We start from the raw sequence: 144,179 nt of genomic DNA, 5'->3' as shown, positions 1-144,179 counted from the left end.
GAGCGAGCTTACATTAGTAGAGATTTACATTATTGGCAAGCTTATGGTACCAATTGCATGCATGTGACTTCTTTGGGAGAGTGAGCGATTTCCTTTGATATATGTGAGTCCTTAAAATATATTTGAGCATTTGATTTGAATATGTGGATTTAACTTACTCTCTTATTCTTGTTGTGAGGGCACAAGGTATCACGAGGGATATGTAACGTTATTAGACTTCTCTTATTCTTGTTGTGAGGGCACAACCATGAGTGCATTATAACATTGAGTCGATTTTTGAGGCTAGGATTGTTATGAGCATGTTGTCTTTATTTTGAATATTTGTGAAGTATGGCATAAAGTGAAGGAAAGTGTATGTGATTGCATATGCTAGAGTTTAATGGTTGCTATCAACATAGTCATTGGTATAGTGTGCTTCACATGTGTTACATATAAAGTGCTCAAGGTTAATGTAAATTATTGGTTAACTCGAGGACGAGTAACGTTTAAGTGTGGGGTAGTGATGTTTGGCTATAATTATATACTTTTAGTGCATTACTTACCTTATATTTTGGGGCTTTAATATTAAATTATACTATATTTGTGCTTAATTGAGTTTAATTTATGTGTAGGTAGTTTGAAGATAGAATTTGGGAGCGAGATAAATATTTTAAGTGTATTTTATACACTACAATTAGTAGCTCGTAAGTACCTAATGATGGGAACATTATGACATTATGATGGAGGAAGTTGAAAGCATGAGCATTAATTAAGTTTATTGGCTGAAAGTTTGCAAAAAGACATGAAGCATCAATTGGAAAATAAAATCGAAGAAGCTTGGCAGCAAATAGTGGAAGCAGAAAGAGTCAGACGACGCAAGAGAAATTCCTCGCATTAGGTCGAGCGACGCGAGGTCCAGCGCGGGCTGCTTCGCACGTTCCATGTGGTGACGCACAGTGTTCGGGATTTGAGGCAATTTTATCTCCTTTTTTGTTTTGGACTTGTTTATTTCGCCTAAGCTTATTCCTATACCTATAAATAGTCATTAAACATAATTTTTACATAACTTTTGACCAAGGGAGAGCACAGAGCCGCCGTGGAGGCCAGGTTTCATCTTTCTTCTACCAAAATTAGTAATTTTTATGTTTCTTTGTATGATTTGTTGTTTGGCTAACCATGTCTATGTGGAACTAAACTTCACGTTCTAGGGTTGTGGTTCTTTCATGACTATTGTTATTTGGATATTGATTTTGGTTTCTTGATTATCATATTGGTTTATTTATTCAATCTTACGCTTAATTATTTAATTGCTTGATCACCAATTGAATACTACTTACGAATCTTGGGTTGAACTCGAAAGTGGGAATTCTAGATTGCATATAGGATTGAGTAGTGCAAGTTCTTGAACCTGGACGTCGGGGAATGGATTCGCGAATAGGATAGACATATACCTAATTGCCTTGCTTGATTGATGTACAGGAATTATAAATGCGTTCTTGTTAATTCTAACTCCATAGACATATAGGCGTTAGGTTAGCTTGAATAGGCGAGTAAGAACTCGACAAATTCTTATGAGCAATATTAACCGTGTCAACCAATAAGCTAGATAAATTAGTTAGTCAATTCAATTGAAGAATACAATAGAAATGTTAGATAGACCATAACCTCGGATTGTTTTCATTACATTGATAACATAAAAATTTATTATTCCTTTGTTCAGAATTCATTATTTATTTTCTTTTTAGTTTAATTACTTTAGGATCATAATCTTTTGGTTTAATCCTTATTTAGATAATTAGAATAGTCTGATCTAGTTAATAGTTGATAACAAGTCCTGGTGGGTTCGACATCCGACTTCTAGTCACTTTATTACTTGGCGACCGCGTGTACTTGCATGTGCGTTTGGCCGCAATAGTAGATTCAAAGAATTGATTTTGAAAATTACCTACATAGTTATTTTTTTATATGTTAATTTTGAAAAATAAATAATCTGAAAGTATAAGGTAAATATAAAGTTATGGAAATAAACCTAACTAAAAATAAAATATTTAAGGTACCTAACAATCTAAAAATTTGTAGAGTAATTTATATGAAGTTAGTTGTCACAAAGTTGAATTGGTCGACATCTTCACTTTTGTAGCTTTAAAAAACTAAACTATTCCTTCAACAAATAATTCTATGTTAATAATTTATATTAACATTTAAAATTTTGAATCCAACTAATTAGATTTCATCATAATTTTGATGGAATATAATTTAAAGATCAATGGTCACACGAAAAACTTTTCGATAGACGAGTCTAATCTATCTATCTATATTCACACAATATATCATAAAAATATGAAATATTAACATGAAATGTTGATCAACTTTTATCCTCCATAAGTGCCATTCAAGTTGAACAAAAATCGTAATTATAATTAATAATATTTTTTAGTAGAACTATATTTAAGATTTTAAGGACTTCCATGAGGTATAGCTTCTTTATTTATTGAGTTAATTAAATAGGATCGACATTAATCATCATTTTCATGATTTTACACTTTCTTCTTTTAACTTTATTATATAACTCAAACATAATTCTTAAATTAATATTTATATGACTTTTTAAAAAAATTAATACTTATTGAGATAAGGTACACGCGCAAAGCGCGTACTCTAAGACTAGTCTAATTAAAAAGTTAAAACGTTGTAATAAATTGCATTTGTGAATTTTCTAAAAGTAATTGTAACTTTTTAAAATAAGTACTAAAAACATTGTATTCTTTATAAAATTCTCAACAAAAAAAAAAACGAAACATATTCGGCTACTGGTCTCTTTTAAGTGTATTATCACTTTTGGCCAAGTTGTTTTTGAGCCAAAAGTGCTTTTTTTTGGTCAAAACTCTTGTTTGGCCAAGCTTTTAGATGAGAAAAAGTACTTTTGAGGAGAAGCAGAAACAGTTTTTGAGAAATATAAAAAAGTGGTTTTTCTCCAAAAGCACTTTTCTGATAAGTACTTTTAAGAAAAATACACTTAAAACAGTTTTCAAAATCTTAGTCAAACACTAATTACTGCTCAAAAGTGATTTTCAAATTAATTAGTCAAATACAAACTGCTTCTAATCAAAAATATTTTCTTAAAAAATACTTTTATGAAAAATATTTTTCAAAATAAACTGATTTTAGAAGCTTGTCCAAACAGCACATAACCCAAGAATTTCATGAAAACTTGGCGCAAATAATGGTTCATTTTCTGCAAGTGAAGGTATGAGTACTCTCCTAAACACATCCAATAGGTGGTGATCAATAGGGAAAGAAACTGGTCTTTTGAAAGGAAGGCAGTCAAAAGCGTCAGAAAAGAATCAAATCTACAATCGTACAGTTAAAAAACACTTCCCACAGTTGCACTGCCCCAGAGGTCAGGTCAGTGCAGCCCTCAGTTACTCATTTCTATATTTGGCCCTATGGTTAAACTTGATCAGTTATGGAACTTCAATTAAATTGATCATTTAAAAATAAATACTACTACCTAAGTAGGAGATTTTCTCAAAAATGTTTCACATCTTGGGTGTTTCTTCACTGATTCTATCAATGTTCTTTTTGTGGTCGCTGCTTAGTGTGTGCAAATGGAGGTTACTTCTGGGTGGCTATTGATGAGAGAAGTGGGGGTTGCTTCTGGGTGAAGTACTACTGAGTGGAAGCGAGAATTTGCCGCAGCAACTGGACCTCTTAACAATGTGTTAAAGCATATTGGGAACGCAGTTTTTGATTATGTGACCTTGTTTCTTCAGTAGGAACAATTTGTCTCACAGTTTCCAAAGTTTCCATTTTAACAATTGATCTCCAAATTCCAATCTCACTTGTTATAAATTTGTCTGCTACTCGCGTTTGATGTGATCTTATTATAAATTTTGCCAAGATATAAATCGATAAATTTATGTAGATAAAATTCAGATAATAGTAGTAGTAGAATTGAGGTAGTGCATTCCATAGATGAGACTCCATTTAACTCCAAAACACTCAATTTAAGACTAAAATTTTTAAATCCGAAAGAAAGCAAATATTCTCTAACAGCTGATAATGAAATTTTTTCCATGATTATTTACTTTGCTAATCCAACACCCTTCCCACGCTAAAAATCACTTTCTTTAGAGTTACAGGGAAAAAAAAGAATCTGAATTAATTTCATTTAAATCCCTAAAATAAAAATATGGTCATCATCTAATCCACGACTTATGAGAAAGTGATTAACGCATGTTGACCAAGATCGGCAGTATGAAACTTAGCCTCAATTTCTTCAGAGAAGTTTTAATCTCGTATATAAAGGTGTGAGGAGTAGTAATACATCCTTCTCAAGTCCATTTGTTTCTTTCAAATTCCATTTGCCAACTTTCTACTAACCTTTTCATGAAAATATTACTAATTGTCATACTTTTTTTTCTTTTTTTTTTGCAATTGTTTGTCAATTTTGACTACAGCTATATTAATCTTTTAGATGAATAATTAAAACTATATAATTCAATTAATAGAAGAGCAATCATGTGACGTTCAGTTATATACTTTGCAAAATGTATATAAAGTTGTTCTTGATGAAATAAATGTCTATGTACAATGAAAAATGCAATACTGCTTTGGAGAAAAAATTAAAGAAAAATACAATATGACCAGGCTAGCTACCCATATGCGGCACCATGAAAAATAATCCTCCATAGGTACACCATGTTACATTTCAAAACTCAACCTTTCTGCACTTAATGTTGGGAATTTTGAGCCTTCAGCCAAATTCACATATACAGAGACAATCTCAAACCTTGCACTTAAACTGGAATTCCTAGTCCCAGTATCTTGCTTGATGTTTGATACAAAGGTTTGAACTTCGAACCTTCAGCCAAATTCACATCCACAGAGACAATTCTTGCACTTAAACTGAAATTTCTAATCCTAGTATCTTGCTTGATGTTTGATACAAAGGTTTGACCACATCGTCCTTGTATACCTGTAACAATACTCGACGATGGAAATAATGGTTTGGCACGAAGCATTAATGCTTCTTCATAACTATAGTACTTGCAATTCTATGAGCAAAATGAGTTGCAACAACAAATATTTTACGATAAACGCAAAGGCCAGTTCATAGTTCGACTTTGTAAATGTTAGCCGTGATAAATACACTTGAATAGGGTAAAATATGTTCATATTAAATGCTCACTTAATAGAGCGACACGTGGAGCCGGAGATAGATGAAGAGCAAGACAAGTGGAAACCTAGTCCAGGGGCAGCAATCTCGGTTGTCTCCGAAGGGAATGATGCTCATAAAGACAAATAAATGCCTGCCACCCGGTAGCATTCAATGGAGAATATTCTGCAATATTAAATACGTAGTCCGTTATAGAGAACATGGCATTCATAGCCCGCCATTCTTCAATGGCCCCCCATAATTGTCATTTAAGAGAGGTTTGATCTTAGGACCTTATTCCCTAGGTGCAACTATAAATAGTGAGTTCAACAACCATTATAGGAGACGAATTTTCTGACAAGTTTATGCTATATACTGTTCAAAGCTCAATAACATTTTATTTATTAATATCGTTATTACTGCCTTAGGAAGCTCTGCTCCCGGAACCAAACTCTCTGCTGTCTTATCTCGATTTCAACCCCGAGTCTTGCATTCTTTTTTAATTTATTTATCATTTTGAGATCAAATCGATTCGCTTGTCTATAAATCACGTATAAATTCAGTTGTATCGTTTTACGGGTAAACAGTTTGGCGCCCACTGTGGGGCTTAGACAATTGCGTAATTGAGTTGGTCCTTGCATCTATTACAAACCTATTTTGGTTCTTTGTTTCTTAGCAAAAAATCATAAAAATGGCAGATAACGATGTCAACGTCGCACATAATGTTGAGGCCCAATGAAATCAGCCTCAACACGAAGAGTCGATCAGTGATACCCGCAATGAAGGGGATGAGGCCACGCCGGTCCATGGAGGGCAATATCCACGATATGTTCGAGAGGCAACTCCTGATGATGCTGAAGGCGAGCACGTAGTGGAAACAGTAAGAATCCTGAGGGAGGAACAAAAGGCTATTATGGGCCACCTCTCAGGACAAGATCAAGCAATGACGGAGTTGAGGCAGGCGTTGTCGGGTGCTTCCAACAATGCGAATGGATGAGGTCTCGTTCCTCCTGGTGCTCCTGCAAACCAAACAATACAGAGGGTTGATAACAATACCCCGAGAGGTGAGGTCGGCTTCGACAGGGCCGAGGGGAACGGTAGCGCATCCGATAACAACAATAGTCACGATCATCTTCAGGACTGACTAAAACTCTCTTGCTTCTCGTGACAAGAGAAAAGACACCTTCGCGAGCTTCAGGGAATACATATGAAGTATGTGCTGAAAAGTGAGAGGGGCTAAAACCAAGTTTGATAAATAACGAACGCAAGCTACTACCCTCTATATTATCGGGCCTATTTGACCAAGACATACATCGAAGTAACGACAAAACTCAATGACCACTTTGTCAATAGGTGGCTTGAATGCTAAGGTGAAAGAATAAGTTTAAGGAAACGAATAACCTTCACGATAAGAGGTTATTCATATCAGTACTAGGAACTACAACAGAAAAATTAGATTTCCAGTGGCATTCACGGTGAACTAGAGGAAGAAGGCCAGCGATGATTAAAGTAGGATAACGAGTGGCGGGATTAAGTGTTGCAATAGAAGAAACATGTTTTCTCATTGCTTCACAGTCTGATTGAAAAGAGAAATCTTGAGGAACAATTTTAGAAATAGCAGGCTTATGTATCGATTTGTTATGGTCTTACTCCTAGAGGAAGATCTAGGGGCCGATCGACTTCTAGCTTCGGAAGAAGAAGGCTCTGAAATATTCTTCTGGGAAGGAGTAGAGCTACGACTTGATAAAGAACCTAGGCTACGGAGCCTACCACCTATCCTAATCCTAACTAGGGCAGAAGAAGGGGGAAGCTCATCAACAATGATTGTTTTACGAGGCTCAGATGATGAAGAAGGGTACGAAGAATGAGAAGTCATTTTTAATGGTGAAAGCACGAAGAAAGGGGAAAAGTTGCAGAAGAAGTTTGAGTATGAATGCAAGAAAGAAGAAGAATTTTTTGGGTGGTATGTAATGTTGTATTTATAAGGAAGGACCGTCATTATGAACCGTCATCATGGAACCATCACTTTGAACTGACGCAGTCGCAGAAAACCCTAAAAAGATACTATAAACTGCGAAGCCAATCATAATAGGACACGTGTCCCGAGCATTAAATGGAAAGGATGTACGTCTCTTGGCTTCTGAAGAAAGCTTAATAATGTTGGGAAGAGGTGGCAAGATATTACCGCCATAATTAAACTTGCCACTTCCCAAATATTCAGTCGAGAATATTTAGAAAGTGGGAGGGCAATCTGTATTGGTAAAAAAATAAGCGTGACACGTGGACTAATGATATGATGACAAGTGACATTTGTAGCAAGTTAACAAAGAAGAATAATGAAGCACGGTTAAAATACCCACGGGATTTACTGAAGAAGGTATCGTACCTAACAACTGGAAGAGAAGAAATAGACACGAGATGCATGAATGACATAAATAAGGAAGATTTATGAACAATTATGAATATGGAAAGAGAATCGGCATTATCCCTGATTATGCGTGATCACCTATTATTACTATAATCGTCATGAGTAATTTCAGTAACGGATAATAAATGCAGAGAATGTCAGTAACGGGTAGGAATTAAGTAAGAGGGAACTGTTACATCTTTTATATCTTTATATAAGAGTCCTTACCTTATTTTGTACTATCATCAGAAGACCTTATTTTGTACCATCATTAGAAGACTCACAAATATATGCAATCCATCTTTTACTTTATCCCTATTTGATTGAAGATTCTTGTCCACAATTCTTGGGAGAAAACGATGTTCTTCAATAGGATTTCTTTCCCTCGTTTACTGAATATAGAATTTCAATTGCTTTTTACTCTCTTATTTTATTTTCTTATTTTTGAAAAAGTGAAGTAAACTTGGTTTCAGAAATATAATTTTCTTTAATATTGACTTTGACCACAAAAACTATTTTTTGGTTAAACAAATGTATATAATAAAGAGATAAATGTGAAATAGTGGAAAAAAGGCAAAAAAAAAAAGTAAGGCAAAATGCTAGATAGCAATCTTGACTAATGAAAGGTTCCACATCACTTCTTCTTGTCCCTCCTTGATATAAATATATAGATTTGTTTTGAGAGTTTTGAAGGAGGTCACCAATATACCTATCTAATCTTAACTATATTCATTTGCACGATTCTAATGATATGACTTTGATTGGACTTGGAATGGTGGCAAGATGAAGAATGAAATTAGAGGATGATTTAGTATGTGCATTCTAATGGTATCATTGGGGGTAGGGGTGGTAAATGGGCTAGTTTATTCTTTAGTCACGTGGCTTAACCTGATGCTAGATATTGTGATTGGAGATTAATTAGTAACTATTCATTTTTTATCTATGAATAAGGATATATATGCACCACTGTTGTAACAACGTTGGTATATGTGACCCCAACCATTAATGAAAGATAAAGTTAGACATTTCATCTATGTACAAAGGCAAATTTGGATCTTTTTCCAAATAAAATTGATAAATGTTTTCTTCACCTTATGATAAGTTATGTTATTTTGTATTTTGATGATTTGCCAAACAGACTCGAGGAACCAGTTGTGATCAATTCCTTTGGGATAGTTTCTCAGGGGAATATGGTTGATTCGTAAGAGGAACAATGTGGAGATTTGGTTCTCAGGGAATTCTAAGTTTGTCATCATCAAAAAGGGGGGAAATTGATAAGTTATGCGTCTTTTGTTTTGATAATTTGACAAACTTCATGAGAGAACCAGATAAGGAGCCTGATACAATTAGTTCCCTTGTGTTTAGAGTAACTAGTCAGATATTTGGTTCTATTCAATGAAATCAGATAAGGGAACAACAGAGGGAACATATAGGGATCAGTTCCTCCGGTCACAGTACAAGTCAACTAGATAAGGAACCTGATACAATTAGTTCCCTTGTATTGAGAGTGACTAATCAGATGTCTGGTTCAATTCTCAATGAAATCAGATAAGAGAACTTTAGAGGGAACAAATAGAAATCAGTTCTTATGGTCGTCGTGCAGTCAAATCTACAACTGTAAAAGGTGTTGCACTGTATCATCTGGCACCAGTACAACAACACAGTTGTAGCTTGCTAAGGCCAAACTAAAGGACACTTTATTGCATCATCTTTGATGACCTAACACACACATATTATCAATATGAGGCAGAAGATTTCATTTCCGCAACACTTGCAAATCCAAAAATCATATTCTCTCAAGTGCTAGCCACCACCTCTGTCAAGAACAAAGTTGTTGCAACCTCAAGGACCAGATCCAAAGATTGAAGATATCTTAAGTACTTTGGTTTGTTGAGTCTTTGTTATTTTGTTCTTCATTTGTAATCCTACACTTCTTTCAAGATGTGTCTATGTAGGACATATTTAAACCACTGTTTGATTTAGTTTCTTGACTAGAGTTAGTCAAGGTTTGTTGCTTTGTAATAGAGTTACTGCAAAGGGCTAATAATAGAGTTATTGTAAAGGGTGAGAGATTAAGAGTTTAATTCCTAGGTTGCAATAGGTTGTAATTTGAAGTTTGCTCGGTTTAGTGGAGTTGAAATCCTACTAGGGTAGGTCGTGATTTTAATCGCTTGAACAAGGTGTTTTCCACGTAAATATCGCGTGATCTTTATTTACAGATAATTTACTGTGGGAATAGATAGAGAACCGGGTTCCTATACTATTTGGTTTTACAGTCTGTTGCTTAACGTGGGAAATAATAGAGAACCTGGTTTTCTTTACAATTTGGTGGGCTTTTAGTTTCTATCAATTAGTATCGGAACAGATTCTTTTTAAAAGGTTAACACCTAGAAAAGATCTACATAGTTGCTTCACCAAACTTTGAGGAAGGACAATTAACGTACAAACCACTAAGATTCAATGGCCAATACTATGGTTGGTAGAAAATAAAAATGCATGACTTCATCATGGCTGATGACACAGAGTTGTGGGATGTAATCTATGGTGGACCTTTTGTTCCCATGAAAACTGTTAGTGAGGGAACAGTTACAATCCCAAAAAAAAAAAGAAATGAGTACAACGATGCTGATAGAAAGGCTATTGAGAAGAATTTCAGAGAAAAAAAGATTCTTGTTTGTGGAATCGGACTAGATGAATACAACTGCATCTCAGTTTGTCAGTCTGCTAAGGAGATCTGGAAAGTTCTTTAAACTGCCCATGAGGGAACTACTCAAGTTAGCAGTCCAAAATTGATATACTTACTACTGAGTATGAGCTTTTCAAGATGAAGGAGGATGAGTCTATCCAAGATATGCACACACGTTTCACCTCCATTATCAATGAGCTTCACTCCCTTAAAGAAGTCATCCCAAGAAATAAGTTGGTCCGAAAAATACTTAGTGTTTTACCAAGTTCCTAGGAAAGTAAAGTGAATGTTATCACTGAAGCCAAGGATATGTAGAAGATGACCATTGATGAACTCATTGGGAATCTCAAAACCTATGAGATGAAGAGAAAGAAAGATCTTGAAAGAAGAGAGCCCAAGAAGGAGAATAACCTAGTTCTCAAAGCTGCCTACATCCACTCAAGTAGTGATGAATCTGACATGACTTATCTCACTCGAAGATTTCAAAAGACGATTCGTAGAAATAGTGGGATCCCAAAGAAAAGAAGTTCCAGCAGGAACTTCAAATAAAATGATTGATGTCATAAGTGTGGAAAGCCTAGACACTTCATTAAATACTGTCCTCTTCATAAGTAGGATCATTACAAAACTAACACTGAAAAGGCGGTTAAGAGGAACCAGGTCCCTGACAGAAAGTTCAAAAGAATAGATGTTGCTGATAACATGGTGAAGCAAGCCCTGGCTGCCTGGGGAGATTCCTCCAATGAATCTGAAGGTGAAGATGACTAAGGAGATACATCTGTGATGGTTGTTGACAATAGATCTTCATAATATGAGTCAATCTTTGCACTCATGGCCAAATCTGATGATGATGAGGACAAGGAGGAAGATAAGGTATATTTTCTTGATTTTTAAAGAAATTTGAAAACTTACTCTAAGAAAAAATTGATGTCCTTAGCAAATGTGTTGATTGATGCCTATCATGTCCTCATTAATGAGAAAAATGCTTTAATTAAAGAAATTGGTGACATAGAACAAGAGATGGATGACATGGTAGTTTCCATTGTAGACTTGAAGGAACAAGTGGAAGAAGTAACTAGAGAAAATACCTTGTTGAAAAACCAAACAAAAAAATGGATGGGCATCCCTAAGGGTAAAGAAGTGGCTAATGAGGCTCAACTTGAGCTTGAGAGTGAGCTTAAGAAAGTTAAAACAAGTCTTGTTGTTGAGCTTGAAAAGAATAGACAACTTCAGGAGGATCTAAAAAGGGTTAAAAATGATCTTGATAAGTCACTTAAATGGACCCGTGTCAAGCCCCGAAATTAAGGAGCGCGACCGGCACTCAACCGAGTAAACCCAGTCGAGAAAGCCTAGTTTGCATTAACCTCTCATCATTACTCATGCATGATTTACCATAACATAATAAGATTTTGACTTTCATATTAAATACATTTGGCTCAATGGCCCATATTTTCTTTCTCGTAGTGGTTACACAACTCTATAAATAGTTGTTAATACTGTGAACATAAATACATGACAACACTCAAATCTTTAATTACATAACCCACAGTGTACATGGAGCTTCTATGACAATAGATACCTATATACATAAAATTAACTAGACCCAAACACCCACTAGAACTGTAGCGGGCTCACCATAAGCTGAGTAGTGAAGAAGATCCCTATCAAAGGTCCATATCATCCTGTAGAAGTATACCTACATCCATTAAAAGATGCAGCGCCCCCGGCAAAAGGGACGTGAGTACATGTGGAATAGTACTCGTATGTAAGGCAATCAAAACAACATATGAAAATATGATAACTCAAATAAGAGGCAAATAAAATACATCAAGAAACTACGAAACATTCCATAGAATCACATTTCAAATCTTATTATACTTGCATCATTCTAAACTTCTTTTAGGATGAACTGATCCATATGAACTATACGTGGAATACATAATATAATGTAATTGTAACAACATGTACAAACAAGTCCAATGAAAGTGGCACCTTCCTCCCTTATTTTACACATATACATTTCATAGATTGTCCTTAGTGCTCACATATCATATTATACACATATGCATCCCATAGACCGTTCACAACGTTCACTTACACAATACAAATACGCCTATTCAAGGGATTGAAAATACAACATGGATATGATGAATCATGATAACAATAAATGGGCTAAGATAGCCGTTAACGTCAAGCAAATTTATTAAGGGCCTCTAGTCAAATTTATAGATATTAAGTCGGGGATCCTTTATAACCACCCTCACACAAAGCGGCCCTTCCGCCTCACCCCAACATATACGGGTGGAGGTGTATTCCACAATACCAGAATCCCTACACAAAGCAGTTCTACCGCCTCACCCCAATATACATAGGTGAAGGTGTATCACAATACCACAATCCTTACACAAAGCGCTCCTACGGCCTCACCCCAATATATGCGGGTGGAGGTGTATCACAATACCATAATCCCTACACAAAGCGGTCCTGCCGCCTCACCCCAATATATGCGGGTGGAGGTGTATCACAATACCACAATCCCTACACAAAGTGGCCCTGCCGCCTCACCCCAATATATGCGGGTGAAGGTGTATCACAATACCATAATCCCTACACAAAGCGGTCCTGCCGCCTCACCCCAATATATGCGGGTGGAGGTATATCACAATACCACAATCCCTACACAAAGCGGTCCTACCACCTCACCCCAATATATGCGGGTGGAGGTGTATACCACAATACCAAAACTCAAGATAAAGCGGCCTTGCCACCTCACCCCAATGTATTCGGGTGGAGGTGTATCACAATACCATAATCCCTACACAAAGCGGTCCTACCGCCTCACCCCAATATATGCGGGTGGAGGTATATCACAATACCACAATCCCTACACAAAGCGGTCCTACCGCCTCACCCTAATATATGCGGGTGGAGGTGTATCCCACAATATCAAAACTCAACACAAAGCGGCATTGCCTCCTCATCCCAATATATACGGGTAAAGGTGTATCACAACACCACAATCCCTGCACAAAGTGGTCCTACCGCCTCATCCCAATATATGCGGGTAGAGGTGTATCACAATACCGCAATCCCTACACAAAGCGTTCCTACCTCCTCACCCCAATATATGCGGGTGGAGGTGTATCCCACAATAGAAAACTTCAACACAAAGCGGCCTTGTCGCCTCACCCCAATGTAGGCAGGTATAGGTGTATTCCACAATAATAAAACTCTACACAAAGCGGCCTTGCCGCCTCACCCCAATGTATGCGGGTGGAGGTGTATCACAATATCACAATATTTACACAAAGTGGCCTTGCCACCTCACCCCAATATATGCGGGTAGAGGTGTAATCCCAATCACAATACCATATATAAACTCAAAGCGACATAGTTTGTCATTACATTTAAGGTCGTAATTACTCATATCATTGGAATACTTCATGTTCATGATCATCATGGAGAAACATAACTCATTACATTAGCACATGCATGGTAAATCAATAAGTCGATTTCAATGGTACATGGGCCCAATTCCTTTTCTTATGGTTCATCATCATTTAACAAAGGACATCTCCCTTCTATCTCATTATTCACTCCCTTGACCTCTTGAGGTCATTATCTAGGTTCATGACTCTTGGAGACTTAATAATCGAAGTCATTTATATACATTATTTCAGAAGCATTCAACTATAGTTGAAACCATTGGGACATACAACACTTCATAATTCTCATTTAGGCAACGACCACATTTCGTGTTTATACTATCACTTACTTGTACTTTCCAGGGGTGATCATAGAACATTAAGAGCATTTAGAATATTTAGGAACATCACAGTCTTTACTCGCAAAAACATAGGGGCTTATAACACATTGGAAACCAAAGTACAAATACGTACATCTCATAACCTTTCACACCATATATCACTTAATCCGTACTTTCAACCACTTACATTATTATTATTTTATTGGCTCTCTTGGCCATACATATGATTCTTCTTTAATGGCATAATGGCTGTATTTCATATTCCACACTTTCATATCTTTCCTTTCATGGATCATCGTCATAAATATCAATATATACAATATTCTGAAAATCACAACTTTAGGTTTATTAGTAATGAAGACTTTAAACACAATGGATTTCTTTTCAAGAAATGGAGTAAAATGATTGGCAATCAAAGCACAAGTTAAAATCATAAACAAGTAACATATCATTTATTCTTGAAATACTTTTTTCCAAAAAGGACAATACACAATTTTCACTCACGAATATGTAAGAATGCAAAACACATTGAAAATACTCACTAAACATAGCATTAGCTAAAACAGTCACATATGGACATCACTTGAGTTCATAAGCTTTTAGGCAATTCTATTTTCAAAGTCAATTTTAGAATAGTTGAATCAAAGCTCATTTCATAATCTTTCTCACATCATCTCATTTCATTGGCACCATTGGCCACAAGTATAACTTTTACTCTTGGCATGTTGGCCACATTTTATATCCCCAATTCACTTATTTCACTTCCAACCATCTTTATAGGTTATCAACAATAAGACATTTTTAATCAAGACTTTAGGTACACATATGAGCAATTAAGAGTCTTAAGCATATTGAGTTTTCTCACACAATTTGACATCATAACCTTTATTTGGAACACTACTCAAAGACATAGCATTTTAATACACATATCATTCTTTAACACATTCCCAAAAGATAACATAATGTGATAGGAACATTCGGAATACATTTTGAATACATAATTCTTGACACTTTATTTATTCGGGACATTCGAATTTATTGGGAATAACCCGGAACATAGAATAAGGAACTTGAGACATCCATACTTAAATCTTACAGGAACATCACTGAATTCAATTCTAAGAAGGAAGTTTAGCCAATATACCTTGCTTTGAGCTTTCCTTAAATTATTACAACATTCCAGAAATTCTAGCAATTCCAATCTATTTTGAAACATAACAAAATTGAACACAAATTAGGAAGGTATTCATGGTTTCAGCTCATTTGAGCATTTGATCAAACACTAGGTGTGCAAATTTGGCCACAAGGTTCTTCTACAAGATTTCCTTCATTCTACAACCCAATCTTTACTTATTTGAGCTCAACAATCTTTCCATAAAACTTATTAGTACATACATGTATAAATAATACTCTCATACCCAAGAATCATACTCCTAATCAACCATCTTCTACCCAAATCCGAAATTGAAAACTAGGGTATGAAACCTTACCTCTTAGATGAAGAACTTGTGAGATTTCCTTGTTGGATTTCAAAGCTTGGACAAGATCTTGATGAACAAAATACTTCATCTACTTCCTCTCTCTATAACACTCTCACTTCTCTCTAAAAAACCTCAGATAATTTCCCCAAAATAAACCCCAAAGCCTATATATCAAAATGAGATTGGGTTATGAAAATAGAAAAATTAACCCTCCGAAAGCAGGTCTGCAGTCACATAATGGACCGCAGAATAGCTATGCGGGTTGCAAAATGTACTGTAACATTAGTGCCAAAAAATGGGTTGTACTGGTCCATTCTGCGACCAGTTTGCGGTCGCAGAAGCACTTTCACGATCGCAGAATTGGTCGCAGAATCTCATTTTTCCAGCCTTTGGTAATTTGGTCATAACTTCTTGTAGGAGTGTTTAAATGATGAACGGTTTGAAGAGTTGAAAACTAGACTCTAAGAAATTTACTTTTATAGGTAGATCATCTCCTAAGTAGTTATAGTTTGGTAGCATCATGCGTTTGAAATAGAATCTTGTGCGAACTCACTTGAAACTTTATCCCTTCATAAAATTTTCAACTTGACTTAGCCTTGGGGCTCTTCTTAGACCATAAACCATTCTTAATGTACATCATACATATATTATCATGATCAATTGATATCGTTCATATAATAGTCCTTGTCTACACATAAAATAATATAATTAGCGCACATCAACTTTCTTAATAACGTTGAAGTACTTCAAAATTTTCCAGGGTGTCACAACCAGGTATCTCCAAAAGGCACAGAAGAACCTGGTCCCTCTATCACCTCAACTGAATCTGAACATAGGGTTGCTGATATTGCACCAGGTACTCCTGATGCAGGACAAAAAAGTGGAAGTTATAATTCTGTTGATGTCAATGATGTTTCAAATATGGAGGAACCTGGTCCTTCAAATTCTGGAGTTTAAGTACTTCAAGGAGTTGTTGAAAGGATTTGAGATGGAGAATGCTAGGACCATTGATACGCCTATTGCCACTACTACTCATTTAAACATCGTCGAACCTGGATCTCCTATCAATGAAACTATGTATAGGGGTATCATTGGATTTCTTTTGTACTTGACTGTTATCAAATCTGATATTGTTTTTAGTGTTAGGTTGTGTTCTAGGTTCCAATCAAGCCCAAATAATCTCACTTGAAGGCATCCAAAAGAATTTTGAGATATCCTAAGGGAACGTAGGACCTGGTCCTCTTTTATCCTTCACTAGATAATTTTGACTTGGTTGGATATGCTGATGTTGATCATGTTGGATATCTGGTGGATCGAAAGAGAACATCTAGAATGGCACATTTTCTGGGGTCATGCTTGATCTCTTAGGGTACAAAGAAATAAAACCTTGTGACTCTTTCTTCTATTGAAGCTGAATATGTGGATGTTGCCTCTTGTTGTGCTCAACTGCTATAGATCAAGCAACAACTAGAAGATTTGGTGTGTTTACATATTGTGTTCCATTGTTGTGTGAGAACACAAGTGTTCTAAACATGGAAAAGAACCTGGTACATCACAAGGGGACAAAGCACATTGATATATGATATTACTTTTTGAGGGACAATGTTTAAAAAAGGCTTATTTGTATGAAGGCTTGCAAGACAGAGGATCAGGTAGCAGATTTGTTCACCAGAGAACTGAGGAGAGAACACTTTGAAAGAGATCGTATGGAGTTGGGGTTGATCAAGCTCAACTAAGGACCTAGTCCCTCGATAATTTGCTATGTAAAGAAGGAAAGGTACAATGCTAAAAAGTATTTTTCTCGTGGCATCTAACTCAATTATATACCGTTACAGGAATACACATATGGCCGTTTCAGGAGAAAACAAGTATGAGTGACATTTCACTTCTAGGAGTTTTTGCTCAAATTTTCAAAAACCGTCAAGGAACCCTGGTCCCTGTGACTCAGGTTAGTAGTCTTTTCAATACTTATATGCCTTTTTAAACTATTGAAGTGTCATGTAATTAATTTATTCCCGTCTCTCTCCTAATTTTTGAAGTCCAAAATGTTAAACATTTCTGAACTGACCCGTTGCCCCAAAAAACCATTTCCTTCTCTCACACCCAACCAAAACCGATTCTTTTCTTCAAAATCAAAATCAACCTTGTCTTAAAAAGAATCCTTCTCTCCAAATATGCCAGAAGTGAACCCAACTCTGTCACCTTCCAAAATTCTAATTCCATCTAAATCAAAACCCCAAGAAGTCTTTGGTAGATTTTGATGGGACTTTAACATAAAGGGAGGTAGATCTAATATTCTAGAGAGTGAGGCTGAAATTGTTATTGGGCTTATAAAAGCCTTGAAGGATGGAGGAATTAGTGAATATGCTGGAAAAGGGGGAACTGAATGAGTGACTTGGTCCCTCAAATCCTTCTTAGGATGTTAATTCTGATGATGATCTTTTTCTCTTGAGTTCTGTGCTTAAACGAACCTCTGATCCAGCAAAAATGATTGATGAAACATAGGCTGATTGATGATGAAGTGGCGTGACCTGCTGATGTGGTGATTGTGGAAGAGAGAATGAAGTAGAAAAATCTTCACTTGTGAGAAAGAATTCAAAAAAAAAAGCAAAATGGAGAAAAGAAAGTTGGCTGAGAAAGATGAAGCAGATGATAAGGATGAACAGATTGAGAAGAAAAAGAGGGAGACCTGACCGCTCAGAAAAAGAAAGGGTAGTGTGAGTGAGGAGCCTGGTTTCTTACAGAAGCAAAAGGTTGAGTTATCGAGTTTGGAGAGGAAGAAGACTCTGAAGTCTCAAAAAGTGCTGGTAGGCTGAGTTTTTTACTCTGATATTGCTGAAAAATGAAGGAACTTCTTGACATTGTTGAGTTCCAAAACAAAAAATAAAATAGAATCACCTCTTTGTTCCTCCAAGTCCCAACGTTTATGAAGAAGAAGTAAACACTTCTATGTTGTATGTGATACTCTGATGCTATATGTGCATCAGACTGAGTTTGTTCTTGATGAGGAGAAGTTTGGGGAGATTCTTAGTGATATGATTGATGGTTCAGCCTGCACAGATAGGTAGAGAACCAGGTCCCAGACGTCCCTTGGCAGAAGAGAATGCTCAATTGAAGGCTGAGAATGAAAGATTGAGAAAACAGGTGGAGGACCTGAGAGAGCAGATGATCATTGACCAGAGGACTGTGAATGAACGAATGGACAAGCCAATCAATGTCTTAGCCACTTAATTTTCTTCCTGCCCAATGACCCGTGTCTTTCACCTCTTCCAAATTCCCTCAAATTTCTATCTCCTTCTAATCCCTATATTTGATGACATTGGTACTTTAGTGATTTAAATTATCATATTTTGTATTGATTGAAATTGCTATATTTTAGTTATAATTACTCTACTATGGGCTGTCACTCTATTTTGTGCAATGATATTCACTTGTTGTTCTTGTTTTTGCTTATGCTATGTTGCCCAAGTGGCATGAGTTAATGTTATTAAACTTTTTTTTGCTTGTGCTTCTTCTATTAATTTTTTCAATAATTCCAAAAGAGGGAACTTCAAGGGGGACATAATTGATGGTTGTCAAAGGATCTATTGGTCTATTTTGCAGGGGGAATATTGCATTGTTGTTCTCATGTTGATTATCGGTATGATCCGTAAGAGAAATATATAAGGAATCTGGTTCTCAGGGGGAATATCAATTCTGGGTTTGTCATCATCAACAAGGAAAAAATTGATAAGTTATGTTATTTTGTGTTTGGATGATTTGCCAAACAGTCTCGAGAAACCAGTTGTAATCAATTCCTTTGGGATAGTTTCTCGGGGGGAATATGGTTGATTCGTAAGGGGAATAATGTGGAGATCTGCTTCGTAGGGGAAATATTAATTCTAAGTTTGTCATCATCAAAAAGGGGCAAATTGATAAGTTATGCGTCTTCTGTTTTGATGATTTGACAAACTTCATGAGAGAACCAGATAAGGAACCTGATATAATTAGTTCCCTTGCGTTCAGAGTAACTAGTCAGATGTCTGATTCTATTCTCAATGAAATCAAATAAGGAAACAACAGAGGGGGCATATAGGGATCAGTTCCTCCGGTCACAGTACAAGTCAACTAGATAAGGAACCTGATACAATTAGTTCCCTTGCGTTTAGAGTGACTAGTCAAATGTTTGGTTCAATTCTCAATGAAATTAGATAAAAGTATAGCAAAGGGAATAGAGAGGGATCAGTTCCTCTGGTCGTCGTACAGTCAAATCTACAATTGTAAAAGTTGTTGCACTGTATCGTCTGGCACCAGTACAACAACACAGTTGTAGCTTGCTAAGGCCAAACTAAAGGACACTTTATTGCATCATCTTTGATGACCTAACACACACATATTATCAATATGAGGCAAGAGATTTCATTTCCGCAATACTTGCAAATCCAAAAATCATATTCTCTCAAGTGCTAGCCACCACCTTTATCAAGAACAAAGCTGCTGCAACCTCTAGGACCAGATCCAAAGATTGAAGATATCTTACGTCCTTAGGTTTCTTGAGTCTTTGTTATTTTGGATAAAAAATAAAAAATTAATTAAATCGTAAAACAATCACGAAATAACATAGAATACAGTAAAAACAACTAATAGGCATTTTTTATACATGAGTTTTAACAAAAAATAAGTCGGAATACCTTGATTTAAATTTTTTAGAAAGTAAGATTCGGTGATTCGGAGCCGAAACAAGCAACCCACTACGAGATAACGCCTTAGATACGATGTGTGACTGAGAATCTACACTTCTTGTTGGACCGGTAGGCTCCACCCGAGTTTTTTTCCGTTATAAATGGAGAGGGGGACCGCTGGCTTTGGCTTGTTTTTTTTTTTGGGGGGGGGGGGGGGATGTTCTCTTTTGGGGAAGAAGATGGTATTTATGCAGATATAGCGCCCTTATTTACCGCGCTATAGGCGCTATACCTTCCCGTCCATTTAAGTTCAAATATAACGCGGTATTTCACGGCGCTATATCTTAACGGACAAACGGCCGTTAAGGTATAGCGCAGTGGAATTCCGTGCTATACATATTATGGTGGCCAGTTTTTTTCCATATATTTTGGTTTCTGGAGTTATACGTTGTTACTGTTTATTTCTATTCCAAACAGTGATGTATTTGATATTCTTCGTTACTCTTAGAAATTTACTGTGGGAATAAATAAAAAACCGGGTTCCCTATAATGTTTGGTTTTACAATTTGTTGCTTGCTTACTGTGGGAATTGATAGAAAACCTGATTTTCTGTAAGAGGTGGATTCTTAGTTTCTATCACCTTATTTTCGAAACAAACGGCATCTTAGGCACTGCTTGCTAATAAGGGACTATGTCATTTGCTTTGCTTAAAGTACCACAATTTTTAATGCGCAATAATTGTAGATGGGCATAATGTTAGGAGAAATTTTTAAATACGTTTATTCCCATGAAGAACAGAAAATTTAATGTTCCAACTTCCAATCATTTGAACCAAATTTTTTGTATTATGCACAAAATGTTTGCAAAGTTCTGAACAAAAAAAAAAAATTGTTAAAGAAGAACCAACTTTTCCTATCAAACAATGAAGACTCAATGAACTATAGAAAGTGAATACTTCTATTTTTCTGGAGACTCTTAAGCAGTAATATATTGCTGCAAATTTTTCGTTCTTTTCTTGTTCTTTAACTTGCGGAATGCACTAGACTCAATTTGCCTGATTCTCTCCCGGCTTACGCTCATTAATTCCCCAATCTCTTGCAATGTCTTCATCCTCCCATCTTCCAGTCCAAATCGCCATCGAATAACCTGCCTCTCCCTTGGATTCAGGGTATCTAAAACCTTCTGTAGGTCCTGTTTCATGAACTGCTTGATCAATGTCTCTTCTGATGTTTTGGCTTCAGGGTCTGCAATCACTTCCTGAACACCATATGTAAAAGAAACCGATATAGCTTAGCACAACAAATAAGAGTCAATTAATTCTGAAGTGGTAAGAATCAAGAATTGCAGGGTTAATTTCACGTATGGTAACTGAATACTATCCATTTTAACACTAAAGTCACAAAACTATCTTTTTCTCCCATTAAAGCATCTGAATTTTATCTACTATAACAGTTAAATTATAAAACTGTTTTTTGCCACGTTAAAGTAACTATACTTTACTCGCTATAAAAGTAAAGCCCCAAAGTTCAACCCACTATAACAGTAAAGTCACCTCACTTGATGGTAGGTTTTGTAGTTGGGGTTACCCGGCGCATAAAGCATCCCGCATTCACGCAGGGTCCGGAAAGGGCCACACCCCTAAGTAGCTTTGTAATTTTAGTGGGCGTTTGGACATAAGAATTGTAAAATTCCAAAATAGGGGAAAAAAAAATTTCAAGTGAAAATAGTATTTGAAATTTAGAGTTGTGTTTGGACATGAATGTAATTTTGGGTTGTTTTTGAAGTTTTGTGAGTGAAAATTTTGAAAAACAGCTTTTTGGAGTTTTTCAAATTTTCCAAAATTTCCAAAATGCATAAGATTGGAAATTTTATGAACAAACGCCGATTTCGAAAAAAAGTGAAATGTTTTTGAAAAAAAGAGAAATTTTTTTTATGTCCAAACGGGCTCTTAGTATATAGTGAATAAAGTTCTGTAACCACACATAAAATTAATTCAAGAATAGCTGGATTGGACACAACAATGCCAGAAAATGTGAAAAGAAAGATTTTCCAGGATCATCAAGAACGTAAAAAGAAACAAGAAATGTTTTCCAGGACCAACCGAAGGTTTGAGATTTTGGTTGAATCCAATTTTCTGGTCAAGTGATCTTGGAGCTTTAGGAGTTAGCATCACAGCAGTGAGCCTCTTCATTGACAATCCCGTTGCTTCAGCTAGTTCCTCCTCGTCAGGATGTCTACCATTTTCACTATATAATTGCTTTCTTGCTTCCTTAACTCTATAAGTTGCCTCGACCATGTGAAACTGTCATGGAAAAATTAAAGGAATGCTCAAAATTAGATAAGCCAAGGAAAGTCAACTAAGACATACATGTCTTTCTTTTTTATTTGGAGCAGGAGTGTCACACATACCGGCAACCGAATTGTCCTGGATTGATCAGAAAGCGACTTCCTAACAGCCTGTTTAATCCACCAATGAGCATATGTTGAGAACTTAAAACCTTTTGAAGCATCAAACTTTTCAGCACCCCTTACAAGGCCACGACATCCTTCCTGTAAATCAATTTCCAAATATAAGCACGTTATGTTTCTGATGGTTTTAATCCCTCGAAGAGCTACAGTCTCGTGATCATATATTTTTTTTGATTTGCACCGGGTGTCCGAGTCTCTTTGAGCCCCGACTAATCCCGGGAGTGCACAGGCCCTCGGCAAGGAGTTTCCCGCAAGTGCACCACGGTTAATTCAGGTTTTACCCAGTCCGATGGCCCTCAGAAATTGTTTGCAACCAGTGGGTTTCGAACTTGAGACCTTGAAAGGGAGCAAACCCCAAGGCTCAAGTCAATTGCCACCAGGCCAACCCCTGAGGGTTGTCTCGTGATCATATATAATTGCCCCATATATACCTGAACCAAATCTTGAAGATTCATTCCTGCTCCTTGATAATTTTTGGCAATGGATATAACAAGCCTTATGTTGCTCTTAATCATTTTATCTTTACAAAGAATTCCATAGCTTATACGCTTCCGTAGGGTCTTCAGGTCAACTCCGGCTGCAGCAGCCCATTGTGCGGAAGTGGGCTGACCCCCACAGCGCTCTGCAAGCTCCTCCTGAAGCCTTTCCAACTTCAGTAGCTCCTGTTTTTTTGTCATCACAAATTAATTAAAGAACAAACACAAAAATAACACTTTCAAGGAAAAGTAGGAAGTGAACTCCTCAGAAAAATAAAATATAAACATAAACTTGAGAAAGAAGCTAGCAGTAGATACAATGATGTCTCAGCACTTTATTAAGAGTTCGCGACTAGATCCTTCATTTGAAGCAATAAACAAAAAGATCCAAGAGCAACTTTTGCGGTGTTCTACTAAAAGCTCATAATTGTTCATGGAAGCAGACAATTTCAGTTAAACAAGAAGTATTCTTTTTGACATGATGTTTACTAAAGTAGATTGACTTTCATTGAACATCTTCACAGCCAGATAGGAAATCAACATCCATAGCAGGGTAAAGAAAAGATTCACAAACTATTCATGCACCTATAGACTTGGATCCTCACTATGTAACAAAAAGAGAAAGAAATATGAAAGTAGTTCTTCAGATTTAGATTTAAGAAACAACACTTAGGTTTGAGCCAAAGATAAGCAACTGGAAAGATATAATTTACTTGGGATGAACAAAGAAAGGTAAAAGCTGGTGCAAGGGTGCTTGTTGCTGCAGCCGAAAAGGAAAATGCTTGTACAAAATCTCAGAAGGCAAAAGGGCAACTTAGCACCTGTATTCCTTCTGATAACTTATGTTCTTCAGATGCAGTGAGCAGCCTAGAAGTACTTGTCGTTCCTCTCAAGTAACGCAATGGATCAGAGTAATCAACATCTTGTACTGACGCACGCTTTTTTCGGCCTGCGAAACCAGACTTCACTGACACAACATTGGCTGCAGCCCTCTCTGCTGCTCTATCTCTTCTAGCCTTCCGTTCATTTTGACGCTTAGATCTTACAGCTATACCATTTAAAAGATCTGTTTGAAGAAGTTCCAGCTCTTCATGTGTTGGTTCCAGGTCCTCAGAATCTGTAAGTGAGTTCCCGAATGAATTACTTTCACTCCATCTCATCTCACTTGCCTTTAGCTCCCCAACTATGCTGTGTCGCCCCGTCTCACCAGGTTGAAACCTCTCAAGCAGCTGGGTAGTATCCACACCTGCCATATTGTTATCTGAGTTGTTATGGCCGACCATCATCACAGCATCTTTTGCAACTTTTAGTGCAGCTTTTGCCAAAGCAACTGCTTCAGCAGCAGAAGCAGCTATTACAGCTTCTTCACCCGTAAGAAGATTTTCAGTAGCTAAAGCAGCTTTAGTGTTTGCCTGCAGACGTACTGAATCAGCAATTTACAAGTAACAGCCTTTTCATATTTCACACTGGGCATATTACAACCAATGAGGAGACAGAGTAAGATCCAATACAAATAGCATATTAGGAACCATAACTAGACACCATGGTGCTAAAGTGAAGTGATTTCGATGGCATAAAAATTTGACTCTGGCCAAATATAATATATAACCTGCTTCCACTTGTGACCTAGAAAGCTACTCAAATTTAAAAGAAAAAGAACTACTCAGTACTGCTTCTTTCTTCTTTTTTTACCGAAAAACTAAGTCCACCTGAAACTTATCTCATCGTTCTATTCAGAGAGATAGAAACACGATTCAGTTTCTCAGCGTTCAAGATTAGTCTCTATATATTTCTAGGCTATCCATTTAAGTCGTACCTCAGTGGACAGAGCAACTCCTCCACTGTATCTCAGTGACTGAGCCTCCAAAGACTGCAACTTTAGCCTCTGTACATCTACTGCTGTGGTTGTGGCATTTGCCGAGGGTGCTTCCCATGATCTGTCTATAGATGGTAACTGTAGCTTCTCAATATCAAGCACTGTAGCTGCCGCTGTTGATGTAGTGGATAAGACACATTGAGTCCGCAATTGAGAAGGATCTCTACCTTTTGCTGCATTTCAGAAAGGACGATATTAAGAACCATGGAGTTCTATGTCCTATAATATGGATAATTAACACATTCCCAACCACGCAAGGATATAAGTAATAGTGAATCAAGCTAAAACTTTAGAATCAATCTGCATCCAGGTCTATTAGTAACACTAAACTTAGTATAATGCAAACTGGTAGATCACCAAATAGAAGTCATCACACACTTGTCGCAAAGCAAAAGGCTGCAGCTCATAAATCAAGCTTACAGAGGCAACAACAACAACAACAATAACAACAACAACATACCCAGTATTATCCCACACCCTGGGGTCTGGGGAGGGTAGTGTGTACGCAGACCTTATCCCTACCTTGTGAGGATAGAGAGGTTGTTTCCAATAGACCGTCAACTCAGGAAAGCATAACACCACATTAATGAAAATATAGACAAGAAGGGATAGTACCAAAAAGCCATATAAAAGCAGAATAAAAACAACAAGATAGTAAGGTGATCAACAATGAAAGAAAACAACGGTTAGTCATAAAAACCTACTACCAACAGAAAGTGAGACTGCGTGCCAATACTACTGTTATGAACACTCGAGACTACCTACTCTACTACCTTAATCCTCAACCGCCAAACCTTCATATCAAGGGTCATGTCCTCGGTCAGTTGCGTCATGTCCTCGGTCAGTTGCGTCATGTCTTGCCTAATCATCTCTCCCAACCTCTTCTTTGACCTACCTTTACCTCTCCGTAGGCCCTCCAATGTCAACCTCTCACACCTCCTCACTGGGGCGTCTGTGCTCCTCCTACTCATATGACCAAACCACCTAAGCCGCGCTTCCCGCATCTTGTCATGCTCCACCTCCACTCTTCAGGCATCTTTATCGTTCTAAAAATGATATTAAATAACCTAGTGAGCCACTCCAAGCCTGCCTTCCCCGCATTCTTCCAAGCTTACAGAGGCAATGACAGGAAAAAATTAAAAGAAATAGTCAACCACAAGAGTTGTGTCTTTTGAAAATACAACTAGCACAGATAGTCCTGATTGTATAAAGCTCTCACTCGGAATAAATAGTGGAGATAGAGTCCCACCTTTCCTAAGCATCATCAATAGACACAAGCAACTTATGATCCTCAGAGTAATATAAGTTCATTCACATCAGAGTTGTCAGTGTGCCTGCTCCATCCAACACCAACTCTTCAATAGATTTCTTGCTGGAGTTCCATATCTCGGTTTAATAAATTTTGGGTTTGCTATCTGGGAATCTCTTTCTATGTTAGCTCTAGAGGACATCGATCCTTCGGCTTGCGCACTACCAAATCATTTAGACTCAAACCGGGCGGCCTCCGCAAATGCTCGTGAAAACCCGGGTCAGTCGATCCTCTTCACCTACTTCGAAAGAAGTGGATTTAATCGAAGGCTGGGGAAAGTTTATTGGCAAGAGGGAATAAAAAGCGGAGACAGCTCTCTGGGTCCCTGCCGATGCTGAGGTGTGAAAGCGTGAATAAATGGGAGTAAAGGTGTGCCTTAAAGAGTTCCGATTCAGCAGCTTACCGGTTATTTAACTAACTGCTAGCTTTAGGTTCCCTCACCCTCCCTCTCCCTAAGTGTACCTAAACAGTAGTTGCGAGGTATGTATGTTTCTCAGTAAGTTTCTACTTTTAGGTAGTAACTGGATTCGTATAGACTTCATCAAGAATCTAAAAGTCTAATACTACATTAATTTATATTAATACAGTCCACCTTGCAGCCAACATTGTTTACATGCAGAGGTTGATCTAGGATTTAAACCCAATGGACTCACGTGTTGTAAAATTTTTCTTCAAAATAAAAAGTACTATTAGATGTTTGCTCTCTTAGCCAAAAGCAATGATCACCGTCTGATTATGTAGACAAAGGATAGATTCAGTCATTCAGAATCTTTTATTCCTACATAATTTCTTCAATAACTAAAAAATCAACATCTAATATCAATCAAGAATCTAAATTTTTATAAAGTTGAGAACTTTTCTTCGATTTCTTTTATAAGGGATTCAGTACCAAAGTTTCGTCTTGACTCTTCTTTCTAAAAACAAAATCTTTGAATCTCCATATTCATTGAAGTTATTCACAAAGTTAAAACATTGCTCACCTCAGTCGCATAAATATATAAATTGGCAAGAAAATATTAGCAAAAATCATTTACATAAAAAACAGAGATATTTCCTCATTGAACATTCACTTTTAAACACCATCAGAAAAATAACTACTTAAAAAAATACATTAAATTCAACTCAGTAAAAAAAAAAAAAAAAGGTACGGAGTATTTTTTGCGGGGAAAGGAAGAGACTTACAGAGTTGAGGGGCAGACTGTTGATGGGTTTTGAAGCTAAGGGCAAAAGTATCAGGCAAGCACTTGAATTGAGGCAATAGGCAAGACATGTTAATTTCTACTATAAATTCACATAAAGGTATAATAAGGGAGTCATAAGTTCTCACTTATTTTCACACCATAGGTACACTATCTTGACGTATATTAAATTATAAGTCCATGAAGCAAAAACTATTCAATAATTCTTGAATTTTGCAAAATGGGTTTGAAATAGAAGCCAGAAAACTCTGCAGAGAAGAGAATGAAGAAGAAGATGGAGGAGGGAGGGAGGGAGAAAGAGAAGAGTGTGTTTCTTTGGAATGTGATAAATAAAAGGATAAGAGAAGTTAGCATGAGGTGGAATGAGGAGTACAAATATTTCTGTATTCATTCTTTATTGGGCTTTTTATTCGGCCTGCCTTATAAAAACCATTCTCAAAATAGGCACACACCTAGTTTCTCTCCTGCCCAATTGGGAGAATATTCACAGACAGGGGAAAAAGGGGGTGCGTAGGAGAATATTCACAGCCAAATTGAATTATCAGCTAAACTTATGCGTCGATATGGAAGTTAATAAGAAATTCCAACGACCTACAAAAAATTTCATTAATATATAACCGTTAATGGTACAACTAATTGCTAGTAGTCGTTGAGAATAATTGGAATTTTTCAAAAAGAAATTCTTTAATATAGTTCACTGATAAAATAGACAATCTACCCGATTTTATTATTTCATGAAATTTTGTTTGAAAAATGGGACAAGAATGGAAAGAACGGGGATGGAGTAACCAGTCGAAACCGTCATTTTTCGAGTAGTTTTCGAAATATTATCCGGGAAGTGATAAGGTTTAAGAGGAAAACCACCGAAACCGTCATCATCACTTTTGAATTTGAAGTGACGTGAGTCCTTTCCATTTAATGCTCCGAGTATCCGGTGAACCTCGATTGGTGGTGAGTGCAACAATATGACCGGTCGTTTGATGTATTTGAGCCCCACTTTCCTATTTGATGTTTCTCATATGTTTATTTGTTTGTTGTTTTACGACTTGTAAGGATGATTGGTTTGGTTTCAGAAAGGTTTGAGAGTGATTTGTGAACACTTAGACTAATTTAGGAAGATTAAGTTGTTATAGTTGACCAATGTTTGATTTTTTAGTAAACGGCCTCGGAATCGATACTTGATGATTCCAATAAATTCGTATGATGATTTTGGACTTGAGCTTATGTTCGAATTTGGACTGGGAGGTTTCTAGAAGGTTTTGGCTCTATTTGTCGAAAGTTAGCAATTTGAAGAAATAGAGAATTCATAAGTTTGACCAAGAGTTGACTTTGGTATTATTGAACCTCGATTGATATTTCGAGATTTGGAATAGAATCATATGGTTGAATAGAAGTTATTTGCAAAGTTTGGTTGAGATTCGAGGTTTTTAATTTGTAAATGGACGTTTGTTTGGAAGTTTTGAAGTTTACGAACTTAAGAGAAATCTATTAGATTTGATCCTCGATTCATTATTGTGATGTTTTTAGATGTGTTTTGAGACTTTGGATAGGTCCGGATAGTGTTTATGGACATGTTGGTATGGTTGGATTGGGTCCTGAGGGACTCAGGTGAGTTTCAACATGTTCGGAGTGAGATTGCAGAAATTAGATGTTGGTAGGTCATTTACACGAAGGGTTGCGCGGATCGCAAAATGGTTCTATGGGCCGCACGTCAATTTCGCGGTCATTGGGGAGTTTGGTCTGGTCAATTTCGCGGTGAATATTACGGACCGCAGAATGGATCTGCGGACTCCATATCTATTTCGCGATGGCTGGAGAGTGGGACTATTTCGTTTCACAATGCTTTCGTGGACCACAAATCATTTATGCGGTCCGCATAGTCATTTTCACGGTGCGGGGCAATATTTTTTGCATGGACTATTTAAAACCGAATTTATGATTTCTTATTTTATTCCCCAAATTTTGGAGCTTATTCTGAGGAGTTTGAAGCTAGGGTTTCACACATAAGCTTGGGGGGTAAGTGATTTATATGGAATTAACACTAGATCTAACATCAAAGCATGGATTTGAATAAGAGAATTTGAGATTTTTGTCTACAACTTAAGAGAGTGTATTTTGGAAATTTGAGGGTTAATTGGACTCGATTTTAGAATTTAATCATATATTTAAACTCGTGGGGTCATGGGTGGTCGGGATCTATCCCTTGACTCGGGTTTGACCATGTGAGCCCACATTGACTTTTGGGGATTTAATTAAAGATTAAAGCTTTATTGTTTGAAATTAATTCCTATGGCTTTGTTTGATGTTATTGAGTTGCTTTTGACTAGATTCGAGTCATTTGGAGGTTGATTTGAGAGGAAAAGCTATTTTGAAAAATTGAAGGTGTTCTGGGATGGAGGTAAGTCTCTTGTCTATCCTTGTAAGAGAGAATTCTCCGTATAGCTAATCTATTTGATGCATGTTGCTTGATTTAGGAGCTACATATATGTACGGTAACGAGCATAAATATGTAGCTAGGTTGTGACCATATCTGGTAGAGTTTGGCTTATGATTATGCCTTGTTTGGATTATGTAAACTTGTTATTTATATTTCATTGATTCTATTAGGTGATGACTTGTAATTGTGCTTAGAAGCATGCTTAAATTTATGACTTGTTAAATTGGTCATAATGAATATTTTGCCATATTGGGCCTTTTTCTTAAGTCGTAGTCATACACTTGTTTTATTGATTCATGACTTGGTTCTTACATGGCTTAATCTATTCATATTAAATGTTAGGAATAGACTGTTGAATATGAAATTTGTTTAATTGAATTGTTGAGATGAATTAAATTACATGATTATCCATAATCATATTTTAGCCATATGAGTTTTTATCCGTATTTCTATTATTGTGATCTGTTGCCTCGTAATTATATTGCTTCATACATATATTCAAGAGCTGGAGAGTTGAATATTGTGAAAAGATGAGAACTTTGGCACCGTGGACATTATGAGTGGATATTGATTATTGATGATTTGTGCGTGGATCGGGTTGCACGCCACAACGATAATATGTGTGGATCAGGTCGCACACTGCAATAGTCACATGTGTGGATCTGGCAGCACGCTGCAATGATATATTTACTATTAGTGGATCAGATTGCACGTCGCAACGATACTTGGATAAGGTACCGTACCTCCGAAGTCAGGTAATTACCCATGTTATTTTGGGCATTGTGAGCGCAGACACTCAGAATAGTGCTAGTTTGGACACTTGACCAGTGTCGAATATAGGAATTGTGCACTGAGATTTGGTATTGGATTGTGAGCATGTATTGGAGCCTCTACTTGTGCAATGACTCTTACATATATATATATATATATATATATATATATATATATATATATATATATATATAGAATGTTGACTGACTCATATTATGCTTTTGAAAGATTGAGATAACTGATATTGTGTTATCTTCCTTGCTTGAAAGGTATGTTTACATTCCAATTGTACTATGTTTCTATTGGCAGACTCGATTGATATTACCATACTTTATCCCATGCTCTATTTATGTTTCATATGCTTATTGAGCTGTTAATAAATGTCAGAGTCAACCCTTTGCTACTAGTTCTTCGAGGCTAGACTTAATACTTATTGAGTACCGTAATTTTGTACTTATACTAGACTTCTGTATATTTTGTGAAAGCCTTGAGGCTGGTTTTAGTGGTATTCACCCAGCGGAGTAGAAGTGCTATCTGGAGACTTCGTGGCGAGATGCTTACTTGATCCGATCTGCAACACATGGAGTTCCCCCTTCCCTACTCTTTTATACATGTCTATGTATTTTGTCATTTCCAAACATTCGTTGTATTCTGTTCAGATTTCATATTCTTGTTAGATGCTCGTGACTATATTGTGACACCTAGGTTTTGGGAGAGTTCGTCAGAAAGTTGTGGTCATGTTTAGATCCTGTCTCAAATATTTATATTTATGATACCGGTTTTGGGACTTATTTCGCATTCTTATTGTTATCATATCTCTGTTAATGGCTTAAAGTGAATTTTAATATTGTTGTTTAGTGTTGGCTTGCCTAGCAAGTAGGTTAGATGCTATCACGACCTTTGGTGAAAATTTTGAATCATGACAAATTGGTATTAAATCTCTAGGTTCTAAGGGTCTCATAAGTCACGAGAAGGCCTAGTAGAGTCTTTTGGATCGTACAGAGACGTCAATATCTATTTATGAGAGTCTATAGGGTTTAAGAAACTTCCATTTTCTTAATTCCTTATCGTGCGTTTATTAATTTCTAAATTTGAATTCTCTTCTACTCTCTCTCAAATGGCAAAAATGCGTCCTTCAATAGTGTTAGGTGATGGAGAGGCAATACTACTGACTGTAGACATGAGGGATAGGGCCTGGGGTAGGGCTAAGGCTCCCACCAAGGGTCACATAGTGACGGATAGGGGTGGAGTACCCACTAGAGCCTAGGAGCTTGTTCGAGCAGTATCAGTGGATCCGCCTGAGGATCAGGTAGAGGATCAGCATGTTGATGATCATGTTGAGGCCCAATTCCTACTCCACCTAGAGGGTTGTGTTGTGGCACCGATATTTTAGGAGGCCATGGCCAAGATGGTCAGTTTTATTGATGCTTTAACCCAGGCTAGAGTGGTTCCAGTGGCCCCAGCCACATCTAAGGCTAGAGAGGAAGTTTAGACCCCTATCACTCGTACTTCGAAGTAGCCTATTATAGCAGCTAGACCCGCGGTTCAACCTGCTATGTTTTCTGGTGAGCAGAAGAGGATGGAGAGGTTTCAGAGGTTATATGCTCTACACTTTGAGGGCGGTACTTCAGAGGATGCCCGGGATTTTCTAGACAGATGTTACCAGATGATTTGCAACTTGGGCTTGGTAGAGTCCAACGGGATGGACTTCACTACATTTTAGTTTAGAGTGGCTGCTAGTAGATGGTGGCATAATTATAAGGTGCACAGACTAGCAGGTTCACCTCCTCTTACTTGGGCTCAGTTCTCACAGTTATTCCTAGAGAGGTACATCCCACACACTAGGAGGGATGAATTGAGAGGCTATTTCGAGAATCTTCAGCAAGATTGCATGACTGTGACCGAGTATGAGGCGAGACTCACAGAGTTATATCATCATGTTGTTATCTTGATCCTTACCGAGGCTAAGAGGGTAAGGAGATTCATTGAGGGTTTGAATTATGGCATTAGGATTTCTATGGCTCGAGAGTAAGAGATTGGGACTAAGTTTCACCAGGCCGTAGAGATAGCTTAGAGGATAGAACGTATTCGTACTCAGGGACGAGAAGCTATGGTAAGAGATAATAGACCACATCGTTCTGGTAGCTTAGAGGTTAGTCTGGCAGAGGCCATCATGGTAGGTCCGCTCATTCTACACCGTATGTAGCCGGTGGAGCAGTGGCTCAGTCATTTTTTAGCACTCCAGTTCCATCGTCTTTCAGTGCTCTCCCAGTGAGTTCATAATGAGATCAGTTTATTCAGGATTTCTCTAGTGGATATTCAGGCCATCAAGGGAAATTTTAGGTTTAGTAGCCTCAGTCGCCTAGAGGTTGGTATGAGTGTGGAGAGCTTGGACACATGAGGGGGAATTATCCTAGACTAGTTAGCAACACAGCTCCACAGTTTTCTTAGCCAGTAGTTTCGACACAAGTTGCTCCACCCCGTAATGAGCCAGCTAGAGGGGAAAGATGTACAACTAGAGATTACCTTAGAGGAGGGGGCCAGGTTGGTGGTAGTAAGACCTAGTCAGCCTTGTTGCTATTCTTTTTGGGGTAGATCCGAGGCGATAGCCTCAGATGTAGCGATCAAAGGTATGGTTTTGGTCTTTCATAGAGATACTTATGTGTTGTTTGATCCGAGGTCTACTAATTCTTATGTGTCATCATATTTTTCTCCTTATTTTGATATTCCTCGTGGTTCTCTTGATACCCCTATTCCTGTATGTACATCTTTTGGTGATTCTGTTATGGTGAATCATGTGTATTAGTCTTGTGTTTTTACTATTAGGTATTATGAGGATCTTTTGTTGCTTAGTATGGTCGACATTGATGTGATTTTGTGTATGGATTGTCTATCTTCGTATCATGCCATTATTTATTGTCACGCTAATACTAAGAAGTTGGCTATACTAGGGTTTCCAAGGTTGGAATGGAAGGGTTATCTTGATCACACTTCTAGTAGGATGATATCATTTATGAAGGATCAACATATGGCTAAAAAGGGGTGTTTGGCATATATGGCCTTTGTTAGGGATACTAGTTGCGAGTGTACTACTGTTGATTCAGTCCCTGTGATGAGGAAGTTTTTAGATGTGTTTCCTGCAGACTTACTGGGCATGCCACCCAATAGGAATATTGATTTTGGTATTGATTTGGTGTCGGGCATGAAACTCATATCTATTCCACAGTATCACATAGCTCCATTTGAGTTGAAGGAATTGAAAGAATAATTACATGAGTTGTTGGATAAGGGGTTCATCAGGCCGAGTGTTTCTCCTTGGGGGACCAATGTTATTTGGGAAGAAGAAGGATAGTTCTATGAGGATGTGCATTGATTACCGATAGTTGAACAAGGTCACTATTAAGAACAAGTATCCATTACCTCGCATTGATGATTTTTCTTGATTAACTTTAGGGTTCCAGGGTATTCTGGAAGATTGATTTGAGATCGGGTTATCACCCGTTGAAGATTAAGGCTTCAAACATTCCTAGGACGGTTTTCAAGACTTGTTATGGGCATTATGAGTTCTTGGTGATGTCTCTTGGTTGACTAATGTCCATAAGCTTTCATGCATTTGACGGACAATGCATTGCAGCCTTATTAGGATTCTTTTGTCATCGTATTCATTGATAACATCTTGGTGTATTCCCGTAGCAGGAAGGAGAACGAACAACATTTGAGGATTGTACTTCAAATTTTGAGGAGAAGTTGTATGCTAAGTTCTCTAAATGTGAGTTTCTGTTGGATTCAGTGGCATTCTTGGGCCATGTGGTGTCTACTGATTGTATCAAGGTAGATCCGAAGAAGATTGAGGCGCGTTCAGAGTTGTCCTAGACCTTTTAAATCTATAAAGATTAGGAGCTTCTTGGGCTTGGCAGGTTACTACCGTCGCTTTGTGGAGGGTTTCTCATCTATTGCAGCTCCATTGACTAAGTTGACTCAGAAAGGCATTCCTTTTAGATGGTCTGATTAGTATAAGGAGAGCTTTTAGAAGCTCAGGGCGACTTTGAGTACAATCCCAGTTTTGGTATTGCTCTCGAGATCGGGAATGTATACTGTCTATTGTGAGGCTTTGCCCGTTAGTCTTGGTTGTGTGTTGATGCAGGACGACCTCGTGAGTTTTTCGTATGAAAGGTAAGTAAGAAAAAAGGCGAACACGAATACTAAAAAGCGGTTAGGATGATTGCCTATGCGCTGTGATACTTGAAGCTTCATGAGAATATTTATCCAATTCACGATTTGGAGTTAGCAGCTATTGTGCATACACTTAAGATTTGGAATCATTACTTGTATGGTGTGTCATATGAGGTCTACACAGATTATCGGAGTCTTCAACATTTGTTTAGGCAAAAGGATTTAAATTTGAGGCATCAGAAATGGTTGGAGTTGTTGAAGTGTTATAATATCACTATCTTGTATCATCTGGGGAGCACGAATATGGTAGCAGATGCTTTGAGTAAGAAGGCGGAGAGTTTGGGGAGTTTGGCATTTATTCCATCCATGGAGAGGCCTTTGGTCTATGGATGTTCAGGACTTGTCTAATAGATTTGTGAGATTGGATATATTTGATCCTAGTAGAGTTCTTGCTTGTGTTGTTGTCTGGTCGTTATTGTTTGAGCGCATTAAGGCTCGCCAGTATGATGATCCACACTTGCTTGTCCTTAGGTACACGGTGCTGCGAGGTGGTGCTAAAGAGGCGGTCATTGGTGATGATGGTGTGTTGCAACTTCAAGGTCGGATTTGTATTCCTAATATGGATGGCTTAAGGGAGTTGATTTTTGAGGAGGCTCATAGTTCGAGGTATTCTATTCATCCGGGTACTACAAAGATGCATCGCGATTTGAAGCAGTATTATTAGTGGCAGGATGAAGAAGGATATTGTTGGGCATGTTTTGTGGTATTTGAATTGGCAGTAGGTTAAGTATGAACATCAGAAATTGGGTAGTTTGACTCAGAGATTGGCGATTGCCACGAACCTTGGGGAAGTTTAACACAGTTCGGATCAGTATGGATAGACTAACTAAGTCTGCACATTCATCCCGGTCATGACTTCTTACACTTCAGAGAAGTTGGCTCAAATCTACATAAGAGAGATTGTTATGTGCTTGTTTCTATCATTTTTGATCGGGGCACGCAATTTATATCGCATTTTGGAGAGCTGTTCAACAAGAGTTGGGCAAACAGGTAGAGCTTAGCACCATATTTCACCCACGGATGGACGGGCAGTCTGAGCAGACTATTCAAATTCTTGAGGATATGTTGAGAGCCTGCGTTATTGATTTTGGTAGACAGTGGGATCGGTTTCTGCCATTAGCGGAGTTTGCTTATAACAATAGCTACCAGTCCAATATCTAGATGGCTATATATAATGCCTTATATAGGAAGCTGTGTCGTTCTTTAGTTGGTTGGTTTGAACCTGGTGAGGCTAGGTTATTAAGCGCAGATTTGGTTCATGATGCTTTGGAAAAAGTGAAGTTGATTCAAGAGCGGCTTTGTACATTGTAGTTCAGGTAGAAGCGTTATGCTGATATGGCTTTCATGGAGGGTGAGAATGTTCTGCTTTGAGTTTCACTTATGAAGGGCATGATGAGATTTGAGTTTCAATGGAGAGGTCAGCCGGTCAAGTAGGAGACTTGGGTGACCGAGCATGGTATGCAAAGCAAATATCCTCGTCTTTTTGGCATTTCAGGTATGATTCTAAACTTGATTTGAGGATGAATATTTGTTTAAGAGGGAAAAAATATAACGATTCGACTGATAGTTTTATGTATTTGAGCTATGTTCCCCTACTTGATGCTTTCAGTATGATTGTTTGTTCTTTAATGACTTGTAAGGAAGGGTAGTTCTGTTACGGAAAGGTTTGGGAGTGAATTGTGAATGCTTAGACTCAATTTGGAAGCTTAAGTTGCTAGAGTTGACCAATATTTAATTTTTTAGTAAATGACTTTGGAATCATGATTTGATGGTTCCAATAGACTCGGATTATAATTTTGGACTTAGGCCTATGTTTGGATTTGGACTAGGAGGTTTCTAAAAGGTTTTGTCTCTATTTGCTAAAAAATGAAAATTTGAAGGATTTAAAAATTCATAAGTTTAACCACGAGTTGATTTTGGTGTTATTGGACCCAGATTGATGTTCCGAGATTCAGAATATGTCCATATTGTTGAATAGAACTTGTGTGCAAAGTTTGGTTGAGATTCAATGTGTTTAAGTTTGAATCAGATGCGTGTTCCAAAGTTTGAAGTCTATGAACTTAGAGAAATTCTATTAGATTTGATCCTCGATTCTTTGTTGTGATGTTTTCAGATGTGTTTTGAGTCCTTGGATAGGTCCAGATAGTATTTATAGACTTGTTGGTATGCTTAGATTGGGTCCCGAGGGCCTCAGGTGAGTTTCGCCGCCTTAGGAGCGAGATTGCAGAAATTGGATGTTGCCAGGTCATTTTCGCGAAGGGTTTCGCAGACCGCAAAATGGTTCTCGGGACGCACATCAGTTTCGCGGTCGTTGAGGAGTTTGGTCTAGTCGATTTTGCGGTGAGTTTCATGGACCGCAGAATGGATATACGAACCGTAAATCGATTTCTCGATGGCTGGATAATGAGACTGTTTCGTTTCGTGATGGTTTTGTGGGCTGTAGATTAGTTATGCAGTTCGCATAATAGTTTTGTGGTGCTGGGTAGTTTTTTTTTGGCATGGACTATTTAAGGCCGAATTATGTGAGTTCTTATTTCATTCTTTTCCTTAACCTATTGCTGCAGGGTTAGTATTAAACTTTGTAATTCAATATTTTTGGACATACCTGACCCTCAGGCCTCGAAATTATCAGGAATTCTAGGAGCCTTCATCAATACGTTAGGGTTACCCTCGACCGGAGCCACTCCTATTTGCGGGGTTGACATACTGTTGTGGTTGTTACTCCCCGTCAACACATTAAACATCATGCCTATTTTGGCATTTAAACTCTGCTATTGAGCCATAAAGGACTTCAAGGTTCTTCTAAACTAGATTGATCCAAGGAATCCTTTTGAGGTGATGCCTTCTGGGAATCCTATGGCGAGGATTTGCCAAACTGTTCAGTGAAGCTATGGTCATCAAGTCCGTATTTGAGGGCAAATCTTTCTCTTGTGACCTTCCTTACTAAGTGGAGCTCTTTTGCTAGGTGCTGCATCTTTGCTAACCAGTATCTCTTTGCCCGCATGCGGGACTTGCTTTTCCTGGGGATTCACGGAGTCCCCCCGGTTGTCTACTAGGTTGTGGTGTCTTGCTTTGATTAGTTAGCTAAATGTCCTTTTCAGTCATTCTGTGTTACAAAATAGCAAGAACTATGTTACGCAATCACTTAGTCTTCTTGATTCTGAACCCATCAACAAGACATGAGAATCTACTTCACTCCACAACTAAACACATGAGAGATCCCTCAACACACCCATAACTCGAGACCATACGCCAAATCAAGACAGAAATCAGACACCCCATAGTCCTTGCTACATCTCAAGTAAACTCTTCTCGTCACATTTGAACAATCTGAACACATATTGTAGTCTCATCATACTCACCATATAGTCATCCAATCACAAATGTTACATCTTGCATTTTCGTACGTTAAAGTTTCGTCTTCAGTTAATTGATGTAGACTCAGGGATGAGATTGTCTTGAGATTATAAACATTTATTCTATTTATAATAAGCAATAAGTAAGTACCGTAAAAAATAAAGAGTAAATGAATCAAAGAAAATGAGTTTCATTGAAGGTTGTTGGTTTGGGATAAAATACGGTACGAGCCATAATACCGTGTATTTATGGACTAGTGCCATACAAGGTACTACATGACCATGATAGTAAGGTGTACAAGGTATGTTAAAAGTGAGTAGTATTTTAAGTAAGTTGAGATAATTCTTAATTATGTGGGTAATTGGTTAATTTTTGGGCAATGGAATATTACCTAATTAATTAGGTAATTATTTGGATAAGGTTAAAGGCATCAACGTGGCAGCCCATAAAATGGATAATAAATCCCATAAGTAACTCATATATTATGTAACAAGGTGTCATATTATTAGAGCATACAAAGTGATTCATATTCCCTTTAGCTTTCTGATCAAGGTTGCATAATGATATTCATTTTATCTCAACACATGCAAGCTAAGGCTTTCTTATCTCCTTAAGATTAGAAGATGCAAGATTCACGTTTTAGAAAGATTTCCTCATGATTTGCTACAATCAAATCCATACAAGACTATTTAATACATAGCAACATGAGATTTTGCAATTTTAAGGGAGTACAGTGCAATCCTTTTCAAGAATATCATACGGATTTTTCCTACTCCAGGTATGTTAAGGTTAAGCCCTTCATTTATTTTGGCATGATCTCGTAACTACATGCATTTGCTAACGAGGCATAAAGAGAAGTTCATACTCTCGAATTTATATACATTATCCTAGTCTCATAAGTTACAGTATTTTCCCTTATTAGGACGTCATATTCAATTGAGTATTGTCTTCTTTCAGTCAAGAGGCGCATGGTCTATATATATATACAGTATTATAGTATTTTCCCCACCATCAAGCTATAATCGGTGGGAAGGCCCCTATTGGGCAATCTCTGATCATATGGTAAGTTATATACCGAGCCTACTATAGTCGAGTGCCTATGAGCGATCCCAGCTTGGCCGAGTTACAGAGCCTAGTATGGCCGAGCGCCTATGAGCGAGCCTACTATGGTGGAACAATTACACGTTTCAAGCCTTATAGGGTCGGACATCTATTTTATTTACTATATTGAGAGAGTTGAGTCGGTATCAGCAGGTAAGTATATCTCTAGAGCATCTTTGACTCCCAGTTACTTTCAGTTATTATATTATCAGTTCAGTTTCAGCTTTCAGTTATTTTATTGCCTTGTATACTCGGACGTTATTTCGTACTTACGTCCCTTTTTCTAGGGACGCTGCATTTCATGTGTGCAGGTTCAGACAAATAGACGCGTAGACCTCCTCAGTAGGAGTTTCCCGAGTTTAGCTTTATCGGTAAGCTCCACGTCCTTCAGAGTTGCCAGGTCTAGAGTTTTGTGTACATCTTGTGTATCTATGTATATAGGTTATGGGTAAGTCAGGTCCCTGTTCCGATCACAGTACATCCATCAGTAGAGACATGTAGACATATCCTGTAAGTCAGTGCGGTATGTTGAGTTTGTAGACCTTGTATATATATTTTGTTGGTTTGTCAGCTTTAGTAGTTATGACGGCCTTGCCGGCCCAGCTTTATATTGATGTTTAGTCAGCATTGGTATCCATTCAATTTTATATTTTGCTTCGCAAATTGTCTTGCAATGTGGCCCATGGCCAAAGTATGACATTATATGTTCAGATTCCCTTAGTCACAAGTTGGTACGCAAGGATAGGTGAGGCACCGGGTGCCGGTCTCGCACCCGAGGTTCGGGATGTGACGAAAGTGATATCAGAGCAGTTTTGTCCTAGGGAGTCTACAAGTCGTGTCTAGCAGGGTCTTGTTTATAGATGTGTTGTGCACCACATTATATAAGCAGGGGACTACAGGCATTTAGGAGTTGGTTACCCTTCTCTCGAATCTAAATCGTGTTGTAGAACTAAGTTATAGGAAATTTGAATTAAACTTACGTGTTGGCATCTGTATGCACAGATGACGGTGACTAGGAAGACTACGGCTAGCCAGAGGAGAGATACAACAGTAGATGAGGAGACTAGCAGGGTACCCTTAGTAGATGGGGCCTAATTTGAGGCCCAGGGAGAGACCCCTACTCAACCATTACCGGCTCCTCCACCACCTGAGGAGATTCCTAGGGAGACCGCACATCTAGTTCCCCCTCTGCTTCCATCAGATCATGACTTGAGGAGTGCGGTGCATTTGTTGACACATTTGGTAGCTACCCAGCAACATGCTAGGGCACCCGCTAGTGCAGGATCTTCTGAGGGGTCTGGGAGTTCAAGGGTCCGAGAGTTTATTGCTTTGAGTCTCCTAGAGTTTACGGGAACAGATCAGAGGGAGGACCCGCAGGATTTCATAGATCAGCTTCACAGGATCTTTCAGGTTATGCATGCCACGAAGAAAGAGGCAATTGAGCTAGCAGCTTTTCAACTCCTAGATATAGCCATTCTTTGGTACGAGGGATGGGAGAGGTCCAGGGGGCGTGATGCATCTCCAGCTATTTGGGAGAATTTTTTAGATGCCTTCCTTGACTAGTACTTATCGCGGGAGATCCAACAGGCTTGAGTCGATCAATTTCTAGCCCTCAAACAGGGCAATATGAGTGTTCGAGAGTATAGTCTCTATTTTGACTCATTGGCCAGATATGCACCATCTATAGTTGCTACTATGCGGAACAAGATTCATAGGTTTATACCAGGGTTGGCCCTAGAGTTGACTGGGGCATGTGCCACTGCTGCATTGTAGGATAGTATGGATATCTCCCGGATTCAGGCATTCACCCAGAATATAGAAAGGGGTAGGCGTCGGCAGCAGGGTATAGAGAGGATTGAGTCAGGACAGTGTAAAAGGATGAGATTTGCCAGGTCTCAAGAGCAGTCTCAGGGTAGTTATAGGCCCCAGTACTTCGAACGGCCACCTAGGCCTCCGCCATCTCAGTTACAGGGTTACAGGTATGACCGTTATACTCACTCAGGACCAAGTGAGAGCTCACGGGCGTCGGGTTTGTAGCGACAGCGAGGTTCAGGGTAGGCATGGTCATTTTTGCCATGTTGTGACATCTGTGGTAGAGGACACTTGGGCCAATGCCGAGCCATTTCCGATGCTTGTTATATATGTGGACGTCCGGGGCATATGTTACGAGATTGCCCAAATAGAGATTTTGGGGGTATGGCACAACCAGCGAATTCAGCAACAGGATCATCTATGTCTGTGCATCCTTCAGGTTTCTAGTCTCAGTCTTCGGTGGGTAGAGGTCGAGGCAGAGGTAGAGGTTCCAGTTCAGGTGGTAACCAGAATCGTAGTTATGCTTTAGCAAGTCGACATGACCAAGAGTCTTCACCAGACATTGTGACAGGTATGTTGACCATTTGCTCTCACGATGCTTATGCCTTGATAGACCCAGGATCTACTTCATCGTGTACTACCCCGTTTGTCGCGGGGAGGTTTGGTATAGTGCCTGAAATACTAAGTGGTCCTTTTGCGGTATCTACACCGGTCGAAGAATCAATTATTGCTAGACGAGTTTACCGAGGTTGTACGGTGACAGTATGTAGTCGTCAGACCTCAACCGACCTAGTTGAGCTAGAGATGTTGGATTTTGATGCTATCATGGGCATGGACTGGTTGATAGCTTGCTATGCCACAGTTGATTGTCGAGCAAAGACAGCTAGAATTCATTTTCTGGGTGAGCCAGTCCTTGAATGGGTAGGTAATACAGCGACACCCAGAGGTAGGTTTATTTCCTATCTGAAGGCGAGGAAAATGATCACAAAAGGGTCCATTTATCATATTGTACGAATTAGAGATGCAGATGCCGAGATACCTACACTTTAGTCTATTCTAGTAGTCAAAGCGTACGCAGATGTATTTCCAGATGAACTTACAGGTATTCCACCAGAGCGAGAGATTGATTTTGGCATCGATTTGCTTCCGTAAACTCAACCAATATCCATCCCTCCGTATAGAAAAATCACCCAAATCCGAGCTCCCCAACTCAAAATATGACAAAATGAACAAACCCTCGATATTATATGCTTTTGCCTAACTGTTCTGTCTCGTTTCTTATGCCAAATAATCCCAAAACTTGCTTTTGATGCCTCCAATGGATGCCTCATGAAATTCTAGTCAAGTTAGGATTTTGAATCACTTGATTTGACCTTATAATGAAGGAGATATGTTGGTTTTAATATTTGGAAATAGTGCAGATTTTTAAATACGAATTCAGTGGCAATTGCGTAATTAATCTAAAAAATCTAGCGACCCAATTCTTAGTAAAATGACCATAAATTCCTCATACGATGTCGAAACTTGTTGATTCAAGTTGCTATGGTTTCAAAATTACGATACGGATCTAATGCATCATCAAAACAGAAATTGGAGCTTATTTGCTTAATGTGGTATCATATGTGCTTGACAAAACGACGTCAAAACATAAACAATGAGCGTAACACAATCCAAACCTATCCGAAACTCAACTGAGCCCCTCGGGGCACCATCCGAACATACCAAAAAGTCCCATAACATAACACGGACTTACCCGAGGCCTGAAATCAAGCATAACAACATCAAAACCACTAATTGCACCTCAAATTGAACTTAATGAACTTTGAATCTTTCAACTTCCAAAACTCATGTCGAACCTTATCAAATCAACTCGGAATGAACTCAAATTTTGCACATAAGTCCCAAATGATATAACGAAGCTATTCCAATTCCCGGAACCACAATTCCAACTTGATATTATCAAAGTCAACTCCCGATCAAACTTATGAACATTTCAAATCTTTAAATTTTCAACTTTCGCCAAATAGTGCCGAAACCTTCTAGAAATATCTAAATGCATATCCAGGCTTACGCTCAAGTCCAAAATCACCATCCGGGCCTAATGGAACATCAAAAAATTGATCCGAGGTCAAGTACTAAAAAGTTAAACTTTGTCAACTCTTCCACCTTAAAGCTTCCTAGTTGAGAATCATTCTTCCAAATGAATTCCGAATAACCTGAAAAGCAAAACCGGTGATTCACACAATTCATAATACATCACATGAAGCTACTCAAGACTTGAAGCAGCTAAATGGAATACAAATGCTCAAAACGATAGGTTGGGTCATTACATTCTCCCCCAATTTAACATATGTTCGTCCTCGAACGTGCCAAGAGTCGTTCCAAAGCCATCAATTCACTGTGTAACCTTACCACGCACATACCCGGGGGTGATCCCACATCACCCCAGCCCATATAAGTTTGATAACACAACATAACTGAAGATCCTTAGTTCAACCTTAGCTCATAAGACTTAGAACCCAATTTCCAAGATCTAGATTTTCTCACAAGACCTGAATCTCGCATCTACATACTGTATAAGTCTAAACAAGCTGAATCAAGCCATAACCATAACCCAAGACGTAATCATATGATATACCACACAACTCGCATACTCGTAGTAATAATTCTCGATCACAGTAGCTGGTCAAAACAAATCCAATACCGGTAATAACCTCATAATAAGTAAAACATCATTCAAAACCTTCGTACACTGCCGATGATGAAAGAAACATACAAAACTCATAACCACTCATCAGATCAACAAGTCATGGATCCATCTCTCGTCCATTAAGAACCAAAGCCAAATCATAAGCCGACTTTCGATATTTTTCCTCCATACATACTGTAATCAAATCCAATAGTACAGATTCTATTTCCAATGACCACATCTCATCAAACACAAATGTTCTATAGACATGCCACACCAATACAACCTAAAACCACAAATCGTGCAACCCGTGCACCAATAAGAAATAATCCGGATGCACCCAAAAATGAAAAATGACTCAAATCAGAGAACCGTCCCGCAAGCTCAACAATTACCACCAGAATGTAATTCTAGGAACCCATTACACACAGTAGAAACCAAAACACACGAATCTATCATAAAGGATCATATCCCATCATAACCCCGCTGCAATACGTGACCCATCCAAATACCGATCTATATGAAATACCTCGAGCCCCAAAGATCATATAAACAACCATAGGCAATTCGACACCAAGTATACAAGTGCATGACCATAACCATGGAGAAGCAAATAACACAATATACCACGGCCCGGAAAAAACATAACCAAGGCACAATCAACTGTTCAACACTCCAATAACCATCTCACTCGAATTCTGATGCAAGGCCCAAACAGAATCGCATCATACGCGCATATAACCAATAAATCACAACTCTTCATAGCATAGAAGAGTAACACAAAGAGTATATCAGAACACACTCAAGCTCAACTCTAACCGAATGACACACCCTTCAACAATAACGGTGTTGAGTCAACAAATACGAACTGGTGTAGAATACACATCCTTATTGGCCTACCAATGGGGCCCCGGGCCCCAAATCGACTCCGGTCATCCATAGATAGATAAATAACCCTCCAAAAGTCCTCAATGGCCTAACCATAACACCAACTATTAGATATCTGACTTTGGCCATACCTTCACAGTCCGCAACCAAGGAACAATCTGCCTCTGAGACTCCCAGTCTCCAAACCACCAGCATTAGACTTCTATAATGCCTCTAAGACTCCTAGTCTCCACTACTCAAGTGACTAACACATCCTTCATACATAATCATTCTACGAGAAATACTTCCATAATTCTTCTGTGCCACATACCAAAATCCGAACATCAGCAGTCGATCAACCAGGCGAGTACCGCAATACCAATGAAGCATCCGTAAGTCCAACCACAAAGCGCCCTTTTGAAATACGCAGTCTTCTCAGGAAATACCAAGTAGTAATATCATTTATCTTGTCATATAAAACTGTCCATGTTGTCTAAGAATTCATGACCCTCTCTTCAACACTGAATCGCTCCCTTGCACATACAAATCTCAATCCCACACGACACACTGCATCTATCATGCGATCATGTGAAAACACGAGAACCACATTACCGGCCATGGGTCACAAGTAGATTACATACTCGATTAGCTGGAAACCTTCCACTTGATCTCATTTAAGAGAAAAATCATAATATACAAAATGCTCCTTATGCTGCTAGGAAATATCCATCTCAAATCATGTTAGAAACCATCGAGAACCCTTTGAAACCCATTTGCACATAACCGAACCATCAGAACTGAATCTCTTTAACTCAACCAAGCCACGTAGGTCGCCAAACACTAGAGTATTGGCACGAAACACCTGTAGAGACTCACTACATCATAAGTACCCAAAGAACCGATTATATCCATTATCGTACTGATCCAACATACTACAAAGTTGTCCTATTCCTCCGAGTTCCTTCCGAATTACCCTCAAGTTGAAACTTCTCCTTGCCAGGACACCACGATCCTTTCCCAAAGCTCACCATAAATGATCCTAGCAAAAAACCACACCGCCTTAAGGCCCATAGGACGTTGTATTACGTTTTAAGCACCCCAAAAGTATCATAAACGGACACCCATTCTGAAGAGACCTTCTGTGAATCTAAAGTCGTTTCCTTCACCTTCCTGATACTGAAATGTAAATCCATGATGATTAGAAATACCGCGAGTCTCGACACCATCCAATGTAAATCTCAGATTCTAGCCATATACAAATCCAAACAAAATTCTCAATTGCCACATATAAATATTGAATCCATTAGAACCCTCTCGAGAGTCATCCACTTTGCTTGAATCTCAATTGCACCACCCAAGCGGGCCAAACGACCTGTGCCCCATTAGCACAACAATACCCAAAAAGGTAACCCCGCCTTAACGCAACCGAGTAAACTCCTACTCCATGCGCACTACATCCGTCACGAACAACAACTCAAATCCTTCCATGATTTCCATATACCCATAAAGTGTAATATAACCCGTATCAAGAAATTTCTTTACTCGAGTTATTCTCGATCTCAATCTATGCAAGTCATATCTGATTCACAAGTATGCCTCAAACCGAAACCAGTACAACACACAACCATGCAATCATATCATCGATTACAGACTCCCTCACTTGGCTCAATGCCATAGAACACAACTTTCGATAACTCATAATGCCCACACTTTATTACTGCCATAATACCGCAGTGAGATTCAACTAAATCCTCCATAAGCTCATGTAACACAAACCATATAATACCTCAAATCATCTGCTAAGCTCCTATTCATCCTTGTGACAGTCAGGTCAACTTTCTCAACCAATACAAACTCAAATTGCAACACTTATACCCACTGGTAGAAATAAAAGCCTCCACACAACATCATAAGGATTACACATCCATAGATTACTCTGCAGGTAATAACCCACATGCTTAGCCTCAAACTAACATCTCTCTATACCCTTTCACAGCCACAATTACTATGCAATCACTTAATATTACTGAGTCTGAACTCATCAACAAGACATGAAAATCTACTTCATTCCACAAATGAAATAACACGAAAGAATCTCTCACAAACCTTTGTAACTCAATATTGTATGACACATCCACAGAAATCGAGCATCTAATAGTACTTTTCATATCTCAAGAAAACTCTTCCCATCATATTCAAACCATCTTAACACATCCCGCAGTCATATCCTACTCATCATATAGTCATCCAACCACTCACTCAGCCACCGGTCCCACTCATAAGGACACCACTAGACGTAGACGTCCAAAAGCACATGCTCACACAACTAAAACTACCAAGCCTAAGCTGCGATCCAAACTGTGCCTCAAGTCATCTAGAGTGTCCCATCACCAAAACACAAAACACACATCTCGCACCCCATCCATGGAATCCACAGGCCATCGATGTACAACTGATACCGAGCTCTCACATGCGCATACGAGTGAGTGGAAGGAATTCAAAGAAATACGCTTCAAGTTGAATCAATGTCGCACGATAAAGAAAGAAATATGGGGTGTTTATCCTTAATACCATGTAGCCTCTCGAAGATAGGCATGGAGGTCATCATACTAATTTGCAAGACTCTACTAGACACTTGCTCATGACTCGTAGAACCTATGAACCTACAGCTCTGATATCAACTTATCACGACCCAAAATACAACTAGTCGTGATGACACCTAACCCAACCCGCTGGGTATGCCAATTTAACAATAATCAAATTTCAAATGAGATCTACTGAGAAAATAATGATAATATAACCGAACTATTATAAAAAGAATCCATAAGGGCTAGTAGTACAAATCATGAACTTCTAAGATTCAGATTTTACAAAGCTTGTATGAAATAAATACACCATCAGATTGAAATGTACATAAATAGATTTTTATAAACCTAAAGCTACCATGAACAAGAGGCAACTATCACCGAAAACGCAGGTCTATCTTCACAGCTAGCTTCCGCCATACAAAACAATTTGAGCTCCAAAATCTGCACGCAAGGTGCAGAAGTGTAGTATGAGTACAACCGACCCCATGTACTCAATAAGTAACAAACCTAATCTTAGGTTGAAAGTAGTGACGAGCTTGGACAACGGTCAGAGTCCAATACCAACATCTAAGAACAACTCGTAACAATATAATAAAATCAACACAAGTAATAACTCAAAGATATGATACTCAACTTGTTCAGAGTTATAGAAAAATAGGCATGCTTTCCAGGAATAACAGTAAAACTCAAATCTTTCAACGAAATCACCAAAATATGAGTAAATTAGAAAATTGTGATTTTCCCAAAACCTTTCAACAACAGATAAGATGTTTCATTCTCAGATAGCATGAGGAAAGTACATCTCTATGCCTACATGTCAATGTGCATGTGAAGTCATGAATATTAGAAAATCGTGTAACACGAGGAAATGCATCTCTATGCATGTATGTCAAGTATGCATGTCAAATACAATGCATCACAATGATTCACTCACGTACTCACACTCTCAGAGTACTCAATATCACTGTCTCATACTCCCACTCATCACGCTCAATCTATCACGACCCAATAATTAACATGTTGTGATGACGCCTATCATGATACTAGGCAAGCCGACAACTCACACATACTAACATTTTTAAATTCAAAATATACGGAAATAGGTTTAAGTAAGTAAACATCTCATAAAACTGGATGAAAACGCCACAAAGCAATACCGAATTTCCCCAAAATCTAGATGTCACTGAGTACATGAGCATCTATACAATAAAATAGTCTGATACACTGTCTAAGAAAGTAGAACATAATAAGTAAAACTGAGAGATAGGGGAGGATAGTTAAGGTCTACGGACGCTAAGGCAGACACCTCGAAAATCTCTGAAAGGCTGAAGCTCCAAGATCAACAACCACTATGTCCGAAAATACCTGGATATGCATACGAAGTACAGGGTGTAGCATGAGTACAACCAACTCAATAAGTAACAAGTCTAACCTTTGGACTGAAATCAGTGCCGAGTCCGAACAATTCGGTCCAAATACAGAATTAAACAGTACAGAAATTTATAGAACATATGACAATAATATCTCAGAGAAACATCATAATCTACAGGTACCAATACAGGAATGTAGATATGCTTCCAGGTTAAACAGTTAAACTCAAACAGATAAAATATGTCAAGTGTGAATGATATGAGAAATATGACATCTCTACATCTACATACCAATATGCATATCGTATGTGATGCAACACAATGGAAGCCTCGCGTACTCACACTCTTAGAGTACTCAACCTGACTGTCTCAATTGTCACTCATCACACTCAATCACTCAGGATTGTACGGTACCCGCTGCGGCTTACAACCCGATCCCATCTTGAATCACTAGCAACTACGCTCACTGTAGGTGTGCAGACTCCGGAGGGGCAGATCCAGCCCAAGCGCTAATAAATCATGTCGTGGCGCGTATCACGGTCATATCATGAATCAATAATGTCCACTACGGCGTGCAGCCTGATCACATCAATATCACTCACAAACAGGCCCTCGGCCTCACTTAGTCATCAATCTCTCCAGTCTCTGGGGCTTACAACACTCATGCTAAGCAGCCCAAATCAATGATACACAATGTGACAATGTATGATAATAGAGACTGAGATATGATATGCAATGATGAATGCGACTGAGTAAATAACTTCAATTAAGAAAATAACTCAACAACAAATAACGACCACTATGGGGCCCAATAGTACCAGCACATAGCCTAAACATGATTTCTAACATAAATCACAGTTCAAGTGCTCTAACACATAGAGTACAGTAATAATATTCAGATAAGATAGCTACACAAATCTATAGAATCGACTGAATCACAATTACTATGTTGCATGCCCACACGTCTGTCACCTAGCATGCGCGTCACCTCAACACCAATCACATAGCACGTAATTTCAGGGATTCATACCCTCAGAACTAAGTTTAGAAGTGTTACTTACCTCAAACCGTGCAAATCTCTACTTCAACAAGCCCTTGCTTGAATCATCCTCTGAATGCCTCAAATCTAGGCACAAATAATTCGATACAATCAACTCAACCTATAGGAATCAATTCCATATGAAAATGCTAAGTTTTTAATCAAAAGTCAAAAAGACAACTCAAAGGTCAACCCCTGGGCCCACATCTCAGAATTTGATAAAAGTTACAAAATCCAAACACTCATTCAATCACGAATCCAACCATCCCGAAATTACTTAAATCCGGCACCAAAATACCGCTCAAATCCCAAAAATTCGGCCTACGAAGTTTTCTCCATTTTTCCCAAATTCTTTAACCCAAATCACTAATTAAATGATGAAATCAAGGATATATTCATGTAATTTAACCAAAATCAAGTTAAAATCACTTACCCTATTTACTCCCTTGAAAATCTCTCCATGAATCGCCTCAATCCGAGCTCCCAAAATCAAATTGTGGAATAAACTCAAACCCTCATTTTTGAGAGTTTAAATTCTGCCCAGAAGTCCTCAATCGCGATCGCGGAAAATGCCTCGCGATCGCGAAGCACAAAACTAAGCTGCCCCAGAATTAACTCTATGCGAACGCGAAAAGCTCCACGCGAACACGAATCACTGACTCCTCAGACCTACGCGATCGGGACCCTCTTCACACGGTCACGAAGAACAAAGCGCGTGACCAGCTCCTGCCTCATTACCTCTTCGCGAAAGCAGCTTAGCCAACGCGTTCACGATTCACTGCTTCCTCCAGCTTACACGATCAGAGACAAAAATTCGCGAATGCATAGAACACAATCCCAGCTGCCCAAAATAAGCCTACACGATCGCGGACCTTCCCATGCGATCGTGTATAAGCAAACCAGACCTATAACACTAGAAAACTTCAGCAATCTTCCAAGTTAAATTCCACTCTGATAACCATCCGAAATCCACCCGAGGCCCCTAGGACCTCAACCGAACATACCAACTAGTCCTAAAACATCATACGAACTTAGTCTAGGCCACAAATCACATCAAACAACATCAAAAACACAAATCACACCCCAATTCAAGCCTAATGAACTTATGAACTCTTAACTTTTACATTCGATGCCGAAACCTATCAAATCAAGTCCGATTGACCTCACATTTTGCACACAAGTCATAACATAACACAACAGACCTATTCCAACTTCCAAAACCAAAATTCGAGCTCGGTAACCAGGAAGTCAACTCTCGGTCAAGCTTCTCAATTTTCAAAACTTCTAATTTTTCAACTTTCGTCATTTCAAGCCAAAATCAACTACGGGCCTCCAAATTACTGTACGAACACACTCATAAGTCCAAAATCACCCAACGGAGCTATCGGAACCATCAAAACTCCATTACGGAGCTATTTACACATAAGTCAACATCAAGTCAACCTTTTCAATTAAAGCTTCCAACCTTGAGACTAAGTGTCTCAACTCATTCCGAAATATCCCCGGAACCAAACCCACTACCCCGGCAAGTCACATAACGATAATTGAGCATAAAATAAGCAGTAAATAGAGGAACAAGTCTATAACACTCAAAACAACCTGCCGAGTCGTTACACAATCACTCAGTACACTCAGTCACTCAACATTGTACGGTACCTATTACGGTGCGCAGCCCGATCCCATCATGAATCAATAAATACTATGCTCATTGCTGATATGTTAGACTTATGAGGGACAAATCCTGCCCAGTGCCAGTATAAGCCATCATGGCCTGCTACAACGTGCAACCCAATCCCATCAATAATATATATAAAGCCCATAGGGCCTGCTACGACGTGCAACCCGATCCATATAATAATTATACATATAAAGCCAACGTGGCTTGTTGCGGTTTACAGTTCGATCCCATCAATAATATATATAAATCTCATAGGGCCTTCTACGGCATGCAACCCGATCCCCTCAATATTACTCACAATCCGGCACTCAGGCCCCAACTCAGTCATCAATCTCTCTAGTCTCTCGAGCTCATAAATATCATTCTAATCAGTCCAACAATGGTGACAAGATATAATAACAAGGACTGAGGTATGATATGTAAATGAATGAATATGACTGACTATGTAAATGCAATTTAAGCAAAGAACCCAATAGCGAAAATGACCTCAGTGGGTCCCAACGGGATAAGCATATAGCCTAAATATAGTTTCTAACATGGACCACAACCCAATTACGCTAGCACGTAAAAATTTCATTGATACAAATAAGATTAGGTAACTACACAGTACCACAGAGTCAACAGAGTCATAATTTACACGGTGCATGCCCACATTCCCATAACTTAGCATGTGCGTCACCTCAACACCTAACACATAACTTGTATATTCAGGGGTTTATACCTTTAACACCAAGTTTAGAAATATTACTTATCTCGAACAAACCAAATCCAATACCGAGCAAGCAAAACAATACTCAAGAAATTCCATCCCGCGTGTACCGACCTCCGAACGGCTCAAAACTATCTAAAAGTAACTAAAGAACATGAAATAATGCCAAAGGAAGCAAACACAATCGATAAAGGTTGAATTTTTAATCAAAAGCCTAAAGTCAACCAAAAAGTCAAACTCCGGACCGTACCTCAAAACTCGACGAAACTCACAAAGTCTAATAATTCATTTAATTACTAGTCCAACCATACTAATTTCACTCAAATAAGACTCCGAATCGATGTTCAAAACTCAAAAATTTACTTTATGACATTTTAGACAAAAATCCTAAATTTCACTTTAAAATCATCAATCAAATGCCAAAAACGAAGATGGATTCATGAAATATAACAAAAGATGAGAATAAAACACATACCCCAATCAATGTGGTAAAGATCGCCTCAAAAATCACCCAAATTCGAGCTCGCGACTCAAAATATGACCAAATGAACAAACCTTCTACATTATATGTTTTTGCCCAGGTGTTCAGTCTCATTTCTTGTGCCAAACAATCCCGAAACTCGCTTTTGATGCCTCCAATGGATGCCTCGTGAATTTTCAGTCAAGTTAGGCTTTTGAATTACTTCATTTGACCTTATAATGAAGGATATATATTAGTTTCAATATTTGAAAATAGTGCAGATTTTTAAATACGAATTCAGTGGCAATTCGTAATTAATCTGAAAAATCTGGCAACCCAATTCTTAGTAAAATGACCATAAATTCCTCATACGATGTCGCAACTTGATGATTCAAGTTGCGATGGTTCCAAAATTACGATACGAATGTAATGCTTCAATCAAAATAGAAATTAGGGCTCATTTGCATAATGTGGTATCATTTATGCTTGAAGAAACGACGTCGAAATATAAAAAATGAGCGCAACATAACCCAAACCTATTCGAAACTCACCCGAGCCCCTCGGAACCCCGTCCAAACATACCAACAAGTCCCATAATATAATATGGACTTACTTGAGGACTCTAATCACGCATAACAACATCAAAACCATGAATCGCACCTCAAATTGAACTTATGATCTTTGAATATTTTAACTTCTAAAACTCGTGCCGAACCTTATCAAATCAACTCGGAATGAACTCAAATTTTGCTTACAAGTCCCAAATTACATAATAAAGCTATTTCGATTCCCAAAATCATAATTCGAACCCGATATCATCAAAGTCAACTCTCGATCAAACTTATGAACATTCCAAATCTTCAAATTTTCAACTTTCGCCAAATAGTGCTGAAACCTCCTAGAAATATCCAAATGCAAATCCAGGCATACGCCCAAGTCCAAAATTACCATACGGACCTAACGGAACCATCAAAACTCCGATCTGAGATCAAGTACTAAAAAGTCAAACTTGGTCAATTCTTCCACTTAAAGCTTCCTAGTTGAGAATCATTCTTCCAAATCAATTGCGAATAACCTGAAAACCAAAACCGACAATTTACACAAGTTATAATACATCATATGAAGCTACTAAAGTCTTCAAACAGCTGAACGGAATGCAAATGCTCAAAATGACAGGTTGGGTCGTTATAAAATCTTTAATGCTAGACTTCGTCATCCACTACTGCTCAACTTCAAAATCTACACACAAGGTACACAAGTATAGTATGAGTACAATAGACCACATATACTTAGAAAGTATCTTGACTAACCTAAGTCAAGTATTAACGAGGTTTTAAGTCAAAAGAGACTCACGTTATATAACTTGTGTTTCTCAATATAGTATGTATTATAACAGAGAAATATCCTAGGAACGGCAAATAAAGTGCACAATTTAGGAAGAAGGTAATAAGCATGTCTTTCAAATAACCAAGTCAAATCATGTATAAATGCACCAAATCCGCGTATTAACACAATTTTCATCAAATAGCCTTAATTCAAATACTTATACATTATCACCAAGGACTACGATTGATAAGAGTCTGTTTTCTCAATAAATTTCGAATATCATTTATACGAATGCTTTTTTTATGAGTTCACATGATATTATATGATAAAACTCCCCCTTTTCCATCAATCTGACACTCTCCAGGTGTTCAATAACTCACTAGAAAGTCTCATGCGTCTCTATAATATATGAGCTAGCATATGCAGAAGATTTTCATGAATAAGGCATGTAATATGCATGAATAAGCACAAAAGATTCACTTGAATGGTCAAAACGTTTACCTTTATGCTAAAAAATCATCACATCGGATCCCACATCACAATCAAACCATATACTCGTTGATTTCTCACAACATGTGTGTATGCCATCAAGAGAGAAATATGAGAGGGTGGCCCTAGGGGAATGGATCCATATCCAGACGCTGTACAATAGAAACCTCGTGCACTGCACAACAGAAACTTGTGCTAATAATAATATCAATATCATTATATCCACACGGCAAAAACCTCATTCCATAACAACATCAATACCACAATAAGTACACGGCAGGAACCTTGTGCAACAATTATCTCAGCTACACTAACAACTCACGTACCATAATCCTAGTCTATATCAGAAACCATATGCACGAGTGTATGCATATGAATAAGAAATGATCGTTATGCATGGTATATGCATGTACTTAATGTATGATTATAACTCCAACTTGTATCTATCCATCAAATAATCATTATGTTTAATTAAGAATCAAAGGCCTAAACATGATCTCTAAAATAAATAAGGGGACTCAAGTAGTTATAAAAATTTAAGGCATATAACAAGAATAACAAGTACAGATGTGTGTGTCATGACCCAAAATCTCACTTGGTCATAATACACATAACCTCAATATGCTAGATAAGCTAAAGAACTGATAATACAAATCGAATAAAATATCATCAATAAATAGTAAATAAGTTGGTAAAAATCCATATAATTATCCCATAGATCGGTAGTAGAAGTCATGAATGATTAAGAATAAGAATACAAATATAAATCTGGTATGAATAAAGATTACATCATTTGTTTGAAATTTTTATAAAAAGAAATATAAGTCCTAAACTACCATGGATAAGTGGTAGTTGTCTATGCTCCCCCTCCAGTTTGAGAATAGATGGTATTGTAGGAATCATACCAGCCTGTGCCAACCCTCAAAATAACTCAAGATCCAGACAATAGTATCTTGAAGCACTAAGGTAGCAATAAAACCCATGGGAAATTGAGCTGGACCCTATGGAAAAATTTGAGCTAGATCCTGCTCCACTGCTAGAGCTACAGGTGGATTCCCAAAAATTGATCTAGCATGAGCATGAGGGACTGGAAGTGATCCACCTCCCACAGGTGCGACCTTACATGCTCTAGCTTGAACTTTAGCCCTGCCCCGACCTCTGCCTCTACCGGTACGGACCTGGAATACTGGCTCTTATTCAGCTGCTACGGAAGAACGTATTCTCACAATCTGTGAGAGAATAGAAGAGCAAAGATTCAGACTTCAGGGCAAAATAAAGTCGCACAATAGAGAAAAAAAGAAAGAAAGTGAAGTTTCCTAATTTTCTCATAGCCTTTCAAAGATAAGTATAGAAGCCTGCGTACTGATCCGCAAGACTCTACTAGACATGTTCATGACCCATAGAATTATGAACCTAGAACTTTGATACCAACTTTATCACGATCCAAAACCCCACTAACGGTTGTGATGGCACCTAATCCCCAAGATTAGGTAAGCTAACATACAGCATAGATCAAATCAAATGAAACGAGATATATTATAACTCAAATAGCATAAATAGCGAAACAAGTCTCCCAACAACGGGAAGTATAAAGATACTACAACATCAAACCTTCAAAACCTGATACAACAGAATTATGATATCTATAACAAAATATAACAAAATCTCTCAATAATACAATAATGTCTGAATATAGATAATAATATGAAAGGGGAAGGCGACTCCAAGGGTCTGCAACCGATCATGCAGCACTATATCGAGTCTCTTTTAACAACTACTAGGCTCCCTCTTGAAGTCTACTACTGCCAACGCTTGGATCTGCACAAATGTATGCAGAAGTGGAGTATGAGTACGGGACAATGTGTACTCTATAAGTATTAAGACTAACCTCGATGAAATAGTGACGAGATTCAAGTCATGTGATACCTGCTAATCAAATAAACATGTACAATTCATAATTATTCACAACAGGACAATGAAAAAGATACAATTTCATTAAAGATCATATTAAGAGATATCAACTCACCATGGATAATTCTATTTTTGCAAATAAGCCAAAACATATAACAGAGGCATCAAGTAGCATGTTAGAAAGCATATCAAATGCATAATAAGGCATAAGAGATTCACTAAACTTCCACCTTTATGTGCAAAAAATTACCATCATCGGATCTATATCAGAATCAATCAAACACCTTTTATTTTCTCATAATTTGCGTGTACGCCATTAAGAGAGAAACATGAGAGGACGACTCTAGAGGGATAGATCCAAATTCACACACTGCAGGTAGAGATCTCGTACCATAATAGTAACAATATCATTATAACTGCAAGTCAAAGATAACGTACCACAATAATAATAATATTACAATAAGCACACGGCAGAAATCCCGAGCCATATCTAAAAATCAATCCACTTAACATGTCCAAGTGTGTCATAGTCATAGCAATCTGAAATAACATTTCATCTTTAAAGAGGCATATGCTCACAAACAATTAATAAAGTGCACAAGGACATAATAAATAGAGGTGTAGATGTGTGCTCAAGAGTTGAAGCATGATTACGGCCAAATCTCATATAGAATAGCTCATCTTGGCCAATTAAGAGATAGTAATACTAAACATGGTTACTAGCATAAAAGGATAAGCTTACATAGTCATACAATGTATTAGAACATGAATTATAAAAGGCACACAACCAAACAACGCATAATAAAAGCCTAAAGTCTAATTCGGCCATGAATAATGCACAACATCCGCATATACGCTTGTTACCTTGCATATACGTCGCTTTTCACATATTTCAATTAAGAAATTAAGGTCATATCCTAAGATTTTATTCCCTTAAAATAAGGTTAGACGAGATTCTTACCTTAACAAGCCCAATCAACCCTCCAAAAATTACCTTTCTTTAAAAATCATCTCCAACTGACTCGAATCTAGCCAAACAATACTTAATAATGTCAAATAACATTATAGAAATCAAGTTCAATTAATAAAGCTTTAATCTTTAATTAATTTTCAAATAATTAACAAAAGCTAACTCATTCCCACATGGTCAAAATCTAAGTCAAGGGGCAGATCTCGTTTACCCATAATCCCACGAGTCCATATATTGCTGAATTTTTCAAATTCAAGTCCAAATCATAGCTCAAAACTTCAAATTTTACTCTTTTAAGTTGTAGGCAAAAACTTCAAATTTTACCTGAAGATTTCATGTTTTAAGTGTTAACAATCCATGTAGATTTTCGCGATCATGGTGAACAACCTGCCCATTAAGCCTCTCTCTACATGAACGCGCCCAGCCTAATGCGAACGCGAATGCGAAGGATTCCTCCCAATTTCCAACTCTCTCTACGCAAATGCGGCTCCCCTTCCACGAACGTGAAGAGCAACTGTCCCCAGCTCTAAATTACTCTACGCAATTCCAAGACCTGCTCCACGGTCACTGTGAACAAACTAATACCAGCAAAAATCTGTAAATCCAAACATGCTCCAGCTGGTCCAAAAGTTACCCGAGACCCCGCAACCCTATCCAATCATACTAACAAGTCTATAAACACTATTTAGACTTATCCAAAGCCTCCAAACACATACTAGATCATCACATCTACGAATCAAAGAAAAAACTACACATTGAACTCTCTTAAGTTCATAAACCTTTAAACTTCCAACCAAGCATCAGATTCATGCCTACGCACCTCAGATCCCAACTAAACTTTACATACATGTTCCATGCAACAAAACAAACTTATTCCACGTCCTCGAACCACAATCGGAGTCCAATATCATCAAAGTCAACTATCCGTCAAACTTATGAATTCTCCTATTCTTCAAATTGTCAACTTTCGGCGAATAGAGTCAAAATCTTTTAGGAATATCCAAAACTAAATCCGAACATAGGCTTAAATGTAAAATTACCATACGAACCTATTGGATCCCTCAAATCTCGATTGCAAGGTCGTTTATTCAAAATTCAAATATTGGTCAACTCTTTTAACTTAAGGCTTCTAAAATGAAACCCAAGTGTTCCAAATCACTCCCGAATCCCATGAAAATCAAATCACTCATCTAAAACTATTGGAATCCTCATATCCCTATTGCGAAATCATTTATTCAAAAGTCAAACTTTGGTCAACTCTTCCAATTTAAGACTTTCAAAATAAAATTATGTGTTCCAAATTACTCTTGAACCACGTGAAAATCAAACCACTCTTCCCTATAAGTCATAAAATACCAAGTACATATATGAAAAGTATCAAATAGGAGAATATGATTCTAATACTCAAAATGATTGATCAGGTCGTTACACCAGTTTACTTCAAGTCTCCACCACTACCAATTTATTATGAAAAATATCCTTCGACTACAAGTTACCTCTATCTCCTCCAGAATATTATGAGCAGTCACCTTATTACAAGTCACCTCCACCCCTACAAAAATATTATGAGCAATTACCATGTTCTTAACATTCTCCATCTCCACTATACTATAAAGAATCTACGCCTTCCTATAAATCTCCTCCACCTCCACAAAAATACTAAGAGCAATTACTTACCTACTTTTTACCACCTCCACCAATGACCTATGAATAATCATCATCTTATTGCTCACCTCTACAACAAATGAATTATTACAAGCAAACTTCCACTTATGCCTCTCCTCCACCACCTAAGAAGTATGAGCAATCCGCCACCTATGCTTCGCCTCTACCCCATCAGCATCTCCTCCACCAACATACTACTAATTTTAACTATTCAACCATTTTTCGCCATTTCCATGACCTTCAATTTCTCTCTGTCTCTTACTTTTAGTGACTCCATTTCCTCTGCCAAAATTTGATGTATGCTTCACGAAATTATCTGTTTTTACTTATTGTGTATTTAATGTTCTTTTATTTTAATAATTTGTGTTATATATTTATTTGAGTTTCAGTAAGATCCTCAAGATCTCCATCAATTGTTTTCATTATATCAAGATCTTTTCTTAATTCTGTCTTCTTCTTTGTTTAAATCTGCATGGTTTATTTGATTGAATTCTTTCGTTGGTCCATAAGTATATCTCCTGAACATCTATTCAAACATAGTTGAAATGAAGCAGTATTGTCTCTTGAGATTTTTTTTCCTAGAATAGTTTATAACCTATCCAATATAGAATTGTTAAAATTACGAATATATTAATATCTTTTAATGATTTCTGAAAATTTTAAAAAAATTGAAAGGCTAAAATGGCACACTTCATATTTTAATATTTGACATAGTGCATTAAAAGACGGGGATACAAAGCGAGGTATAAGCTCGTAGACATGGCGTGTAAGACCATGAATCCGTTAAATTTTGCTAATTTATAAATTACAATAACTTTATATAATACCATGATGTAGGAATCAACTACCTAACAATCCAAACATCAAAACAAAACAAGAATACTCTTGAAAACAAAGTGTGAAATGTACTTCCGGAGAAGCAAAAGAGTCGAGAATGTTTTCTTAATTAAAAACAAAGTGTGAAATGTAACGACCCACCCGGTCATTTTGAGAATTTGTATTTCCGTTCAGCTATTTGAAGTCTTGAACAATATTGTATGATGTATTATGAATTATGTGAATCTTTGGTTTTGGTTTTCAAGCTATTCAGAATTAATTTGAAAGAATGAATTTCATAATTGAAGCTTTAGAGTTGAAAGAGTTGACCAAGTTTGACTATTTAGTATTTGACCTCGGATTGGAGTTTTGATGGTTTCGTTAGGTCCGGATGGTAATTTTGGACTCGGGCGTATGCTCAGATTTGCATTTGGATATTTCTAGAAGGTTTCGGCGCTAATTGGAGAAAGTTAAAAATTTGAAGGTTTGGAAAGTTCATAAGTTTAACCGAGAGTTGACTTTGAGGATATCAGATTCAGATTGTTGTTCCGGGGATTGGAATAGTTTTGTTATGTCATTTGGGACTTTTGCGCAAAACTTGAGTTCATTCCGAGTTAATTTGATATGTTTCAGCACGAGTTTTGAAAGTTGAAAGATTCAAAGTTCTTTATATTTGATTTGAGGTGCGATTCGTCGTTTCGATATTGTTATGAGTAATTTGAGGCCTCGAGTAGGTCCGTGTCATGTTATGGGACTTGTTGGAATGCCCTAACGTGGTCCCGAGGGGCTCGGGCGTGTTTCAGGCCTTTTCTTCTTCATCTTGCATTGCTGGTTTCTACTGAAGTCTGGTGCACCCAGTGTTCTTCGTGATCGCGAATTGAGAGATGTGATTGTGTAGGGGAAAATCTAGATCTTAGTATTTCTTCTCCGCATTCGCAAGTAATTATCCGCGTTCGTGTAAGTTGCTGGAGATTGGGCATCGCGTTCGCATAAGAGATATCGCATTCGCATAGAGCTGAGCTGAGAGCTGGGAGTTGGAAGCTTCTTCATCACATTCGCGTATGATCGGGGACACGTTCGTGAAGTGTGGGAGCGTGTGTGCTTCGCGTTCGCATGATTTAATTCGCGACCGTGTAGCGTATTTATGGAGGCGGTGTAGTTGTTCTTCGCGATCGCGATGGTTATTCCGCGATCGCATATAGTATTTCTGGGGTAGAGCTTTTTCTTCTTCGTGATCACGGTGATATTTCCGCGATCGTGATTCATTGATTCTTCCAGTGATTATAAGTATTCTAATTTTTGGGGTTTCCGCCACTTTTGCATATTTGGAGCCATATAACTCGGATTGAGATGATGTTTGAAATAATTTTCATCTTATGGATTGGGGTAAGTATTTTCTACTCGGTTTTAATTATATTTCGTGAATCTATCTTCGTTTTTGGTAAAAGGATTGTAAATTTTAAAAACAAATTGGGGGTTTTATCCAAAGTTTCATAAAGTGAATTGTTGAGTTTTGAACATCGATTCGGAGTCGGATTTTAGTGAAACTAGTATGGGTGGGACTCGTAATTGAATGGGTTATCGGATTTTATAAGTTTTGTCGGGTTCTGAGGTGCAAACCCGGGTTTGACTTTTTGGTTGACTATGGGATTTTGATTAAGGATTTGACCTTTATCAATTGGGTTTGTTTTCTTTGGAATTATTTGATGTTCTTGAGTTGCTTTTAGCTAGTTTCGAGCCGTTCGGAGGTTGATGCGTGCGGGATGACATTTCTAGAGTATTGTTTAGCTTGCTCGATATTGGATTTGGCTTATTCGAGGTAAGTAACACTTCTAAACTTGGTGCTGAGGGTATAAACCCCGCATATACGTGTTATATATTTGGTGTTGAGGTGATACACATGATAGGTGATGGGCGTGTGGGCGTGCACCGTGTGAATTATGATTCGGTTGTTTCTGTGATACTGTGTAGTTACCTAATCTTGTATTTATCACGAGATTTCTACGTGCTAGTGTAATTAAGCTGTGATCCATATTAGAAACTATGTTTAGACTATATGCTTATCCTGTTGGGACCCACTGAGGTTATTTCTGCTGTTGAGTTATTTGCTTAAATTACAATTACATACTCAGTCATACCCATTCATTGTTTATTATATCTCAGTCTCTATGTTATTATTTGTCTCACATCGTATTATCATTGTTTGGGCCAATTGGCATGAGATTTGTGAGGTCGATAGACTGGCTTTATTGATTTATGTCATGATTAGCTTATATTAGTGCTTGGGCAGGATCCGCCCCTCCGGAGTCTGCACACCCACAGTGAGTGCAGGTACATACTGAGAGCTAGTGCCGAGTGACTGTGAGGACTGAGTGACTGTAAGAACTGAGTGACTGGGAGGACTGGGTGAATTGATACTCTGAGAGTATGCATATGGTTTTATCACTGTGTTGCATTGCATTCGACATGCACACTTGACATATATGCATAGAGATGTATTTTCCTCATGTTATAAGGTATTGCGTCATTTATGACTTCACATACACATTGACATGTAGGAATAGAGATGTACTTTCCTCATGCTATTGGATAATGAAACATCTTACCTGTTGTTGAATGTTTTTAGGAAAAATCACAGTTTTTCAGATTTACTCATATTTTGGTGATTTCAGTAAAAGATTTGGATTTTCACTAATATACTTGAAAATCATGTCTATTTTTCGGATTTGTGAATGAGCTGAGCATTATATCTCTGAGTTATTTCTTATATCACTTTTGTTATATTGTTATGAGCTGTTGTTGGCTATTGATGTTAGACTCTGACCTTTATCCCATCTCGTCACTACTTTCAACCTAAGGTTAGGTTTGTAACTTATTGAGTACATGAGGTCGGTTATATTCATACTACACTTCTGCACCTTGCGTGCAAATTTGGATGTTGATGTTGATGTGTATAGTGGGAGCTGACATTGAAGAAGTACCTGCGTTCCGGTCATAGCTGCCTCTTGATCTTGGTAGCTTTAGAATTATTAATTTGTTCATGTATATTTCAAACAGATGATGTATTTATTTCATTCCAGCTTGTAAACTCTAAATCTTAGAAACTCGTGATTTGTACTACCAGTCCTTGGGAATTCATTGTATAGAAGTTCAGCTATATTATACATTTCGCAGTAAATCTCTATGAATTGGATTATTGTTACTAATTGACTTACCTATCGGGTTGGATTAGGTGTCATCACGACTAGTTAAATTTTAGATCGTGATATTTACAAATCTAATTATACTCGAGTGAGCTAAAATAATGGGATGAGCCTCATGTGTTGCGCGTGCATTTTATAAGATAAGAGCCCACATCTCTCTTAGACCGTTTTACTTGTGCGTCGTCCCAGGCGAGTTCCCGAAGAGTTTTAATTTACCTTTATACGCAATTTTTGTTACACCAATATATTTAAAGTATACTCTGATGTGTGTATTTGTTATTTTTGCGTGATTCTTTTTGGACTTCATATCCAATATGCCATAATTATATGTACATGTCCAGTTATAGGTTCTTGCTTTGAGAAAAGAATCCAATATACCAATTTTATGTACATGTCAACTTATAGGTTCTTGCTTTGAGAAAAGAATCATAGAACCCCCCCTCCCCCCCCCCCCCACACACACAGCAAATAGTCAATTCACATCCTATCACCAATTGGATACCAGTCAATTACTACGCCATCATTATGATGAACTTCCCCGGACTCATTTGAACCTTTAGAAAAATCCTAATCAAGGAAATTAATATATACCTTTCGCTTCTTAATTATGTGAAATAGGAAATGAATCAACACTCTAAGTAGCACTCTTTGTTGTTGAAATCTTACGGTTAAGGATTTTTCTAAGGTACAAATTGGGAAAAATTAATAAGAAGTAGCTTGTCCGGACTCTGATTTTTTTTTTTTTTTTTTTTATAGTTTAAACAGTTTATGCTACTTACAAGCTAATTCTATCAAATATACATACCTCCATGTTAAAAATATATCCTAAGATTAAAAGTGCTAAGTTTTGCTAAACATAAAGAACTACAACGACTCTCAAATATATATATTGAAAAGACTATTTTACACCGACCCCGAACACAAGGGACTAGTTTTGTCATTTTCTCCAAAAATGCCTTAGGATTTTTAACTTCCACCTTCATTGAAGCTAAAAAGAGAAAAAAAAGCTTAGACCCTCTCTTTTCTCTCGACATTCACCGCCACTGCTCCGCCAGTCCAGCCTTCGAGATCGACTGCTCAGCTACTCCGCCACTCCTCCAGTCGTTCACCAATCACCGACACAAGTAGACTTATATCTCCTTTTAGCGACAGCTTCGTTTTGGTTCCAATTTTTGGTTTCTGATTTTTCTTCCGCAATAATTTCCTTTTTTATTTTTTACTTCACGGATGCTGATTTCACTCTTTTTTTTATTTTGGCAGAGAACAAAGACATCTCGAGCAGTATAAACATTGTATATGTATCTTCCTCCTTTGATTGTATAATAAACCTGTCATCTCTAAAGATAAAACGTAAGGTTCTATTCTGCGATTTTTTCCAATGGGCAGTAGCTGTAGGTACCTGGTTCGGTTCAACTGTTATTTCTAGAAATTCATACCTTACCAATTCTTTGATTAATCTATTTTGTATAGGTAATTCGGTTAATTTTGGTATTTTATTTTTAAGACGTCAAATAAAAATAGTAATGTTCGTAGGAATCTCATTTGTTATGTAAAAATACCAAATTTTAATAGTTACATAAAAAGAGATTTCAACTCTAATATTCAGGTATGAAATGAGCAACTTGCTCTAAATCGCACACGCAAGTATACACGGTCAATCAAGTAATAAAGAGTGAATAGAGTATCGTTCCCACGGGGACTTGTGATTAATTATCAACTATATCAAGCAAATTCTAATTTATCGAGTCAAGAACAAGTTCAAAGTGATTTTAAAAAAAATTAATTCTACGAACTAGAGTTGTGATTAAAAGAAGAACTAATTAACTATCACACTTAGCACCAAAGGTTGAATTCAATGAGAAATAATATTCCAGGGTCATGGATATGTAACAATCCTGTCGAATCTTCAATTAACTTGACTTATTTAATTTATCCGGATTATTAACCAGCAAGGACAATAATACTAGTAGAAATTTGACAACTTATACTCGTCTATATATTCAATCTATTCTAACCCCTATATTCCTATGAGATTAGAGATAAATAGAACACATTAATAGTCTCTTGCAAATTGGCTAAGCACGGCACATAGGTATATTTCTATCCATATGCGCAAATTAATTCTCCAATGACTAGGTTCAAGATCGCGTTCTATTCAATCCTATTGCAATCAAGAATTACCTCTTTCAAGTTCAACTTAAGATTCATATATAGTATTTCATTGTTAGCTAGACAGTAAAATAATTAGGCTCAGGATATGAATAAATAACCTAATATGATAAATCAACTCGTCAAATCAATATTCGAATATCAACATTCATGTAAAACCATATCCCTAGAATGAATGAGCAATCTCAATTAATTCCCAAGAATACATAAAAATCAATAATAGAAGGGAAAAAGAAGAACTCAAGATGAATTCCACGATTTTCGATCTCTGTTATTAATTTTCTCTACTTCCAAGTGTGTTCTTGCCTCTCCAAAGACTTCCCTCCCTTCAAAAAGTGGCTAACTCTCATATTTATATGGTTTAGGGTTTAGTTGGGACGAATTTGGCTTCTCCTAATTCGGATTGGAAAAGCTGATTTTTTCTGCTTCGGTCCTAGTCTAGCGAAATGAACCTCGCTTCGCTGTCCTGGACTTTTCTGATTTCTTCTGCTCCGGTCCCGGACTGGTAAAGTGAACCTCGCTTTGTTGTGCGGAACTTTTCAGCTCTTTTTTCACCAATTTTTCTCCCAGTTGATCCTTTTCCCCGCAAGTTTGTTCTTACACATAAGAAACATGTAATGAGCATATTTTTAATTCAAAATTGATATGAACTTGTAACGATCCGACCGGTCGTTTTGAGTACTTTAGCCTCGATCCCCTATTTATTGCCTCCCATATGTTATATTGTGGTTGCTGGACTTGCTGGGGTGTCTGGGTTTTGATTTTGGGGGAGTTTCAGAGTGAAATGGGACATATAGTCCCTAATGCGAAGCTTTAGGTTGAAAGGGTTGACCGTAATTTGGCTTTTGTATAGACAAGTGTGTCTTGATGGTTTCAATAGCTCCGTATGGTGGTTTTGGATTTAAGAGCATGTCTAGATGTTGATTTGGAAGTCCGTAGGTCGTTTTGGTGTGAATTGGCAAAAGTTAGGAAGTTGAAGGTTTGGAAGTTCGAAAAGTTTGATCGGGAGTTGACTTTATTAATATCGGGGTCAGATTCTGATTTCAAAAGTTAAAATAGGCATGCCATGTCATTTATGACTTGTGTGTAAAGTTTGAGGTCAATCGGAGTTGTTTTGGTATGAATCGACATTAGTTTTTTTAATTCGGAAGTTCATAGTTTCATAGGCTTGAATTGGGTTGCGATTCGTAGAATCGATGTTGTTTGATGTGATTTTTTGCCTCGATTAGGTCTGTTATGTGTATTGGAACTTGTTGGTATATTCGGACGGGGTCCCCGGGTGTGATTCGGATTGAATCCGGAATAATTTTGGACCTGTGCAATTGCTGAACCACTAATGTTCTGGTGTCATCGCACCTCCAGAGGGTTTGGCCGCTGGTGCGGACATGCAAAAGCGAGGAGCTGATCGCAGAAGTGAAGATGGCTTTGCCCAGCTGGGGTCGCAGGTGCGAGGAGATATCCTCATCCGCGAGTCCGCAGGTGCGGAGGAGTGGTCGCAGATACAGACAGGGCTGGCTTGGTCTATTGTCGTAGAAGTGGGCCTTACCCGCAGGAGCGAGTGTGCAGAAGCACCTTTTATCCACAGAAGCAAATGCGCTGGTACACGTTTGTTCCGCATAAGCGAAAAGTGATGGCCTAAGTGGAATCCACACCTGCGATGGTTTTTCCGCAGGTACGGCGTGGCAAATGCAACTAAAGGCCCGCAAAGCCGAAATCGCTGGGCAGAAAAGGCCTATTTCGAGGGTTTGATTTCATAATCCATTTTTGGACCTAGAAAGCTCGGTTTGTGGTGATTGTTCGGGAGTGTTTCAAGGAAAATATTGGGGGTAAGAAATCCTAACTCAGTTTTGGTTAAATTACACGAATCTATTGTTAATTCATCATTTAATTTGTGATTTGAGTTGAAAATTTTGGAAAAAAATTGGAAAACTTCTTAGGCTAAAATTTTAGGATTTGGAAAAGCGATTTGAGGTCGGATTTGAGTAATTCTTGTATGGTTGGACTCGTTATCAAATGGGTGTTCGGATTTTATAGTTTTGGTCGGGTTTTGTGATGTGGGCCCGAGTTGACCTTTTGAGTTGACTTTTTATTTTTTGCAAAGGTCATAATTTTATTGTTCGAAATAGTTTCCTATAGTTTATGTTTATAGTATGAAGTTTGTTTGGCTAGATTCGAGCCGTTCAGAGTTGGATAATCAAGATAAAGACCTACTAGTGGATTGAGTTAGCGTGATTTGAGGTAAGTGTCTTGCCTAACTTTGTGTGGGGGAATTACCCTTTAGGATTGGTGTTGTTTGTGATAACTGTGATGTGTGAAAGCTGTGTACGCAAGGTGACGAGTGTGTGCACGGGCTAAATGTGAAAATTTACCGGTTTTAGCTATGTAGATTCCTTTCATTCCTTAATTGAGTTGCCTTAACATGTTATAGTCATCATTTCTAGTCTATCTTCACATGCTCTGCTTGTCTTATTTCTTATTTGTTAATTGTCCTACATGGGTAGTTGAAGTTGTTGTTTCCTCTAATCCTTGTTCATTATTTAACCGTGAATTCTTTACTTGAGGTTGATATTCTTGGAATATCTTGTTGATGAAGTCGGTATTGAGTTATAAAGACTGTGATTCATATTGAGGCAAAGTGTTAAGTTGAGAAATACTATTCTGTTAAGTTATTCACTTTCAGTTGTTATTGTTGAGACTCTTGTGTATATTGTGGTTGAGCCACGAGCTCTTTATTTTGAAAACATTGTTATTGTCGATTTCTTTGACAAGTTGTGATATTGGGCACTTGAGGTGCGATTTGTATTATGTTGTGATATTGATACGCATGCGGTTGTACAAGGTTTTGGGGTTGAAATGTATGCGGTGAGATAAGGTGGGCTTGATACGCGTGGATAGTAGGGGAACTAGTAGAAGTCATACGGTGTGATAAGGTAGGGTAAAACACATAATGCTATTTAGGGAAAATAATTTTCAAAAACTAAATGCAAGGATCCTGCGGTGATATAAGGAATGATTGTGAATTATACTTGTTATTTGAGACTATGAGGCGGTACCTCGGTAGTGACTCTTGTTGGTATTTCTCTACTGCTTCACTTATGTTTTTTGTTTTGTTTTCCTTAGCATACCATTCCTTGTTTTCTCCGTGTTGCACTATTTGCTTTCGTTCCATGTAGCTAACCTTGATATGTTATTTGTTATTTCAATTTCATTGCTATCATTACTACACTGCCATACACGTGTACATTTTTTCTTATTTAATCCAGTAAGGCCTTGACTTGACCTCGTCACTACTCTACCGAGGTTAGGCTTGGCACTTACTGGGTACCGTTGTGGTGTACTCATGCTACGCTTCTGCAAATTTTTTTGTGCAGATCCAGGTAACTCCTACCAGCCCAGGTACTAGCAAGGGATCCTACTTCGGAGACTTCAAGGTATACCTGCCGGCGTCCGCAAGCCTCAGAGTCCCCCTCTACCTAGATTATTTTGTTTTCCTTATCATTTTATAGACATTGATATATAGGACTATTCATGTAACACCCCGGAAAATTTTGAAGTACTTAAGTGTAAAACCCAGTAAAGTTTGCAAAGAAAATAATATTTAATGGTGCCGGACTAGGCTTACGTATTCGGAATTTTTGGGTTGAATAATGCATCGAAAAGTAAAGAAAAATTTTTGGCGGAAAAGTGCACTTCTGCGGTCCATTATGTGACCGCAGAACCACTCTGCGGACCGCATAATGGCCGCAGAGTGAGGCAGTTAATTTGGGTTAGTTGGAAGCAACTATGCGGTCGACTATGCGACCGCATAACAATTATGCGGATCGCATAGTGACCGCATACACAAACAATTCTTTTGGCTATTTTGTAACCAATTATGCGACCGATATGCGGTCCGCATATCAGTTATGCGATCGCATACCTTATTCCGGAGCTCCATTTTTGGGTTTTTAAAACCCGATCCTATTTTGTTAAATACACTCTTTGGGCTATTTTTGAGACATAATCTGATATTCTAGAGTGAGAGAGAGTGCCCTAGAGTGAGAAGGTGTTCTTCAATAATTTTTCTTCAATTCTTGCTCAAGTTTTGGAAGATTAAGAAGGGAAGCTCACTAGGTATTCATCCTAGAGGTAAGATTCTATACCCTAAACCCTAATTTCAAAATTTTCTGAAAATGGGTAACTAGCAAGATAATTTGTGGGCATGAGAGTTGTTTATTTTATATGCATGTGTTATCAAAAGGTGTAGGAAGATTGTTGAGCTGAAAATGGTAAAGATTGGGTTGTGGGATGATGGAATTCTCCATAAAAGGACCTTGGAACCTTAATGCACACTTAATGTTTGATAAAATGCTCAAATGAGCTCGAACCATGATCATCTTCCTAATTTTGATTAAATTTGTTATATTTCTACAATAGATTGAAGTTTCTAAGAATTTCGGAATATTTAGAGTGTAAGGAAGCTCAAGTGAGGTATGTTGGCTAAACTCTTCTCTTAGGATTGAATCCCACGATATTCATATAAATTATGTAAGTCCCGAGTGATTCATTATGAGACTGGCCTTTCCGAGAAAGATTGGGTTGAAAGATATATATTCAACAAACATTCTAAATGCTTTATTCATGTTATGTTAACAATTGAGGATGTGTTAAAATACGGGTTGTGCATTAATAATGTTTCGACTTTTAGTCAAGTTCAAATGAAGGCTATTATGCCAAAGTTTGTGAAATATCTCTATGTGCCTTAGACTCTAAATTGCTCACATATGTACTACACACCTTGATTTGAGTTGTATTTGTTGTTGATAATGATAATGGTATTTGAAATTAATAAGGTGAGCATGAAATACTGAATATGGGCAACGTGCCAAGAATGACCTTATAATTATGGCCATTAGTGCCAATGAAATGAAAAGATGTGAAAGTAATATGAAATGCGATGATTGATATAAAAAGGTTGATGTCTTAAATAAGATATCCTAGCCGGTCAGGTCATGATCGGACACCATGCCGCACACATGGTGGTAATTGTGCTGGAAATTGTAATTGAAATTGTGATTGTGGTCGATGTCCCTAATGGATAGCCTAGCCGATTGGGTCGTGATCGGACTCCGTGTTAAAGATGGTGGTATTGATACTGAGAGAAATTGTGGTTGATGTCTCTACTGAGATAGCCTAGTCGATCGGGTCGTGATCGAACTCCGTGCTAAGAGTACGGTGGTACTAGTTTTGTGAATAGCGGTATTAGTATGGTGAATAATGGTACTGGTATTGTGGACAATGGTATATCGATACTAAAAATCTCCCAATGTGAGATATGTAAATTAATTTGAACACTGTCTTGATCCTAAATTGAGGTTTGATGTTGATTAAGGCTTCCATTGACATTATGATAATCCTGCTTGTATTATTTGTCATTCTATTGAGAGGATATTTAGTTATACATACTAGTGCTATTCGACGGTACTAACGTCCCTTTTGCCGGGGGCGCTGCATCTTTCAATGGATGCAGGTGGTCCCACAGCAGGAGATATTGATCAGTGATAGCAGTGCACTTTCTTCCCAGCTAACTTGGTGAGCCCTACTTCATCCCGGGGTCATGTATCTTTTGTACTTTGTGTATTCGGTTTGAGGTATAGCCGGGGCCTTGTTGCTGGCATTATCATTGTACTCTTCATTATCTATCGAGGCTCTGTAGACATAATATGGGTTGTGTATTGATTCTGGGGAAAGACAAACTATGTTATGTTGTGGATGTATTACTTGTCCATTTGAGACTTTAAAAATGATGAAACTATTGGAAATGATTTGGTATTGTATACATGAACACATTTTCGTCTAATTAATGATAATATGTATTATCTCTATTCATGGATGAGTTTGGGTAGAGTGAAATCTAATAGGCTTGCTCGGTCGGGTTCACTCGGTTGAGCGCCGGTCGCGCTCCTCGGTTTTGGGGCGTGACAATTCAATACTACTATTTAGTTTCTTATGAGTGGTATTCGCCGGGTTATGGGAGTTGTATATGCTGAGTTGCAGTTTTTATCTTATATAGTTGCTGATTTTTGAGACTTTAATTATTGTTTCAGTTATTTTTTCATGAATGTTAGGCTTACCTAGTCTTAGGGACTAGGTGCCATCATGACATCCTACGTAGGAAAATTGAAGTGGTGACAGAACTCCCACAACTCACACAAGAATTAATACACAAACACACTCAAGACATGCACTTTTTATCCTTTATCACCACCCACACTTAAACTCTTGGTCATCCTTGAGCAACTTAACATTAAGCTCATAGGCAAGAAACACATTTCAAAACTTACTCGAGTATCACACCAATGATAATGGTTTATATCAACGCTTAGAATCAAGCATAAGAACTATTGAGATCTTTCTTCAAAATTAGACCCATGCCAAGACTATTTAAAATATTTGTATGACTCTTCTAACATTTTAACCTCAAAATATGACTCCAATACATTCCCTACTATAACTCACTTCTTGTGCCAACTCAAAGCGCCTGGACTTTACCAATCCTTTGTAAATCATGTGCCCTCACCACAAATCAAAGATAGAAATTAGTCCACACACTAAAATATACATTCAAGTATAATTTAAGGACATAAAAATCATAAGAATTCTCTCACTCTCTCAAATAAATTCATGTACATCCCGAGGTCGTACCATAGGCTTGCCCGTAGTGTATGTCTCTACTAATCTAAGCTTGCAAAGTCCAGGATCAATTAGATCTTTTCAGGTTGTAATGTAGGCTAAGAGATAGGTAGGATATATTTGGGTATAGTGACTAACCCTCCTGAGCACTTTAATAAACTACACTTAACTTTCAACTACACACTCTTCATGACCAATTCAAGCAATGCCACGAAACCATGTACAATTTGGCCTTTCTCTCTAAGCACAACTTTGCATTTCACTAGCCCGGATAAGAGGAATAGGAGGTGTATTTTCCTTTTTGTATTTTCTATGACCTTTTTTTTTTCAACACTCTCTCCATTTAGGCTGCCCAGCTAATGATCTTTCAAAACATACGTGCACTTTTTGGCCTTTTTATGGTTCCACTCAAAAGCTACATCAACTTTCACCTTACTCTTCTAGAGACTTAAGTGATTTCGGAGGTAAATGTTCAAGAAGATTTGATTAAGAACAAAAAAGGGAATCAACTTGTAATGTGGATGCCAAAGAAAAGTTTTATAGGCTCAAATGGGCTATCTAAGGATAATTTTATTTATGGTGGCATACTAGCTCAATGGACAATCAAAGAAACGCCTACATTATCTCCTAGATTCACAAAGCTTACTTATTTCGCTTCGACTAATACGGGGAAAGTTCTAGACTAACACATGATAGCACAAAATGTAATCAAGACCTCACATCACACAATGTACATGACTCACTCCGGATGGCTTATGCCCGACTCTCAAGTTAAACAACTAAGCATAGTCATCATAACAATTCCAACAATTAGGAAGTAATCACAGGAGTCAGCATATGAGCTTAAGCGTCAAAAGAAAGCCACATATGTTGTCAAGGCATGTAATATAAAGATCATGACGAAAGTACTCAGTTCAAATACTCTGAACCTAAGCCTCGATATAAAACATGTCAATAGCATAGACGTTCAAGTTCTTCCCATTCCATTATCAGTTAAAAAATAAATTTTTTTGTATTTTTCTTTAGACTTTAGTCCCTCAAGAAAACTCTCTAGGTAATCCATTGTTGGGCAAAGTCCACAAATCTTTGCAATGTTTGAAAAAAAATCTACCTAAAATACCCAGTTCAAGAAAATGGCATCTCGGAAAAGATTCGTGGTTTAAAGAAAACACGAGATTAATCTACTAAAAAATGACTACAATTATATAATTACAATGGCCATAAGTGTGATCATTTAATTACAAATATCACTAGCAATTAAGCACATGCCACAAAAATCAAAGTCTGACACCACACTCTACACTTAAGAATATTCATTGTCCTTAGTGCATACAATAAATAATAAGAGGGTAAGAGAGACTCCCTGGTAGGCCAAAAGCCGAAGTATTAACAGCTCACGGGATACTCAAACTTCTCCCAGATATAGTCCTTTGTGTGGGCACCTCACACTTAGTTCCAACTACCTGCTCGCTTTTGCACACGCCTACTGGCTTGATTCCATGTTGCTACTCCTATAAAATACAAAAATAACACTACAAAAATAACACAATAAAAAATATAAAATAACACTAGAGTTGGGTTGCCTCCAACAAGCACCTTTTTTATAGTCGTGGCCCTACTTACACAAACTTCACCACTTTTTCTTCCACCTCTGTAACGACCCGATTGGTCATTTTGAGAATTTAAGTCATGTTCGGTGGTGTAAGGACCTGAGTAGCTTCGTATTATGAGTATTGACTTGTTTGCGTGGTCAAATTCAATTATCGGATGATTCGAAGTCAAATCGGAATAAGGATTCAAGTTTTGGAAGCTTAAGCGGTAAGAGTTGACTGGAATTTTACTTTTATGTAAACGGCTCCGGAATGGGTTTTGGATGATTGCAATAGCTTCGTTTGGTAATTTTTGACTTAGGAGCGTGTCCGGACTGTGCATTTGAGGTCTGTAGCTAATTTAGGCTTGAAATGACGAAAGTCAAATTTTTGGAGATTTTGACCGGAAGTGGACTTTTTGATATCGGGGTCGGAATGTGATTCCGAGAGGTGACCCCAGGTGTGTTTCGGACGAGTTTTTGATGTTTTCATGGTTTTGAACAAGTCTAGTTCTGGTGTTTTTGCACCTGCGACGCTTTGGAGCACAGGTGCGGCTCCGCTTCTACGTGAGCGTGGTCGTTTCTGCAGTCATGGTGGCCTGGAGGCTCGCTCGCTTCTGCGGAGGCCAGCACGCAGGTTCGAAGGCCGCTTTTGTGGTCCAGCGATCGCATCTGCGAAGAAGCTCGCTTCTGTGCTTCTTTTGGCGCTTCTGAGGGGCCGTTGGTGCGCCTTTAATTCCGCAAATGCGGATCCAGGCCTGGATATCTGCGTTCGAAGATGCGAACTATTTCTCGCACATGCGAGAGCGCAAATGCGTTTCCTTGTCTGCAAATGCAGAAATCCTGGGCAGAATCATATAAGTCGAGGGTTTGGCCATTTTCTCCATATTTTGAGTTTTAGACCTCGGTTTTGGGAGCTTCTTTGTGGGTTTTCAAGCAAATCGATTGGGTAAGTGTTCTTCACCTAGAATTTATTATATTCCATGATTTTATCCTTATTTTTATCATTTAATTTGTATTTTGAGTTGAGGAAAATGGAGGTTTTTGAAGAAAAATTTCAAAATGAAAAATCATGATTTGAGGGACGAAATGGTATCGGAACTTGATAATTTTAGTATGGTTGAACCCGTATCGGAATGGGTGTTCGGGGTTTGTGAAATTTGTCAGGTTCCGAGGTGCGGGCCCGGGGGTAGACTTTTGGGTCGATTTTTAGGTTTTGATAAAGATTGAGGCTTTATGACCCGGAATAGTTTCTTATGAGTTTTATATGTGCTTTGAAGTTATTTTGATTAGATTTGAGCCGTCCGGAGGCCATTTCACCGAGAAGTTCATTTTTGAGTGTCGGTCTGTCTTTTTTAAGGTAAGTATCTTGCTTAACTTCATATGGGGGAACTACACCTTAGGATTTGAGTCTTCTGTGCTAATTGTAGTCCGTGTACACGAGGTGACGAGTACGTGTTCAGACTTATTTATGGAAAATTGGTCTTTTAGGGTTCTTAGTCCTTGTATTTCATTGAATATGCAGTTGTTCTCGTTATGATTAGGCTTCTTAATTACCAGTTTCACTTCTACCTGCTTTAATGAGAATTAATTGCTTCATGATCCACTCTTGTTGTTCATTTGATTCATATGTTCTTTAACTGAAATTGTTATCTCTTCTATTTCCATGTTGTATTTTTCCTAACTGCTTATCTTTATTTGTAGTTATAATTATCCCTTCTGTAATTGTTCATCCTTAATTGAGGCTATGATCATCTTTCTGCTGCTTATCCCTAATTGTATTTGTTGTATCTCTTTCTTAATTTTCCAACCTTAAAAGAAGTTAGATATCTTATATTTTAGTTGACTTGTCCTTATTTGGAATTATTCGCCTTGTGTTAGCTCCCTCATTGCCGAACTGTACATTGCAGACCATTGTTACATAATATTTCCTTTCTTGCTGAGTTGTTCTTATTATGACTAGCATTCTCTATTGTGGCTACTCCTTGTGAATTAGTTCCTCCGTTTCTTTGAGTTATGGAATTTTTGAGTTGACTTAATTGTCGTAACCTTGTATTGTTGTCATTGTTGCTATTGTACTTATTGTGGTGATGCACGAGGATTCTGCCATGCGGTTGTTGTTATTGTGATGCACGAGGTTTCTGCCATGTGGTTGTTGTTATTGTGATGCACGAGGTTTCTGCCGTGTGGTTGTTGTTATGGGGTTGCACGAGGTTTCTTTCGTGCTATTATTACTATTGATTTTTTCACATGCGGCATGACAAGGCGATATATATATATATATATATATATATATATATATATATATATATATATATATATATATATATGTGTGTGTGTGTGTGTGTGTGTGTGTGTGTGTGTTGTGGGTTGCGCATGTGGCGAGACAAGGTGGGAACATTATTATGCACGTGTGGCGAGACAAGGCGGGCATTTACTTTACTATTGCACACGTGGTGAGACAAGGTGGGTTGTGTCAGGGATTGATTTGTGATGACTTGTGATGGCTTAGGGGTATTCTTGTTATTGATGTTTGTGTAGTGGTACACTTACCTGTGTGAGCTTTATCTTGTGGAAAGTTGTGTGAAAACATTCTATGTGTTGTCCATTTCTTTTCCTGTGCTTACTAGTGGGCATGAACTATGTTAGGACACTTGCACAAGCATATACATAGTTGAACACTCTTATCGGTTAAGAGGTTTTATTGATATTGTTGAGTATAGATGAACACCCTTGTTTACTTGCCTTCTATATGAGAATGGCTCTATTTGGCACGTGAATCGTCAGTGCGGTTATGAAGTGTAATGAGGGCACTGAATGCCAAGTGTTATGGTTCAGGTATTGGAACCCGTGAGTTGTGAATAGTATGAGGTTCGGTACCTCGTGGAGTTTATTGACTAAAACCTGGTGTGAAAGCTATCATTTTGTTGAGTTGTTACTTGTCCTTTCTTTAAATGTGATTATCGGATTTAGGCTGTGTTTCCGTTCATTCTTCTATGTCATTATTATGGTGTTCCGCTAATAGTTGTTATTTTCCTTCCTTATTGCAATCACCGTATTAATTTCCACTTCGCGTTGTCTTTATGTAGATATCATACTCTGTTGTTTCTATACTTACATTTGTTCAGGTTATTTAGTCCAGTAGGTGTCTTGACTATTCCTCGTCACTACTCTACTGAGGTTAGTCTTGATACTTGCTTGGTACCGCCGTGGTGTACTCGTACTATACTTCTGCACATTTTTGTGTAGATCTAGGTATTTTAAAGTCAGCTGATCATTAGCTAGCTGTGCAGATTGTTGCTGTAGAGACTTAAGGTAAACCTGCTGCTGCGTTCGCATGCTTTGGAGTCACGTTCTGATTTGTATTCACACTATTTACTTTATTTCAAACGGTTGTATTTAGAAAATTGTAATAAACTCTGTAGAGCTTATGACTTGTTCTGCCGTTTTTGGGAATTGTAAATTTTGTATTAGATGTTATTATATTATTATTGTTATTCAGTAAATGTTAGGCTTACCTAGTCCCTAAGACTAAGCGCCATCATGATACCTAATGGAGGGAAAATTGGGTCATGACACGTTGGTATCAGAGCTCTTGGTTCATAGGTGCTACGAGTCATAAGCGAGTTTAGTTGAGTCTTGCGGATCATTACGGAGACATTTATACTTATCTTCGAGAGGCTACGGAACTATTAGGACAGTTTCACTTCCTTCATTCCTATCGTGTGAGTTTATTGATCTCGAAGTTTGAAGCTTTTATCATTCCATTCTCTCACAGACCATGAGGACACGAGTTACAGTTACTGATGACGCTGCCCCCGGAGCAGATGTCGCTAGGGGCAGAGGCCGAAGAGGAGCACGCGTCGCAGCTAGAGCATCCACCAAAGCAACAGTTGAAGAGCCATCAGTAACTCCGGTTGGGGGACAGGTACCGGAGGCGCCTGCTGTTAACCCTGGACTTCAAGAAATCTTAGCACAGTTCCTGAGCATGTTTGGTATATTGGCTCATACGGGGTTGATTCCGGTTGCACCAGCTACTTCACAGACCGGGGGAGGAACCCAGACTCTCGTCGCCTACACTCTAGAGCAGCGAGTTCATGTTGGTCAGGTTCCAGGTGTCATCGCGACACAACCTGTGGTCCCAGTTCAGCTCGTGGTTAGGGCAGCACCATCTGAGAAAGAACAGCTTAGAGTTGAGAGGTACAAGAAGTACCACCCTCCTACTTTCAGTGGATTGGCGACAGATGATGCCCAGGGTTTCCTGGAGGAGTGTCACCGTATTCTTCATACTATGGGTATTGTGGAGACCAGTGGGGTTGCTTTTGTTACGTTCTAGCTCAGGGGAGCGGCTTATCAATGGTGGCGGGCGTATGAGTTGGGTAGCCCGGCCGAGTCAGTTTTACTTATATGGGTTCAGTTTTTCAGAGATGTTCCTGAAAGAGTTTGTACCTCAGTACCTTTGAGATGCATGGCGCGTAGAGTTTGAGCAGCTGCGCCAGGGCACTATGTCAGTTCAGAGTATGCTGTTAGATTCAGTGATTTGGCCAGACATGCACATGCTTTGGTTGCTACAGTTAGAGAGCGTGTCCTAGATTCATTGAGGGGCTAAGGCATGATATTCGGTTCAGCATGGCTCGAGAAATAGAGTCTGATGTTTTGTTTTAGCAGGTGGTAGGGATCGCTCGCCGAGAGAAGGGCATGTGGGATCAGGAGAGAGAGGACAGACGAGGTCAGGAGAGAGAGGACAGGGAGGCGAGGAGGCCTCGTAGACCAAAGAGATCTACTAGTCCTTATTTTGGAGGCAGGGTACGACATGGTAGAGGTTTTGTGGGTTAGCCAGTTCAGTTTGCACGTCAGGCTTCGCACAGTGTTTCAGGTGCTAATGGGTCTCAGAGTACCGGTACTACACAGTTTCCACAGCCACGCCAGCATAGAGGTTGCTTCGAGTGTGGAGATACTAGCCACAGGGTAAGAGATTATCTTAGACTCCGGACTGATGTGTCACAGTGGGGTATTCAGCCGGGTAGAGGGCACCCAAGAGGGGAAGGTCCGACCCGTTGATGTGTCTCATATAGTAGACTAGTGGCCGTTGCACCAGATAATGTCATACAGGTATGATTTTGATTTATTATAGAGGGTCACCATTCATATTTTGATTTGGTTTTGGTTATCGGGGTGAGTCCCCTTAATTGTTGCTCCACCTATGAGTGAGTTCATGACTTAGTATTCTGTTTATGTGTTTGCCCCTGTTGGGAGATTCTATGAGTGGTAGCCCGTGTCTATCGTTTGTTTTTATCCATTATTAAGGGTTGTGAGACTAGAAGTGAATTCATGTTATCCATTATGGTAGGTTTGATATGATTCCTGAGTAATTTGGTTACGATTTGTGATTTGATACTCTACCGGGGTGAGAGTTCAGTAATTGTTGTGATTTTATTGGCAGATTTGAGTTGGTGGAAGATTTCAATTGGTATGATGTGTATTCGGCTTGTGATTCAGAGATGAGGGTGAGACTCTCACGATTCCATGTGATTTGTTATGTTTGAGCTGGGATGCATGCCATGGTGGAAGTTATATCAAGATGAAATCCTTGTGATTTGTTCATACACTTTGAGTTTTCCTTTTAAATTGATTCGTAGGATGGTACTGATAGAGAGTTGTGCCTGTTGGTCTTGTTTGATATTTCTCTTATGTGTTTCTCTTTTCATATTTATTCCTTTTCGACTTGTGCTTAATTGAGTTTTAGTTTACGAGGTGTGTACTGGTGGCGTTAGATGTGACTTGTTGATCCGGGTGCATAGTTATGAGGTCTTCATGTTGCTTGTATCATTGTCAGCATTATGGAGGTTTAAAACAGGTTGCTAACGGAAATGAGGCTAATTATCGATGCTGGTTTTGATTACGAGCAACTATTGTGATCAGAAATGTTATTTTTCATGTTGGGTGGTCGTACCTTGTGGGTGTAGGCATGAGTTGTTACAGCTAGTTGAGACTGATACCGGGTATGGATTTAGAATCGGGTCTCTTGGAGATGAATAGAAGGTGAGAATTTTGACTCTAAGGTTTATTGGTGTTGGTAAAAGGGATAAATTACAGTTGAGATGGTGTCGTCAGGTTTATGTGGATTGGGGTGATGTGGGTCACCCGTGGATGTATGTCGGATATGTGCATTCAGTGATTTGAAGACTTCAAGGTGATTCTTGGCACGTTCGAGGACGAACGTTTGTTTAAGAGGGGAAGGATGTAACGACCCGACCGATCGTTTTGAGAATTTAAGTCTTGTTCGGCGGCGTAAGGACCTGAGTAGCTTCGTATTATGAGTATTTACTTGTGTGCGTGGTCAAATTCAATTATCGGTTGATTCGGAGTCAAATCGGAAAAAGGATTCAAGTTTTGGAAGCTTAAGCGGTAAGAGTTGACAGGAATTTGACTTTTGTGTAAAAAACTCCGGAATAGGTTTTAGATGATTGCAACAACTTCGTGTGGTGATTTTGGACTTAGGAGCGTGTCCGAACTGTGAATTTGAGGTTTGTAGCTGATTTAGGCTTGAAATGACGAAAGTCAAATTTTTGAAGATTTTAACCAGAAGTGGAATTTTTGATATCGGGGTCAGAATGCGATTCCAGAGTTGGAACAGTTCCGTTATGTTATTTGGAACTTGCCTGCAAAATTTGACGTCAATACGGGTTGAAGTTATAATTATCCCTTATGTAATTGTTCATCATTAATTGAGGTTGTGATCATCTTTTTGCTGCTTATCCCTAATTGAATGTGTTGTATCGCTTTCTTAATTGCCCAGCCTTAAAAGAAGTTAGATATCTTATATTTTAGTAGACTTGTCCTTATTTCGAATTATTTGCCTTGTGTTAGCTCCTTCGTTGTCGAACTGTACATTGAGGACCGTTGTTATATAATATTTCCTTTCTTATTGAGCTGTTCTTATTCTGACTAGCATTCTCTATTGTGGCTACTCCTTCTGAATTAGTTCCTCCGTTTCTTTGTGCTCTGGAATTTCTGAGTTGACTTAATTGTCATACCCTTGTATTATTGTCATTATTGCTGTTGTACTTATTGTGGTGATGCATGAGGTTTCTGTCGTGCGGTTGTTGTTATTGTGATGCACGAGGTTTCTGCCGTGCGATTGTTGTTATTGTGATGTACGAGGTTTCTGCCGTGCAGTTTTTGTTATTGTGATGTACGAGGTTTCTGCCGTGCGGCTATTGTTATGGGGTTGCACGGGGTTTCTGTCGTGCTATTGTTACTATTAATATTTGCACATGTGACGTGACAAGGCGGGATATATATATATATATATATGTGTGTGTGTGTGGGGGGGGGGGGAGGCGGGTTGCGCATGTGGGGAGACAAGGTGGGAACATTATTATGCATGTGTGGCGAGACAAGGCGGGCATTTATTTTACTATTGCACGCATGGCGAGACAAGGTGGGATGTGTCAGGGATTGATTTGTGATGACTTGTGATGGACTGGGGGCATTCTTGTTGTTGATGTTTGTGTAGTGGTACACTTATGTGTGTGAGTTTTATCTTGTGAAAAGTTGTGTGAAAACATTCTACATGCTGTCCATTTCTTTTCCTATACAATTACTAGTGGGCATGAACTACATTAGGACACTTGCACAAGCATACACGTAGTTGAGCACTCTTATCGGTTAAGAAGTTTTCTTGATATTGTTGAATATAGATGAACTCCCTTGTTTACTTGCCTTCTATGTGAGAATGACTCTATTTGGCAAGTGACTCGTCAGTGCGGTTATGAATTGTAATGAGGGCATATGATGCCAAGTGTTAGGGTTCAGGTATTGGAACCCGTGAGTTGTGAATAGTATGAGGTTCGGTACCTCGTGGAGTTTATTGATTAAAACCTAGTGTGAAAGCTGTCGTTTTGTTGAGTTGTTACTTGCCCTTTATTTAACTATGATTATCGGATTTAGGCTGTGTTTCAGTTCATTCTTCTATGTCTTTATTATGGTGTTCCGCTAATAGTTGTTGTTTTCCTTCCTTATTGCAATTACCGTATTAATTTCTACTTCGCGTAGTCTTTATGTAGATATCATACTCTGTTGTTTCTATACTTACACTTGTTCAGGTTATTTAGTCCAGTAGGTGTCTTGACTGTTCCTCGTCACTAATCCACTGAGGTTAGTCTTGATACTTGCTGGGTACCGCCGTGGTGTACTCATACTACACTTCTGCATATTTTTGTGCAGATCCAGGTATTTTGAAGACAGTTGATCATTAGCTAGCTGTGCGGATTGTTGCTGCGGAGACTCAAGGTAAACCTGTTGCTGCATTCGCAGGCTTCGGAGTAACCATCTGATTTGAATTCACACTATTTACTTTATTTCAAACAGTTGTATTTAGAAAATTATAACAAACTCTATGGAGCTTATGAAATTGCATTTTGAGAGTCGATTTGGACTCGGAATTTTAAAACTTATCACATATATGAACTCGTGGGGGTCATGGGTAGACGAAATCTACCATTGGACCCAGATTTTGATTGGGTGGGCCCTAGGTTGACTTTTGTTAATTTTTTGGGAAAAGTATAAAAATATTAACTTATCTATTGCAATTGAATTCTCTAGCACTGTTTGACGTTATTGAGTCGATTTTGGTTAGATTTGAGACGTGTGGAGGTTGATTGTAGGGGAAAAAGCTATTTCTGAGTATTGAATCTGCCTAATTGAGGTAATGTCTTACCTAACTTCGTGTGGGGGGAACTACCCCTTAGGATTGTTATTGTTTGATTCAATTATGCTAAGTGAAATCCGTATACGCAAGGTGTCGAGTGGGTACACGAGTTGTACGTAGTATTTGACTGGTTAATACTGCTTAGACTATTTCCATGCTTTAATTGAAATGCCATATTATGTTATAGATTGTCATAGTTAAATCATCTTTAATTGTGTTAGACTATCCTTAAATGCTTTAGTTGAATTGTTTAGTAATTGTCCTACATCTTACTTGCTAAATTGCTCCCATGCTTTGGTTTAACCTGTTGCCCCTTTATTGTCACATGTTATCTCTTCATTGTTAATTGTCATTGTTGAATTAATTGTTCATGTTTCCCTTTTATTTGTTGAGCTGTTCTTATTCTGACTAGCATTCTCTATTGTGGCTACTTCTTGTGAATTAGTTCCTCCATTTCTTTGTGTTCTGGAATTTATAAGTTGACTTAATTGTCATACCCTTGTATTCTTGTCATTGTTGCTGTTGTACTTATTGTAGTGATACAACGAGGTTTCGGTTGTGCAGTTGTTGTTATTGTGATGCACAAGGTTTCTGCCGTGCTGTTGTTGTTATTGTGATGCACGAGGTTCTGCTGTGCAATTGTTGTTATTGTGATGTACGAGGTTTCTGCCGTGCGGTTGTTGTTATGGGGTTGCACAAGGTATCTGTTGTGCTATTGTTACTATTGATATTTGCACATGTGACGTGACAAGGCGGGCATGAACTATGTTAGGACACTTGCACAAGCATACACATAGTTGAGCACTCTTATCGGTTAAGAAGTTTTCTTAATATTGTTGAGTAAAGATGAACTCCCTTGTTTACTTGCCTTCTATGTGAGAATAGCTCTATTTGGCATGTGAGTTGTCAGTGCGGTTACGAATTGTAATGAGGGCACAGGATGCCAAGTGTTAGGGTTCAGGTATTGGAACCCGTGAGTTGTGAATAGTATGAGGTTCGATACCTCGTGGAGTTTATTGACTAAAACCTGGTGTGAAAGCTGTAGTTTTGTGGAGTTGTTACTTGTCCTTTCTTTAACTATGATTATCGGATTTAGTCTGTGTTTCCATTCATTCTTCTATGTCTTTATTATGGTGTTCCGCTAATAGTTGTTATTTTCCTTCCTTATTGCAATTACCGTATTAATTTCCACTTCGCGTAGTCTTTATGTAGATATCATACTCTGTTGTTTCTATACTTACATTTGTTCAGGTTATTTAGTCCAGTAGGTGTCTTGACTGTTCCTCATCACTAATCCACTGAGGTTAGTCTTGATACTTGCTGGGTACCGCCGTGGTGTACTCATACTACACTTTTGCATATTTTTGTGCAGATCCAGGTATTTTGAAGTCAGCTGATCATTAGCTAGCTGTGCGGATTGTTGCTGCGGAGACTCAAGGAAAACCTGTTGCTGCATTCGCAGGCTTCAGAGTAACCTTCTGATTTGTATTCACACTGTTTACTTTATTTCAAATAGTTGTATTTAGAAAATTGTAACAAACTCAATGGAGCTTATGAAATTGCATTTTCAGAGTCAATTTGGACTCAGATTTTGAAACCTATCACATATATGAACTCGTGGGGTCATGAGTAGACGGAATCTACTATTGGACCCAGATTTTGATTGGGTGGGCCCCAGGTTGACGTTTATGAACTTTTTGGGAAAAGTGTAAAAATATTAACTTATCTATTGCAATTGAATTCTCTAGCACTGTTTGGCGTTATTGAGTCAATTTTGGTTAGATTTGAGCCGCGTGGAGGTGGATTGTAGGGGAAAAAGCTATTTCTGAGTATTGAATCTGCCTAATTGAGGTAAGTGTCTTACCTAATTTCGTGTGGGGAGAACTACCCCTTAGGATTGTTATTGTTTGATTCAATTATGCTAAGTGAAATCCATATACGCAAGGTGTCGAGTGGGTACACGAGTTGTACATAGTATTTGACTGGTTAATACTACTTAGACTATTTTCATGCTTTAATTGAAATGCCATATTATGTTATAGATTGTCATAGTTAAATCATCCTTAATTGTGTTAGACTATCCTTAAATGCTTTAGTTGAATTGTTTAGTAATTGTCCTACATCTTACTTGCTAAATTGCTCCCATGCTTTGGTTTAACCTGTTGCCCCTTTATTGTCACATGTTATCTCTTCATTGTTAATTGTCATTGTTGAATTAATTGTTCATGTTTCTCTTTTATTTGTTGAGCTGTTCTTATTCTAATTAGCATTCTCTATTATGGCTACTCCTTGTGAATTAGTTCCTCCGTTTCTTTGTGTTCTGGAATTTATGAGTTGACTTAATTGTCATACCCTTGTATTCTTGTCATTTTTGCTGTTGTACTTATTGTAGTGATGCACGAGGTTTCTGCCATGTGGTTGTTGTTATTATGATGCACGAGGTTTCTGCCGTGCGGTTGTTGTTATTGTGATGCATGAGGTTTCTGCCGTGCAGTTGTTGTTATTGTGATGTATGAGGTTTCTGCCGTGCGGTTGTTGTTATGGGGTTGCACAAGGTGTCTGTTGTGCTATTGTTACTATTAATATTTGCACATGTGACGTGACAAGGTGGGCATGAACTATGTTAGGACACTTGCATAAGCATACACGTAGTTGAGCACTCTTATCGGTTAAGAAGTTTTCTTAATATTGTTGAGTATAGATGAACTCCCTTGTTTACTTGCCTTCTATGTGAGAATAACTCTATTTGGCATGTGAGTCGTCAGTACTGTTATGAATTGTAATGAGGGCACAGGATGCCAAGTGTTAGGGTTCAGATATTGGAACCCGTGAGTTATGAATAGTATGAGGTTCGGTACCTCGTGGAGTTTATTGACTAAAACCTGGTGTGAAAGCTGTAGTTTTGTGGAGTTGTTACTTGTCCTTTCTTTAATTATGATTATCGGATTTAGGTTGTGTTTCCGTTCATTCTTCTATGTCATTATTATGGTGTTTCGCTAATAGTTGTTGTTTTCCTTTCTTATTGCAATTACCATCTTAATTTTTACTTTGCGTAGTCTTTATGTAGATATCATACTCTGTTGTTTCTATATTTACATTTGTTCAGGTTATTTAGTCCAGTAGGTGTCTTGATTGTTCCTCGTCACTAATCCACTGAGGTTAGTCTTGATACTTGCTGGGTACCGCCGTGGTGTACTCATACTACACTTCTGCATATTTTTGTGCAGATCCAGGTATTTTGAAGTCAGCTGATCATTAGCTAGCTGTGCGGATTGTTGCTGCGGAGACTCAAGGAAAACCTGTTGCTGCGTTCGCAGGCTTCGGAGTCACCTTCTGATTTGTATTCACACTGTTTACTTTATTTCAAACAGTTGTATTTAGAAAATTGTAACAAACTCTATGGAGCTTATGACTTGTACTACTGGTTTTGAGAATTGTAAATTTTATAGAGATTTATATTTTAAAAATTGTTAGATATTATTTAATTATTATTGTTATTCAGTAAATATTAGGTTTACCTAGTCCCTAAGACTAGGTGCTATCACGATACTCAACTGATAGAAAATTGGGTCGTGACAACCTTGAAGATATAAATTGTATCCCCAAATTTGAGTCAAGCTTGCGATTGTAGTTCTGGGTTGGTGCTATGAATACGAAAGAACCAAGAAAATAATGTCGCATTTTGTACTTCTTGGCCTTTAAGTGAGGAATGTCGTTTTGTCTTCTTGGCCTAGCAAATTTCAGAGTATATGCACTTTATTTTGCATTCCTTGACTCTTCCATATGATCGAAAGGATTGATTCTCATGTCATCATCCTAACACAATGTTGAAAAGTGGTTAGAATAAAGTCTAATACGCTCTAACTCTAAAATCACTTCATTTTTATTATTCTCACTTTTGCAAACTTCCTCAACCTTTGCATCATCAATAATAATTGGTTGAATGATCGGAACTCCTCTTTATGCTCCACAAGCTGGCCAGTATCCACAACAATTTATTGTTGGGCATCACACCCCTCAATCTTTTTATTCAACTGCACCTGCAGGTCATGGATATCTGAGCCAAATTGGTCTGTTTCTTGTCTGAGCTCAGTTCTTCCTTCTATCAGTTGTTCTACCATGTTTGAAAGACCATTACGGATAACTCCGTAAAATTGTATTAGCTGAACTTGTTCCTCTAGCCAAGATTGGCTCACTATATCTGCTTCTTCAATTTTTATCTCTTTTAGGAACTCACTATCTTTGTCGAGTTGAGGTTCTTCCTGAAAATTGCCATTAATTCTTCCATTCTAGCCTGCAGTACTTGAATTTCTAAGGCAATCTTTTTTGAATTTCATCTTGTTGCTCGGCTACTTGCCTCACCATGTCCATAATACGGACAGCACATTCCACATCCTCCACTTCATTACTCCTATCAAACTCATAAACATTATTAGAAGCATCATAATAAGATCAGGAGAAGAATAATAAGAATTAGGACAACCATCCTAATGGCCCTCTTGACCACCTCACACATTACAAATATTTCACACAAAAGATTGAGATCATGCACCCAACTCGTTCCTGGAAATATTTTTATAATTTTGCCACAAGTGTGGTCCTACACAATATGAACAGGGATCACAAAAATAAGAATAACCAACATTCAACCAAAATTCATTAAAAGATGCCATCTAACACAAGTAAAAACATACTAAATATACCAAAACTAGAAAACACAAAAAGAAAAATTAAAACTTGATTTGTTAGGCAGTGAAAGCTAGATCTAGTGAAATAATTAATTTCTAAGTGCCTGACAATGGCACCAAAAATCGGTTTTCCTAAATCACACACGCAAGTATACGACGTCAATCAAGTAATAAAGAGTGAGTAGATATTGTTCTCACGAGGACTTGGGATTAATTATCAACTATATTAAGAAAATTCTAATTTATCGAGTCAAGAACAAGTTCAAAGTGATTTTTGTTTAATTAATTCTATGAACTATGGTTGCGATAAAAAGAAGAACTAATTAACTATCACACGTAGCACCAAAGGTTGAATTCAATGAGAAATAATATTCTAGGGTCATGGATATGTAACAATCCTGTCGAATTCTTCAATTAACTTGACTTATTAATTTATCCAGATTAATAATGTCTAAGGACAATGATACTCGTAGAAATTTGACAATTTCTACTCGCCTATTGTATCTATTCTAACCCTATATTCCTATGAGATTAGAGATAAAGAGAACGCATTAATAGTCTCTTGCAAGTTGGCTAAGCACGGCACATAGGTATATTTCTATCCATATGCGCAAATCAATTCTCCAATGACTAGGTTCAAGATCGCGTTCTATTCAATCCTATTGCAATCAAGAATTACCTCTTTCAAGTTCAACTCAAGATTCATATATAGTATTTCATTGTTAGCTAGGCAGTAAAATAATTAGGCTCAGGATATGAATAAATAACCCAATATGTAAATCAACTCGTCAAATCAATATTCAAATATCAACATTCATGTAAAACCATATCCCTAGAATGAACGACCAATCTCAATTAATTCCCAAGAATACATAAAAATCAATAATAGAAGGGTAAATGAAGAACTCAAGATGAATTCCACGGTTTCCGAACTCTGTTATGGCTTTTCTTTGCTTCCAAGTATGTTCTTGCCTCACCAAAGACTTCCCTCCCTTCAAAAATGGCTAACTCTCATATTTATAAGGTTTAGGGTTTAGATGAGACGAATTTGGCTTCTCCTAATTCAGATTGAAAAAGCTGATTTTTTCTGCTCCGGTCCCGGTCTGGCAAAGTGAACCTCGCTTCGCTGTCCAGGACATTTCTGGTTTCTTCTGCTCCGGTCCCGATCTAGCGAAGTGAACCTCGCTTCGCTATTCGGGACTTTTCTCTTTAGCTCTTTTTTCACCAAATTTTTCATCCATTTGATCCTTTTCCCCGTAAGTTTGTTCCTACACATAAGAAATACATAATGAGCATATTTTTACTTCAAAAGCGGTGTGAACTCCCACAACACATACAATAATTAATACACAAACACACTCAAGATATGCACTTTTCACCCTTTATCACTAACTTTTAAATATAGCTACTTTGTAAAGTATTTTTAAATCTCGGCAGCGATTTGGTGAGTTATATGGAAAGAAAGAAATTCTAGAGTTTTTGATAACAAGAGGGACAAGGTTGTTAATCTTAAACATAAATATTTTTTTTATTTGAAAAGGTAACAGTTGTTAGACAGTTAATATATGTAGTGACACACTTATTAGTATCCCATATTGATTAATAGATATTGTATATAAATAGAGCTCAATATAAGATAATTTTTAATGCTATCTTAATAATATTTCGGCAAAATGGCTTTCCGGCCACTTAAACTTACACCCAATTGCCAACCCGGTAAAAAAATTTATAAATTTTCCATTTGAACACCTTAACTTAACGGAATGAATACTAATAAAATACTTTGATCGTTGGCTATGCTTATGCGGCACTGACATAAGTAATGTGGACAAAATGCGTGCCAATCACGCAAAAAATGCGCGTGAGTATAATATTTTGATTTTAAAAAAGATACTAAAATCAAAAGAAAAAATTAAAACGAAAGAGAAAAAGGGAAAGAGCACCCCATGGCCCATCACTGCTCGCCTCTCTTCTCTTCTTCTTTTCACAAGTAACCCTTCCCCAGTTATCTCCCGTCAGTCCACCCCATTTTTATTCAGTTTTTTCTCATTATCTTTCAAATTTTTCTCATTTCATTTTCTTATTATTTCTCAAATATAGTGAGAGGTTTGAGTAAAGAAATGCTATGAATTTTTAAATTAAGCGAGGAGAGAGAAATTGGGAGTTTTCTAGCCAGATTCGATATGAAGGTGTGTGATTTTACTTATCTCTTATGATTTAGGTCTTTTTACAGAAGAGACGTGATTATGTGGTTGGTCATCGGCAAATCGGAGATGGCAGCCATTGGGGTTTTGTTGGTGGTCAAAAATTATATTCCTAATTGAATTTAACTGAAATAATAAGAGAACTAGTAAAGGAGGGGATGAAGGAAGCAGGCTAATTTCTTGGATTTGAGGTTTGGTCGGAGGCTTTTTCGGCAGTATCTTCTTTTACTAATTTTTTTTTTTTTTGGTGGTGGGGGGGGGGGGGAGGGAGGTGTTTGAGTGGAGAAGATAAGTAAAAAATAAAATATAAATTTGATAAATTAATTTTAAAATTGGTACCCACAAATAACACATGTCAAACAATAAATGGTCTAGCATATGACGTGTTTGACATGTTAGCACAATTGATATACATGCTCGGTTGGATGTTTTTATTAGTACTCTATAACGACCCAATCGGTCATTTTGTGTAATTGCGCCCCGTTAATCCTTTTATTGCTTCACATATGTGAGTTTATGCTTTTATGATTTGCGAGTTTGATTAGTCTCGTTCCGGGAGGCTTTCGGGTTGGTTTGGACCCTTGATTCTAGACTTAGAAGCTTTAATTTGAAAATATTGACCAAACTTTGACTTTTGTGAAAACGACCCCTAAACTGTGCTTTTATGACTCTGATAGCTTTGTATCATGATTTTAGACTTGGGGGTATGCCCGGAATTGATTTTCAAAGTCCGTAGGTTGGTTTATGTTGATTAGCCGAACTTTGGCAATTTTAAGCTGTAAATTTTGACCGTAGGCTGACTTTTACCTATTAAGCTCAGAAATTGATTTGGGGACTTGGAATAGGTCCTTTACGACATTTAGAACTTGTCTGTAAAATTTGGCATCATTCAGAGTTGAATTGATAGGAATCGGACGCGTAGGTGTAATTTAAGATATGCTTGAAATTCACATCGGAAATCAAGAGTTTTAGAGTTCAATTCATAGTTTTAGATGTTATTTTTGTGTTTTGATCACGTGAGAGAGTTTGTATGAAGTTTTTAGACTTGTGTGAGTGTTTGGTTTGGAGCCCCGAGGGCTCAGGTGAGTTTCAGACGCTTTGCGGAGTGTTGATAGGATTGAAGTTTGCTGGGTTTTTTCTGCAGGCCTCTGATCTCGCGTTTGCGAGATTTTGGTTCGCATTTGTAAAGTCAGGCCAAGTCAGATGTGTTCGCATTTGCAAAAAAAGATGGAAGGGGTCAGTTCGCATTTGCGATCCATTTTGTCGCAATTGCCAAAGTCCAAAGTTCCCAATTGTGAAATATTCATCTCAATTGCGACTGTAGCAGGGATGAGAAGGTCTTTGCATTTGCGAGAGATTCTTCACATTTGTGGGGTTTGCAATTGCGAACCCCAGGTCGCAAATGCGACATCTGCGATTAGACAAATAGCTGAGGGATGGGATTTTTGTGTTCATTGTCTCATTTTTGAACCCTAGACTCGGTAGGAGACGACTTGGAGAAGGTATTTTCACCTACAAACCTTGGGTAAGTGATCCTAATCTATTTCTAATCATATTCCATCAACTAATCTTCGATTTTAATATCAAAATCATGTGAATTAAAGTAGAAATTTATGAAACTTTGTCATGTTTTTGAAAAATAAGAAATTACATTTTGAGAGTCGATTTGGACTCGGATTTTAAAACTTATCACATATATGAACTCGTGGGGTCATGGGTAGACGGAATCTACCATCGGACCTGGATTTTGATTGGGTTTGCCCCAGGTTGATTTTTGTTAACTTTTTGGGAAAAGTGTAAAAATATTAACTTATCTATTGCAATTGAATTCTCTAGCACTGTTTGATGTTATTGAGTCGATTTTGGTTAGATTTGAGCTGTGTGGAGGTGGATTGTAGGGAAAAAAGCTATTTTCGAGTATTGAATTGGCCTAATTGAGGTAAGTGTCTTACCTAACTTCGTATGGGGGAAGTGTGGGGGGAACTACCCCTTAGGATTGTTATTGTTTGATTCAATTGTGCTAAGTGAAATTCGTGCATGCAAGATGACGAGTGGGTACACGAGTTGTACGTAGTATTTGACTGGTTAATACTACTTAGACTATTTCCATGCTTTAATTGAAATGCCATATTATGTTATAGATTCTCATAGTTAAATCATCCTTAATTGTGTTAGACTATCCTTAAATGCTTTAGTTGAATTGTATAGTAATTGTCCTACATCTTACTTGCTAAATTTCTCCCATGTTTTGGTTGAACCTGTTGCCCCTTTATTGTCACATGTTATCTCTTCATTGCTAATTGTCATTGTTGAATTAATTGTTCATGTTTCCCTTTTATTTGTTGACTTCCGTATTTGATAATCATTGTTGAAGATTATTTCCTTCATTATGAGTTAGTCTTATCTAATATTGTGGTTACATGTTATTTTTCCCATTGTTGAGTTATTTGATATTGAGATTATGGAAGTTGTTTATACGTTGAGGCGATGTTGGTTATTGTTGAAACATCTATCTTATTGAGCATTTTCCATCCATTATTGTTGTTGATGATATTCTCATATACGTTGTGTTGGAGCCATGGGCTATTGTTGTGGAAACATTGCAATTGTTATTGTTGGCAAGTTGTGATATGTGGGCACTTGGTGTGCGATGTTGTTATTGTGATATTATATTGATGCGTATACGGCGGTATAAGGCTTGGGTTGATGTGCATGCGGCGGTATAAGGTGGGACCTATGTGCGTGTTGCTTGTAGGGGAACTACGTGAAGCCACGCGGCGTCATAAGGTGGGCTAAAGTGCATGTAGCTATTTCGGGAAAACTATTTTCAAAACTTGTTTTCAAATATAAGGCTCACGCGGCATAAGGAAGGATTGTGATTGAAATTGAGAAATGTGAATATGAGGCAATACCTCGGTTGTTATTCTTGATTATACGAGGCAGTACCTCAGTTTGATTTCATTATACACGAGGCGGTACCTCGTTGTGTTTCTTGCTGTTATTGCATGTTGCAAGGTGACGTGGAAGGAATATTTCTTGTTGCTCCATTCATTATCATTCTAGTAGTTGTAGTCCGTACATGATCTTTGTGTCACTTTAGTTGTTTCTTTCACTCTATTTCTACTATTGATTTTCATGGTTTTAGATCATGCTATAATCTAGTTCCGTATCAGTTACTTTCTTACTTCCCATTTTATATCTGTATTTCATTTTATACTGACTATTCCATATCCTAGTAGGTGTCCTGATCTGGCCTCGTCACTACTCTACTGAGGTTAGACTTGATACTCGCTGAGTACCATTGTGGTGTACTCATATTATGCTTTTACACAACGTTTTGTGCAAATCCAGGTATGTCTGCTCATGCTGGTAGATAGAGAGTCTTGCTAGCTGCTTTTACCGGAGACTTCAAGCTATGCCTGCTCGGCGTTCGCATGCCTCACAGTCACCTTCCATTATTTTCATTACTGTTGTATTTTATTTTTGGATAGTGATGTAGTAGCACTCTAGTAGCATTCTATAGAGCTTATGACTCAGTTCCACCGGTTTTGGGGTGTGAATTTGTGAGATTCTACTTACAAATGGTTTTTATCCATTATTTAGTAGCTTTCAGTATCTTGTATTTACATATCTGTGGTTGCTATTTGTTAGGGTTATCTAGTCGTAGAGACTAGGTGCCATCACAACATCCTTTGGAGGGAATTTGGGGTCGTAACAAGTTGGTATCAGAGATATAGGTTCATAGGTGTTACGAGTCATGAGCAGGTTTAGTAGAGTCTTGTGGATCGGTACGGAGACATCTGTACTTATCTTCGATAGGCTATGGAACTATTAGTAAAACTTCACTTATTTGATTCCTTATCGTTCGAATTGGTTGATTTCAAAAACTAAATCTTTGACTTTCTATTCTCTCACAGATGGTGAGGACACGCACCATAGGATCCGACAATCAAACACCCGCGCCCTCTGCTAGATCCGCGAGAGGCCGGGGATGGGGCTGGGGCAGAGGATGAGGACGGGCACAGGGTGCAGCCAGAGCACCTTCCCGAGCTGCGACAAAGGAGCCACCAATAGCTCCAATCAGGGGTCAGACACCCGAGGAGCCTATTGACACCCCAGCACTTCAGGAGATTCTCACACAGTTCATGAGCATGTTCAGCACCTTAGCTCAAGCAGGGTTGATCCCACTTGCACCAGCCACATCTCAAGCTGGAGGAGAAGCCCAGACTCCTACGGCCCGTACCCAGAGCAGTGGGTCTAGGTTGATCATGTCCCATATGTTATAACGGTACAGACTGTTGTCCAGTTCAGCCCGTGGTTAGGGCAGCAACATCTGAGGAGGAGCATCTTAAGCTCAAGAGGTTCAAGAAGTATCACCCTCCTACTTTCAGTTTTCTTGAGAAGTGCCCATAGGTTTCTTGAGGAGTGTCACCGCATTCTCCATACTATGGGCATTGTGGAGACGAGTGGGGTTACCTTTACTACGTTCCAGCTGAAAGGAGTGGCATATCAGTGGTGGTGGGCGTACGAGGTGGGTAGCCCAGCCGAGGCAGCTTCACTTACATGAGATCTATTTTCATAGTTTTTCTTAAGGGATTTTGTTCCTCAGAACCTTTGGGATTCTTGGTGCGTGGAGTTCGAGCGGCTGTGCCAGGGTACTATGTCAGTGTTTGAGTATGTTGTATGATTTAGTGATTTGTCCAGGCACATACCATCCTTGGTTGCCATAGTCAGGAAGCGAGTCCGTCGATTTTTTGAGTGGCTTAACCAGAGTATTAGATACAACGTTACTAGGGAGTTGTGGTCAGACACTCTGTATCAGTAGGTGGTTGAGATTACATAGAGGTTGGAGGGTATGCGAGACCGTGATAGAGAGGATAGGGAGGCCAAGAGGCCTCGTGGCACAGGGGGATTTAGTGGTGGTCACACTGCAGCTTCGTCCCGTCATGGTAGGGGCTATGTGAGCTGCCCAGTTCATTTAGCACTTCCAGCTTCTAGTGGTGCTCCGGTTGTATCGAGGTCCCAGGTTGCACACTTTGCTCAGCCACTTTCTAGTGCACCTCCTGTATGGGAAGCCTTCACCGGTCAGTCCAGCCGACCAGGCCCGGGCCAGTCCCAGCCGACACATCCTCCGCAAGCTTGTTTTGAGTGTGGTGATACCCACAATATGGTCAGACATTACCGCAAACTCAGTAGGTGTGCACCTTCACAGACTACTCAGGCTCCACGAATTCAGTTAGGTGCGCAAACTTCTCAGGCCATGATTGTTATCCCAGCTGCCACTCCACCCGCTCAGCCAGCTAGAGCTGGAGGTCAGGCGGGTATAGGTCTCCCTATAGGGGGAGGCTAGGCCAGATATTATGCTCTTCCTGCTAGGATAGAGGCAGTTGCTTCAAACTCAGTCATTACAGGTATTGTTCTGGTCTGTCTTAGAGATGCATCAGTCTTATTTGATCTAGGCTCCACGTATTCCTATGTATCATCTTAATTTGCTCCATATTTAGGTATATCCCATAATTCCTTGAGTTCTCATGTTTATGTGTCTACACCTGTGGGAGATTCCATTGTTGTTGACCATGTGTATCGGTCGTGTTTAGTTGTTCTTGGTGGTTTTGAGACTAGAGTTGATATGTTGTTATTTAATATGGTAGAATTTGATGTTATCTTGAGCATGGATTGGTTGTCGCCCTATCATGCTATTCTTGATTGTCACGCTAAGACTGTGACGTTGGCTATGCCAGGTTTACCGAGGTTAGAGTGGAGGGGTGCATTAGATTATATGCCTACCAGGGTTATATCATTTCTAAAGGCTCAGTGGATGGTTGAGAAGGGGTGTAATGCTTATCTAGCCTTTGTGAGTCAGTGCTGATACTCCTACTGTTGAGTTACTTCCAGTAGTGAGAGACTTTCCAGATCATCCACGCATGCCGCCCGACAGAGATATTGATTTCGGTATTGATTTATTACCGGACACTCAGCCCATTTCTGTTATACCATATCATATGGCCCCAGCAGAGTTGAAGGAGTTAAAGGAGCAGTTACAGTAGTTTCTTGATAAGGGATTCATTCGGCCTAGCATGTCGTTGTGGGGTGCTCCGATATTGTTTATGAAGAAGAAGGATGGATCTATGCACATATGTGTTAATTATCGTCAGTTGAACAATGTTACGGTGAAGAACAGGTATCCATTACCACGCATTGATGACCTATTTGATCAGCTACAGGGTGCCAGAGTGTTCTCCAAGAGTGATTTGCGGTCAAGTTATCATTAGTTGAAGATTCGGGATCCGGATATTCTGAAGACTGCCTTTAGGACTCGGTATGGTCACTACGAGTTCCTCGTGATGTCTTTCGGGCTGACCAACGTCCTAGCAACATTGATGAACCTGACGGATAGAGTATTCCAGCCTTACCTTGATTTATTCTTCATTGTGTTTATTGACGACATCTTGATGTACTCCCATAGTCGGGAAGATCAGGAGCAGCACTTGAAGATTGTGCTCTAGACCTTGAGAGAGAGAAGACGTTATATGCACAGTTCTCAAAGTGCGAATTTTGGCTCGATTCAGTGGCATTTTTGGGTCATGTGGTGTCGAGTGAGGGGATCAAGGTAGATCCAAAGAAGATTGAAGCAGTGCAGAATTGGTCTAGAACGTCTTCAAATATTGAGATTCAGAGTTTTCTTGGTTTGGCGAGGTATTATCATCGATTCTAGAGGGTTTCTCATCTATTGTTGAACCTAAGACTAGATTGACCCAGAAGGGTGCTCTACTCAGGTGGACCGAGGAGTGTGAGGAGATCTTTCAAAATCTCAAGGCTGCTTTGACCACAACTCAGTATTAGTATTGCCTACGAGCTCGGGGACTTTTACTGTGTATTGTGATGCATCACGTGTTGGCCTTGGCGCGGTGTCGATGCAAGACGGTAGGGTGATTGCCTAAGCATCTCGACAGTTGAAGACTCATGAGAAGAATTATCCAGTCCACAATTTGGAGTTGGCAACCATTGTTCATGCATTGAAGATCTGGCTGCACTATTTGTCTGGTGTTCCTTGTGAGGTCTTTACCAACCACCGGTGTCTACAACAAGTGTTGAAACATAAGGAGCTTAACTTCCAGCAGCGGAGATGGCTAGAATTGCTTAAGGACTATGATATCACTATTCTATATCATCCCGAAAAGGCTAATGTGGTGGCCGATGCCTTGAGTCGAAACGCGGAGAGTTTGTGTAGTCTAGCATATCTACCGGTAGCAGAAAGGCCATTAGCATTGGAGGTTCCGGCCTTAGCCAACCAGTTTGTTAGATTGTTATATTTAGGAGCCGAGTTGAGTTTTGGCTTGTGCGGTTTCTCGGTCCTCTCTTTATGATCGTATCAGAGAGCGTCAGTATGACGACCCCCATTTGCTTGTCCTCAAGGACACAGTTCAGCACGGTGATGCCAAGGAGTTCACTATTTGGGATGACAGTGTGTTACAGATGTAGGGCAAGCTATGTGTGCCAAATGTAGATGGTTTGCATGAGTTGATTCTCCAAGAGGCTCACGGTTCACGGTACTCCATTCATCCGTGTGCCGCCAAGATGTATCAGGACTTGAGGCAACACTATTGGTGGAGGAGAATAAAGAAGGACATAGTGGAGTATGTAGCTCGGTGCCTAAATTGTCAACAGGTGAAGTATGAGCATCAGCGGCCAGGTGGATTGATTTAGAGGCTAGAGATTCCAGAGTGGTAATGGGAGCGAGTTACTATGGATTTTGTTGTTAGGCTCCCACGGACTTAGAGGAAGTTCGATGCAATATGGATAATTGTGGATAGGTTGACCAAGTCGGCCTATTTCATTCCAGTAGTGACTACGTATTCTTTAGAGCAACGAGCTCAATTCTATATTTGCGCGATTGTCAGACTTCATGGCTTGCCGGTATCCATCATCTCTGACCGGGGTACTCAGTTTACATCGTGATTCTTGAGGGCTGTATAGTGTGAGTTAGGCATGCAGGTTATGTTAAATACATCATTTCACCCTCAGACGGACGGACAGTTTGAGCGCACTATTCAGATATTGGAGGATATGCTTCGTTCATGTGTGATGGAGTTTGGGGGTTCTTGGGATCAGTTTGTGCTGCTTACGGAGTTTGTCTACAACAATAGCTACCTGTCGAGCATTCAGATGTCTTTGTATTAGGCCTTATATGAGAGGCAGTATCGATCTCCAGTAGGTTGGTTTGAGTCGGGCGAGGCGATGCTATTGGGTACAGGCTTGATTCATGATGCTTTGGAAAAGGTTAAATTGATTCAAGATCAGTTTCACACAGCCCAATCTAGACAGATGAGTTATGCGGATCGGAGGGTTCGCGACGTTGCATTCATGGTTCGGGAGCGGGTCTTACTCCGGGTTTCGCCCATGAAGGGTGTTATGAGGTTCGAGAAGAAGGGCAAGTTGAGCCCTAGGTATATCCGACCTTTTGAGATTATTGAGAGGATTGGAGAGGTTGCCTACAAGCTTGCACTGCCACTTAGTCTAGTTGCAGTTCATCCAGTATTCCATGTTACTATGCTCCGGAAGTATCATGGTTATCCGTCTCATGTGTTAGATTTTAGCTCAGTCCAATTGGAGAAGGACTTGTCTTATGTTGAGGAGACGGTGGCCATCTTGGACCGGCAAGTCTGGAAGTTGAGGTCAAAGGATATTGCTTTAGTGAAAGTTCAATGGAGGGGGTCATCCAATCGAGGATGCGACCTGGGAGACCGAGCACGACATGCAGAGTCGTTATTCTCATCTATTCACCACTTCATGTATGTCCTTATGCACGTCCGATAATGAGCGTTTGTTTTAAGAGGGGGAGAATGTAACGACGCGATCAGTCGTTTTGTGTAATTGTGCCCCGTTAACCCTTTTATTGCTTCACATATGTGAGTTTATGCTTTTATGACTTGCGACGTTAATTAGTTTCCTTCCGAAAGGCTTTCGGGTTCATTTGGACCCTTGATTCTAGACTTAGAAGCTTTAATTTAAAAATGTTGATAAAACTTTGACTTATGTGAAAACGGCCCTGGAACTTTGTTTCTATGACTTTGATAGATTTGTATCGTGATTTCAAACTTGGTCGTATACCCAAAATTGAATTTGGAAGTTTGTAGGTTGATTTGTCTTGATTTGCCAGAATTTGGCAATTTTACATTGAAAATTTTGACCGTATGTTAACTTTTAGCTATTGAGCTCGAAAATTGGTCTTGGGACTTCAAATAGGTCCGTTATGGCATTTAGAAATTGTCTGCAAAATTTGGCGTCATTCGGAGTTGAATTGATAGGAATTGGACTCGTAGTTGTAATTTTAGAAATTCTCTTTGAAAATCTTGCGTTTTAGAGTTCAATTCGTATTTTCAGATGTTATTTTTGTGTTTTGATCGCGCGAGCGAGTTTGTATGATGTTTTTAAACTTGTGTGAATGTTTGGTTTGGAGCTACGAGGGCTCATGTGAGTTTCGAATGCTTAGCGGAGTGTTGATATGATTGAAGTTTGCTGGTTTTTTTCTCCAAGCCTCTGATCTCGTATTTGCTAGATTTTGGTTCGCATTTGCGAAGTCATGCCAAGCCTGCTGTGTTCGAATTTGCAAACCCATTGTTCGCATTTGCGAAAAAGGCTGGGAAGGGGTCATTTCGCATTTGCGATCCATTTTGTCGCAATTGTTAATGATGTCCAAAGTTTGTAATTGCGATCTATTCATCGCAATTGCGATGGTAGCAGAGATGGGAAGATCTTCGCATTTTTGAGAGATTCTTCACATTTGGGGGGTTTTCCAAGTCGCAAATGCGACATCCGCGACTGGACAAATAGCTGAGGGACGGGATGTTTGAGATCATTCTCTTATTTTTGAACCCTAGACTCGGTAGGAGATGACTTGGAGAAGGAAATTTCACCTACAAATCTTGGGTAAGTGATCCTAATCTATTTCTAATCATATTCCATCAACTTATCTTAGATTTTAACATCAAAATCATGTGAATCAAAGTAGAAATTTATGAAACTTTGTCAAGTTTTTGAAAAATAAGAAATTGAGTTTTGAGAGTCTATTTGAACTCGGATTTTGAAACTAATCACATATATGAACTTTAACGACCCGACCAGTCATTTTGAGTATTTGTACTTTGCTCGGTGGTTTGAGGGCATGAGTATCTCTGTATGATGTATTATGACTTGTGTGTATTGTCGGTTTTGGTGTTCGGATGATTCGGAATTAATTTGGAAGAATGAATTTCATGTTTGAAGCTTTAGGTTGGAAGAGTTGACCAAGTTTGACTTTAGAGTATTTGATCTCGGATCGGATTTTTATGGTTCCGTTAGGTCCGGATGGTTATTTTGGACTTGGGTGTATGCCCAGATTTGCATTTGAATATTTCTAGAAGATTTCGGCACTAATTGGCTAAAGTTGGAAATTTGAAGGTTTGGAATGTTCATAAGTTTGACCGAGAGTTGACTTTGATGATATCGGGTTCGAATTGTTGTTTCGAAAGTTGGAATAGGTTCGTTATGTCATTTGGAACTTGTATGCAAAATTTGGGTTCATTCCGAATTGGTTAGGCTTGAATCGGATGCTTGGTTCGAAGTTTGAAGTTTATGAACTTAAGAGATTGATCTTGATCGACGATTCGTGGTTTTGATGTTAATATGTGTGATTTGAGTCCTCGGTAAGGTCCGTAATATGTTTTGAGACTTGTTGGTATGTTCGGACGGGGTCCCGAGGGGCTCGAGTGAGTTTCGTGGTAGTTTCAAACCATTTCTAAGCCATTTTTAGTTGTTGATTTTTGCTACAGTAGTGTGCATCACGATCGCTGACTTTGGGTTGCGTTCGCGATGAGTAAAATGGAAAAAGGGCACTTATGAATCGCGTTCACGGAGAGTTCTTTGTGTTCGCGAAGAAGAAAATTCTTTTGTCACTAACCCGACTTTGGAAGCTTCTATCATGCAATTTATAAGGAATTTGGAGATAATCCAAAAAATAAGTTATAGTACTTTGTGTCTAGTTTTTAGAAAATTAAACCGTTTATTATTTGAAGTTTTGTACAAAAGTTATAGCCATTAAAATAGAGGCTATCTGGAAGAGTTGGGCAAGCTTGTTGGAATTTCCTCATTGCAGTCGCGGGGAAATGTTTGCGATTGCGAAGGGTAAAAATTGAGCTGGAATAATTTTTGAATCGCGATAGTGATGTTAGGGACCACAATCACAAAGAGGGACCCCTGGTAGTGCATTTAAACATCAAATTGCAGGATTTTGAGTTCATTTTAACATATTTTGAGCTATGGAGCTCGGATTGAGGCGATGTTTACCACATTGATTCGGGTAAGTATTTTATACTCGGTATTGATTTTATTCCTTGATTCCATCTTCATTTTTGGCATTTGATTGATAATTTCAAAGAGAAATTGGGAGTTTTTGTATAAAATTTTATAAAGTGAATTTTTGAGTTTTGGACATCGATTCAGAGTCGGCTCTGAGTGAAATTAGTATGGTTGGACTCGTAATTGAATGGGTTGTCGGATTTTGTAATTTTTGTCAGGGTTCGAGGTGCGGGCACGGGTTTGACGTTTTGGTTGACTTTGAGTAAAAGTGTAAAGATTTGACCTTTATTATTTGGGATTGTTTCCTTAAGAATTATTTGATATTTTTGAGTTGCTTTTGGTAGTTTAGAGCCGTTCGAAGGTAGATACGCGCGGGATGGAATTTTTAGAGTGTCGTTTGGCTTGCTCGGTATTTGACTTGGCTTGTTTGAGGTAAGAATCCTATCTAAACTTGGTTGAGGCACTGGTTGCTTGAATTATTTGTGATAGCTACGTGCTACAGGTGCACATATGTGTGGAGTTAAACCCATGTGCGAGCACCGGGGTATTTATCCATGCTCGGGGTAGTGCTTAGGCTATGATATGCCTAGAGTTGACTGTTAAGCTTTAAGCTACAATGTTTCTCATATTTGTATCATTGTTGTGAACTATTTGAGCCATGTTTGAGGTTACGAATAGGCTAAATCCCTGAATAAGACTTGGTAATTGTTATTTCTGTGATAAAATTTGCCGATTTGAGCTGTGATAGCACACATTGCACATGCCTACACTTTAGCATGTAATTATACCAGTCCAGGAGCATGAAATCTGATATTTATCTGTCATGTACATATGTTCTTGTAGACTTGCTTCTATGAGATATGATTTGGACTGGATGTATGTGACCACGCCGAGCGGATTGTGATATTAACACGTGAGTTGTCCGTGCGGATCCAGATATTGAGACTATTATCCATGTAGATTGATATTATAGCACGTGAGTTGTCTGTGCAGCACGTGAGTTGTCTGTGCAACACGTGAGTTGTCTGTGCGCATCCAGATATTGATACTATAGCACGTGAGTTATCCGTGCAGATCCAGATATTGATACAATAGCACGCAAGTTGTCCGTGTGGATCCAGATATTGATACTATAGCACGTGAGTTGTCCGAGCAGCATGTAAGTTGTCCGTGCGGATCCAGATTTTGATACTATAGCATGTGAGTTATCCGTGCAGTACGTGAGTTGTCCGTGCGGTTGATTGTGAGCTCTGGGAGAGTTGGTTACCGTTATTGGATCGGGTTGCGCGCCGCAACGGATTGATATTTGGTTATTGTATTTCATCTTTACTTGAAAGTTCCTCGACTGTTTACTTGATTTTACTTGCATATCTTCCTTATATGATGGATTGTTGACCGAGCAGAACAATTTAAAACAAAGAATTGTGAGCATCAAAGTGGTTTTACCTAAGATCTCCTGTTTTGATCATGTATCTATTCTATACTTGTTGAAATTATGAACTGCACAGGTGTTAGTGAGTATCATCTATCGTTCTTGCTTCGTTTACCTCGCCGAGGTTACTTAGGATATGTGTTGAGTACATGGGGTCGGTTGTACTCATACTACACTTCTGCACCTTGCGTGCATATCTTGGAGTGTTGTTGTTGTTTATGGTGGGAGCTGGCATTGAAGATGAACCCGCGTTCCAGTTATGGCTATCACTTGTCCTTGGTAGCTTTAGTTTTGAATACTATTCATGTACAATCCAAACATATGTGGTAATTATTTCAGTTCAGTTTTTTTTTCTAGAACTCTAAACCTTAGGAGCTTATGATTGGTACTACTAGTCCTTGGGTTGTTGTATAAAAGTTCAATTATTTCATCATTGTTTTCTCAGTAATTCTGATTTGAAATTGGATTATTGTTAAATTGGCTTACCTAGCAGGTTGGGTTAGGTTCCATCACGACTAATTGGATTTTGGGTCGTGACATGAACTCGTGGGGTCATGGGTAGACAGAATCTACCATTGGACATGGGTTTTGACCCTACGAGGCTCGGGTTGACTTTTGTTGACTTTTTGAAAAAAGTGTAGAAATCTTAACTTTATCTACTGCAATTGAATTTCCTAGCATTATTTGATGTTATTGAGTCGATTTGGTTAGATTTGAGCCTCGTGGAGGTGGATTGTAAAGAAAAGGTTATTTTTGAGTATTGAATTGGCCTAATTGAGGTAAGTGTCTTGCCTAACTTCGTGTGGGGGAGCTACCCCTTAGGATTGGTATTGTTTGATTCAATTGTGCTAAGTGAAATCCATGTACGCAAACCGATTTAGGCTACTTAGACTATTTCCATGCTTTAATTGAAATGCCATATTATGTTCTTGATTCTCATAGCTAAACCATCCTTAATTGTGTTAGACTATCCTTAAATACTTTAGTTGAATTGTTTAGTAATTGTCCTACATCTTACTTGCTAAATTTCTCACATGCTTTAGTTGAACATATTGCCCCTTTATTGTCACATATTATCTATTCATTGTTAATTATCATTATTGAATTAATTATTCATGTTGCCCTTTTATTTGTTGATTTCTATATTTGATACTCATTATTGAAGATTGTTTCCTTTATTGTGAGTTAGTCTTATCTAATATTACGGTTACACGTTGTTTTTTCCATTGTTGAGTTATTTGATGTTGAGGTTGTGAAAGTTGTTAATACGTTGAGATGACGTTGGTTATTGTTGAAACATCTATCCTATTGAGCATTTTTCTTCCATTATTGTTGTTGATATTCTCGTATACGTTGTGTTGGAGCCATGGGCTATTGTTGTGGAAACATTGCTATTATTATTGTTGACATGCTGTGATATGTGGGAACTTGGGGTGTGATGTTGTTATTGTGATATGATGTTGATGCGCATGCGGCAGTATAAGGCTTGGGTTGATGTGCATGCGGCGGTATAAGGTGGGACTTATGTGCGTGTTGCTTGTAAGGGAACTACGTGAAGCCAAGCGGCGTCATAAGGTGGGCTAAAGTGCGTGTAGCTATTTCAGGAAGACTATTTTCAAAACCTATTTTTAAATCTAAGAGGCTCACGCGGAGGTATAAGGAAGGATTATGATAGAAATTGAGAAATGTGAATACGAGGAGGTACCTCAGTTGTTATTCTTGATTATACGAGGCGGTACCTCAGTTTGATTTCATTATACACGAGGCGGTACCTCATTGTGTTTCTTGCTATTATTATTTCATATTGCAAAGTGTCGTGGAAGAAATATTTCTTGTTGCTCCATTCGTTATCATTCTAGTAGTTGTAGTCCGTACATGATCTTTGTATAACTTTAGTTGTTTCTTTCACGCTATTTCTACTGTTGATTTTCCCGATTTTAGATCATGCTATCATCTTGTTCCGTATCAGTTGCTTTCTTACTTCCCATTTTATATCTGTATTTCACTTTATACTGTCTATTTCATATTCTAGTAGGTATCTTGACCTGGCCTTGTCACTACTCTACTAAGGTTAGGCTGATACTTACTGGGTACCGTTGTGATGTACTGATACTATTCTTCTACACTTTTTTTATGCAGATCCAGGTACGTCTGCTCGTGCCGATAGATAGAGAGTCTTGTTAGATGCTTTTACCGGAGACTTCAAGGTATTCCTGCTCGGCGTCCACAGGCCTCGGAGTCACCTTCCCTTATTTTTATTACTGTTGTATATCATTTTCGGATAGTGATATAGTAGCACTCTAGTAGCATTCTATAGAGCTTATGACTCAGTTCCACCGGTTTTAGTGTGTGAATTGCTGAGATTCTACTCACAGACGGGTTTTATGCATTATTTAGTCGCTTTCAGTATCTTGTATTTACATATTTGTTCAGGGGTTGCTATTTGTTAGGCTTACCTTGTCGTAGAGATTAGGTGCCATCACGACATCCTTCAGAGGGAATTTGGGATCGTGAAATATTTATTACGTCAAGTTAAGGTATTCAAATGGGAAAATTATAAGTTTGTTTACCGGATTGATAATTGGGTGCAAGTTTAAGTGGCGAGGAAACCATTTTGCCTAATATTTTCCCGTGCTTTACTAAATGTTTTTCTTTGCTAAGTTTTTGGTGCAACGGGACTACAACAAATGTATTAAGAGCCGGATTCCATCAGTAACTTTCTAAGTTCTTTACATACACTGTCCAGTATTTCCTAATGCTGTTTTTACATCAAAACACTCTTACGTTACCTATAAAAAGAACATTCCTTTTTTCTTTTTAAGGATAAGTTGGTTGAGAACATTTTTTTAAAGATAAGTTGGTTGAGAAAATTCCTTCAAATTTTTAGCATTCATATTGTTGGGATTAGCTGCGGTGCAAGGCATTTGGTTTCGAGATGCCCAAATTTAATTTGGTTTGATTTCAGTTTGAGTTTTGTAGAAACCGAAAACTGGAAATACCAAATCAAATTTTCTAAAACCTAACCGAACTGACTGATGGAACTCCTACGAAATCCACTTGTACGCTTAACCCTCTTTCCCCCTCCTATCCTCGGATTCTCTTGTATCTGTTGCTTGTAAAAAAAAAAAATCATTACCTGCTGTTTGGGGTTTGTTTGTGGGGTTTAATTTGTTGTTTTGTCTGGATATAAAATAAATGCAGAAAAATTCTTGAAATATTTTATTGAGTTAGTTATTTTGGAATTCTTTTTGCTAAACAAAACATTTGCACTCGATAAACCCTTGAAAACGTCGCATTGATAAATGGGTATGGCGAATCTTAATTGTATATGATGTCATGTGAGATTTGTTAGTATTCTCTGTGGACCATAAAAGACGATAGCATTCAATACTCTATATGTCATATGATCTTCGGTTTCATTTATTTTCTAGATTTTTGGGCTTTCAAATAGTTTTGCTTGGATAGAGGATATTTTTTTTTTTTGTGAGTTTTGAAAATGTTGGATAGAAAATTGCTTTTGAAATTTTGGAATTTGGATTTTGATTTTAATGTTATGGAGGTTGTTATCTAAGCTGCTGAATGAACTGATTTAACCATTTGAAAACATCAAGTTGGCTGACACTGTTGTATTTATATGTAAATTAGGATACCACTTTACCTTGCTGTCAATGATGAAGAGGGTATGGAGAATCTCGGATGCTTTCCAGACGGAAGTAATTCTCTAGAGATTTTCTGAAAATTGTAGAAAACATTCATAATGTTACACGACTGCACGAGCTTCAGGTATTTGCTTTGTTTGCAGACAGGTGGAGTCACGCCGATTCATTGGTCAAATAGGATCTGAGAGAAAGGGTTTCACATTTAAGGGATGAGTTGCTAGCTTGCCGTGCTGTCGGGAAAAATAATAATCCCGTACAGAAATAATATCCACGGTAAATAATAATAACAGAAGAGAGTAACAACGACAACAACCCTTTTAATGGGTAAAATACAATACCCGAACGGAGCAATATAACCACTATAATATTACAACTTAGTAGTGTCAAGAGACTACTACAATTTTGAAATAAATAACACTCTTTATTTAAAACACCTCACTACAATATTACTCACACTCACTATTTATCTCACAGACTACAATCTGTGGATTACTCTTTCTAACTTCTATTGCTTCTCTCTTATTTTGGTGTAATTGAAATGAAGAACGGAGGCCTCTATTTATAGTAAGAGATGCCATCCAACTACTACAAAGAAGATGTCTTGTTGTTGATTTAGTCCTATAAATTTTCAACAAAGTTAAGCACCTCTCATTTTCTTCAACAAAGTTATCAACAAAGTTAGACAGCTATCCTATTTTTCTTCAACAAAGTTGTCCACAAAGTTAGGCACCTCCCATCCCATTTTTCTTCATTTCTTTTTTGTTTTTCTTCGATATGAGCCCCACAAATCTCTCCCTTAATTTTGATTTTTTTCTTTTTCATTCCAAGACTTGATCTCAATCTCTGAAAATTCTCAAATTTAAGAGGCTTTGTAAAGATATCTGCAGCCTGATCATGAGACTTCACATATTTGAACTTGACTTCCTTCTTGGCAATGCACTCTCTGATGAAGTGAAATTGTATATATACGCTTGCTTCGATTATGATACACCAGATTCTTGGCGAGTGCCCGTGCAGATTTGTTATCAATACAAATCTCTGTAGTTTCAATTTGTGGCAAATTGAGCTCCTTCAATAATCTTCTTAGCCAAATAGCATGACAGGTACCTCATGTTGTTGCTATATATTCGGCTTCACAAGTCGAGAGAGTAACTATGGACTGTTTCTTTGAACTCCAAGAAATAATAGAATCACCCAAGAAAACACAAAGCCAGTTGTGCTTTTTCTATCATCAATATCTCCCGCATAATCACTATCACAAAATCCCATAAAGTTGAAATCATTAGAAGAAGAAGAAAATAACCCAAAGTCGATCGTACCTTTCAGGTAACGAAGAATTCTTCTAGTGACCTTCAAGTGAGTGGAGGTAGAAGCTTCCATGAAGCGGCTTACTACTCCAACTGCAAAGAGTATATCTGGCCTCGTACAAATCAAGCACCTCAAACTTCCCACAAGACTTTTGAAAAATGTGGGATCTACTTTTTCTCCTTCATCAAACTTGGACAATTTTTTCCTACTCTTCATCGGTGTTCATGGGGTTACAATCGAACATGTTGAACTTCTTCAATATCTCTTTTGTATAGCTATCTTGAGAGATAAAAATTCCATCCTCCATCTGCTTCACTTCAAGGCCCAAGTAGTATGACATGAGCCCTACGTCTATCATCTCGAACTTACGAGAAATATCTTTCTTAAAAGCTGCAAACAAACCTGGGTTATTACTCGTGAAAATAAGATCATCAACATAAAGACAAACAAGTAAAATATCTCCATTAGTATGAACTTTAAGGTAAATAGCATATTCATGGAGATAATGAGTAAACCCATTGTCTTGAAAATACTTGTCGATGCAACTATTCCATGCTCGTGGGACTTGCTTTAATCCATATAAATCTTTCTTCAACCGCAACACTTTATCTTCATGGTTTTTGACCACAAAGCCCAATGGTTGTTCAACATAAACTTCTTCTTCAAGATAGCCATTCAAAAAAGCTGACTTCACATCTAGTTGATGAATCTTCCACTTCATTTGCGTCACCAAAGAGATGAGCAAACGAATCGTCTCCATGCGGGCAACATGTTCATAGACTTCTTCATAGTCAATGCCTTGCCTTTGCTTGTATCCCTTAGCTGCAAGTCATGCTTTGTATTTCTCCACATCTCCATCAGTATTCTTCTTTGTCTTGTATACTCATTTAACTCCAATTGCTCGATGACCCTTGGGAAGAGTTGTTAACTCTCAGATATTGTTCTTCTCTATTGACTTGATCTCCTCCTCCATGGCTTGTCTCCACTTTTGTCTGTAACAACTTCATCAAAGTTCACTGGTTCACTGTCAGCAAAGAGACAATATAAAAATCAAAATTAGTAACTTCTTCTGTGTCCTCAAAGAGTTATTGAATACTCTTTGTCCTTTGCGGCTGTTCATTTGAACTTTCTTAAGAAGAGGGAGATACAACATTGGTTGGAGAAGGAGGTGGAATTGTATCCTGCACAGGTTTCACTGTCTCTGGTTCTTTTTCATCACCAAAGTATGGAAGAAAATCATATGAAGTTTCTTCCTGAGCTTCCCAGTTCCATGCCAATTCTTTATCAAATTCAACATCGCGACTTACCACCACCTTACCGCTGCTTGGGTTGTATAACTTGTAGTCTTTTGAACTCGTATCATAGCCAACAAACACATGCTTGACACTTCGTTCGTCAAGCTTCGCTCTCCCTTGTTGTGGCACATGAGCATAGGCTATGCTCCCAAATATTCTCAAGTGATTAATACTTGGATTTCTTCCACTCCATGCTTCTTTAGGGGTTTGATCTCTAACATTCCTTATTGGAGACCTGTTGTTCAAATAAACTGCACAAGAAATAGCTTCGTCCCAAAATTCCTTGGGCATACTTTTAGCTTTCAACATACATCTAGCCATATTAAGAATTGTTCTATTCTTTCTCTCTGCAACTCTATTTTGTTGGGGGTGAATAAGGTACCGTTAGAGGGCGACGAATTCCATGAGATTGACGGAAGTTATTAAATTCTTTTAAAGTGAATTCGCCTCCTCTATCGGACCTTAAAGCTTTTATTTCATAGCCACTTTCTTTTTCCACAAGTACTTTAAAATTTTTAAAAACAGCAAAAGCTTCAAATTTTTGGTTCAAGAAATAAACCCAAGTCTTTCTACTAAAGTCATCAATGAAAAGCAGAACGTATTTACTTTTACCAAAGGAATGTAGATTGATTGGTCTACACACATCAGTGTGAACAAGCTGGAGCGGTTTGGTTGATATTGACATGGCCTCCTTTGGAAAACTCCTCTTTGCATGTTTTCCAAGAAGACTAGCTTCACATAATTGATTGTGATGGCTTATTGATGGTATCCCATACGCCATGTTCTTTTCTCGCATTTATTTGAGCGCTTCAAAATTCAAGTGCCCAAATCGCATGTGTCAGCACCATGATTCATCTTGCACATTAGCCTTCAAACACTTTGCATCAATTGTCTTAAGATTCAGAGAGAATAATATATTCTTAGCCATATTCACTTTAACAATTAGAATTCCACTTGAATCTCTAAGACAAAGATGCATATTTTTCATGTGGATGTCATATTCCTTTTCAAGAAGTTGGCCCAAACTCAAAATATTACTTTTTAATTTTGGGACATAATAAACATCTTGAATTAACTTCTGGTCACCATTTTTACAGGAGATCAGAATCATATCTATCCCTTCGATTTGAATCTTTGAGGTATCTCCAAAGGACACATTACCTCTCACCATTTTATTGATCTCCACAAACTTCTCTTTGCATCCACACATATGATTGGTTGTTCCATTGTCCAAATACAACGAGCTGCAATCATCCCTGTCTTCTTCCTTGAGTGCTATCAACAATGTTGACTCAACTTCTTCTTTATTGTCGTCAACAAGGTTAGCTTTTTCTTCAACATTGCTACGATATTCCCAAGAGTAATGCCAAATTTATGACAATTATAACACTCAATTTTTGATTTGTCGTACCTTTGTCCATTATTTTCTTGGTAGTAGCCACGTCCTCTTCCTCCTCTATGTCCACGACCATGACCTCTGAATGTTTGGTGGATTTTAACTTGATTGTTGAGGTTGTTACTGTTACTTCTTCCTCTTTCATGACCCCACGGCCTCGTCCCCGTCCATTCCCTCGATAGCTTTTTTCACCTCCATAATCCTTGAAGGATGCCAGAGTTTTAAGAAGTTGCTCCAATGACACTTCTTGTCTCCTTTTGATCTTTTCTTCATGGGCATGTAAATAACCTTCCAATTGCTCCACCATCATAGAGTCTAAATCTTTAGACTCCTCAATAGCACACACCACAAAATCAAATTTAGGTGTTAAAGTATGAAGTAACTTTTCTACCACGCGGACATCTTCTTTGTCCTCCCTGTATCTTCTTAATTGATTCACAACAGCCTTCACTTTTGAACAATAATCCGAAATGCATTCGGATTCTTTCAATTTTAAGACTTCAAAATCAGCCCTTAGAGTTTGAAGTTTTACCTTCCTCACTTTGTCAACTCCTTGAAGAGAATTTTGTAAAATCTCCCAAGCTTCTTTTGAGGTGGTAGCATTTGCCACCTTCTCAAACATGGTATCATCCAAACATTGGTGGATGAGCGTGAGGGATTGTTGATCCTTCTTTCTTTTCTTTGCAAAGACTTCTTTTTCATCTTGAGGCAGAGCTTCCTCATTATCGGGTTTTGCATACCCTCTATCTACGATTTTCCACACATCCTGGGAGCTAAGAATGGCTTTCATACGTAGACACCATTTCTCATAATTATCTTTTGTGAGACGGGGGTACTGAAAAGATAACGAACCATTATTCTCCATGGCTCTGATACCACGTTGTTGGAAAAAATAATAATCCTGCCCAGGAATAATATCCACGAAAAATAATAATAACACAAGAGAGTAACAACGACACCAACTCTTTTAATGGATAAAATACAATACTCGAGCGGAGTAATATAACCACTATAATATTACAACTTATTAGTGTCAAGAGACTACTACAATTTTGAAAGAAATAACAATCTATATTTAAAACACCTCACTATAATATTACTCACACTCCCTATTTATCTCATAGACTACAATCTGTGGATTACTCTGTCTAACTTCTATTGCTTCTCTCTTATTTTGGTGTAATTGAAAGGAAGAATGGAGGCCTCTATTTATAGTAAGAGATGCCATCCAACTACTACAAAGAAGATGACTTGTTGTTGATTTAGTCCTATAATATTTCAACAAAGTTAGGCACCTCCCATTTTCTTCAACAAAGTTAGACACCTATCCCATTTTTTCTTCAACAAAGTTGTCAACAAAGTTAGGCATCTCCTATCCCATTTTTCTTCATTTCTTTTTTGTTTTTCTTCAATATGGGCCCCACAGTGACACTGACAAGATTGAGAGAATATTAACTGATAGAGGGTTTTTTTTTTGTTTAGGAGGTATGCAGATGGTTCTGCAGTTGTTGAGCTCTTAAAACAGCTAAAATCTTAGCCCCAATTAGCGCTCCGGGTGATTTTATTATACTTATTATCTGTAGTAGCAACATACCATATCATCCTCATTGTAACTGAACCAATTTTGTTTTGCGATATTTTGGCTTTATTATTGTTTACCCAAAAAAATGGATAACAATTGAATTTATACGTGGCTCTAAGGATACGTGATATAACTTAATATAAATCAGAAAAATGTATAAATATATATCAGTACTATAATTATCTACAAAAGAGATAAATGCAAAGCAAATAAATCAATTAGCTTTTTCCCTTGAATTCGGTCTCCTTCCAAACAAGTAAGGATTCGGCTGATGTAAGAACAGAGTAACAAGATTATCAAGCTTTCAAAGAAGGTAATGTGTTATTTTTTATTGCTTTCCGAATGTCCTACAAATGATCAAAAAACCCATTTATATAGTGGGAAAGTCCTACTTTGTTTATAATTCTTAATACAGAAGGAATTCCATGATAGATTAATTAATTGGTCTTTCCATTATATGCGCCGGGATTTCCGCCGAGCTTCTCGCCCAAATTACGGATATACCGGCTTTATTATTTTCTGGTTCGGTTTCAATTTTGACCGATCATGCACTTGATCGGTCTATATTTTTCTTGGTCTCAATCTTGACCGATCTCTATTCTGCTCGATCTCAATCTTGGCCGATCTTTTCCGGTCTTTATTCTGCTCGGTCTCAATCTTGACCAATCTCGATCTGTCTCTATTTTTCTCGGTCTCAATCTTGACCGATATTGATCTTGGTCGGTCTCTAGGTCACGAGCTCGGCAACCTAACTTCGTATTATAGCTCGATATTATACGAAGTTGAACCTTGATCTATCATGTTCCAGTCTCGATTAATCATATTAAGGGCAACCTCGGTTATGACCGTATACAGATAGTCCCCTCGTTTCTCAGAAAGAAGATGACGAGAAACAATATGAACTTACGAACTCCGACCTGATGGGTAATGATGTCAGCGACGAGCCCGATTATGATGTATGCGACGAAATGTCCCGTCGGTCTAGTTACCAAGGCATTAATTTCCTGTCAGTTGTTGGTCGGCCATTATCGATTCCGAACTATTGCCAGCCACCTATAAGAGCCCAATCTTTTCTTCATTCAATCTTTACATTCAAAGTTTCTTCTCTATTCTTGGATCTTCCTCAGAAGAATCTCTTTGCTTCATAATTTTTAGACCCAAATTTCTAGAACTCCCATTAAATCGCATATCATCATAATTCTTTCTTTTCTTGCTCACCAATGGTGAAAACCTCTAAAATAGTGCCGCAAAAAGAAACCGCTTCTTCATCGCGACCTGTCGGCGGTGAGGATACGGCGGAGCCCCACCCTGAGGAATTCGTTCCGGTAGGGTGCTCTACTGTTATCGACTTTAAAGTCAAAAAACCCTCCTCAGTACTAGGCTGATGTGAGCTTATCTCGAGGTACATATGTTTAATCACCTAGAAATCCTCGACAAAGTGAAAAAGGAATGCAACCGGGGAGAAAAGCATGTGGTAGTCCCAGCGCCTGAAGAATCAATTACTACCCACGTGGAGGGGTTCTTAAGTGTTTACACTTACTCTTTCACATTAGGTCCCTTAGACCCTATCATCGTCGACTTCTGCAAGAGATACGACGTGACCCTTAGCCAAATCCACCTTTTTTTGGAGAATAGTGATTATCCTCTGATTCTTCACGAGCAAAATCGAGGGGTGTCCATTTACCCTCGATCACCTTATGTGTATTTACAGTCCCCGGCTCTACCGAGGGGGGCCAATCAAGCTTGCTCACCGAGCCACCAAAGCCCCATTCTCGATCATAGATGACACTCGCGAGCGAGGTTCGATGGACCGCTTTTTTCGAATCAAGACTTGGGACCTGATCTCTACCGAAGGCATGCCGTTCCCTGAGAAATGGAATGTGAATCATAAGTAGTATTCCCATTTGAATGTTCAATTTTGTGGCTTTACTTTTCATTTTCTTTATCCACTATTTTTCTATGTTGTTACAGATGTGTCCTAGATGCCGGAACTGATTCCGGAACTTAAGCAATAGGTTGAAGGTCTGGTGTTACAGAGACCATACTCTGAGCGCGCTTGGTTTAAATTTTCAAAAGGTCGATGAGAGGCCCGCAATCATGGTAAGTTTCTTTCTTAGAACGGTTATCATTTGATCTTCTTCTCTAGCGTATTCCCTTTTTTTTCTTTGCAGGCCTTGGGAAGGAAGTTGCCATGAGGCCCCCATCTGGTGATGAAGAAATCCCTGCTCCGAAGCAGGCCAAAGAGAAGAAGAGAAAGAGGCTCTGAGTTCACCGGTATCGGAAAAGAAAAAACTGACGAGGAAGTCTCGCAAGCCCAGGGGGTCTCTGGTATTATGCCTTCAGACTTGATCCGCCGATTGAGGGACGAGCCCGAATAAGGAGAAGAGGAAGAAGCCTGTGTACGGGCTAACATTTTGATACAAAAATCCTCCGAATTGGCGGAGGTTGGTGAGGGAACTCTAGCAATAATTCCCGAACCAGAAGAAGTTGAGGCCACTCCGTACTGAGCTAAGATAATCGAAGGAGAGATCAGGGGTGAGGCTTCTCGAGTAGCGGTAGATGTCTTGGGGGACGAGCTCAGGATGGTCGATATTTTCGGATCCCCTCAGATTTCGAATGCTATGATCCGTGAGGCCAACATGTTGGAAAGTCGATCTTATGAGGGTATTCAGGGGACAACCGATATCCGTGGTTTTTTGGATGGGCTCGAGTCTGCCGCCTCGGAGGATATTACCGGGTTTAGTGGATTACTGGTACTGAGGAAAGTATCATGGTCGGGCGCTGTTGGGTCTTTATCGAGCCCAAAACTGGTGGACCTATTCTCGGCCCCGAGCATTAATCCCGATCGTAGGCGGAAGATAGTGCTTTCTGTCTTGGAGGATGCCCAATTTTTCTTTCCGCACATAGGGATTGCTAGTTATCTGAGATCCTTGGTGACTGACAAGGATCAAGCTGTGATGAATATGGTAGGAGCCGCATGCCTTTTCAACGAGGCCCAACATGCTCTGAACCGGGTAATTTCGAGGGTGCCTCTATTGTTTCTTTTATATTTAGAATTGTAGATAATTCTAACATCTTCTTCCTGGTTTGCAGGCTTCGGTGTTGCATCATGAGGTTTTCCTCCGAATCCGGGAGGAGCATGATGTTGCGGTTCAGAACCTCACCGAGAAAAGTGATACCTACAAGTTTCTTAGTGAGAAGCTTCAGGCAGATTTGGGAATGGCTTGAGATGAGCATACCAAGATAACTGAGCAGGTATTTCGAGTACTTCATGATAGTGAAGATGAAGTGGAGATAACTACTAATGATCCTATTCTGCAGGACCGACAGAGGCTCGAACAAATCGGACGTCTCCAAATGCAGGTGAATGCAATAGAGGCAGAGGCAAAAGAATTCAAAAAGAACATGGACATTCTGGCCTCAAAAAAAGAGATCGTCCAAGCTCAATTGGAGTCGGCCGAGGCCCAGCTTCAGACTGCAAAAGAGAAGGCCTCAGTGCAGGTTGAAAAGATCAAGGAGCTTCAGTACCGGTTGGATTTGGCCATTTCTGATAAGGCAAGCTTGACCGACGAACTCGAGGTGGCAAGATCCGAGGCTGCCGTAGCCAGGTATGAGGTAATCGTGGCTAACAAAAGACCTAATGCTAAAGTTGCCCAGTTTAGGGTTGATGTCGAAGTCAACCAGGACAAGGGCATGATTGAACATATGAAGTGGCAGGATCGAGGGGAAACCCTCGAGGGGGCTCAGGGCTCAGGGCTTCGATATCATGTCTGAGATCAAAAGGCTAGAGCAAAGGAAGTTAGGGCCCGGAAGCTGGCCTTCTCTGAGGAAGACTCCGAGAGTTTGAGTGAATTCGAAGATGGAGAAGATCCCGAGGATGGGAGTGCAACCTCCGTAAAACCAAGCCTCTTAGGACTTTTTGTTTTTCCTTTTGTATTTTTCCCGAGGCCATTTTTTGGCTGTTGTAAATTTAGGCCGATTTGGTCTTTGTAAAAACCGATTGTGTATAAATATAAGGCTTTTATTTCCCTTTTAGCTATCGTATTTTTCCTTTGCCTTATTTGTGCTTACAAAGGTTAGAAATGCCTTAGCATGAAACAATAAGGTTGTGTTCGAGGGTTCGAACAAACCTTGCCTTTATTTCCTTTTTGGATTAAGGCGTTATTGTGGTTCGATGTTACCAAAGTTTGAGATTTTGCCGAGGATAGCCCTTAGAACCGGTTGTGAAAGTATTTTTTATTTTTCGAAGGACTACTTTTGTTACGGTTTTCAGACGTCTCTGAGCCATTTTTAATTGTCCATAGCCTCTTAGTTTGAGAGTTACCCATTGGGTTTATTTTCTCGTTTTATCTGGGTGTGTTCGAGATAATGGTTGCTGAGTGGTGGGGCCATAACTTTTAGAAATCGAGGCGTTGCCTATTGGGTCTTTTGATCCCGAGGCCCGATGACGTGATTGCTCGTGTTCCTGTTAAGTGCGGCCCTTGGGGTTGTGGAAGTACGAAATTTTTAGTAAAGAGAGAAGACAAAAAAGTTTTTAAGTATAATATGTTTGTAAGGAACATATTTCTCATTATTCTCGATTGAAACAGGGTTCGAGTAATCTATATGGGCACGGTTCGATTTGACCGTTTGACCCTTACAATAAATCCTATCTATTGAGATCCTCTCTTTATGAAGTAGTTTCCTTTCTAGAGTTGATATTCGAAGATAACGCATATCCGGGGGTAGCCCCCCATTATTCGAGGTTGATTGCAAAGGAACCTCGAATAATGTCGAATGGATCTCCGATGCCGATTCTTAATTGGGCTTGATTCTAAGTTAGCACGATTCGTCGTTGCCTCATTAAAAACCTTGCCGAGAAAACCCATTTGGGAAAAAATTGGTCTGAGGGAAAAAGAGTGCAACACGTGCTTTCAGACCTAAAGGCTTCGTGCCGTTAGCTAAAAAATCCATCCTCGTTTCTTGTCGACCACCTGCAAGCGTTAATATGAAAAAAGAAAAAGGAAAAGGAAAAAAAGGCATACCTCAGTAGTAGTACCGCTTTAGGTGAGATATGTTCCAATTGCTAGGCAGTTGCTCCCCATTCATCGTGCCGAGCTTGTAGGACCCTTTCCCAGTGACCTCGAGAATTTGGTGTGGTCCTTCCTAATTCGGACTTAATTTCCCTTCATTGGAATTTCGGTGTTGAGGGTGACTTTTCTCAGTACTAAATCCCTGAAATTGAAATACCGAAGGTTGGCTCTTCAATTGTAGTATCTCTCGATCCGTTGCTTTTGGGCGGCTAGTTGGATGAGGGTTGTTTCGCGCCTTTCATCCAATAGTTCTAGGCTTGTGTTCATGGCCTCGTCATTTGATTCCTTAGTTGTGTATCGATACCGGATACTCGACTCTCCGACTTCAACCGGTATTAGAGCTTCGGCGCCATAAACTAATGAAAATGGGGTAGCCCCGACACTGGACTTCGAGATTGTGCGGTATGCCCAGAGAATTTCGGGTAGAATTTCCTTCCACTTTAATTTGGTGTCGGTTAGCCTCTTCTTAAATTTTTGGATGATGGTTTTGTTGGTTGATTCGGCTTGACCGTTCCCTCTGGGATGATAAGGTGTTGATATGATTCTTTTAATCTTGTGATCTTCGAGAAATTATGTTACTTTGCTGCCGATAAACTATTTTTCGTTATCACACACAATTTCAGAAGGCAACCCGAATCGACATATGATGTGATCCCAAATGATATCGATGACTTCCTTTTCATAAATGGCCATGGTGATAAGACCGAATGGAGCGGTTCCCCGGGTTGGTGAATCATTGGTACATGCCTTTGACATTTGTCACATTTTCGAATAAACTCGTTTGCATCTTTTTCCATGTCGATCCTAGTAATAGCCGGCTCTGATTACCTTTAGAATCAATGATTCGGCACCGGAGTGATTCCCGCAAGTGCCCTCGTGAACTTCCCTCAGAACATACTCGGTGTCTCTTGGTTCTAGACATATTGCTAATGGACCATCGAACATTCTTCTGAACAAGGTTCCATCTTCGGACAAGGTGAATCATGTTGCTTTTGTGCGCAGGGCCCTCGATCCTTTCGGATCTGATGGAACCTTTCTGGTTTTCAAATATCCTATGAACTTATTTCCCCAATCCCAGGTCAAGCTTGTGGAATTTATCTCAGCGTGGCCTTCTCCGACTACTGATCTCATGAGTTGCACGACGACCCCCGAATCGAGCTCGTTGTTTTCGATCGACGATCCTAAGTTTGCGAGGGCATCGGCCTCATTATTCTGATCTCGAGGTATGTGTTGCAGAGTCCGCTCCTTAAACCGGTGCAAAGTTACTTGTAACTTATCTTGGTATCTTTGCATTCGGTCTTCCCTAACTTCGAAGGTTCCGTTAAACTGATTCACTACGAGGAAGGAGTCGCATTTGGCTTCGATCACCTCTGTTCCCAAGCCTTTGGCTAGTTTGAGACCTGCAATCATGACCTCATTGTTAGCCAATTTTACAGTTTTAATAGACTGTCTAACCACGTTGTCGGTGGGTGGTTTTAGTACGATGCCAAGCCCGGACCCCTTCTCGTTCGAAGCACTATCCATGAAGAGGATCCAGATTCCTGAGGAAGTACCCGAATTTATCAATAGTTCTCTTCGACCTCGGGTACTAGGGCTGGCGTGAAGTCATCTACGAAGTCTGCCAAAATTTAAGACTTAATTGATGTTCGGGGTAAATATTCGATATCATACCCGTTGATTTCTATGGCCCATTTCTAGTGCGTCATTCGGTGATTTGAGGCCATGAGTAGCTTCACTTTGGGTATTATGACTTGTACGCGTTGTCGGAATTAAATTTTGAGAAGTTCGGAGTTGATTTAGAAAGACAATTCTAATTTCAGAAGCCTTAAGTTGGAGGAATTGACTAAAGCTTGATTTTTGTGTAAACGACCTTGGAATTGGGATTTGAAGGTTCCAACAAGTTTGTATGATGATTTTGGACTTGGGCGTATGCCCGGAGCGGGTTTTGGATGACCCGGGAGCGTTTCGGTGCCTATTATGGAAGTTGGCATTTTGAAAGAATTTCCTAAATTTGTGTTTAAGTGCATTTCAATGTTATTGATGTCCGTTTGGGATTTCGAGTCTGGGAATAGCTCCGCATGATGATTTCGGTCTTAGAAGCGCGTCCAGAAGTGGATTTGGAGGTCCATCATTTTGGGGTCATTTGGGCGAAAGTTGGAGATTTCGATAATTTTAAGAAGATTAACCGGGAGTAGACATTTTAATATCGGGGTCAGATTCCGATTCCGGAAGTTGGAATAGGTTCGTAATGTCGAATGTGACTTGTGTGCAAAATCTGAGGTCTATCGTACATGATTTGATAGGTTTTGGCATCGATTGTAGAAGTTTGAAGTTTCTAAGTTCATTAAGTTTGAATTGGAGGGTAATTCGTGTTTTTAGCGTTGTTTGATGTGATTTAAAGGCTCGACTAATTTTTTAATATGTTTTGGGATGTGTTGGTATATTTGATTAAGGTCCCGATGGCCTCGGGTCGTTTCAGGATGGTTAAAGGATAGAGTTTGGACTTGGAAGAAATGCTAAGGAAGCTGGTATCTGGTGTAACTGCACCTGCGAGGTTTTGGCCCCAAGTGCGGAGCCGCAGAAGCGGCCAAGATGTTCGCAGAAGCGGTTCTGGCTAGGGAAGGCTGGGACCGCATATGCGGTCATGTTCCGCATAAGCGGGACCGCACCTGCGTGAGGCGCAGATGCGCTATATGGGGCGCAGATGCGTGGATTATTGGGCTGAGCTGGAGCCGCACCTATGATGGAATTTTCGCAGGTGCCGAGCCGCATAAGTGGCTATTCAACTGCAGGTGCGAAGGTCGGGCTGGGTGGAATGTTTTTTTAAAGTGGGGTTTGGGTTTATTTCACCCATTTTTCATTTGGTTGGGCGATTTTTGGAGCTCTTGGAAGGGAGATTTTCGGCATCTATGTCAAGGTAAGTGATTCCCACTTATTGCAAGTTAAATATTTGGATTATATAAGGATTTAGACATGAAAATTTGGTAGAAATTTGGGATTTGGAAGAACAACCTAGAAATTGGTATTTTTTGATTTTGACAACGAATATGGGCATGGAATTGGAAATAAATTATATATTTGAGTTCGTGGGGTTATGGGTAAAGTTTGTCTTCAAATATTTTCGGAATCCGGGCACGTGGGCCCGAGGGTGATTTTTATCGACTTTTCGAACGGAGTTGAAAATTATTGTAAATAGGATTATATTGAGTATTAGAGTATATATTTATGGAATTTCTCATTTATTGACTAGTTTTGGAGCATCGGGCATCGATTTTAGTTGTTTGAAAGGCTTGGGAGCCGGCTATGGAACTCTGGAGCGAGGTAAGTCTCCTTTCTAACATTGTAAGAGGGAATTAACCCCCATAGGTGAAATAATTCAATATGTGCTTCTATTTGTGGGGGGCTACGTACGTACGAGGTGACGAGAGTCCGTGCGTAGCTACTAATATGCTTGTGTCCGGGTAGTCTAGGACCTAGATCATGTTATAATTGTGATGCTTGCATCCTACTTGTTAATTTAAACTGCTTAAATCATATCGAAACTTGGCAAAGAAATTTTTAAAGGTTAAACTCCATCTTCTTGACCGCAAATGAGAATTTGTATTTCTTGAATAGTTGCCATAATAAATCTTGAACTTGGTTGTTTTAAATTGTATTTTCTCTTTTGTGGAGCGGGCCGAACGCCTCAGCAGGTTAAATAGATGCATTTATGGTTCGCGTCGTTCGACCCTCGGCATTGCATAGTTTAAATATTATGTTGGATCGGACCGTACGACCTTGACATGATTTGCACATGATATAGTTTTGGAATTTATAATAATTGATATTGCTTTCATTGGCCAGAGATACAAAACTGTTAAATGACGAAAATAAAATTTGAAAATTTCTTATGAACAAAAGAATTGTTTACTTATTTCATGATATTGTGCTTACAACCGTTCTACGTAATCCATGCCTAATTATATCATTGATATTTTATTTATATCCCATAGTAAGTGTCGAAGTCGACCCCTCGTCACTACTTCTTTGAGGTTCGGCGGGATACTTATTGCGTACGTATTGATTTACGTACTCATACTACAGTTGCTGCAAATTTTTGTGCAGGTGCATATAATTCTAATGGCCTTATGGGCGCAGAGGCGCGGTTATTGCGGGGAATTAGGTAAGCTGCATTCCATGTTACGAGTCCACAGCCAGCAGAGTCTCCTTCAAAATATTTATATTTTCTCCTGCCGGAATTTACATTCCGGACAAATATTATATTTTATTTTGTATTTCTAGTTGAGACTCATGCACATGTGACATCCAGTTTTGGGGTGATTTGGGTTGTCCTGTATTGAAATTGTTAAAACATATTATTATTTACACTGTAGATTCCATCTTTTACTGTTTAATTGAAGAAAAATATGATTTCTAAAATATTAAAAAATGAGAACCAAATTAAGTATTTATTTTTGGCTTGACTGACAGCGGTGTCCGGCGCTATCACGACCTTTAATGGATTTTAGGTAGTGATAACATGGTATTAGAGCACTAGGTTCACTTAGGTCTGACGAGTCATGAGCGAGTCTAGTAGAGTATCGGTACGGAGACGTCTGTACTTATCTTTAAGAGGCTACAGGACTGTTAGGAGAACTTCCCTTCTTGATTCCTCATCGTGCGATTCGATTCCTTTGAGGCTTATGCCCTCATTCCCTTCTTATTCAGTCTTATGCGACGTGAAGCGCTTGTTATTAATTGGGGATTGAGGACTTTTAATGGTACTACAGATGTGGTGCGGGATGTTTCTCCCTGCGTATTTGATTGGGCTATTATTGTCGCCTTGCGGAAGGCTGTTCTGTCATTGCAGCTCTGTATCAGTATTACCTAAGGTTTTGTGGTTTGTCATCGATTATTATGACGATTCGTGCATTGCTATCGCCCCGTTTTTGTGTAATAGTAGGATGCTTGTCTATGCATCGAAGCAGTGAATGACTTGGAAGGAGGTTTACTCAGTGCATGATTCAGAGATCCAGTATTTTATTTCCGGCGAAGGAAAGATAATCGGACTATGAATGTTCAAGTTTGGGTTGACGGAGTAACGAGACTTGGTATTTCAAGCATGGTGGAATTTTCATCTGTGATGTGGTGTCGTCACCCTAGATTAAATGTGTTATGTTCACCGATGTTATGATCTTCATCAATTTGCCTTCGGGGCATTGTAGTTTGAAATAGTGTCGGGGAAGCAGTTGTTAGAGATCACAGTGTGTGGTGGCTTAGTACTTAATCAGTGGTCCAGGTGTTGAGGGCTCAAGGAAGATGATCTTCGGGGAGGTTTAAAGTTGGTGGCGATCTATTGGTTCAAGTGCTACAGAGATAGATATTGAGTTAAGGCAACAACTGGGCAGCGAAGGATGAGGAAGGACATGTGGGAGGTGTCTTGCGGTGGTTAAATTTCTAGAAGGCCAAGTGTGAGAAATAGAAGTTGGGTTATTTCTTGAAAGAGAGGGTTTGACCTAAGTGGGAGAGTGGTACAGCAGCATACAGGTTCTGTGGTAGGATAGCAGCACGTCTTGGGGGAAGTTAGAGTGATTTGGGATTCATGGTGGACAGTGACTAGATCTACGTGCTTGATTTGGAATATTTGCTGCTATATTAAGAATGATTGGGTGCGACAGGAAGGAGTTTCTTGATATGAAAAAGGATACAACATGATTTTGGATTGGAATGTATCGTCGCACGTCTAGTTGATGTCAATGGGAAGTGAACAGGCTTGTATAGCTGGTGAATGAGCACGGGCTTAGGATGGTTTAAGGATTTCATAGTAATGGTACTCAGTGTAGCATTGTTGGAAGGTGTCGGCATGGACTTTCCACATTTGAGTTATCTCCTCTGAGCAGGCTGGCGGTTGCGTTGTGTCGACGAAGCTTTTACGAAGAATTCTACTGGCTATCCAGTAAGAGGTCGAATATGTGAATGTGGCTAGTGATTCAGAATGTTCATGAAATGTTTGACAGGAAGATTTCGAAGAATTTGGCGGGTCGATTGCTCAAGGTCATGTCAGTAAGGAAGAAGGAATCTTGATGGGTTCCAGGGTCATGTAATGGTAGCTTCAAGCATAAGTGGGAGAGCCCTACCGCCTGCGATTGGATTGCATGGTTGTCTACTTGTGAGGTTTCTAGTTATCGGCATATTGGTGGGTTGTTACGACTAAGGAAAGAGAACATCAATGGTGATTTGAGCCAAGGATTCGAGGAATGTGTGCTATAATTGGCCTTATCGATTCATGTTCAGGCTTTGGGAAGGCTCGGAGTTTATGCTTCATGTAGATGTAATGTACAAGGAAAGGAATTCAGCCGGTTGCTTCTTTGAGAGAGTGTTCATGTGCTAGCAAGGCCTTGGAGTTTGATCATAATTGGGAACAAGTCAGAGTGGGTGACTCTCAGCAATGGTTCTAGTGGGTTCAAAGTGCGGTGACTAAGGATTTCGAGCCAGTAGTATGGTTAAGTATTGAGCTTTTGCAGTGGATTATAAAAAGTGGCTTGGAGTGTTCTACATTATCTTCGGTCTGCGGTGTGGCATTGGAGGAATGGGAGAAAATAAATTTGGATTCATAGAGGGATTTTCAGAATGGGTGTACCAGTTGAAGATGCGCATAAGGAGGGTAGGAGATGGTTTGTGGGTTTTGGAGACACCGTGGTCTCGTGAAATAAGGCCACTCAGAATGAGTGCGGATTTGGGTCCATGGGGTTTTGCATGGAGCTATTATTATTTATGGGGCAAGTCCCGAGTAGATTAGAAGAAGTGGCTCGGTTGGTAATGGTTGAATAAGCACGGTTATGGCAGTGGCCAGTTTCTCCAGCGTGAAGTTATACATGTAGTTTGTGGTTGTTCACTTGGGCTTGAGCACCACCACAACTTGGTTGATTTGGGAGGTATTCGATTCATATGGCTTTGTTGTGTAAAGGCATCTCTAGAAGAGTTATGGCAGTTTAAATCATGACATGAGGTTGTATTTTCTGCGGTTTGGGAATTTAGTTGTATGTTGCATTGGTTCTTCTGAAATGAGCTAAGTAAAAGGTTTCTAAATGATGAAGTGTTATCCTATTAGTGGATCAAGGGTTATTATGAAATTCTGGTACTCTCACGTATTGGCATGTTAGGTGTAGTGAGCGACATGGGGAATTGAGAGTTGAGGATCAAGGTTGCGGTTCGGTGATGACAAGAATGTCACGAGCTCGGATGATCAGGGAAGAATTCAGATGGCTAGAATCAACTGGTAATGTCTTTAGCGTCACCTGAGATCGGTGTCCTGTGTAAGAGGCCTTGTGTACTGATTTGCGGCTTCTTGATTCGCTTTACAACATTAGTGTGGTCGGTGGTATGGATGTGCAAACTTGTTACCTGGTGTGGAAGGTCGTGGGATCGTATCCCACGGGAATATTGTATAAGTGTAACATGTAGTCACTTGATTGATTAAATATTTAAACCAAGTATGGAGATTTTGGTACTATCGCTGATGTGAGAGTTTAGGCCTGAAAGGCGCTCTATTCGGTTGATTGTAAATTGTGGAAATTTGTTCCAGATTCGACAGCTGTTCTTGTGTATCATGGGAAAAAGGTCATTGTGGATCCTTGAGAGGGTATTTTCCCAAGCATGGTATGATCAGAATCGGTTTGGGGTCCGTTGATGGGTCCAAATGTGGATGTGTACTCTACACCAGCCTGGGTGTGTTCATTCAGCATAGCATTCCTTATGGAGGAGTATTCGGGTGTTAGATGTTAATTTCGTCGTCAGCTACTTCATATAATACTCTATTGTGCCGTGTGGGTTGTGAGACGGCTTGATTATTTGTACAATGTGTTGAGGTCCCGCGTAGCGGTGGTGTTATGTGAGCGGGATGGCTCTCGAGATGCAGATCATATATCGCACCTTAGTTGTGCTTGAGTTTTATATAGTACGACGCTACTCGTCTCCTCAAGATTTGTATTATGCACTTGGCGTGCTTATGGTTGATATACGGGCATTTCGTAAGGTATAAACATTTTTGGCGTGATGGGTATTTCCCCATTTATTACTATGTGCGGATCGAATGGCATGCCGCCACGAAGATGTTGTTTGGATCGGGTTGCACGCCACAACGGGTATCATGGTTGGATTGAGTTGCACGCCGCAATGGTGTCATGTGTGTATCGGGTTGCACGCCACAATAGTGTGAGGTTGAGTACAGTTCCCTATACCTATTCTTGTGTGTTTTGCTTCTCATTTTCTGAGGAAGGTTCATAACATCTTTTTGGTTGTTTAATTAGTCACGTGGGTTGAGCAGTTCCTTCCCGAGTTCATTTTTCCTTATGTATCACATGCAAGTTTGTGGGTTATTGGCACATGGTGGCATCATATGAGACCTTTGGTAGTGTTTGTGGTGGCTTATTGCCGGAACAACTTATACTGGGTGAGACAAGATTATTGGACCTGGGATCAGTGCGATTGGATTATATGAGGCATATTAAAAAGCAATTATCGTTATTTGGTTCATAATGTGGTAATGGTCCTTGTCAGGAGGAGGGACTCAATGAATTGTCGACTCGTAAGTTGGTTATGAATTTCTACACATCCTTTCTGTTGTGGCAGTATTGCGAGAGTTGAAACGTGACTTATATGCTTCGTGAGGTGCATGTGGGCATCAGATTCGTGGGATTTCGACTTTCATTGTCATAGGATGTTATTATGGTCGTGTGAGTTACACAGTGCATGGTATGAATTCAGTAAATGTATGCAATCATGTATTAGTGCGTCGTGTAGTAATGGATACGGTGTTCGTATGATGGAAACAAACCTCGTAGAGGATTTCAGATGTTGGAATTTGGCTCTAAGGCTTATTTGACTAAATAAAGTGGAAGATCTTCAAATTGGCTCAAGCTAATGTGCTCAACTGAGTAGCGGAAGCACGGGTAGGTGCACGAGGTGTTAAAACGGTGATTTCAGACACGTTCTTAGCACATTAGAGGACGAACGTATGTTTAAGTGGGAGAGAATGTAACGACCTGACCGGTCGTTTTGAGTTCTAGCGCATCATTAGGCGGTTTGAGGCCATGTTTAGCTTCACTTCGGGTATTATGACTTGTACGCGTGGTCAGAATTGAATTTCGAGAAGTTCAGAGTTGGTTTGGAAAGAGAATTCTAATTTCGGAAGCCTTAAGTTAGAGGAATTGACTAAAGTTTGATTTTTGAGTAAACGATCTCGGAATCGGGATTTGAAGGTTCCAACAGGCTTGTATGATGATTTTGGACTTCGGCGTATGCCCGGAGCAGGTTTTGGATGACCCGGAGCGTTTCAGCGTCTATTATGGAAGTTGGCATTTTGGAAAAATTTCCTAAATTTGAGTTTAAGTGCATTTCAATTTTATTGATGTCCTTTTTGGATTCCGAGTTTGGGAATAGCTCCGCGTGATGATTTTGGTCTTAGAAGCGCGTCCGGAAGTGGATTTGGAGGTCCATAGGTCATTTTGGGGTCATTTGGGTGAAAGTTGGAAATTTGGATAATTTTAAGAAGTTTGACCGGGAGTGGACCTTTTGATATCGGGGTCGGATTCCGATTCCGGAAGTTGGAATAGGTCCGTAATGTCGAATGTGACTTGTGTGAGAAATTTGATGTCAATCAGATGTGATTTGATAGGTTTCAGCATCGATTGTAGAAGTTTGAAGTTTCTAAGTTCATTAAGTTTGAATTGGAGGGTAATTCGGTTTTTTAGCGTTGTTTGATGTGATTTAAAGGCTCGACTAAGTTCGTAATATTTTTTGGGACGTGTTGGTATATTTGGTTGAGGTCCCGAGAGCCTCGGGTGGATTCCGGATGGTTAACGGATCGAGTTTGGATTTGGAAGAAATGCTAAGGCAGCTGGTATCTGGTGTAACCGCACCTGCGAGGTGTTGGCCGCAGGTGCGGAGCCGCAGAAGCGGCCAAGAGGGTCGCAGCAGCAGTTTTGGCTGGTGAAGGTTGAGACTGCAAATGCGGTCAAGTTCCGCAGAAGCGGGACCGCACCTGCGCATAAAGAGCCGCAGAAGCGGACGAGCAGATGCGCTACATGGGGCACAAATGCGTGGATTGTTGGGCCGAGCTGGAGCTGCACCTGCGATGGAATTTCCGTAGGTGCGGAGCCGCAGAAGTGGCTATTCGACCGCAGGTGCGAAGGTCGGGCTGGGCGATTTTTCTTTTCACCCATTTTTCATTTGGTTGGGCGATTTTTGGAGCTCTTGGAAGGGAGATTTTCGTCATCTATGTCAAGGTAAGTGATTCCCACCCATTTCAAGTTAAATACTTGGATTATATAAGGATTTAGACATGAAAATTTGGTAGAAATAAGGGATTAGGAAGAAAAACCTAGAAATTGGTATTTTTGGATTTTGATCACGAATTTAGGCATGAAATTAGAAATAAATTATATATTTGAGTTTGTGGGGTTATGGGCAAAGTTTGTCTTCGAAAATTTTCGAAATCCGGGCACGTGGGCCTGAGGGTGATTTTTATCGACTTTTCGAACGGAGTTAGAAATTATTGTAAATAGGATTATAATGAGTATTAGATTATATATTTATGGAATTACTCATTTAGTGACTAGTTTTGGAGCGTTTGGCATCGATTTAAGTTGTTTGAAAGGCTTGGGAGCTGGCTATGGAACTTCGAAGCGAGGTAAGTCTCCTTTCTAACCTTGTAAGAGGGTATTAACCCCCATAGGTGAAATAATTCAATGTGTGCTTCTATTTGTGGGTGCCTACATATGCACGATGTGATGAGAGTCTGTGCGTAGCTACTAATATGTTTATGTCCGGGTAGTCTAGGACCCAGATCATGTTATAATTGCGATGCTTGCATCCTTCTTGGTAAAGGAATTTTAAAAGGTTAAGCTCCATTATTCTTTACCGTAAATGAGAATTTGTATTTCTTGAATAGTTGCCTTAATAAATCTTGAATTTGGTTGTTTTAAATTGTATGTTCTCTTTTGTGGAGCGTGCCGAACGCCTCGTCAGGTTAAATAGATGCATCTATGGTTCGCGCCGTTCAACCCTCGGCAGTGCACAATTTAAATATTATGTTGGATCGGGCCGTACGACCTCGACATGATTTGCGCATGATATATTTTTGGAATTTATAATAATTGATATTGCTTTCATTGGCCCGAGATACAAAAATGTTAAATGACGAAAATAAAATTTGGAAATTTCTTATGAACAAAAGAATTGTTTACTTATTTCATGATATTTAGCTTACAGCCGTTCTACGTAATCCATGCCTAATTATATCATTGATATTTATTTATAGCCCATAGTAAGTATCGAAGTCGACCTCTCGTCACTACTTCTTCGAGGTTAAGCGGGATACTTACTGCGTACGCGTTGATTTATGTACTCATACTACACTTACTGCACATTTTTGTCTAGTGGCCTTGTGGGCGCATAGGCGCGGTTATTGCGGGGATTTAGGTAAGATGCATTCCACGTTACGAGTCCGCAGCTAGCAGAGTCTCCTTCAGAATATTTATATTTTCTCCTGCCCGAATTTGCATTTCGGACAGATGTTGTATTTTATTTTGCATTTCTAGTTGAGGCTCATGCACTTGTGACACCAGGTTTTGGGGTGATTTGGGTTGTCCTGTATTGAAATTGTTATAAAATATTATTATTTACACTGTAGATTCCATCTTTTACTGTTTAATTGAAGACAAATATGATTTCTAAAATATTAAAAAATGAGAACTAAATTAAGTATTTAGTTTTGGCTTGCCTGACAGCGGTGTCCGGCGCCATCATGACCTTTAATAGATTTTGGGTCGTGACACATTTGGCCAACTGTCCCGAAAGCTCGGGTTTATGCAAAATATTTCGAAGGGGATAAGTTGTCACAACACATATGGGGTGACATTGAATGTATGGTTTTAGTTTCCTAGAGGCTCTTATTAAAGCGAGCGCCAATTTTTCTAGATGGGGATATCTAGTTTCGGCCTCACCTAAGGTCCGACAGACATAATAAATGGGAAATTGCATACCTCATTCTTCTTAGACTACGGCTCCACTTACCGCTACCTCCGACACTTCCAAATATAAGTAAAGATGTTCGTTTGCCCTTGGCGTGTGAAGCAGCGGCGGGCTCGATAAGTACCGTTTAAGTGCTTCCAAGGCTTGCTGGCATTCCGAGGTCCATGTGAAATTATTTTTCTTTTTTAGCAACGAGAAAAATCGATGGCATTTATCGGAGGACCTCGAGATGAATCGCCCCAAGGCGGCCATGAGCCCAGTTAACCTCTGCACAGCCTTTACGCTGTCTACCACCGTGATGCCATCGATAGCTTTGATCTTGTTGGGATTAATCTCGATTCCTCGGTTAGATACCATGAACCCGAGAAATTTGCCTGACCCGACCCCGAATGCGCATTTTTCTAGGTTCAGCTTCATGTTGTATTTCTTCAATATACTGAGAGTTTCTTGCAAGTGTTTTAAATGGTCCTCTGCTTGAAGGAACTTAACTAGCATGTCATCAATGTAAACTTCCATAGATTTCCCTATTTGTTCTTCGAACATCCGATTTACTAGGCATTGATAAGTGGCACCATCATTTTTTAATCCAAATGGCTTTACATTGTAGCAGTAGGTACCATATTTAGTGATGAACGAAGTCTTTTCCTGATCATCTGGGTTCATTTGTATTTGGTTGTATCCGGAATAGGCATCGAGAAAACTGAGGATCTCGTGGCCGGTCATGGCATTGATCATGCGATCGATATTAGGCAAAGGAAAAGAATCCTTGGGGCATGCTTTATTTAGATCCTTGTAATCTATACATATTCTGAGTTTGTTTCCTTTTTTCGGGACTACTACCACGTTTGCTAACCATTCGGGGTATTTCACCTCACGAATGGACCCTATTTTAAGAAGCTTGGTTACCTCATTTTTGATGAAAACATGTTTAACTTTAGACTGGGATCTCCTTTTTTGCTTCACCGGATGGAACTTCGGGTCCAAGCTTAGTTTATGTGTGGTGATTTCCGGAGGGATCCCTGTCATGTCAAGATGGGACCAAGCGAAATAATCCATGTTAGCTATAGGAAATTGAATAAGCTTTTCCCTGAGACCGGGATTTAACCGAGTGCCCAGGTATACTTTTCGTTTGGGCAGATGTTCGACTAGTATGATTTGATCTAGCTTTTCGACCGTTGATTTGGTAGCATCAGAATCATCGGGGACTATAAAGGATCGAGGGACCCCATAAGCATCATCTTCGTCAGTCCTCTGCTTCTCCGGTTGTATCGAGGCCAACATTTGTGATTGCTATTTGGTCTCTCGTTTTTCCTTCAAATTTGACCCCTTTATCAAGGAGGGTGTAGATATCGGAATTACTTCATCAATGGCAAACATTTCTTTTGCAGTGGTTGCTCCCCGTAAACCGTTTTGATTCCCTCTGGTGTTGGGAATTTCAGGACCTGGTGAAGAGTCGAAGGCACTGCTCTCATGTTGTGGATCCATGGTCTCCCGAATAGGGCGTTATATCTCATGTCACCTTCAATCACATTGAACTTCATCTCTTGAATGGTCCCGGCCACGTTTACTGGCAAAGTTATCTCGCCCTTATTTTTCCTATTGAACTCTCTGTTAAGAACTCTCGAAGGTGCCCTTCATTGAATAACCGGGCTACTTCTTCTCTTAATTGCCTACAATCTTCCGTTCTGTGTCCATGGGTGCCATGATACTTTCATATTTGACTAGGATTTCTCTGTGCTGGATCGGTCTGCAGAGGTTGAGGCCATTTAGTATCTTTGATGCGTCCGATAGCTGATACGATGGTGTATACATTAATATTAAAGTTGTATTCTAACAATCACGGTGCTTCCTTAGGTCCGGTATGCCTGTCAAAACCATTCTTGCTAATTATCCCTCGAGAGCCTTGGCCTCGATCACTTCTCCTTTCACCTCGTACGGAATTGTGCCCAGTTCCATTGCCCCTACGATCTCTATTATACGGCTGGTATCGATCCCTGTTCGACCTCTGTTCTTGGTCGACGTCCCCTTTGATAATGGATCCAAAAGGAGCCCCCAGCTAGTCGTCTTCAACTCTAATCTTTGATTGATATCGATTATATATATCGGTCCAAGTAATAGCTGGGTACTCAATCAAGTTCTACTTCAATTGTTGTGAAGCCACCGAGCTCCGTTCATTTAGTCCTTGGGTGAAAGCTTGAACGGCCCAATCGTCGGTGACCGGTGGTAGATCCATTCGTTCCATTTGGAAAGGAGATACAAACTCTCTGAGCATCTCATTATCTTTCTGACTTACCTTAAAAAGGTCCGACTTCCTAGTCTCGACCTTTATGGCTCCGGCGTATGCTTTTACAATAGAATTTACAAGCATGGCAAAAGAATCGATAGAGTTAGGTGGTAAATTATGATACCATATCATTGCTCCCTTTGACAGGGTTTCCCCGAATTTCTTCAGTAACACGGATTCGATCTCGTCGTCCTCTAGATCATTCCCTTTAATGGCACATGTGTAAGAGGTGACATACTCGTTGGGGTCGGTCGTTCTGTTATACTTAGGAATCACGGGCATGCGAAACTTCTTGGGGATCATTTTGGGAGCCTCGCTCGGGAGGAAGGGCTTTTGTACGAATTATTTGGAATCCAAACCCTTCAATATTGGTGGTGCCCCCGGGATATGATCAACCCTGGAGTTATAAGTTTCCACTTTCTTGTCATTTGCTTCGATCTTATTTTCCCCTGACTCTACCTGCTTTGTCAATTCCTCGAGAATTTTTTTGATTTCGGGGTTAGTCCCCGATTCTTTTTCATTTGATCTTACCACGGCTGGCCCGTTCTGTGGGTGATTTTTTGAGGTGGACCAGGCTCAGCCCTGCTTGGTGCCTGGGTTTGGCTCTGCAATTGAGCTATTGCCACCTGTTGAGCTTGCACCATTTCGAAGATCATTCGTAGGCTAATCCCGTCTTCTCCAATATTTTGGTTATTTCGAACCGCAGATCGGGTTCCACCATAGATGCTATTTTCGGGACCAGAATGTTGGATTGCTTCGATGGCCACATATGAATTAATGTCAATTGGATCCACGGCCTGAGTCCCAACGGGGTCAGTGTGTGGCCCCAGATCACCCGGCGTCATGTTGTTATTCTCGCCTTGGTGGCCAGATTCATTGTCGATACGTAGGGGCAGTAATTGAGAGTTCGTCATTTTTATCCTGAAATCAAAGATACTTCCAAGAGCGAGTGTAAAATAGTGTATTTTGCAGAGATTTATATCAAATAATCACTATTATCCTTAACCCCACGGTGGGTGCCAAACTATTTACCCTAAAAAAATGGATAACAATTAAATTTATATGTGGCTCTAAGGATACGTGATATAACTTGATACAAATCGGGAAAATATATAAATATATATCAGTACTATCATTAGCTACAAAAGAGATAAATGCAAACCAAATAAATCAATTAGCTTTTGCCCTTTAATTCGGTCACCTTCCAAACAAGTAAGGATTCAACTGATGTAAGAACAGAGTAACAAGATAATCAAGCGTTCAAAGAAGATAATGTGTTGTTTTTTATTGCTTTCCGAATGTCCTACAAATGATCAAAACCCCCTTTATATAGTGGAAAAGTCCTACTTTATTTATAATTCTTAATACAAAAGGAATTCTATGATAGATTAATTATTTGGCCTTTCCTTGATATGCACCGGAATGTTCGCCAAGATTCTCGCCCAAATTACGGATATACCGGCTTTATTGTTTTCTTGTTCGATTTCAATCTTGACCGATCATGCACTTGATCGGTTTCTATTTTGCTCGGTCTCAATCTTGGCCCATATTGACTGGTCTCTATTCTGCTCGGTCTCAGTCTTTGCCCATATTGACCGGTCTCTATTCTGCTTGGTCTCAATCTTGGCCGATCTTGACCGGTCTCTATTCTGCTCGGTCTCAATATTGACCGATCTCGACCTGTCTCTACTTTGCTCAGTCTCAATCTTGACCGATCTTGATCTTGGTCGGTCTTTAGGTCACGAGTTCGGCAACCTAACTTCGTATCATAGCTCGATATTACACGAAGTTGAACCTTGATCTATCATGTTCCAGTCTCGATTAATCATATGAAGGGCAAGCTCAATTTTGACCATATACAATGATTATTTTGGTCTTACCGAAATTAATTATTTGTCAATTATAAACTACATAAAAACTCTGTTAACCACCAATCTCTGAAATAAAAAAACGATAAAAAAATTATATAAATGGAATCATGGTCAAAGAGGACTTGTGGCACTGCAAAAGTCAATTGAATTTGGACCTCATAGAGTGATTTGTGTGAGTTTTTTTATGATAATATTATGTAAATTAGGCGTGAAAATAATAATGGAGTTGAGTTTGTGGATGTGACAAAAATGATGCGTTTCTCTTCATTTGGCAATATTAGATGATTCTCTTTTCGGTTAATCAATAGTAATTTCATGTCATTCTACTAGCACAATTGAAGAAATGCCTTGTATGCCTGTACTTTATTATGTATTTCTTCTCATTGCCTTTTACATTAAGACCAAATGTTAAGTCTATGATCGCTGCTATTTTTCTTGTTGAGGAAGTAACATACTTTGACTGTTTTCTATCAGGCTTTTGACCGGAGAAGAAGTCAATTGGATTACTGGACTCCCATGACAGCTGATGATAGCGTCCTAGGAAGCTCAATCCTATTCAAGGACAAGGATGAAATTTTAGAATCTCAAATAGGACCTTTAATAAGATCTCAAGCTAAAAAGTTATAAAATAAGGTCATTGGACTTCAGGAGCAAATAAAGAAGTTGTTAGATGGGAAGAAGAGCTCAAGAATAAAGGATATGAGTTGTCTAGGTATTATAATTATTTTATGGTCCAAATTCATGTCCAAGAAGAGGTGGATTAAATCCCAAGAGACATCCTAGATCTGAAGAACGTCCAAATCAGGCCGCTGTTGGAGCTATTTGGCACCTAAAATGTGCCCACATTTTCAGCCCAAAAAGTCCTACATAAAGCCACATTTTTATAACATAGAAAGGACTCACTTGATGTGCAAGAAGGGTAAAATAGGCACTCTAGAATTTGAGTGCAAGTTGGTGCTAAGTTGCTTGCAAATTTCCTTCAAGATTTTCAAGATCCTTCAATGCTAGATTGGTTTAACTTATTTTCATATATTCTTTTACTAGATTTATTGCTTTTCTAGGTAGTTCAGGTTATGTTTTCTTTTTCCTAAAATTATTGGAGTTACTTTCCAAAATTGACTTGGTTTTTATTTCCTAGTATTTTTTCTTTCCTAAGGTAGTTGGACTTGTTGTCCAAAGTAGTTTAGAACTCTATTTCCTTGTGTTTTAGGCTCAATTTAGTGACCCCTTACCTATATCAAGTGGTGTCTTATTTGTTTTTGTACTTTAATTATATAGACTAATATAAATAAAAATTGTGAGATTTTTCTTGCACTCTTATGTGTGGCTACTCTTAAATATATTATTCAACAATCAATACTAACTTAAGGTGGTAAGATGAATTTTTCGAAATCTTAAATCACTTCTAGGTATTCAAAAAAGGTGATAAGTTTAGGCTTATTGTTGTTCTTGTTATTTCAAAGAGTCGGGTTTTACAATTTATCTCTTATTTTTAATTCTCTATCAAAGGCGATTAGTTATTCGTTAGCTAATTGTTGTTGTTAGGATTCAAGTTCAAGAATAGACTTTTTGAATTCAAGAAACTCTTTCCTGAATTCATTCTATCTTTAATTTTTATCTTCTTTTTCATTCCCTATTTTCTTTTAGCTTTCGCACGTTTCTTCATTTTTTTTATTTTTCTTTAGTAATTCTTGAATCCCCTATTGTGTTGGAAGTATTCCAAGGCTATTGTTGTGGTTGAAATGTTAAAGGATGTTGATCTTGCAGCTGAACTATTCAAAGAGGCTTCTAACAAGTAACTCAAGTCCACCTCTTTATATAATGCCCTTATGACTGCTAGTTATATGTTCAATGGTTTGGCTATAAAGTATCAATCAGTTTTTCGGGACTTGAAGAGGGAAGTGATGCAAACGAGAATGGCTTCAGCTTGCGTGCCATGTAAAAGGAGCTTAAATAGTTGTACCTACCCGTTAGGAGTTAGTTATTAACGGATAGAATGAAAGTTGTTAAGTGAGCAGTTTAGTCCCTCTAGGTTTCTTAAAGCAAGTTTTATATATTGTAATTAGGTCCATAGATTTATTCTAATTCAACACTTATAGCCCCTGTCAGAAGTAGTTTTAAGTTTTGTTTTGTAGTGAGTAGTGGAGCCTATATGTAAGTATCATTGAGTTTCATATGATATATTGAAAAACCTTTTTTAGTTTTGCCCTAATTTTACTTCTTAGCTTCTTTTCCTTTTCCTTTACTGTTTCATTGCCGCCGTAGGAATCAGTGGTATTAGAGCATCTTCTTGGCTCTGTGGGAAACCATGGCTGGATAATCCAATGAGGTTATGGAGATGCTACAAAAGATGTCTACAGATATGTCTAGCTTCACAGCTCGTCAAGATCAGCTCGAAGCTTTTCAAGTGCAGACCTACAAAAACCATGAAGAAGTTGTCAACGACTTGAGAGAAGTGCTTAATGAGGTTATACATGGTAGCAGAATACCTAAACGTGGCAAGGACACAAATCCATAAGGCTGTGAGTTGTTTTCTCCTAGTGATCTTCCCCTTAGTATAGGAGAAATGGCAACACCCAACTCCATGGGAGGTACTTGCTCAGTTTCAGCAAGTGTTTCACTACCTAGCAGTACTCCGACCTCAAACCTTATACCCCCTGCTCGAAATACAGTTGTGGGAGTAAATTGGACTTCTCTCGGACTTTTGACTCAAACACAGCTGAACCCTAGCTTACAGAACCCCAACACAACAATGAGAACCCAGCCTGCTTCCTTACTCTCCTCAGCCCAGAACTCTACCAGCTCCCTCTTATCTTCCCCCTGAAGCTAACAGAAATCATTATACTCAACCTTATCAGCATTCTAACACCCCCAATCGAGTTCAATATCCTTACAACCCCTATAATCAACCATCACACTACCCTTTAGCCTACCAAGTATCCAACACACATATAACCTCATATATATACCACCAAGTTCCTTATGAGTCACTCCCTAACCTATCCCAAAACATACCTAGAAACAACCCATGGAAAGCTGCCACTCATCCACCAAATACTCCCTTACCAACACTTTCATTTAATAATTATGCTAAGGTTGAATTTCTAAGGTTCAATGGTGAGGACTTGAGGACATGGCTGTATAAAGTGGATCAATTCTTCTCTGAGGAAGATATTACTATACAGCAGAATCTGAAATTAGTGTTTATGCACTTTGAGGGTAATGCCCTACAGTGGCATTTTGGATACATGAGAAGCAGAGGTCAAATGCCCCTTCCTACATGGGATGAATATATTTGGGCATTATGTGACAGCTTTGGTGCAGAATACACTGATCCCATGACTGAAATAATGAATGTTAAGCATACAGAAACTGTGAAAAAGTACCAACAAGCATTCAATAGTGTGATGACTAGGTTGGATATATCAATAGGGCATGCCATTAGTATCTTTATCAACAACCTTAAACCAGAGCTGAGCAATGCTGTCAGAGTGGGGGAACCCAAGCACCTTTCCCTAGGCTTACTACTTGGCTAGGTTACAGGAAGCCAACTTTGCAGCTCAAATCAAAGTCATTAGGAATTTAAGCTCAGGATCTTCTATGAGTAGAGGATTAAGTGGACTCCATTCTAATAATTGAAAAAAAGATGGCTCTTCAGGTTTCAAGAAACCCCCTGCTGCCAGAATGGATCCCAACAGAAGGAGGAGATTGACCCCTGCTTAGATGGATGAGACGAGGGCAAGAGATTTATGCTTCTTTTGTGATAAGAAGTTTATTCCTGGCCATAAATGCAAGGCCAATACACATATCTATTCATTGGAGCTGGGGCCTATAGAGGAAGTGGAGGAGAAGGAAGCAGATGAGGAAGAGGACTTGGAAGTAGCAGAAGTCAATGAAGAAGTGGTGGAAGATACAACTGAGAGTTGTGCCATATTATTGCAAGCACTCAATGGCACACCCGGATACCAAACACTCAGGCTTAGGGGGTTTACTGAGCAGAAGCCATTAGAGATTTTTATTGATTGTGGATCCACCCACAACTTCATTGATGAAGATACAGCAAAAAAGTTGGGTTGCAAGATCAGCAAGATCAAGCCACAATTAGTGTAAGTAGCTGATGGTAGAGAGGTACCTACAGAGAAAATCTGTAAAGGATTTCAGTGGCTCATACAAGGTGCAGTGTTCCAAGGTGACTTCCTGGTCTTCCCTATTGGCAACAGTGACATTGTATTGGGCATTCAGTGGTTGTATCCATTGGAAGACTTCAAGTTCAATTTCGAAAAGCTAATAATGGAGTTTGAACATGAGGGCAAATTACAGACTCTACAAGAAATCCAACCTAAACTCAAGGTTGTTCAGTCCAAGGCTTTGGAGAAGGTTGATGGAAATGAATCAAGGTTCTTTATGGTAAAGGTTAGAGGTGCAAAGGAAGAAGAATCAAATGTTGAAGGAGTTGAAAGTATTTAGGAACCAAGTCCAATCACTGAGGTCCTAAAGCAATATGACATGGTGTTTGGAGAACCAACTCAACTTCCCCCCTTTAGAGGTGTGTTTGATCATCACACACCTTTATTGGAGGGTGCCTCTCCAACCAATGTTGGGCCTTATAGGTAATCCCCTGTACATAAAGATGTCATTAAGAAATTGGTACAAGAGATATTAGTACAAGGGATAATATATCATAGTTCAAGCCCCTATACATCACCTGTGGTCTTAGTAGGAAAGAAGGATGGGGCATGGAAGATGTGTATAGTTTATAGAGCCTTTAACAAAATGACTGTCAAAGACATATTTCCTATCCCTTTTATTGAGGAGTTGTTGGATGAATTATGTGGTTCTCAAATATACTCTAAAACATACCTCAAGGAAGGATACCATCAAATCAGAATGGCACCTAAAGATGTGGCCAAAACTGCTTTTAGAATACATTCTGGGTATTATGAATACCTGGTTATGCCTTTTGTGCTGACCAATGCTCCTTCAAGCTTTGAAGGACTAATGAATCACATCTTTCAAGCATATTTGAGGAAGTTCATTCTTGTGTTCTTTGATGACATTTTAATCTACAGTAAGAGCTTAGAGGAACATGTACAGCATCTTAAGATTGCCTTTGATCTGTTGATGCAACATCAGTTATTAGCAAAGAAGAGCGAATGTGTGTTTGGGACAGAAAGAGTTGTGTATTTGGGGCACTAGGTATCCTCACAAGGAGTGTCAACTGATCCTAGAAAGGTGGAGGCAGTGAAGAATTGGCCTGAACCAAAAACTATTATCCAACTTAGGGGATTTCTGGGATTAGCTGGGTATTATAGGAGGTTTATACAAGGGTATGGCATCATTAGTAAATCTCTTACCGATCTTCCCAAAAAAGATAGTTTTTGCTGGACTAAGAAGGCTGAGGAAGACTTTGACAAGCTGAAACTAGCCTTAACTACAACACATGTTCTAGCCCTACCCAACTTCTCATTAACCGTTATGGTTGAAACTGATGCCTGCAATGTAGGCATTGGTGCTGTGTTGATGCAACAATGCCAACCAATTGCCTACCTCAGTAAAGGGTTATCCACTCAGCACCAGTCCCTATCAGTTTATGATAAAGAGCTGTTAGCTTTGGTCATGGCAGTAAACAAATGGTCTCAGTATCTGACATTGAAACCTTTCATTATTAAAACAGACCAAAAGGCTCTTAAGTTCTTGCTAGAACAGAAGTTACACACAGGCAATCAGCTGAAGTGGATAACCAAATTAATACAATATGACTTTGAGATTGAATACAAAAAGGGTAAGGAAAACAAGGCTGCATATGCACTCTCCAGAATTCCACTAATTGAGCTGTCATCCATGACACTCTCAACTGTGAAAACTGACTTGTTAGAATCTATTATGAAAAGTTAGGAGTTAGATGATGAACTAAAGGCAGCAATCCAGGTCCTCAAGAATAAGGGTTCCAATGATAGAGGTTACACCTTCATACATGAGCAACTAAGAAAGAATGGTAAGTTGGTGGTAGGGCCTGACCCACAACTAAGGAAGGAGATCCTAAAGTTGTGGTACAATTCCACTATTGGGGGGGCATTTAGGAATGGACAATACTTAAAGTAGGGTATCTTTTTTATTCTATTGGAAGGGAATGAAATAGGAAATTCTAGACCTTGTGAAGAGTTGTGATACATGTCAGAGGCACAAGTATGACAATGCCCCTTACCCAGGATTTCTACAACCTCTGAAAATACCTGTTGCAACCTAGAGTAGCATAAGTATGGACTGCATATAAGGGCTACCCAAGTCCAAGGGAAATCAATTATTTGGGTAGTAGTGGATAGGCTCTCAAAGTATGCTCATTTTATAGGTTTATCTCATCCTTATTCTGCCAATGAATTGGCCAAGATTTTCATGAAGCAGGTTTATAAGTTGCACGGGCTGCCAGAAAATATTATAAGTGATAGAGATCCTATCTTTACAAGCAAGCTTTGGCAAGAATTGTTTGTCATGTTAGGAGTGAGTCTTAACACTTCCACAGCTTACCACCCTCAAACAGATGGCCAAACTGAGGTAGTTAACAGGTGTGTGGAGACTTATTTGAGATGCTTTTGCTCAGACTCTCAAAAGGATTGGATGTACTACCCAAGAGCAGCTGAGTTGTGGTACAATACCACCTTTCATTCTGCCGTCCAGCGTACACCATATGAAGGCTTATATGGTCAATCTCCTCTCTTGCACTTGCCTTATGCTATTGGAGATTCAAGCATGGAGGAAGTAGATAGAAGCTTACTCACGAGAGAGTTCAAGGTACAACTTCTTAAATACCACCTTAAGAGGGCTCAACAAAGGATGGAGAACCAAGCAAATAAGTATAGGTCGGACAGACAATTCAAAAAGGTGACTGGGTGTATGTTAAGATTCAACCATATAGGCAAATCACCATGTCAGGAGGGCAATTCTCTAACCTTTCAGCTAGGTATTACGAGCCTTACCAGATATTACAGAAGATTGGGAATGTTGCCTATAAACTCTCCCTTCCTCCGCAACTATTGCTACATCCTACCTTTCATGTTTCCCAACTCAAGAAATGCCATGAATTACCAGAAACAACCTCACATCCCCCTATAATTGAATTGTCCAGCCCTTACTGTCCCCAACCACACAAAATCTAAAAGAGGCGTATGATCCAAAAGGGAAACAAGGTTGTGGCGCAGGTTCCAGTACAATGGGACCAACTGCCACCTGATCGAGCTACATGGGAGGACTATTCAGCCTTGAAGACTCGCTTTCCCCTTTTCCTTCCTTAAGGACAAGGAAGCTTTCAAGGGAGAGGAACTGATGCAAACGAGAATGGCTTCAGCTTGCGTGGCATATACAGGGAGCTTAAATAGTTGTACCGAGCCGTTAGGAGTTAGTTATTAACGGATAGAATAAAAGTTATTAAGTAAGCAGTTTAGTCCCTCTAGGTTTCTTAAAGCAAGTTTGATAAATTGTAATTAGGTTCATAGATTTATTCTAATTCGATACTTATAGCCCCTGTCAGAATTAGTTTTAAGATTTGTTTTTGTAGTGAATAGTGGAGCCTATTTGTAAGTATCATTGAGCTTCAGATGATATATTGAAAAACCCTTTTTAGTTTTTGCCCTAATTTTACTTCTTAGCTTCTTTTCCTTTTCCTTTACTGTTTCATTGCCGCCGTAGGCATCAGGAAGCAATATGTACTCCAACTATTGTAACATACAATATACTTATCTTGGTGTTTGGTAGATTAATGATGATAGCTCACATGGAAGGAAACCTTACGGGAAATAAATGATTTGAATATATATATCCTCCCAAATGTTAGTTAATACAACAATTTAATTGCTGGGTATATCATAGCATGAATATGGGGATAATGTGGAGAAGACGTATAGAATAATGAAGGCAGGAGGTATCAAACCTGATCTTACTACTCATTTATTGATGCTTCGAGGATATGCACATTCTGGTAAGTTGGATATATAAGATGGAAGAAATCTATGAGCATGTCAAAGGTGATGCTCATCAGTACGTACGAGATCCCATTAATTCGATCTATGATATGTGCTTACAGTAAAAGTTCAAAAGATTGAGGAGTTGATAGAAAAAGATGTTTATAGACCTTGGTTGAATGTCATATATATTAATCTGTCTGTATGCTACGGAGGATTTATTAATTAGAGGAGATGGAAAATTTGATAAATGAGGCATTTAAACGTAACGCATCTGTGACAACAGTTGGTTGGAAATTATATATGCAGGTCCCTTTACCACTGCAAGATGGTTATATATATATATATATATATATATATATATATATGTATGTATGTATGTATGCATCACAAATGCGACTCATTGAAATGGAGCGAGTTCTTGGGTAGATGGATAAAGTGAATTTGGACTGTTCAAAGAAAACGTTTTGGATATACATATATTACTTATATATACGTGGGACATAGATATGGAATTCCTATGAATGGATGAACTTGGTAATTCATATTTCAAATTCCTCCTGGCATCTTGCTATGGAGGTCTAATGCTGTTGGAATTTGATGAAGCCAGTTGACACTTTTATTTACTTCTCCGACAGGCTAAAAAATCAAGCGATGGAAGCTGTTGCAAATGCAGCCTCATGAATATTTGCAGAGTTTTTCATAGTTGCACTTTAGTCCTAAAGATTATAGTAGCTTTTACTTTTACCCCTGAAGTTAGCTTTTTATATATTTTCTCTTTTCTTTAAATACTGATGTAAGGCACTTTTAGGAGCATGTTGAATGAAAATTGAGTCTTTTGTTTTCTCTGCATTTTCTTTCCTTCTTTTCTAGTTCTTGTTTTTCTTTCTCATGATGATTCCAATGTGGGAATTGTTACAATTGGTATCAGAGTCAACGATTCTCGGCTATTCATCGGTGTTAATGGCAGAGTCCAGTGGAGGTACGAATCAGTTGGAGCAACAGATTCAAGCTTTTATGGACAGATCGAATAAAAGATTGTAACATATCAAAGAATGGTATCAAAGTCGTTTCTGGACAATCCTTAGTCCACAAAATCAATATTACCTTCAAAGGTCGGAGAGTGATCAGCGGGTTTCCGGCTACCCGTATGCATATAATCAGTATCCTGGTACTAATCAAAATTTCTATCGAGATTCATGTGGTAATTTGACTGGTGGATTCGCTAACCCAACTGATAGAGGATGGAATTATCTCCATTCACCCACAAGTGCTTACTCTTACCAAGTTCCATGTACTTATAAGATTGACAATAACAATCAGGGTTTCTATTTCGTTCAATTCTATGATGGTTCAGTGGTGTTGATGACTGTCGCTGGGTTAGATAGCTTACTGAACTTAGGTGCTAAGTATGTGGAGACTAATTGCTCGCATACAGATTTTCAACCACTTAAAGAACCTCTAGATTCAATAGGTGGAATCAAAATGGGTTATGATTATTTGGAGACTGGTCACCCTCCAATGGAAGATGGAGATTCAGTAATGAAATATATAGAAAACAATGAAGATCAGGTGTTTGACAAATTGCAACAGCCGCTGGCACTGTTGAACGCCACCACTGGTTTCTTGGTAGTTAAGGATGAAGATGTTGAGGAGAAAAAATCAGAGGAAGACCAGATGTTGATGAAAGTTCTCGCATAAATGAAACTCTGAAAATTAGCCGTAATGAAGTCACAACTTGAGATGTAAGTCATGTGATTCCATTCTCCACCAATTACATGCTTGTCTTTGCCATTAAAGACCAAAATTCTTTGAAACTAGATAACGAAGATAAGGAAAAGCCCTCAGCAATAGAAAATGAAGGTTCTGAAGTTTCTAAAAATAAGGTATGCAAGGTGTTTGATGAATGTCCTCAAAGAAACGATACTGAACTACAAGCTGAGTTTTGGTCAACTAGAAAGAAGAAGGATGTTAGAAATACAAAAAACATGGTACTTGAAGTTGTAAGGTTATCCATAGTAGATGCCTTAAAGAATTTTGATGTGAGAAATGATGGGAATTTTACTTTACTTGAGTTAGGTCAACTGTTGCATGTTTTATGTGTGAACACCAGTCATGATTCATCTAAAATTATGGAATATTCCTTGTTTGCTTAGCATTCCAATTTCGGTATGGTTGAAGATGTTTATCATCTTTCTAAAAATCTGGGAATGTGGAATACATGATTGATTGTTTGCGCTCAACAGTATCGAGAATCACTAATTAATGGTACTACGAGCAATCCCATGTTTCTTTTCTTCAGTGACTTACTTTGTTTTTGGTCCAAAGGTTTTGCGGATATTTGTGGTTGGTTAGGAAATAGTGGAACATCATCTATTGATTCCCTATGCACTGAAGGCCAACCAAATTTTCTTGCAAGTCATTTCAAGGGAAGTTTTCTATTAAAATATTTCATGGATCCCAATGGTGATATAAAATGTGAACTTCCTGATGTTGGTTTTCCTGCTTTGGGAGATTCAGGAGCTGGTGTAATAGCTCCTAGGATGTTGAGACTTGCTTGTCGGTTATGGGATTATCTAATAAGTGGTGCATATGATTTTCTGCTTCCGCTTTTTGGAGGTGCTGATAGTTCCTCCAATGCTGCTATAGTTGGTTCAATGTGCCTTCTTGTTATAAAAGAAATTACAAAGGCAATGAGCAGGTAACAACTGATGGTTAGTTTCAAACAGTTGTCATTAACACTATGTTTATAGGATCTGAAAATAGTTCAGAAACTACAATCGCTCAAGCAAAGGTGTTGGCTAATAAGATTGCATTTGTTAGCGCCCTTATGGATTACAGTAAAAAGGGTTGGATAGAAAAGGATAAGTACTTGTTTGAATTCACGGAGAAACATTACGGAGAAAGTGAGCACTCGTCGACAATAGGGGAAATCTATGATGTCTTGTCAGTGATCTTTTGCTATGTAATTTCTTATCCTCTTCTAAAATATGTGTTACTGATGCTTATAATTGATGATAGTGGAGTCACATGTACTCATCCAAAAGAAAGAAGAACATTTGAGGCATACCTTTTCAGGAAGAGCACTTTTCTTAAATTAGTTGTTGTTTGTAGCACTTGCTTGCTAACAGGTAATGGAAGTGATATTATTCTTCTTAAACTAGTTCTTTTTTATGGCACATGGGTGGATTATCCAAAGAGTAGTAGTAATAATTTTATAATGGGTGTGGTTGTCATCCTATAAATTGGATTTGATGAGATATGGTATGAGTCCTTAATGGAGGTCTCACTGACAAAAGATGACAACAGTATTGCTACTTTATTATTTTATGGTCTTCAATCGATATTAAGTAAAAGCATCTTGGTGTTTGGTGGTGACAATTTTGCTGAACTAATTCCTGTTGATAATAGAAGTATGGAGAACATGGGTATATCTAGACTTAAGAGGAAGCATACTGGAGCATTATACCATTTCCAAATTCAACTGGATGGCCATTTGGTAAATGCATTTCTTTTGGACAGTGGTGACACAGTTATCTTGGAGGTTATTGGTCTTATTCTTCTCAGAAGTTGGTGGCAGGGCAATGGGCATGTCTTCTCCAAAGGCACTACTATATGTTAGAATATTTGAATTTGGTCAAAGTGGACAGAATATTATGGTTTTCATAGTGATTTTTTCTTGTGAAAGTTCAATCACATATGAGCACGCAACTAGTGTTCTACTCTGGCAACTGGACAAGGATTTATTCAAATGTATGCAACAGTTTTACCGGCATCTGGAAGGATGTCACATCATCTTAAGGTGTATCAATTTGGTTTTATCCATATTGGAGGGGCTGCATGGAAAGCTTGGATATGCCGTGATTTCTAGATCTTGGTTGTAGCTTATTTACTTCTCCGGTATGGCTCAACCTTGACGATAATGCCAGTTACTTTTAGCACATTACTATTGGGAGTTGGATGTGGTTTAGCATGGAAATTTTG

At 38.8% G+C, this 144,179-nt stretch overlaps 2 protein-coding genes and 1 pseudogene across 2 annotated transcripts; 2 read left to right on the top strand and 1 right to left on the bottom strand.

The window, feature by feature from the left end:
* Nucleotides 1–10,036: 10,036 nt before the first annotated feature.
* Nucleotides 10,037–10,998, top strand: LOC107772570 (uncharacterized). Its single transcript, XM_016592069.1, has 2 exons — nt 10,037–10,285; nt 10,846–10,998. Exons 1-2 carry the CDS (start codon nt 10,037–10,039, stop codon nt 10,996–10,998), a joined length of 402 nt encoding a protein of 133 aa, XP_016447555.1.
* Nucleotides 10,999–20,963: 9,965 nt separating this feature from the next.
* On the bottom strand, nt 20,964–28,002 carry LOC107788694 (RNA polymerase sigma factor sigB). The gene is made up of 7 exons (XM_075245432.1): nt 27,451–28,002; nt 24,900–25,132; nt 23,905–24,495; nt 23,039–23,269; nt 22,548–22,688; nt 22,240–22,440; nt 20,964–21,395 (listed from the first exon to the last, which is right to left on the bottom strand). Exons 1-7 carry the CDS (start codon nt 27,536–27,538, stop codon nt 21,114–21,116), a joined length of 1,767 nt encoding a protein of 588 aa, XP_075101533.1. The 5' UTR covers nt 27,539–28,002; the 3' UTR covers nt 20,964–21,113.
* Nucleotides 28,003–77,168: 49,166 nt separating this feature from the next.
* LOC142177138 (pentatricopeptide repeat-containing protein At2g48000-like) lies at nt 77,169–141,896 on the top strand (annotated as a pseudogene).
* Nucleotides 141,897–144,179: the final 2,283 nt, after the last annotated feature.

This window comes from Nicotiana tabacum, chromosome 23, assembly GCF_000715075.1.
Source record: "Nicotiana tabacum cultivar K326 chromosome 23, ASM71507v2, whole genome shotgun sequence".
NCBI classification, from domain to species: Eukaryota; Viridiplantae; Streptophyta; class Magnoliopsida; order Solanales; family Solanaceae; genus Nicotiana; species Nicotiana tabacum.
This window is presented reverse-complemented; position numbering and strand designations above follow the sequence as displayed.

Excerpts from the sequence above, each read along its gene's own strand:
- LOC107772570 (XM_016592069.1), top strand. The coding sequence starts at position 10,037 with ATGCATGACTTCATCATGGCTGATGACACAGAGTTGTGGGATGTAATC. Across the intron at positions 10,286-10,845 it reads CTGCTAAGGAGATCTGGAAA|GATCATTACAAAACTAACAC; the intron begins GTTCTTTAAACT and ends CTTCATAAGTAG.
- LOC107788694 (XM_075245432.1), bottom strand. The coding sequence starts at position 27,538 with ATGTCTTGCCTATTGCCTCAATTCAAGTGCTTGCCTGATACTTTTGCC. Across the intron at positions 24,496-24,899 it reads GAGTTGCTCTGTCCACTGAG|GCAAACACTAAAGCTGCTTT; the intron begins GTACGACTTAAA and ends GTACGTCTGCAG. Across the intron at positions 22,441-22,547 it reads CCAGGACAATTCGGTTGCCG|TTTCACATGGTCGAGGCAAC; the intron begins GTATGTGTGACA and ends TTTCCATGACAG.